Consider the following 138,042-nt stretch of genomic DNA (forward strand, 5'->3'; position numbering starts at 1 on the left):
TATTATATTATCATTATTCTTTCTTGTTTTTCGTTTCTAATTTGACTAAGATATTATCGACGTTGTTTTTCCTCCATGGAGCTGTAGACTTTTTCTTTCTTTGAAAAGAAAAATGATGAGATGAGATGTGATGTGTTTCGATAGAGTATTTGAAATATTATTCAGAATAATACTACTCTTTTTTGTTAGGTTATGTATATGAGATAAAAGAGTGATTGATGTGAATTAAAAAATATATTTATGATGCAAGTAAAATATATTATTATTTGAAAAAATTTGCTATCCAAACATGAAATTCTTATAACATCTTTTTCTCTACATTTACATTCCTTTTAGTTTCTTCCCAAAACTCACCCACAAACTGCAAGTGACGATTAGGGTGTGATAAAATACATTACCTAATATATATCCTACCTTCACTTCTATGATCTTTCCACATCTTTGTTGAGGATGACTATCTACTTTCCTTTCTTTTCCCCTTTTTTTTTTTTTTTTTTTTGGTTACAGGAATTTGTTGTGGAATTCAAGAGCCCAAATCATTGCGAGGAAAAAAAACAAGGAAAAAATTTTACACACAGGCCAGCATGACAGGGCAATATTCTATTATTCAGTTTTGGACATTATTATGATGATGGTGCAAGTGTAACCTGAACATGATACTACCGCCGGTCAAAGCAGCATTTGAGGTTAAAGGCTTTCCCCCGGTCTTTTGATGTCTATATTGTCAACGGAAAAGAGCCTGAACCAATGACATTCCAACCTTTTGCAGGTGAGAATATTAAGGGGGAAAAAAGAAAGACAAAGACGTATACCAATTCAAGAATTCTAAAGAAAATTAATACAGTAGACAACATAAAGAATGCATTAGGGGGATGCCTGCCATCATGAATGCATTATTAAACAAGAAGGTGTTTTTTTGGGGGGTTTCCTTTTTCTACCCACTGACTGACTGTTCTGAATTGGCCCAAGTTTGAGGTTCAAGAAAGGCAGGTGAGGTCGCAGACTTGAAATTTTAATTTTTCTCAGCTGTCCACTTCCACCATCTTAATCCACAGGGCGGCGTCTCCGGCTTATTTGGAGTTTGGGCAGAAGGAAGGGGCGGCTGAGGACACTGCGAACCATTTTATTAAGGAAAAAAAATCCAATAAGGGGTTCGATGGAAGAAAGAAATTTCTGTCAGGGCAAGCAGGATGTTAACACGCAGTCACATCGACCTACGTTTCGTTTCGCCCGTGCATGCACCCCTGGAATTTTTATTTTATGCACATCCAAAAGTCAGCTTTATAGTTTCTCTTGCTCGATTTCAATGAGAAGGAAATGCAGAGAGAATTTTGGCACCCTGAAGATGAGTAATTGAAGGAGGCCTTGGGAAGAGTAGCAGCGTCCACACCATTTTCCTTCCAATATTAGTACAAAAGCGCCAGTCAATTAATATTTCACATTCCAAAGCGCAAGAGCTCACTCAAACCAAACCAAAACGAGAAAAATTATGATCCTAAACGCCCATTAAGTAGCCTTTTTACTTCGTCAGATTTGAAATCGCAAGAAAGAAAGCGTGTAGCGATTACTACCATCGTGGGTGGTCGGTCAGAAGGATGCAAAACAACGATGCAGTAGCATGGATCATGAGAAAATGTTTCAACCTTCCACACTACTGTAAGATCATTTCTTACCATTGTTGAAGACGTGGATGAGTAGCATGGATCATGAGAAAAACCCCTTTTCTATTCATCAAAAACGAATAAAGGAATCACTAATCTGAGACGTAATTGAATCCTTGTGCTGCTCATGGCATTAATTGCTTCATCAGAACCCAAGAAGCAACAAAGTACTGCATTCTGACCCTCGAGCTTATGCCGGCTTAGACATCAATAAATATGCACCATTTTACTCTGAACCTTAAGCTGGCTAACTGGGTTACTATAAGGATGCAACATGGAACTCTAGCAAAATCCACTTATGCCTAAAACACAAGACCTGTGATCCAACTACACTTGATACTCACCTGCACAAGCACCAATCCATCTCAGCCATACTACTTGCGGTATCGTGCCCTTGTCAAAGTCTTTATCAAACCTCTGGCTATCTTCAAAAACCAGAACGCATTCATCATTGCAAGCACAGGAGGTACTGTTAGCAAGCTGTAAAATCCCAGAGTGTAGACTTCCTTAACCTGAAAAGATTTGAAAGAACGGAAGTGAAGGACATATCTGCATGTTATATCTGGTAACCAGAAGCCCAGGTTTCAATATTTCCCTTTAGTTAGCTGTGAAACAGAGCAGGACATTCAATTGTTTCAACAGCGTACACCATACAAGAAGAGAAAAAATATAACGCTCATACTGCTTCAAGCTAAAACTAAGATAGAGATGGATAGCCATTCAAATACTATTTCTAGCAACATTGCACGTCATATCACTGAAATGTCAATATTCTTCAAATTTTTAATCTGACATAATTGCAATATCAACTAGTAAGCAGAAGGAGCTTCTTTAATGTGTCAACAACAGATTGATGAATATCAACTGACCTGATCAAAATGGGAAAACAGATGGACGAAAAAGTACATGAACAAAAGAATTCTTGCAACCTGAAGCATCAGAAGTCTTGTTGTCAGAAACAGTGATGCTTAAAAAGGACAAATAAAATGGTAAGTATGTTTTTTTGAACATTACCAGCCAACCTAAGAACAAAGCCAACCCATTGCAAACATATAGTTTAGAATTCTTCTGACCAGCGGTATCCAGATACCTGCAAGCACGATGACATTTTTCTAAATTACAAAATCCCACCAAAATTTTGGCTTTCTATGCTTTTTGAAGGAAATCTTGATGATAGTTTACCATCTCAAGTTGACAAAGGGAGTGGTGATCTCCGTGAAGAGAACCATCAGTATGTAAATCTGCCCTTGGCCGCTTAAAAGGGATTGAATGATTGAAAACACAGAAAGTCCGTGGTGCAAAACCTAAACCGTAAACACATAAGCATGTCTGACTCATATCCCAACTGATTCTTGAAAAACAACAGTATGAAAGACCAAGCAGCCATAACACTGAAATTGTTGCACAGCAGGAGATATCAGAAAGTAGGATGCCAATGTGTTTGCACTTCCACTTCAGAAGTGCAACACAAGTCAACACTCAGCGTTCATACAAACAGAAATAAGAAATTCATAAACATCCAGTTCTACTTACATACTCCATACCACCTAAGACCGGAAAGTGATAAATGATCATTGCCAAGTCTGACAGAAAGTAACCGATGGAGATCTGTTGATCATCAAATGAAACAATTAATATAACTTGAAAATATGTATAACAGATGACTGTGCAGAAGTATAGCATATGACAATGGTAATCACGTTGGCAAAAACAGAAGGCAGGTGACCTAGTATCCTCTTCAGTACATACAAGGATGACAGGGAATGCTTGATGACTGCTGGTTACATGTAATGGCGAATAATTCACTCTTATGAACTGCCTTCTAGAATGTGAAAGAGCAACAATGAGAGCCTGATCGACCATGAGGGTCAGTGCAATATTGCATGACAAGGATGTCCCATAATCCCCAAATAATCTAATAAACAGAACATGTGGACAGTTGTTTGCCATGACAAAGTAAAGCACATAGTCACCATGGTTTTCTGACAATAAAAATCAGATGAATGCATGTATGGATGAATTATTATCGACATGCTGAAGGAACATTAAGCTCTGTGCAGCAACTTACTCCAAGTATTGTATCTGACAAAGGTGATTTTCTGTTAACAATCAACTCATCCTGCGAAGCCGCATCAAAAAGATCTGATGCAATCAAGAGATGCAAAGAAGCAGCAGCAACAACAATTGCATGGAAAGTGGAGAAGCCCCTGAAAAACCAAGTACCATTACATGTACAGCAAACAGCAACAATGTGAACTACGTTTCACATCCACTGTAAAACTCTGTCTCCGTGAAATATTTAATGTTGCAAAAAAGAAGAAGAAAATAGAGGGAAAGAATCACCGATTGTTCCATTCAAGTTTCCCTTGCTTGTCGAGTTTTGCATATCCACTAAAGAACACAGAGCTAACCACACCTGTTAAGTCATGAACCTTCAACAACAAAATTGGAGCTCTTTAAACAGCATCACCATGGCCAGCCACAATACAAGGCAAAAAGTGCAAGTTTTGCATCAATTGTCATGTCTCATTTTTCTTTTTTTTTCACCTTAAATTTTTATTTTTTTTAAGGGGGTAATATTTGGGGGAAAATGCCAAATAATCCTCACATTTCAATCTCAACTTCAAATTTTAAAGTTGTTTCAGTTGATCAAGAATTCTTTACAAAATTCCTCAACCTTTTTAATCAATAATACTCAATGACACTGCAATAACTACCATACAAGAAAACACAAAAACCACCTTATCCTAGAGGGGGAAGAAAAACAGCAAAATAAAACATCCCAAGACTGGCCGAGACCAGTTTATCAAAATCAAGTTAGTATCAAAGCTACCGTACACCAGAATGATCAAATTCTCTTCTTTCTCGGGTTAAAAGGCTGAGACACAACAAAATTATATATAATTCGGCCGGGAAAATCAAGTAACAAAAGTTAAACTCACAATTTTGCACATCACGATGCCCAAAAACACAGACAATAGCCAGTGCTGCTCTTTGGTTAAAGTGGCATGCCCAGCAATGTCAATTAAACCAACCGTCAACAGCCCAAAACCCACCATGATTATGTTCTTTTGGGGCTACCCAAACTGAATCAAAAAGAAACATAAAACAACTGAGTTCTCAGCCAAAAAAAATAGACTTTGACTTGGTTTTACGTGTATTTTACGCGTACAGAAAGCTAGACATGTGCCAGTATGCAAGAAGAAACTTACACGGGCAATCTGACTATTATGAGAAACGAAAAGCCCTTCGAGAATCAGAGGAAGAAAAGGTTGCAATTCAATTTTGCAAAAGTGCAGGGAAACCAGAAAGAAGCGGAGAAAGACTGGGTTTTAAAGGAAAGCGGTATGAGAATTGAGAGACCGTCGTGCTATTCTGAAATTTCAAAGGAGCGGACGAATAGTGCCGAGAAACTGAAAGGGATGTTACACTGGCATAAAATAATACCCAATCCTAATAGCTGGGTTGGGAGTTTAGAATAGGAAGGAAAAGAAGAGAAGTGTTAAGTCAAGAAAGAAAGAAAAGAATGAAAGAGATTTTAATGTTATTTAAGAGTTTAGGTAATGAATGGGATGATTTGAAATATACATGTCAATAAAAATTCGTTCGACACATATTTGAGGATAAAGTGGATATTTTAAAAAATTTTATTAGGCTTTCTCAACTATTTTTTACTTTTCGGCCACATTTGAGCGGAAAAGTATAACAACTATGGCAGCAACATAACATCCATCCAACTCCTTTGATTTTCTATCTTTTCTATTTCTTAAAAAGTCCCAGAGGCAGAAAGAAAGTTGTTGTTGACCAACAAAATTTGTATGGTTCAGATTTAAACGTACGTGGAACTCATAAAATATTATTCTAATGTTACTCGATGTTGTTCTAATGTTATATCGTGTACAAAAGATATTACATCGTGTGCAAAATACACACAAGTTTCCGGAATGATTGCACTAACAATGTCCATCGACCATGGGTACGGCAGGCTGCGGGCATAAGGGTGATTATGAATATATTTAATGAGGTTTGGAGCGTATTAATGGCGGTGAAAGAGAGGTTTTTTTTCTTTTTTCTCGAAACGATAATTTGCTGAAAGAGAGGTCGTTTGCCTTCTTTTTCTGCTTTTGTAAGGTTTTGCCATCCGGGTGAGAATATATAACAGATATCCATGAGCAAAATTTCCCATAAAATTTTAAAAAAAAAAAAAGAAAGTAAAGGAAAATAAGTTTGAACTTTCTCTATGAATGCGTAATTTTTGATGCCATGTTGACTCTCGATTCCTGCATATACTAGGGGTTTCAATTTCTTCTATATCTCCATATATTTTTAAAGAGAAAATTTGATTAAGCAATCAATTTCTGCTTGTTTTGATGTTTTTCTCCTTTCTCCCCATAGAAACTCCCAAACAAGTCCACGTAAATCTCACATTTCCTTCTCTCTCTCTCTCTCTCTATTTTATTAGTATTTCTTTCCAAATGAGTCCATCCAAACCAGCCGTTAGCGGTGGAATCAGAGAGAGAGAGAGAGAGAGAGAAGTTGGCGTCAAGTTCAAGTAAATGAGTGGAGCATTTTGCATGGTCCACTTCTGATTTCTAACGCAATCCCATTCTCTCACAGTAGAGTGGTAAAACTAAAGCTAACATTTACTTTTCTTTTTTTTTTTTTTAAAAGACAAAACAAAGTTTTCAATTTCATTCGTTCAAATTATAGATTAAAATTTTGATCAATGAAGGAGGAAAATTATCCCACCGGACAGTTTTACATTACAAACCAAGAGAAAGTTTTGTTAAAAGGAAATTTGGCTCTTTGAAAGGACATTTTGAATTTCCGTCCCCTTCCTCCTAAGGCTAGAATATACTAGTTTAAATTATAGAAATTCTATCGTTTAAAAAAAAAAAAAAATCATCGTACAAGCAACTCAACATGCAAATTCAATAATTTAATATTTTCACAACTTTCACTATCAATCACCAAGTCTGCAACTGCTCCCACCATGTTGACGCCGCTCCGTTTTTAATTTATAGACCGGCCGCTAAGTAACTTGACTTGGTGGTGCTCGGGAACTTTCATGTAGTCAGAGAATCTACTATCAATCTTGGGAAGCCAGTTCAAGGAGTCAACGATGCTCAAATTGCCATTGAAATAGGAAACATCCACCTCAAGCTTGAACTCTCTCGATTCCCGCTGCCCACATTGAAAATTAACCCTCTTGGTTAATTAGGTTTATCGCAGCAATTAAGGCAAGAACTGTCTCATCATCAAACGAATCATACTCCTCAATTTTCAATCCTCTGCGAGGTTTTTGATTAGTCTGATCTCTCCGTGGTGGTTGCTGATCCAAGTTGACAAGGGACAAATCAGGAGCGGCGTACTCTCTTATATATCTTGTTCGCCTTGTTGATTCTATCCACCTGAGATGCATACGATCGACACAAGGAAGTTCACAGATGCCTGGGTATGGTCTATCTGAATCTACAGTTCATTCTGTTCTTACTCTAAATGATCCATACATTCATTCGTAACCTGAATCTCGGTTCTTAAGTTAGAGGTAGATGATCCGTCTCCGGATTTGTTCTCCGCCGCCCACCACCAAATAAAATATGCTCCGATGGTAGCCCGTCTTGGGGCTCGATTTGGCACCAGACTTTGTATGTGAAGTCAGCTCCACGCACCTCGTTCCACATCATCTTATATGCTGGCAATAGTCATAGTCACAGTGAATGTGGCTATTCCGATGTTGACCGTGGTGTCACATCTATTCTCATCCAAAGTTGGAGCTGAATTTAGCTCCGAAATAAAGAATATTCCTTCCACTTGTTCTCCGCCGCCCACTAAATCGATCAGCAGCCAAAAAAGAATATTTTTTTTTTGTATTTTTTATCTTTCATTCTTCTCCATGCCCATTTCACCTTTAATTATTAGTCTCAAAATTCGAATTTGACAACACGTAGAGTTTGAAAAATCCTCCCCTAACAACTGATCAACTGTAGATAACTTCTGGGTTTGGAATTAATACTGAGTTTGTTTGGATAAGAGTTTATTTGAATGATTTATTTGAGATAATTACTGTAATATTTTTTGTGATGTGATGTATGTGAGATAAAAAGGTGGATGAAATTTGTGAAGTAAATTATTTTACTTCAAATTTTCTTAATCCAAACACACCCACTGTCACTTTCGTGGTGGTTTTTAATCCAAATTAAATCAATTTGAATGGTTGGAATTTAAAACAGAAATAGATAGCTTGCGTTACTGTATACTTTGTTCAAGAAAATTGCTCGAGTGTGTCTGGATTATATATTATTATTTTCGCCTTATTTACACACAGACTTATTTGTATCATCAGTATATTTTTTAATCACCATTTTATCTCACATACATCATATCAAAAAAGCGCTACAGTATTTTTTTTTTTTTACAAAATTATTTCAAATTATTCACCATCCAAACACATTCATGTCACACAATACATGGAACTTCCAAACAAAAATTTTTATTCTGTTTCCAGAACGCAAAAAAGGTTGGATGTAATTTACGAAATTTTCAGTAACATGCATGGTGTGAATTGAATTAACTACAATAATATTTGGGTTGAAGTTTGGACCATTAAGGCGTTTAACTATCCCAGAATTTGGTCCAAAACACGTTTAGCAGTCAAATTATACGTACGTTGCACCAATGGAAGTATGGACCTATTTTGAGGTTGATGCTTAATTGGAGGTTGATGCTGGCACACTTCTTTGTATATTGAAGACTAGGGAGGGACAGCCCGCACGACGCGCGGTAATTTGGTACTTGTGATTCAAGATAATTAATAATTATTGTTTAATATTTTGTAGTATAGGAACTGAAGTATGATGATTTATTGTGTGATTTTAATAGAAAAATGATAAGTTACATAGTGAGTCAATAAAAATAATATGCAATAAAACATCCTTATCGTTATACTATATAAAAATCCGTTGTGATCAAAGGTTATGTTTGAATTTCAACTGCAAAGATAAAGGTAATTTGAAAATGTAAAAATGTTTGAAGTGCAATTGAAAAGTATCCAAATGTCTCTTCTAAAACTTATCCAAGATGATAAAATATTTTAATGTATCAATTGGATCCTTCATCTCTCGAATCTATATATATTTGTGAAAGATCCCTCAAGCAATACTTTTGATTTCTCCCTCGACTTAAGCTCAACCTGAATTATCAAGTCAAGTTTATCCATCAATCACTTTGCGTCCAATCTAATCTAAAATAATTTTATTTTTTACTAACTATTTATATAATTTGGTGGGTATAATACGACTTAATCACATGTTTCTTGCAGAGATAATAATATCCAAAAATGATAGATAGATAAGAAACTTAAGTGGTATTTTTCAAAATTTTGTAAAAACTATTCAAATTTGGTGTTTTTTACTAGGGACATTTCTTTATAATCTCATAAATAAGTTCAAATCTGTATAATTGTTAAATATATGAATGAAACTATCTTGATTATAAAAAATTGGTGCAAATAATATTCTCTAAATTTGAAATTGTAGAAAATGGTAAGTAAAATCAGAAGAAATTCCTCATACGAATTCGAATTGCAAACTACATGTAGAAACTGCTTAATGATATTTTTCAATGTTTACTTATATAAGTATCCAATATAACATCTCTACTTAATTGACTCGTTTGAACTATGAATAATAGTTGCTTCAATCAAATCAAGCAACATTATTTATCATTGTACAACATACAATTATGAGTAAATGAATTAATACAATGCAATCAAAATGGTGTTGTAGTTAAAGCATTTAAACTCATCAAGTTCCATTACAAATTCTTTTACATGGTATAAAAAAGTAAATTTTTTGTATTTGAAACTATATAAACAGTATAATACAAGAACGAGATCATAACATGGAAAGCAAATAGAGTGCAAATGACATCTTAGTACTATGTAACATGATTAATTTTCTTTTTTAGTTTCAATGAAGTACAAAATTCTAAGTTAATAAATTTTACAATCATAAAATTCTCAATTAAAATAAACACAAGCTGAATTTCAAATCATATTACATGGAAAAATAACTACTTGAACCATAACTGGTGGAATGTAGTTAACAGATCTCTGGAGTAAAAAATAATATGAGAAAATTCATGAGAAATAAGGTTATTTGACTTAAATAAAGAGATAATACCTTGGCTGAGGAGGAAAAGATGATAAAATTGCTTTTCTGATTATTTTAGAAAGTGACAATATTATCTCAAATTGTACTTTGACCAGAGACAGAATCTCTGGGATCTATTAAGAAAAACAATACAATTAGTTAGTTTTTGAAATTAGAAATATCAAAAGGCAAACTATATGGAGCTTTTGAATAAATTAATCATCAGAAAAAAAACTACAATCGAAGAAGACAAATCCAAAGAACTCACCTCAATTTAAAGGAAACCGAAAAAGAAGAAAGGATATCGGCTAAAAATGGGGACATAAATATAATAATGATTGTTCAGATAATAATTAAGTTAATTAATTGTAATTAAAAATCAAATTATGTAATCATCCAATTAATTCCTTAATGGATGAGAAAGGTTTCAGAAAATTGGAAGGTTTGGATGTTAGTATAATAAATGATTAAAAGGACATTTATGTAATTCTATCAAAATACAAGCTTTATTCAGTTGTACTTGATACTCAACTTGATACTAAACATTGTAACATACCAAACCTGCACCTAATCTTAAATGTCTGAAAGGTTGTATAAGTAATTATAGTGAAATTAAAGCTATCATGACTTGTACTCAATGTTCCAATTACTTTTCAAACACTCTCACATTCCCAAAATAGCATCACCCCTGCGGTTGAAATCTAGTCATAATTAAACCTATAATGACTTGTACTCAATGTTCCAATTACTCTTCAAATACTCCCACATTCCCAAAATAGCCTCACCCCTGCGGTTGAAATCTAGTTCTAAACTCGTTCTTATATAGTATAAGGAAATTCAAACACAAAATCTTGGAAAGCAAATGTTGGTTGATTGTCGAGCAACTTCATTCACACTCAATGTTTGAGTGTGTGCAGTTTAAAAATAAGTATTGATTTTTATGAATATATTATTTTTATTTTTATGAAATTAAATTTTATATAAATTCTTCATGAAAAAAATTACAATTTATTAGTATTAACATAAAAGTTTTCACCAAATGAAGAAGTTAAACTCATTTTCAATCAATAAATCACAATCTGCAAACAAAATAAAACAAACCAACGTTCAAAATAATGGTAAGAAAAATTTTTTTAGCACAACTCTATACGTCGAAAAGCCAAAAAAATAAAAAACCAAAATTTGCAGATATTTACCAGCTACCATTTCTTCAGTTTTCTTAAAATTTTTAATTTATTCGGGCTACGGCTTCTGGGTAGCATTCAGTTGGGTTGGCTAAACCAGCCCAAATTTAAAAAATCACACCAGCAATTTATAGGGCCCTAAACCCTAGGCTCACAATCCAAAATTGCTTCTGGGCCCCAAATCCAATCATCGCCATCATCCACCGCTCTCCTGCTCCTCCACCTTGGTTCATCGGTTCTATTTCCTGCCACCAAAGCAACCAATCCATCTCTTTTGGCTGCCCCCCTCTTCCCCCTTTGACCGACTGCTTCCCTCTCGCCGCCCTGAGCAACCTCGGCAGGCTTCAGCTACTAGTACCGGATCCTGAAAACTAAGTTTTTTCCAGGTTAAATTTTAACAGCTTTTTAACAATCTAAGTTTTATTTGTTCTTGTCTTTTAACAGCTTTTAGTTACTTAATTGAGTGTTCGTATACGCGTCTGTGTCTTAGGGTTTTATTTTCATGTTGGACTTTAATGGAAATATAGTTGAATATTTTGGGTTCATAACAGGAATAGACCTGTTGAATTTTTACTGAATTGGATTTTTTTAATTTTAATTTTCTATTGTTGAATTCGACCTCTTACGGGTTCTTGTTGAATTTTAACTGTTTCTTAAATTTTAAATAAGTAACTTCCGTTCCTGCAAGTTCTGATGTAGGAGTATATAATGGGGTAGTAGGTTTATGGAGGCAAATTTGGAATTGAGTCAATGATATTTTTCTTTTTGGATATTTTTGTCACAGCATTTTACAGACAAAATGTCTTGGTGCACTATCGAGTCTGATCCCGGTAAGTTTTCTTCTAATTTTGTGGTGCCCTTTTTGCACTCATTATTATTATTATTATTATTTTCCACCTGCATACCATTCAATTATGACTTCACGAGGTTGAATTTTCTTTCGAACAATATAAATTCTATTCTACACCTACTCTTACTCTAGGGAAACTCAGAGGAGACTGAACCACTACTGACCCACATGGGTGCCTAAGTACGGAGTCTTGGATTTTTTAGAATGCAGGCCAAGGAATTTGATTCCTTAACCTACACCCAAAAGCTCTCCTTGGTGGCCAACTACTCTAGGAGTAGTTGGTTTCCACGAGGCTGAATGAGCATGCTGTATTTTGCTGATGCTTCAGCTAATTCATCTCATTATTTGGGCTCGTGTTGTTTAGCAGGGTGAGCAATTTGTATTACAAATTTATCATGTCATTTGGAGCACTATTTGAGGGAGGAAATGAAACAGGCTCCTTTTGATTTCTTTCTTCTACATTCCATTGTACAATAAAACAACTCAACTATAGCCAATCTTTGCTTGCTTTTTTAACTAGATTAGGATCCAGCAATTTAGATTCCAAATAATCCATGCAGGCTCTTGTCATTAGCAGTTGTGGTCATCCTTTCTTAGCTACTACATTGGTCTTTGGTTCATCTCTCCTTCCATGCACCATCCTGAGCCACAAACCACCAATTCTTCTGGGGCATCTCTTGGGGGCTGTATGCCTCCTTGTGGAGGAAAAATATTTATTGAATTTTTTCAACTTGAGTAGAGTTTTCCCCCAAGGGTTTTGACAGAAACCAAGAAGAAAAATTGATTTGTCAGTCAGTGGACAAAAAGGATTACAGTCATGTGCAACATTCATAACATCTTTCTCAGCAAGTTTATGTTTCTGAATAATTGGCCTGTGCTGCAGGTGTTTTCACGGAGCTTATACAGCAGATGCAAGTGAAAGGCGTGCAGGTCCTTCCCTGGGTTTATAGCCATTTATGTGTTCCTAAATTGCTTGTTTGGCATTATATTAGGTTACTGTTATTTTTGGATTTATCTTGTACTATTTTGGCTTGCTTCTTGTCTGGTTGTGGATATTCTTGTGAAAACTTCATTAACATTGTATATACCATTAGCAAAGATATGCTGCTTATCTGGAGTCATTTTCATTTTTGCAGTGGAGAATATTTTTTGTTATTTCTTTGTGGTGATGTTTGTTTTTTCTTGAAGCTGCTTTAGTGTTTATGCGGACTTACTCCATGTGTTTGAACTCTAGTTATGTTCTCTCTGAATTTCAAAAGGACACCAGCAGATTCTTCATCTTGTTGATTAGGCTCCTTGAATCAGTGGAAAATTTTTGCCCTCCCTTTTCCCATGTGCATCCACTTTTTCCTCCTATGTCACCGTCTATTTGTTCAGTGCACAGAATTTGGAACTACTTGTGCTTTTTCTCGTTAAAACCAAATTAACAATTATTTGTGACAATTGGAAACATGTAGAATCCCACAGGCTGGCAATTAATTAAAGAGCTTTTGAGTGTGAAGTATGCACCTTCTGGTAATAGGCTTTTTAAAACATGTTCAAGCCTAAGTTCTTTTGGAATTTAACTTTATTTTGTGATTGGAATGGACAATTATGAAGATCCATAGTTTCTAACACCTGCATTTTGATCAAGCAGGTTGAGGAGTTGTATTCATTGGATCTTGATTCCCTGAACAATCTTAGGTAAGTTAGTCTTTAAGTTGTGATCCTCTATCAAAGATCATTTTGCTCACTGGATGAGGGCTTGCTGTATGTTTTGTACTCTCTGTATCCCTCTCAACATAAACTTTATTGATTTCCAGGCCAATTTATGGATTGATTTTCCTCTTCAAATGGCGTCCTGGTGAAAAAGATGACCGTGTTGTAATAAAGGACCCAATCCCCAATTTGTTTTTTGCTAGTCAGGTTAGCTTTCTTCAGTCTGTGTATGCCTTGTACAGGGAGGAGTCTTAAAACTGTTATAGTTGAACCTTTACTTCATGCTTTTACAGGTCATAAATAATGCATGTGCAACCCAAGCTATTCTGTCTATTCTTATGAATTGTCCAGATGTTGATATTGGTCCAGAACTATCAGCTTTGAAAGATTTCACCAAAAATTTTCCACCTGAGCTGAAAGGTTTGGCAATAAACAACAGTGAGGCGATTCGTACCGCTCATAATAGTTTTGCAAGACCAGAGCCCTTTGTGCCTGAAGAGCAGAAAGCTGCTGGAAAAGATGATGATGTCTATCATTTTATTAGCTACTTACCGGTTGATGGTGTGCTCTATGAGCTTGATGGCTTGAAGGAGGGACCTATTAGCCTTGGGCAATGCCCAGGTGGCCACAATGATATAGAGTGGTTACAAATGGTGCAACCAGTGATTCAGGAGCGGATTGAGAGGTATTCGAAGAATGAAATTAGGTTCAATTTATTGGCTGTAATAAAGAACAGGAAAGAGATCTATACAGCTGAACTCAAGGAGCTTCAGAGGAGAAGGGAGCGTATCTTGCAGCAGCTGGCTACATTACAATCAGAGAGACTGGTGGACAACAGCAATGTTGAAGCACTAAACAAACAACTATTAGAGATAAATGCTGGGATTGAGGGTGCAACGGAGAAGATACTGATGGAGGAGGAAAAGTTCAAGAAATGGAGAACTGAGAATATCCGTCGAAAACACAATTACATACCCTTTTTGTTCAACTTTCTGAAGATTCTTGCTGAAAAGAAGCAGTTAAGACCTCTAATAGAAAAGGCCAAACAGAAAACAGCGAATCCAAAATAAAGCTGTATACTTTTCGTGAGATAGGTGACACATGGGTTGTCGATCTGTTTGAATTTATGTCAAGTAAAATTGAGATGTAGGTTTCCTGTAAATCTCATCATCCCATGACCTAACGGGAAAAGTGTCTCATAGACAGGTTATTTGATTTTTTTTGTTGTATTTGCCATTTGAGACCCGGATCCAGTGTTTACAATTTCTTGCCTCGTAGAATTCGTCAATTAACATGCTCATGGCTTTATTTATGTCTCTGAGCAGCTACCGTCTGTCTTGGAAATCATAACATGGATAGGAATGAAGTTTTTAGCACAAGTACGGTGCTGAAACCGTCTCGCCTCTTTTTGACATCAGGCAACATTCCGAGTCGAGACCTTGAAAGTCTGATCGATTAAGGTGACCTCCTGATTTCTGGTTTCCCTAAGCCAGAACGTTCCTCTTCCCATTTGCAAGGCACATCTGCTGAAATTTTAACTAGTATCGTCATGATATAAATGGTGTGAATCTTGCGCTGAGAGCAACTTATTTCATCAAGCAATTTTGGTGAAGATAAAAGTCTGCCTTTTTTTTTTTTTCATTTTGTTCAATGTAAGTGAAAGGTTCTGAATTCAGAATCTCTCACTTACACTATCTCCTCCCGTATCCCTCAATTCATCCCTCCCTCTTAGTTAAGATAAAAGTTTGCTTTTTTTGGTTTACTTCTTATTTTATGAAATTTGCAGGAAACATGTTTAAACTTCTATCTGAATGCCATAACTTGTTTAAAGTTCTGCCCAGATGGAGATCGACTTGAAGCCTCAGGAACCCATCTGGAACACTTCCGACATAGGATTTTCTGGTTTGCACCAGGTAACTCTTGTCTGTGGCCCAATATACTTTTGATCTAACAACCACCGTACTCAACATAACAGCGTCTCTGAAAAGCAGTCACCGTACACCAGCTGGTTACGAAGCTATGGAAAATTCTTCTTCGTTCCCCATTTTTTTTTTGTTCTGTTTTGTTTTGGAAAGACCCTGAATGTTCGGTTGAAACAGGCTCATCAACATACACGATCAAACAAATTATAGCCTAAGCCCGATTCAAAGCCTGAAGCTTTCTCTTGCAATGTTATATGTAAAAGAGTAAATGCTTTACCAGCCTTGCTTCCTGGCACATCCGACTAACAAAGATAACTGTCAAACTTATTATTTTGAAGTTACCAAAGAGCAGCAAATGCAAAGGCTACAAACAACGGAAAACAGGTGCAAGCGGCTTCAGAGTCCATGCTATTATTGGAAACCTAATCAAGCCATAGGCTGCATCTTGCAGGTAAATCGCAGGCTAAAGCGATGCATACAAGAGAATATTTACAACCCTTCCGCACTCTCGACTCCTCCTCCTCGTCATCATCATCATCTTCTTCTTCTAATATCCTCCTTGAATATAAGCATTTAAGCGGTCCAATTCATCCCGGTGCTCACTCACTACAGCACGAACCACGTCTCCAATAGACACCATGCCTACCATCCCTTTATTATCAACCACCGGAATGTGCCTGATGCGGTTATCTGCAGCAATCCATTATTCATATTCAAATCAGGGGAAAACTTTCTTAAAAAGGGTCGGCAATTCTTTGAATTCAGATAATAAGATTCAGTTTACCAGTCATCAACTGCATTGCTTTCAAGACCTTGGTGTCAGGTGTGACAGTAATAAGCTTGTTCTGAAATCACCACGTCATCACAAATTACAATATGTTTCGCATTGCCACGGGAAGATAACCAACTTATGTAAAAGCTTCATTATTAGATATCACTTGTGACACGTACCTCTTCAGTCATGATATCACCAACTTTTGTTGATTTGGACGATCTTCCCTGTACTATGATTTTCCTGAGATAGTCTGGACCAAGAAACACAATGCCTTACCAGATGTATATTTATTTGACACCACTATAGAAGAACAAATATGCAAATGTATCTTAAAATGCCATTCCACATCATAACTCGCACAAGAATAGAATTCAATCCACGATTTGAAAGGAAAACTTACAGCAAAAAATCAGAAAAATGAAAACCTATGCGCATTTTGAATAGATCATGCGGGCTCAAAGTTTAACTATCAATAAGATTTGAGAAACATTATTGTTTGTACATGGTCACCATCAGCAAATTCTACTGCCAATGTGGAAAAGGGGTTTGTTGGAACAAGCTTCCTATAGTAAACTTCACGTTGCTGGTGCTACGAAAATGCCAACAAAATAATGGGCTTTGTGATTGAAATACCAATGTAAAATGCTAGCAACATAATTTTCTTAAAATATATTGCTATATTAGGGATCAGAAATCTTAGATATCATGAATGTGAAGTAAACAGGGATGGAAGAATGAGTCACAAGTCCTCATCATCTTTGAGGTCCAAGTACCAACACTAAAGTGATAAATCAAAGTTTAACAAGTGGGATTATAGATTGGTTAGTTGTTCACAAAGCCTAGGAACATATTAGTTTTCCCCTTTACCACCCCCAGAAAGCAAGCTCTTGCATCCAAACAGCTCAACAGGTGACGTGATTCGAATGTTTTGCAACTTCAGCATATGTATTTGCTTTGGATTTTGGGGTTCACAATTTACCTCTCTCTGTGATGATGCCAGCGATTGCATTTTGCTCTTTAGGCTTTACTACCACTAAGGCTCCAACATTGTGGTTCGTCATCTGTATTGAACACATTTTTCAGTATTTGTTTGTTAGTTTTAGATCACCAAAAGTATACAACTGTCTTCACCAAATACATGCGCTGAAAAGGCTACATGATCTTGCATAACGATATGAGTGTCTACTTTGTGAATAGACGCTTATGGGGGAAGTAAGTACTAAAACCATTAACAGCAGTAGCATGCTGGACCAGGCTTACAGCACAAGGATACCCACCGACTTCACTGCATCATAAACAGTGTCATCTGTGGTACACCAGAGCCAGGAGCCATCCGCACCTTTCCCCTTGGCTTTTAAAACATCTGATATTTTGGTACTTTCAAAACCATGCTCCTCCATTTGAGCAGCTGAAGTTGACTCGTGTCTTGCAAACACAAGTGACCGCATTACTGGACTGACTACACGAACATGCTGCAGAATAGCATTCCTAAGGATATTCCCGTGCGAGACAATGGCATGAATCCCTCCTTGCATTTTGCCTATTTAGGAAATATAGCTTCGTTAGTGAAAGTAATTTCAAGCCGTTTTGCTTTTCTTTTCCAGATACCCCTGCTCTTGCAGTAGTTAAGCAGCCATTCCAAGATTTACAACAGCTCTCATACAAGAAGCAGCTATAAAATACAAACTCTTTCTCATACAATCTTTTTAAATCTGTGGAGCTAACCTACCAGATTAATCTACAACATAGGAATTTTAAGCCTTCACATAACGCTTTCACTTGCATCGATAATATTCTTGTATATTCCAAAATTCCTTTGCAAATTGTTAATGTTAACAGATATTTTATCATCTTAAATACTACGCCAATCTACAAAAGAGGGGAAACAAGTCCGGTATGTTCTAGAAACAAATAGATAGGGATCCAGGAACAGTGCAAGAAAATTAAAAAATATAAATATAAATAAGAACAACTGATACCATGAATTATCAAGGTCATGTCCAAGTGATCAGGCTGATGAAAAATAATCATAAATCGACAAGGATCCAGGAACAGCACAAGGAAATTACCAAAAAAGGGGGTGGGGGAAACGAAAGAGAATGAAGAATAATCGACAAATAGACCGCTAGAAAGTTTTTCAGTACAATCACCATGCATTTGCTGGAAAACTTATCATCCAGATTCCAGACTAAGCACCATATCAACTTATTTGACAAAAAATATATATATATACTGGAAAGCTTATATCATCCAGACCAAGCACCATGTCAACCAAGCCTCATACGGGTTCTTCTTTGTCAATGATTAGCCAACTTTATCAATCATTACCTTTTCTTACTCAAATACAAGAAACCATATCAAACCCGAAAACAGAAAACTGTGTTCTTGGCTCAAAGGGTACATGATACTCTGTTAAACATCAACACAGTACTCTTAACACAGTAAAATCCCACGAAGAAGTAGCATGAAATCTTACCGAGAAAAAAAAAGATATTTTCTTTATCTGAAAAGGCTCAGTACTGCAGCTGCCGGTGGTGGCGGTGGTGTTGGAGTAAAGCAGAGTTCAAGTTACAAGGGATGGCCTTTCTTTTTCTCTGTCTCTCCCTCAGATAACAGCACTCCCACAGTTTATCCAGCAACTTGTAGTATGCACTGCAAAGCAGTACTATTTCAGTTAATTTATTCCTTTGTTTGGTATTCTATTGCACAATTGCAGTGGATGAGTTTTTATAGGATACACCCATCCACATCACCATCAAGGTCTTGCCGACGGCACACGAGAAGATCATGACCCTTGACTCACATAATCTCTCTGGAAAAGGCCAAAAAGGAAAAATATTTGATCAGGGAAACGCATCACCTGTCTTTATCTTTAGAAATAAATGCACGACAAATTGACATAATTTCTTGTTAAATACAGAGAGATTAACGTATCTAACATGTAAAATGGCTCTAATATTTCTTTTACTTCATCTAAATCAAGAAAATTGTTAGGAATTAAAAGGAATTTTCTTTTCTTTTTTATGTGTGGCTTATCTTTTAAAATGATTTTTTTTCATCGTTTACTGTTACAATGACATTTTTATTTTTATTTTTATAAAATTAAGTCAGTAAAATTGGAATTGAAGGGATACCAAACACATCAGGTTTAGGGTAATGTAGACGTTACAGGTATTATCAGTAATATGTCCAACGTAACATTAGTGGAGAGTGATGGGATAAGATTCAGACATGGAACATCGATCAATGTGAGAGGCAGAGAAGAGAGGCAGAAGAGGACAAGTGGATAAGGTGACCGGAAATTTAGGTCAGGTGCACTTAAAAAAGTAGTATTTCTGTACTAGCGCTGAGTCATCATCCACTTGTAACATATGCACAAGCCCGTGGCTGGCCCCCAGCATCACTCATTACTCAAATTGCTATTGGATTTGAAGTCCACTCTCCTGACACAATCTCTTCTAATTTTTTTTTTATTAAACGATAACAATTAATCTAACCTATTTCTGCTCTAATTAATTTATCTTAGGAGATTTAATTTACTCGTACTCCTATTATAACATATTCTGATAGGCGGGGGAGGGAGGGGGAAGAGAGTCTCAACGGAAGTTAGAAAAATCGACGGAGACAAATGATTACCATCGAATCAAACGGATGCGTCACGCATTCGATTATGATTTAAAATTTGTTGTGATGACCAGCAATCCAAAATACTGTACTATTACATTAACAGCTGCACTAATCCATTCCGTCGCCATCAAAGTTCGAAAAGCAGTAAGATTATTTTTTCTTTTGCTTTTTTTTTTTTTTCAATAAGTTAGTTGTGGTTGTTACATTAATGATAAACGGCAGAAGGAAGTACCCACAAATGTTACTAAAAGATTCCGGCATGGAACCCACTCTGATTTTAGTATTTCTTTTCTTTTTTTTCTTGAGGGTCTCTAGTTCGGTAGCACTGTACACCCCTGGCCCACATTAGGGCTCGAAAGATTTATCACCTATTTGGGATGATTTATCACCCAACGGTGGGACCCCATACCATTAATTTCCAACCGTGCGATTGATAATCACTCAGATAATCTTTGCATCATATCATATCATCTTTCTGTTTCTTAATCACCATCTCTTTACGGCATTAATCGACAATTTAATAGTATGATGGGAAGGAAATTTTTTTTTTAAAAAAAGGTTGCAGGGACACTTAAGGTAAGTTTTGACGCTTTAGGCAACATTAATCGCCGGAGCTGATTTAAGAAAGCAAATTAAAACGTTGCAAGATATGAAAAGATATATATTTCCTTCCCTGATGTTAAAATGCGTGGAGAAAAGGAAAAAAAATAGCAATAAAATTTCATAGGAAGCTACTGTATTCTTCTAAGACTCGCACTCGGATAGATCTCAACAGCTTAAATTGTGCCACATCGTCTCACCAAAACCAACAGTGTCTTGGCAATAACACAAAAAAGCTTTCAGGCTTCACAAATTCCCAAGACCAGCTGAAGGACAAGCTATGACAGTTTTGTTTTCCCATATGGCTTAGCCACAGCAAGCCTGAGAATGGAAACTAAGGGGAAGGGTTTTTGAAGACCCACCAGAATCGTTGAGGAAGGCATTTGTTGCCTCTTGACGTAACCCAGGTTTGTTGGTACGTAATGGGCCTAAGGCCCAACTTGGAACCGAACCCCTACCCTAAAACACAGCAAAACGGTCCTCAAAAAGTATAAGTAAAAAAAAAAAAAAAAACTCGCAATTGCAGTCGTACAATCAAATTAGATTGAATTTGTAGCAAGACTTTCACGATCAAAGTGAAAATCCTGCAGCTTTGAAGGCAGATCCAAATAATAAATATTATCCCAAACGGCAAAAAATCAACTACGAGTGATATATGCTAATTTGTTGGAGGAGCGAATTGGTGCCGTCCACAAATAAATATGGCTCAACAAAAGTACAAAACTGTCTCTTTGAATCTTATCATCACCAAAGGACGAAAGAAAGAATCACCCCCGTGGAGTTTGCTCCCGACTGCCAACTTAGCTAAAAACTAATCATCATCATTACACCATCAAAGTCATTCTCCTACCGTCATCCCAAATCCAAACTTGTAGTCTTTCTTCCGATGGTCAATCTGCAAGGGCATGATTAGATAGCAGTCAAAAGGAAGGCATTTGGGGGATGAAGGCTAACACCTCAGTCAAACAGAGATATTTTGATCTTTACCTCAGCAGAGAGAATGAAATTTAAACCCAAATTTAACCGCTCCTCCAACAAAGCTCCTACGCAGCCATTTGAATCAATCTTCCCTCGAAGGCGACACTGTCACATAGATTATGAATCAAAACATAATGGCATGAGATGCTTTCTTACTGCACTGCCTATGACCAGTGGGTGCCAAAAATACTCCACAAGGAAAGGATGGGTTTCATCCCAAGTCAGAGGTACAAAGGATGAAGAAAACATCCTATAGCAGCAATTTTGGAGAAAACTACTTGACATCAGATATCTCCTTCTATTGAATAGAGAATCCAACAGAAAGCAGGAAGAGGAAACAAACTAGTATGGTAAACAGTGACATCAGGCAGACAAGAGGAAACTATTACAAGTAACAATGCAAACGTGTCAAGTCCACTAGATACAAACAAAATTGACCCCAAAATAAGTATCATCAGAACAAACATCATTGTGGCCTCAGACACGCATAAAAAATAATGCAGAATACACCAGATAAGAAAACAACATTGAAATCCAGGAGCCCAGCAATGGTTTAGTCAGAAAAAGTAAAGGGCATAATACATGTTTTGTATAATATTCATATTACTAGTGATATCCTTTTCTACGTGCACGTGAGTAGTTCTAATAAATTGCTTAACAATTGGGACGTAAGAACACGTTTCAAACATGACAACCCATATCCAGTTTTGGCTCCAAGCCCCCCCAATGTGCTAGAGTACATAATTTTGATGCAATGAACTATAACCATCTGCAAATTTGTATAGGTTCGCTTATTTTCCAAAGAGAATTACTGAGAAGGAGCAACATCTGCAGAAAACAGAGGGCAGAACTTACTTGGCGAAGGATGTAATCATAACCAAACGTTGCTGTGACATCCTTAGACATGTGGTTGTACACAAATTCGGAAGCTAGAGAGACCTACATAGCAAAAAATGTTAGCAAACACACAAAAAAGTGTGCATAAATAACATGTTGTTCCAAATAGTCTTGGAAACTAGTATATGCTTAACCTTTTCAGAAACTTTCTGCACATAACTCAATAGAACCATTCCTGTACTAGCAACTTGCCCAGTGGCAACCTGCACATAAAGTAGTATCTTTGAGTAACTCTATCAAAAAGCAAACTTCCTTATCGAGTACATCTGTTTCACAAGTCAACAACAATTCCACACAGCCACTACAAGTAATCATGCAGAAACATCATTGAAAAATCTCTTATCCTCCTCCCCCCCCACCCCCCAACCCTCCCAATGCAGCCAAAAAGTCGAGAGCATGCAAACAGATGCAAAGACAAGGATTTTTGTAAGTTTCGGCACAATTGCACATAATTCCAAGTTAAAAGACAATAAGAAAACTATACACATTCTGTGCTCACCAGTATGAAGCATTAACCAAAATGATGTGTTAAAAGGAAAGAAAATTGCCAAGGATGGAAGTTATCAAATGCCTTTTGTGCAATCCAATACTAATGCACAAAGATAGGTCCCCTGCAAATCCCCCACTAGATGCCAAGAAAGTTGCAAAAGCAGCATTTGCATAGATAAGGCATACCAACTGGTACCATAACAGATACCATTCACATATGTTGCCAATTTTCAACCCCAATCGTGTATTGCATATATATTAGGTAAATATCTCCTACCAACTTACAAGGTGAATAAGTGCATCCAAAGTGCCTAGTTCCCACTGACAGTAGCAAAAGAAGAGTGCGCATAACTCCATGTTTGCTAAATGCAATGAAGACATTGAGAAGAGACTTTTCAACTGTTCTTCATTCTGAACTTTAAATTGTTAATCTAGACAACAATTATTTAAAAAAAATTGTGCAAATTGAAAAAAAAAAGCTTGACAGAACAAAAATGAAATCCAGACTTTTAGGTACTCCACCATCTCAGTTTCTCTCTAATGGCCAGAAAAACACAGGAAATACTGAAATTGGAACTTCACCCTCAAGCCTGCTCTCCTATCCCAATGAATTAATCTACTTCCCTGCCCTCCGGCAAAGTAAAATCTACTTCCCTATGCTCCACCCTGCCCCACAGTAATAATAAGTGATCATCTTCAATGCCTAATCTATCACAAAACTAAACTGTTTTATTTTTTAAGACAATAAAAATGTTAAACATACTTGACAGTGGCACAAACTAGAAGCTTGGGAACAAGGGATAGTTTAACCAATCACTACTACTTTCCAGCTCAAAGCAAAATTATTATACAAAATAATAGCATAGCCACCTTATTTCCTGTTATTATCAAATGCTGACAAAGGGATTTAAAAAATACAGCACAAAAGTATAAAATGGCTATTGCAGTTCGTGTAGGTTTATACCATCTTATCGTTGTTGTATCGAGCTCCATAACCAATGCCAGATTTCCTATGCTGACCAGTCCAAAACACTTCACCACCCAAAGACAAATTTGGGGTCACACTCTGCAAGCACATTCACATATTTTATTAACAAACACTGAGTTGCCTGTAGTGTTACTGTGGAAAAAAAAAAATCTCACACATTTTATTCACAGATCTGCAACTGTCCTGAAGCAAATTTTTAGAGTTCCTAAATTTTCAAAAAAATTTAAAAAAAAAACAGTTTATGGCCCTCAAATATAGGAGGAAACCAATTTTTACTAGACATGATGACATTTTGATGAAGGGAAGAGGGAAGAGATTCCTCCATTCGCGGATAAATATCCATGAACGTATGTATTATTTTATTCGTCAAGCTTTGCTTTATGACTTCTCAAGAGTAGAAGAGAGTAGCAGTTGCTGAAGTCTGAAACAAAACAACTGAGAAATGCACAGCAAAGTGGTCCTTTAACTGAAAAGTGCATGCCCATCATGCATCTCAGTTTGTTGTAGAGTGCAGTTTCGTCCATATTCCCATGTTGAAGTATAAAAACTAATCCATTTCTTAAGAATACATTAGCGAAACACCATATTTTCTATCTTTATATGTAAATAATAATAGACTTTCACATCTTGAATGTAAGGCTAAACTCTTCAAGAAAATGAACTAAAAATAAGATCTTTTTTACCTGAATGTAGCTTGCACCAAATAAGGCACCACTGCCTAACTGAAACTGACTTCTGTAGTCTTTGCCCTGCACGTACAACAAAATGAAAACACAAGACAAACAATTAACCTTCTCCTTTGGGTATATCAAATGATCCACATGCAATGGCTATTGTCATGTAAAAGGTGGACAGTTCCTTATGGATAATCAGACATCGGCTCATGTTATTGCAACCTGAAGAATTGTCTACAAGTGGATGTACAAACATATTGAGGCCTACATATGCTTGAACACCACGCTGGTATGCATACCTATATGACGTTTTGAACAAGTATACATAAACAACACAGAAGTTCAGCATGAAAGGGCCTTTACGACTTTACCTTGTAATCAAAACTGGCCATTACATTTGACATGTGTGGTTCATTTGTAAGCTGGGCAAAAGAATAGTTGAATTAGTTAATTTTTCGTACCAACATGTTAGCAGAAAGTGAAATGAACTAAAAGACACCAATGGCCACCTAAAGCTTGTAAATATAATAGAATTACCTGTGCTGAAGACTTCAAGATAAGATTCTCGGATAAATCACACTTTATTCTAGCATTTAGCCTACCATCTGTCATAATCCTCCCAACAAGCATTAGCTGTGAAAATCAATTGATGCCCCGAGAATTAAACAAATTTCATCAATATCAAACACATGAAACTTTAGCCAAGTGACAAATACATACCTTTGGATCGAGATAGTTTGCACCAAACTCATAGTGAGCCGTTGGGATTTTTATGGTTTCAGGTGACTGAGAAGGTATTTCAGTAGGTCCCATAAGTACACTGATAATTAGCAGATGGAAAAATTTTCAGTTAATTATAAAATGAAAATTTCTAACATTGTCCCTGCCACCCAAATAAAATCTAGATACGAAGGAACAAAATGAATGAAAGAAAAACATATAATTATGCACCTAATATTTTTTCCAATGACTAATAACTACCTGTGACTGAGGGCAAATTTCGGATTGAGTCCTTTTGTAAAATCAAATCGCAGCCCTTCAAAGAGTTCAGGCTTCAAAGACACTGCCAATAAAACTCAATCGAATCATTATCTCAATAACCAACAATCTTTTAACTTGCCAGTAATATCCTCTATATGCAGATGGCTCCACATAAGCAAGTCACTTTCACTACCTAGCAATTGGTGCCACAAAATGTAGCACAAGAAACTTATAACTTCCTTCAATTAGCAATGCTCAAGCCATAAATGGCAAACCAACTACAGTTACTACACAAAGGCCGAGCTAATCTATTTCAACTTCCGTAAATTCGAGTTTTACTTTCATGCATGGTTGTACCTGACAATCCCAGTAGAACCACGCCACTAAATCCAATCGCCTGCGCTTAAGGATTACAACTCTAATAGCTTTTTAATATATACAGAACCTAGTAAAAGCATGCATCACTTCACTGAAACAAAGTTCTAATGGGATACACAGCAAAAAGAAAAACAAACCAAATTGGGCTCAACTATATTGTCTAGAAATACATATCTTGCTCAAAACATGATATCTATCATGCATCGTTCAAAAATATATTTTAAAAAAGAAAAAGATAAAAAGGGATCAACATGGTGGGCGAATAGCAATATAGAATACTGACTGAAAGCTTCACGGTGAATTTCTTCATAAGGGATAGGGCAAGGAAGGTTCAAGTAATCAACTTTCTCCTTTTCGATGACGGTGGGCTTCAAACCGGTTGGTTGTGTTGCCGTTGTACTTGCCGGAGGAGAGATAAAAGTGGCCATTGTTGCTGTTCTGGGCTCCTTCCGATTCAAACCAGTGATAGTCAATGGTCAAAGCAAGGATGAAGCAGTGGCGGAAGAAGCAATCACACTACTACTTCTTCAAAAGCGGCTAGGAGAAACAGAGAAAAATGAGAACCTTTTTAATTTTCCCCACTTTGTTCTCTGAGAGAGAAAAACCCTTCCCCCAATCTCGAAAACCCCTAAAACCTGCTTTCCGTTTTCAACCCGGCCCTTTGTGTTCGTTTTACCCGGGATTGCTATTTAGGCCTTAACAGGAAATAATTAAATGCACCTAGCTTTCTCTTAATTTTGGTAGAGGCAAAAATAAAAATTGAGAAGTTTTCCTTTTTTTTTTTTCCAGTACAGAAGAGATGGATACAAATTTTCGAACCAAGTGAGAAAGAAGTTCCTAAAATCTCAGAGTACAACAAATTAAGAAGGTTCGAAATTGGCAACAAAAACTGCATACAAATTTAATAAGTTGATTATTGTGGTTGTAGCCCCTCATGGACAGCTCGTTTGGTCACGGGACTAAATTTAATAAGTTGATTATTGTGGTTGTAGCCCCTCATGGACAGCTCGTTTGGTCACGATAGTCCCTTGGAAGTCATTGTCCAGCTCCCTCAACAGGAATCCAGTCCCAGTGGTTATCGTGTTCGGGGGGAAAGGGGCCTCTCCTTCCGGACAGGAGTGGGATTAGTCGGGCCCCGTATGAATTGACCCGAACACCCATTTCGTCAGCAAAAAAAAAAAAAGATTATTGTGGTTGTATGATTATGAGAGGACTTGGTTAATGATCAAAATGTGGAAGTTATAAGTGCTAATTATTGAAAAATATATCTTTAATGCATGCACTAATTAATCTCCAATTTTTTCCCCAAAAAAAGAAAGGCTCAATTTTATTATATGAATAAGAGATTATTGATCTTTTAATATAGATTGTATCCTTTATTTCTCAAAACTCACTTTTCAGAAAATAACCCTTAAGGAATCTTCTATTTCACGTTTTGAAAAATTTTTGAGGTTTCTAAGAAAACGAGGTTTAGACGAATTTGTGGCAAAGCATAAATTGCCAAATCTCTTTAAAAGTGTATTTAGGCCTTAATCCAATGCTCCGAAAAGGCTATTTAATGGGATATCATATACCCATTTGTTTAAAGGGTTTATGTTACTGTTATTACTAATTATTTATTGTCTCGATCCTCAAGCCAACAATTCGTGAAAATTAAACACGCATATGAAGCCCAATGGGGGTCGAAAAGCAGAAAATGTGAAGCCCATTAGGCAACACCAGACGATGTTTTCCAAAAAGGCCGCTGGGCCAGCGCAGCAGCCATTTTGAGACTATCTATAAAGCGTTTGACGAAGATTTTGACGCTTCTTGGTGTTGAAGACTTTGAAGCTCCGAGCTGCCGGTCGCCGACTACTGTGCCCGGTGAGCGTCCATCCTTCCCTTTTCTATGTCCTCCGTGGTCCTATCTGCTGCTCAATGCAGTTATATCAACCACCATGCTCATTGCCCTTTAAGTATTTGAATGTTGGACTACCCCGTCGACTTCTCTCTCGTTTCTCTTGACTAACCATTGATGTAAAGTCGTCGTTTTATGTTTAGTCATAGTTAAATTCCAGAAATCCCACTAATTAATTGTTATCTGAAGTGGGGTTTTGCCAAAGTTTTTATCTTTATCTCGAACGGTTGAAGATTAAGGCAACTGGGGCAGAAAACGGTGAAGGATCTGGATATCTTATTAAAGATGGAGAAGCATTTAGGGATTGAAAACTTGATCATGTAAATCGATACTTAAACGGATGTCACATTGATTGATAAATGCAGCTTTATGGCCGTGACAAGGGTTTTTTTTTGTTTTTGAGGTTTTTGTATCCTAGTTGTTCTATATTTTGTTAAAAGGATCATGTCTGTGTTTTTTTCTTACCACATGTTTCCCCTTGTCCTGTTTATTTTATTTTATTTGATTATACTTTCCATTTGTCAATACTTTAGCTTCAACATGCTCTCTATCACCTGTCTGCAGTGGATATGGATCGGCTCTCAAATGCATTTTCTTTGCTGGAACTGGATGCAACGGATGATAGGGAACACACGACCTCTTTTGCTGCTGAAGGCGAGTATGAGAAAGAGAGGTTTACACTGGCATTGATTTCTGGGAAGTGCCTCAGCTTGCTTTATATTCACTTTGTTTGAAATGTTGGATTTAGACTATGTTTCACTGACTCTTAACAAAGCAAAGATGTAAATTTTCTTTTAGCTTTAATTTCTGCTTCAACATCAACGTGAGTGGTGCATTTTTTGTTCTGGAAAGACAAGCAATTGGCATGTATCATCCAGTGTACTAAAATGCCACTGGATATCTTTGTTATGCAGCCCAAGGGAAGAAGAAAGATGACAGCTCAGGGGATACAACCACTGTTAATAATGATAAAAATGGTCCACAAAGCTCAGAAGTGCCTTCTGGAGAGTGCAAGTTGCCACTTGTGTGGATTGACCTGGAAATGACTGGTGAGTATCTAGTGTTAGGTTATTCATATGATACAAATTCTTTTGCCAAGGAGTTGGTTAATAGAAAATACCTGTAAGTGTTAATGGCTGTTTAAGATAATCCATAATCTAATTGGATGGCATGCCTAGTCATTCACTAAAACAGGGTTTTGATTTGTTGTCTGAATCATCTGATATCATCTGTGCCTGCGATAGTATTTCTATCACATTGTAAACTTTTCTCTTTGATTTGAAATATCACTAAATCAGACCATATAAGTGCAGAAGTCAACTTTCTTTTTCAACTTGCTGCTGAAGGAAAATCACTTAATTTTTTTTAGCCCAAAGTTGCTGCTTCCAGTTTCTTACACTTATTAAGACAAAGGCTTTTTTCATCATTTTCCTAGAACCATTAGATAATGAGTTATGAGCGTACATAATAAAACTTAGAGCTCCTTTTTGTTCTAGGTTCCTGAGAGCTGTTTGAGTCTTAAGTGTCAATAAGCAACTTTGTGGTCCCTACTGCTGTCAATCAGAGATTCATGTGGTTCATTTGTCCAGGTTTGTTGCTCTTCGACCTTCCTGCTCCACTTATTACTCCGTCAGTATTATCCTAAATTCCATGGTTACCATTCATGAACAGAAATTTTCATGTACTTCATGAGAGAATGTTCTTCTTGCCTTGTTTTTCATTCCTTTCCGCTGTTAGAGCATTCAGCTAACCTAAACCTCTTTCTCTTTCTCTGGCCATCTACTTGATTGTTCCCTTTTGTTAATTTTTAAGTTTTCTTCTCTAAAAATCCTTTGTTCAAATCCTTTAGTGTATGAATATTTTTCTTCCTTAAATACCTATGTTCTGATTACGAGTCCCCAAAGAATTGTGTCAGCTGTAAAGGAGCATGATTATAGTCGAAATCCAAACATGAATTCATAAGCATAAAATTCACAAGTGAATTGATTAGAATTTGGGAAAGATGGGTTCTTTTTGTGTTGTCATCAACTTGGTAGTGCTTCAGAGCTAAACTTGCTTAGTTTATCCCCTAGGAATGTATAGTCCAATGAAAGTTTCTATGTGGTGCTATCTTCAATAGGATTTGCCCGTTAGTTATTACCTGGCATTTGAGACTGGTTATCAAAGTGGTTGGGCCTAGATTCCTTGGTTTTTCTTGCTTCTGTAGTTCTTTTGATCACGATGCTTATGTTTTGTTTGTTTTCTTAAATTGCTTTATTTCCTCATCTCTCTACATCCAGAAAAAATGCATTGACATTAGTAAGTGGGACATTGTGGACCATGTTAATTAGCTTTGTCAGCATGAATTATGTCCAAAAGAACACATGCAAGCCTAGAGTGGGAGAGAGCTGAATTCAGGAAAATTCTAAGAAAAGTTTTAATCCTTCCTGGAAGAAATGTCTTCAATTTGTTGGTCGAAATTGTACTAGTACTTGGCTTTGAATTGTTGTGGTATGTTATGCCTTTGGGAATTGTACCTCAATGAATTAATCGGTATGTGAAGACTAGTTGGGAAAATGTAATTGCTGAATGCTCCTAGCTAAACCACGTAAGCACATCCATCACTATGTACTTAAACAAATGGAGGGTGAGGCCCCTTGTTGGGCGCTCTTTCTCAAGCATGAGACTAAAGAGAGAGACTAGGTTGTATCTTTGCTGTTATATGAAACCTTTTTGTTCGTCCACTTGGCCGTAGTCATCTGTGAGCTTGAGAGCAAATATGCTCAGTCATCATTCCATATCTCTAGGTGGCCCTATGGGTTTAGAATAAGAAGAAAAATTCAACCAGGGAAAATTGCTACTGTTTGCTGAAATCGTGTTTGCTATCCCCATCTTTGTAATCTTGATCATTTGGGCATTTAGTTATGAGTTATGGACTACTGTTTGAAATCTGAAGGAAGGATTAGTTGTTGCATTCATGAATCTGTACTTGGCAGACGCTACAAAACTGATTTGACTGATTGCCTGCCACGTTTCGTATGCTTTAAATATTCTTTTAGAAAATAATATCCTCATAGCTGACCCATTCTTTGTTACTTATGTAGGTTTGAACATTGAAATTGACAGAATCTTGGAGATTGCTTGTGTAATCACAGACGGTAGTTTGACCAAATCAATTGAGGTAATCTCAATCTCACTCTTTCAGTTGATCTCTATGTCATTCCATCCAGTTAACCTTTTTTATTATTTTTTTGTCATTTACCTATAGGGTCCTCATTTGATCATTCATCAAGAGAAGGACTGCCTGGATAGAATGGGAGAATGGTGTCAACAACATCATGCAGCCAGTGGTAATCAGCTTGCCATGTGTCTTTCTTTTCCATTGTCCTTCCATTGTTTCATAACCACACGAGTGGCCTGTAAATACTAATTGCCTTTTCTGGTATCTTATGGTTAGTAGTGAAATTTAACTAGTTATTCTGTGATGAAGGTTTGACTGACAAGGTGCTAATCAGTACCATCACCGAATGCGAAGCTGAAAAGCAGGTATTAAGGCTTCAGTATCCCCTTCACCATTGCACAACATTGTAAAGCCTTTTGTCTCTCAGACTAATGTGATAGTTCCGTGTTCCTTTGTGCAGGTTGTTGAATTTGTCAAAAAAAATGTGGGCACATATACGCCTCTTCTTGCAGGAAATTCAGTTTATATGGACTTTTTGTTTTTGAAGGTATGACAAAGTATTTTTATGTGCTTGTATTTGAGTTTGAATGAGATTACACATGGATATGTGATGGATATGGCACAATTGCGTTATTCTGGTGCAAGTATCATATACAGTCCTATAGGCCTTGCATTTATCTTGTCCAACACGAGTATTTTGCTAGACAATGTGCAATACAGCTATCAAACACCTTTTATATTTATGCATACAGATGTACGTATACACACACACGCATCAGTGTTTAGGTTTACAATGTTTAAGGTGAGAATGTTAGAATTCCAGATGAAATATTTTGGATTTAGATGCTTTTTTTTAGTGCTTCTTCAGACATGTGGTGCATGCCCGTAGTTGAGATTTGTTGCTAGAAATGCTGACAGGCATCCACTCCCGTAATATGGATGAACTCATTTTTGATAACCCTTCATTTGGTGGTTTGTTTGCTAAATGCTTTCATGTTCTAATACAAAGTTTCCTTTGGCAGAAATATATGCCCGAATTGGCTAGTCTTTTCTCTCATGTACTTGTAGACGTCAGCAGCATCAAGGCACTATGTCTCCGTTGGTATCCAAGAGGTGATAGTTTTAACACTGCTTTTAAGTTCACAAAGCGTGTTAAATTTCTTTCAGTACTACTGTTTCAACAATTTTGACTAGCCTGTGCATCAGAATGTATGTTTGGCCACTGCATCTAAAACAGAACCAGAAGTTGATATAATAAAATGGATTCATTCAGAACTGTCCTTTTCCATTGTCTTGTGGTACTGCTATTTTGTTGAGATCCTGAATTTGGTGCACTCAACTCATGTCTGGGCCTGACTTATTGCACCTTTTTTAAAAAAAAAAAATTAATTGTGTCTACTAGATAACAAGAAGGCTCCTCAAAAAGAAAACAAGCACAGAGCTATGGATGACATCAAAGAAAGTATAGCAGAACTTAAGTACTACAAGGAAAACATATTCAAGGCATCCAAGTCTAGGAAGTGATGAGGGCAAGATAGCAGCTTGTGGCTCCAGTGGTTTCTTTTTGAATACAAGCAATTGCAGCGGTGTTACATGTCACGACTCTTGGCGTGGTCTGAATGTAAAGTGGATGGTGTGTTAGTTCATGCAGAATAGTAAACACGATTTCATTTGAATGTAAAGTGGATGGTGGATTAGTTCATGCTGTGTACCTTTGGTAATCGATGCATGGTGTGTGTGGTTAATCAAGATAAATATTGATTTTCTTAGCAAGATAAATATATGGATGAAAATTTTGTGCGTGTAAAAATATTCGTTTTCTCAACAAAATAAATATATGGGCGGAAATTTCCTGTGTGTCTAATAAATATAGATCAGGATAGTTAATAGTTAATACTCACATTTAAGTGTACAAAAAGCAACAAGATATATGCCCAACGCAAAAGAGCAGGAGTGCTTTCTAAGAAAGATGAAAGAAAAAGTAAAGAAGCAAAGGTGTGGTAAAGAAGGGCCGAACAAAAATTACTTCTTAACTCTCTGGGCCCTTTACTCTTTCAGTCAATGGACCAAACCAGTGTTTTTAAAACCTGATCAGACCAATCGATTCGACCAGTTGAACTGTGAATCGGTCATGACACCGGTCCAGTTGGAAGCTAAAACCGGAACAGAATAAAAATCGTGAAAATCGAAAAAATCCGGATGAATCGATTGAATCCAGTTTGAGTATTCTTACTCACTTAACTTACCAAACTTACTGATATTCACATTAAAGGCAACAAACTATTAAACTCTAAAGAAAAGAAGACAACCGTTACTTTTATTCCTCCTCTAAAGTTCCAAACTTTCTTCTTTTGTGAGTTTGTCAAAAAGTCTCAATGTTCACTCCTTTCTCTTCTTTCTAGTCTATTATCTTTTTCAATCCAAAGCTCAAACTCCATAACTTACCCACATAAGATATCAGATGGATCCTAAAGTTTAATTTTCATGCGTAAAGGCCTGGGTGAGTTTTTTTTTTCTATTTATTTGTCAGTTTCTTCATTTCTTTTGTGGTTTGAATTTTTTTTTTGTCTTTTTTATTTTTGGGAATGGTTGTACCATTTTAACAATGATTCAAAAAAAAAAAATCTTCTTTTGGAGTTACATTTAGTCCCTTTTATTGTTCTGTTAAGTTGAGAAAGTGATAACTGGGTAATCACTTTTGATTGTTTTTGTTTGACAAATTTGAGCAGATTTTTTTTCTAATTTTTCTACATTTCATGTGTTGTTTTAGGAATTCTGGTGACATTTTTTTTTCTCTATTTGATGTATTCACTTTTTTCGAATTTCTCAAAAAATCCTTGGAATTTTTAGATCTTTTGGTGTTTTTGAATTTTTTTTAACTATTCAAATATCTAATGGATTTAAAATTTGTTTGGAATTTTTGCTAATTCACTCCTTATTTTCCAAATTCCTCGCTTATTTTGTTGTAGTAAACAATACATTAGCTAAGCTAAATTGGTCATGAAGATTTAAAACACTCTATGAATTGGGCCCGGGTTTTTTAAATTTGGATGGGACTTAATTGACCAGACAACTAAGGTTGTGTTTGGATTGCATTTTTTATAAAAAAATTACTGTAGCGATTTGATGTATGTGAGGGAAAAAGATAATAGAAAAATGTGATTACGAAAAATGACATAATTTTTCGACGGAAAACAGCAATCCAAACAAGGCCTAAGTCCATGGGTAAACAATCAGTATGTGGAAGTACTAAAGGAAACTTGGACTGGCCCACCGCATGCTATGGTGGGCTTGTACATATAAATATTTTAAAAAATAAAAAATCAAAGAACCAGTGGCTCGAACGGTTGAACCGGAAACAAACCGGAACCAGTCACTCAACCGGGGTCAATCACCGGTCCGAATTTTAAAACATTGGACCAAACCAAGCAATTTCACTGTAGTGGAGTGGTTCATACAGGAAAGAATAGTCAAGTTGTACATAAAAGCAATCTTAGTGGTTGACACAACTCAATTTCTAGAGCAGGAAGGCGTCTACGCTCTTCTGTCCGCAGACATCTATGTTCTTCTGTCCGCTTATCCTGATGCTCCTCACATTATCTTCTTTAGCAGCATCGGTGCCCCGAGTCCCTGGTAGGTTCAATATCAAAGTTCACCACCCTTAACTGTCTGGTGCACAGCTGAAAAATCAAGATCCCCTAACCCCAAGTTCCTGGCTTTTTTGAAGGCCTGCATGTCAAATGATAAAGCGTCCATCTAAACAACATAATTATATCTGGATTGAAAATCTTATTTGAACACGTAGTCAAATGCTTCACTTGGCAAACTCCACAATGTGGATTCTATAGTTCACATTATCTGCTTCAATACTAAGGTTTTTCCTACAGCAATCTAACATATCTAACTTCAAAGCCATAACGAACAGAAAAATGAAAAAAGGAACAAAAATGTAAATTCATTTGTTAACTGAGTCACTGAGGTGAAGAATGCCTTACCTCGTTAGCTGCAGCTGCAACTGGCATTGAAATTGCATTTTCATCTCCAAGGGCAAGAGCCAATCTCATATCCTTCTGCTGATGTTTCAGAGGAAAAGCAGGGGTATAATTATTTTGGAGCATTGGAGGTCCCTTCATCTTGAACATTGGGTTGGCAATTGCTGCAAGGTCCTGATATAAAAAAAAATGGAAAAGTAAGTGGAGAACTAACGGAATGTGAGAAGAATCTGCAGTTAGTTGCCTCACCAAAACATCAAGAAGAGTTTGAGGGTTCAGTCCACTTCTATCGGCCAATTCAAGTCCCTCTGAGAATGCATTCATCATACTGCAAAGTAGCAAGGACCAAAAATCACTGACCAACACTACTGTTTCTTATGACAACAGCTCCACAAAAGCATCCATTTTTCTAACGTGAAATTTTATGTGCCACTATTTGCCATGCATAATTCCAAACTCAACATGCACACTTGCTTTGACCTATGTAACCCAAACTCAGGTACGGCACTCCTGACAACATAGCTACTCTAGTGCAAAATGAAGAGTAGGATACGGTAAGGCAGGGAAAAGTGAAGAGTCTGGCTAAGATAGGCTTTGGTAAGTGACTGAAAAGGTAAAGATGAAAATATCGTAATCATGAATTGGCACATCAGACACAACTAAGTATTGTTTTACAGGTTCTCAAGGGCATAAACAGATTGAGAATGGATTTTATTACCACCAAGTTATTCATACTAATGTCCGCTAACATAATAGAAGAGCTGATATCTCACTAATTGATCTTCATTGAACCTTGGAAAACTGTCTTTCAAATAAAAACAATTAAGCCAGATATAATTATTGCAGTAAGAAAGTCTCATAAAAAGTCATATTACGTTTGTCCAGGATTTAAAACTCAGATTATTACTTAACATCCTACCGCTTCCCAAACCCACTGACACGCTAGAGATTTCATATTCGCTGATTGAACATTATATTCAAGTTTGAAATTGGTAAAAAAATCAGGCATGATAGTAACCCATTGTGGCTCAGTCTGACAGTAGACGTCATACTTTACATTAGCTGGAAATTTACAACCAGGGTTGCCACTTATCCATCCTCCTGCTGCCCAATCACATGCCCCTACCCCCTCGTGGTGGGCGAGAAAATAGACTGGATACTAAGACTCCACATAAGGAGATGTTGCAGAAATATGAAAAGGGGAAAGGGAAAGCTCACCAGCAGCTGGAAATAGTATGTTGCACATACAATTTCAGTCATGTTCGATTTCAGTAAAACAAGTACTTCCAATGTTCTATTTAACTTACCTTTTAAATATAAAGAATGATTTTTGTAATGAATTATTCCCAAGAGCACGACACAGAAGTGTATAATCTACAAATGGAAGTTAAGTATAAATTACCTGCCCATTATCATGTTGACGACAAGTTTCATTCTTGCTCCATTTCCAACATGCCCTAAAAAGAATGATTTCTTTCCCATGACATTGAAAGCGGGAAGTGCTTCCTCATACAATGCCTGCATTAATATAATTCTTTTATTAGAACTACTACCCGTGGTGTGACCAGAATTTATATCTAAAATCCATCTGTCATAACTTCATCTCTTTCTTTATGGCCTTCTCATAGCTCTAATCAATAAATAAAAATCACAGCATATAGATGAGAACTTGTGATCCAATAATTTAACCAATGATAAAGCAAGATACAAGCATTTTTTTGTACTCAACAAGTTCTTATCAGGGATAGTGCTCAATTTGCTACAAGGATGGGAAATAGGAAATGGTGGGAAAGGGAACAGTAAAGACACAAGAAGCACTATTCCTCGGAATAAAGACCTCCTCATTTAGTTTAAAATGCCTCAAAGCTGAATAGTCATCCTTGTAAGTTGGCATAAACAGCGTTAAGGGGAGAAGACCTTTTCTACAAATCTTATTTTATCTTGAATAGCTGAAATGAGATACATAACTGGGGAAATTGTACAGTAGATGCATTCTAAATGTATCAAAAACTAATGGAACAAAAATCAAACAAGTGCTGAGGCATCAAAAAATAATAAATCTACCTTCTCCCCAGCAGCAAGGATGACTAATTGACCATCTTCAGCAGGTTTCTTGCTACCTGAAACTGGGGCCTCAAGGAAATGACCTCCCTTTGATGTAATTGCCTGGAAGCAAGGGAAGAGTGCAGATTTTGGTAATTCACCAACAAATATAGTCAAAATTGAAGAATGCAACAACGGGAGTGCGTGTTTCCTCCACTGACATTTACTATAGCATAACCTTCTAGAGTCACAAATTACACTCCTTTAACAAGACAAGAACTGTTACTTCGGTCATCTACTAGGAGTGGTTCTAAGTTCACAGATTTTGACCAGACAAAGAAAGGCCAAAAAATTGATATCCACACCTCACTGATCTTTGAAGACGTGTCAGCATCGACAGTTGACATGTCAATATAACCTTTACCGGTGCAAATATGCTCAAGAACACCATCTTTGTCAAAAACCACCTAAGAATCAATCAATATATGCCATCAGAGATAAAGAGTTCAAGTCTCAACTTGAACAACTTGCTAAATGTTGACTTTCATTCTTTGGACTTACAGAAAGAGCTGCAGCAGGGTCAGACAACATTCCAATGGTATACTTGCATTTCTTCACTACTGCGGCAGGAGTTTCTCCAACAGAAGCTCCATGCTCCACCAATTCATCACACTGCAAGGCATCAGTTAAATATTGAGGAACTAAAAAGGTTTTTGTTGCATTCAACAGCCAAGCATAAACGATTCGTGGGCCACAGGAAGTAAGTTTGTATTGTTTTTCATGGTTTCAAGTAACAAGCAAAAGCCACGATACTGCGTGCCGCATCATAATCAGTTGATTAGCTTAAGATTTCTTTGTTCTGGAAGGTCCATAGTCGCTCTTTTGATTTTCAATGCTACAAGTTTGGTTGGAAATCATACCAATGAAACAAACATAGACGAGTGTTACGATAATTAAACCAAGTGAGCCACTTTCATGCGCTACAAAAGCCGCAAGTATTAAAAGAATTAGAACAAGGAAGAGAAAAGGAAAACTTGTAAAATCTCATGTTCGAAGATTTTTCCATTCTTTCGGACTAGTTAAATATCAATCTATAAAAGCGCACACAATCAGGTCGAGAAGGATATGTAGCTTCGAAATCATTTTTCTTGCACTCTTAACGCAAATCATTCATTACACATCATCCAACAGCTCAGTTTTACTATATCATTTTTTTTCTTTATGTTCCAATCCAATAGCCAACGCAACAACCTAAATAAATAAATAAATCAATCAATCAATCAAAATATGATCATCATACTTAAATATGTAAAATCTACACATACATGGAGAGAAAAATGAGTAGTACCTTGGAAAGGGTACGGTTCCAGACAGTGAGCTTAAAGCCATGCCGGAGCAAATTCACTGCCATGGCCTTCCCCATAATTCCCAAACCCAAAAACCCAATTTCCTCCCCCATATCTTTTTCCAACCCCAAAACTAATTACCCCTCTCTTCCTTGTTCACTATCAATGGTGTAGTGGCCAAAGTATAGTAAACTCTCTCCTCTGCTGTAATACACCACCACCACTACTACTACTATGTAATACCACCAAGAAAATCCAACTGAATAAGGACTAGTGGCCAGCTATAATAGTGTTTCTGCAGTTTTCAATCCAATATGAATTGTATACCAATGCAGCAAAAGTAACGTGATGATAGTGATGCAATTTTATATTTAATCACTGTCATCGATTAGGAAAAACAGGAATAATATATATTATTATCAGATTGTTTTTTTGTTTTTGGGGAGCGGGGGGGGAGGGGTGGGTTGATCTGAGGCTGGGAGACGGATCTGTGCCACGTCAGTGTCTGTTTTCTTCCACTCGTTTTCTCTCTTCGTTGATTCGTCGGTTTAGCCTCTGGTCTCCAGAGTTACGGGACGGGAGGTCAGCACTCTGCAGCTGAGGGCAGCGATCTGCTGTGGCATTCTTTTGTCCAGGAATGTTGCAACAACAATGAAATACCTGGCCCTGACTACTGACTAGCTTGCTAGATCTGGGCCCATTGATGCGTAACTTAATTTGGTCCATGGGCTGGATGTAAGAATTGAAAAATTCTTTGTTTGGTTAGACTGAATTGAATCTAAATTTACGAGCCCAAGTCTTTCACGGTGGCCGTAGCCGGTAGCCCAGGATCGTGGAATTGTAATGTTTGATGATCGAATTGTGTCGGGCTGCGGTAGTTTAAATATATTTATCTATTTATTTAATTTATAATATGCAATAAATTATTAGATTAAATATTTTATTTTTCTTAAAATATAAAGGTTATTTAAAAGTATCGAATTTAAATTTTGGTTGAAAGCATTTTTAACATGAAAAGCTTCACCCCTTATGAAACGATATATTCATTAAACTCTTTTGAAGTACTTTTAGTACTAAAAAGTGCTTTTTAACTAAAAGTACTATAATTGTGGGTTCTTTAATCTGGATTTAAGGTTTTCAGCCGCACCTCCTGTCACCAATTGATTGAATGGTGTTGGTTTGTGGGTCCCCCTTAGATTAGTCTCTGACTCAATTTGACAATGACTTTTTGAGCGTTCTAATCTAATTATGCATGTATTTCTTCTGTCTACGGGAAAAACTAAAAGCACAATAACTCCAAACAACACTCAATTGGTTGTGTCAAGCATCTTCTTCTTTTTTTGGGTTTTATCCGAATCTTAAATTAGCTTTCGGTTTCAGCGCACAGCCTTCTTTGATGACGGAGTGTCATTATCATTTGTTTCTTTTTCCTTTTTTTTTTTTTGACGTGACAAGATTTTTGCTGTCTCCCCGTACAAATCAATTATTGATGATCGAATTGACATACAAAATAACTATTGATGATGATCGAATTAGAAAATCATTTCTACTTTAACGGCGCAACAAATGGGCGGTGGAAAATAGGTGGAAGAAGATTGACTCATGGCGGTAATCCGGACTGATTGCGGGAAAATGCAGATGAGACATCACCTAATCAATCATGGCTAATCAGTTTGAACAGTAGCAATTGGCACACTACTACTTTGAGCAAATTAATTGTTCATTTTGGGATTAAATTAGTCGTTTTGAGTTCTAAAGAATTTGAATTCTTTACCAGGAGACGAGAAATTGGGCGGCTTATTTCACGTCAATCTGGAGGGCCGTGTGGCAACCATTCATCATGCGTGATGCACGTTCTATTGGATTTTTTTTTTAAAATAATAAAATAACAAGCCAAATAAAGAACCTTTGTCTTGCTCGAACTCCCCCAGCTCCGTTCTTGCGGTCGGTAGCTTGAATGGACTCTTGCGGTAGCTTGTAACAAATGCGTTTAAAAATAAAAATAAAAAAATCTCATAAACCTCTCGTTATGGCATAAATTTTTGCTAGTCCTCTTCGCCTGTTTGGTTTGGAACTATAACGGGAAACGTTTTACTAACCAGTTATTTGATTTGCAAGAAAAGTCAAAGGCGGAAAGTGATACTCCGTGAGGTAAAGTATAACACTTTTACATTTTATTATGTAATTTTCACATTAACTTGTCAAACAACTAGTTCAAATTTCATTAACTTTAGAGCAGGTAACATAAAATAGTCACCAAACTATTTCAAACTCTACATTTTGGTAACTTCTTGTTTGGATTGCGATTTTTTAAGGAAAATTTTTACTTTTTTTATGAACACACTTCATGGTTGCATATCTATCTTACATAGATCAAATCATCACAGCATATTTTTCTATATAAATTCCAAAAAATAGCAATTCAACTTGCCTCGCACTTTATGTTACCAAAATGGTTGTTTAACTAATGAATACGTCCATTTTTCATTATTCAACTAATGAAAACGTATATTTTCCATCACTTATTTAATGAAAATGAATACTTATTGGACCCAAATTGCACTTTTAAATAGTTGGATTACTGTTTTGACTAGATAAAAAGTTTAGTGATTAAAATAAAAAAGATTTGAATAATCTAGTAACCATGTTTACTGATGCGACTGCCAAAAATGTGATCCGATCCGAGCTGCAATGAACTGGGCGAACGGAGGAAGGCCGAGCTGATGGGAGGAGATCAAACGAGCTGTCCTGCAGGAAGAAGCTAATAGGGGGACTAGTTCCCCGAAATAGCTCCGATGATTAAGTTAGTGAGAGCTTGAGAGTAAGCAATAGTATAGAGTACTGTAGATGACGCACCTTGTATTGTCTTGTGGTGTTGTATTTATAGGTTTGAGGGTGAGAGTTTCCTTATGGGACCACGAGCCCTAGTCAAGGGGGAGTTTTTATAGGGTTTCGCTTGCTGATTTCGAAAGGTTTGGGAGGCGCAGCCCACTAAACTCACACGGCTTGAACGGCGGTGGAAACAATCGAATTGATGCCCCCTTATGTCCGAGCTGACACGTGGCATCTGTAGATTGACTCCACTACATTTACCATTTGCTTTTAGCTCTAATATCCCTTGAATATGGTCCGAGCTGCTATATCACCGCATCTCGAGCTGACACGTGGCATCTGTAGATTGGCTCCGCTACATTAACCATTTGCTTTTAGCTCTAATATCCCTTGAATATCCTTCGAGACTGTCATATTCATTTAGGACGACCCTAAAGCATTGTTCATCTAAACGCTTGGTCAAAACTTGAACAAATTTGGATCGCACATTGTAAGCTTTCGTACACATTTATAGAGAGTTTGAAGTCTAGATCCCTTCCATAATCTAACTACTCATGACAATGTATCAAAACTACAAAATATGCAGGTTTTTTTTAGCTAAACTTACTGTTGAACACGTAAATCACACGGTACAAAATTAAATTCATTTATCTAGTTTTCCCATAATGAACGGATTTCTCATAGAATTACAGACATCTATTGATGTTTTTGAGGAAATGAAGAAGAAGAAGAAATCCTATAAGGCAGGAGCTTAATTTGGGGTATCCATAAATCCAACAGATTCATAGATATCATACCCCATCCTATAAATTAAAAGTTGTCTCTGAATTGCAATGTTCTAAAGGTAAAAAATTGATTAAGAAATGTGTTCTCTCTCGTTTAAACAGCCCGCCCTATCCTATCCCAATTACGACTAATCGCGTCTAAATCGTGTTTAATATAGTAGCAAAAAGCGTGTATTAATTTCATTAATAAATTCTTTGCATTAAATAAGGTTACGATGTATGTCGTCTTAGCGGCGAAAAAAAAAAAGAACCGCCCCAGTATTCAAAGTGTCGCCGTCTGAAAACGGCTGTCGTGTCTCATTGAAATCTCACCAGCATCTATCTCCACCTTCCGATGGAATAGCCGAATAGATTCACCTCACCCCATCTCTACCCTCCATTTCTCACGTTCCAAAGAATAAAAATAAAGCAGCTAAATCTGCTTTCTTGGTTCCTAATTCTAATATGAGTTTTCGTTTTCATTTCCTCTGTCTGTCCCACTACTAGTAGCGTTACTGCTACTGGTTTGGTTGATTGATTGACATTTCTTCCTGGGTCCTTTTCCTTTTTCTTTTTTTTTTTCCGGCTTTTTATTGTCTTCCACAACTTAGGAGTTTCACTTAGTGGGAGAAATTTTTGTTTCTTTTGTCTTTCTTTTGTCTATTTGGGTAATTTGTATTAGTTTGAAAGTTGTGGGTCTCTGCATTGCGGAGAAGAATTTGAGAGAAGAGAATGAGTGGAGGTGGGGAAGCAGAAGGGACGACGCTGGAGTTCACTCCGACGTGGGTGGTCGCTGCCGTCTGCACCGTCATCGTCTCCCTCTCACTCGCTGCCGAACGCATCCTTCACTACACCGGAAAGGTCCTCTCCCTACCCCCTAACATTTCCCTTTTTCCGTTTTTATCTCTACCTGCATTTTTATTTTGCATCTCAGTGGCCAAAAATAGAGAGAACGAGGTGGATGGTGTAAGTTAGTAGATGGCTTGGAGAATATAAAGTTTGTATCTATTATGCGGTTCAAAAAATATTTTTTTTAAGATACAGGATATAATACTGTAATTCAACTTCTTGGGGTATGTAAAGGTTCTATTTTTGTGTTTCAGTTGTTGTAGTATCTGTCAATTGTCGGTTTATAAGTGTTTTTTTTCCTTTTATTTTCTTACTAGGTTTTAAAAGTTGTTTTATTTACTGGAAATACTGCAGTATCTGAAGCACAAGAATCAGAAGCCTTTGTATGAAGCTTTGCAGAAGGTTAAAGAAGGTCATCACCTACCACTCTTTTTCTCCAATGTTTTTAATCCTCTTTTGCATTTTATAGTTCTGTGGAAAAGAGGAAATTGCTTGTATTTTTCGTTTATGTAGTGGTTTCTAGATTGATACGAAATTTTAGTGCATTTTGAATCGATTGATTTATGTCTTGGTGCAGAATTGATGCTGTTGGGTTTTATATCACTGCTGTTGACTGTGTTTCAAGGAAGCATAGTCAAATTATGTGTGAAAGAATCTGTAACGCTGCACCTCCTGCCATGCTCATCGAACGAGAGGAATGGATCTTCTCATACTATTCCGGAAACACCTGCTCATCGGCGCTTACTTGCAGAGGGTTCAGCTAATGCTGGTTATTGTGCTGCAAAGGTAAGCTGTTAAGTCAAGCTTCTCTTATGGTATTGCTGTGATGCATCTTGGGCGAGTATAATGTCTGCTTTTACATGGTCATTTTGGCGTAATTTCTTTTCCATTTCAATAGCTGGTATTTTGGGGTAGTTTACTAGTGTTAGCGTGCATTTTTTTCGTATTGGTAAGTTGCGTAAAGCATGCATCTTGTTTTCTGGCAAGTTATTTTTCTCTTGACCAAATAGCAGTATCACTAGATACTTTTTTTTGGGGGGGGGGTGGTTGGTTATGTTTAATAATTCAAATATTTGGTCGACTAGAACTTTCATTTGTTTAAAACCTTAATCACCTTATTGGACTATGCACGATACCTTGTGCTGAGCTGCGAAATACAGTTCCAGTTACTTTCCCTTTCGTTTCATTTTGCAGCACAAGGTCCCACTGTTATCAGTTGAGGCATTGCATCATCTCCACATCTTTATCTTTGTTCTAGCCATTGTACATGTGACTTTTTCGGTGCTCACTGTTCTGTTTGGAGGGGCAAAGGTAATGATTGAACTTCTACCTTTTCAGCTTCTTATTGTAGTCTGTTAAAATTCTGCCAGTAATGTGCTTCTAATGATATAGATACGTCAATGGAAGCACTGGGAGGACTCAATTGCAAAAGATAATTATGACAGCCAACACGGTATGGGCTGTTACTCGTCTGCCTTAGTTGAGGTGTATAGCATTTGAAAACCTCTACAAAATGGTGATGAACTGGTCATATTCATAATTTTTTTTTTAATTTTATAAATATTGAAATGGCAATTCACAATGTTATCATAAGAGGTCCTATTTGCAATTCACAATGTTATCATAGGAGGTCCTATTTGCAATTCACTAAGATGGACTGTTGCTGAAACTTTCCAGTTACAGTAACGAACCCACAACAATACACACTGAACTTACCATATGATGGGGGTTGACCAAATACTGAATTGTCCGATGCTGATTCTCTTGGATTTCTTGTTTGAAATGAACTTCTCTAATCTCGTTGTGCTAATCATGTGCATTTTTATGCAGTTCTTAAACCAAAGATCACTCATGTTCATCAACATGATTTTATCAAGAACAGATTCTTGGGTTTGGAGAGACACTCGAGAATTTTGGGTTGGTTTGTAAGTTATTCTCTACCTGTCTACCCATTAATAGCGTTGACTATTGAATATAGAATTGTTATGACATCTCTATTTTATGGAAAATACGATGCACTTGATGGATTGATGGTATTATTTTGTAAACAATGCTAAATATGGTACCTGCAGTTTGAATGTCTTCTATCCTAGAATGTTCACACTTACAGTTTGATTTCCTTCTGGATTGCTTTTCTTTAGGCTCAGTGGAAAGGAGATCAGTATGAAAGTCAAGCAAATTGTCCAGCATCTTTTGTGGTTTACATGCAGTTACTTTTGTCATCTTGGCAAGCTCCCTTTTTTTAGGTTTTTTGGGGTCCAAAAACATTTTTCCCTTTTTTTTGGTATAGAAGCATAATATAGAATGTGGGACTAAATATTTTCTGCCTCGCATTGTCTCTCAGCAAATACAGAAGATACTGAGATCATAATACCAGCTTTTTGGACATTGGGATGTTTAAGTTATCAAGGAACATTAGATAGATGGAATGGTAAAATTATGTTCTCTACGTTCAACTAGGAGAAATGGGAGGGGGAATGGGATGTTTATTTTTGTCTTAGTGGTTGTGTCTGCGGAAAAATGTGCATACATGAACAAATTCAAGAAAATTAATATCCATCATCCTTTTCTGAATCATGTGCATACATGAACATATTTTTGTATTAGCATGATCCTGATACTCCTTTCTTTTTATGTTTTCGCGTTTGAACTTTCAGCATTCCTTTTGTAAGCAATTTTATGGTTCTGTAACCAAGTCAGATTATGTTGCACTCAGATTGGGTTTCATTATGGTAAGTCACTTGTAAAGCAATGAATTCAGATAATATGAATTTTTGTTATATTTTTGTTGCTTCGTCATTATTATTATGTATGCTGAGCCTTGTCCCCAAGACACACTGCAGGGGAAACCCAAAGTTTAATTTTCACAAGTACATGATTCGCGCTCTAGAAGATGATTTCAGGACTGTTGTTGGCATAAGGCAAGTTACATTTATAGATATAAGCTTAAGATTCATGTGGCATGTCTCATATTTTTAGGTGGATCAATAGACTTCCTTTTGCCCTTCCACTGGAATTGGTCTTGCTAATTAGCACTTGACATCTGATTCTCTTTGCTGCAGTTGGTATTTGTGGATTTTTGTGGTTGTATTCCTGTTGTTGAACGTCAATGGTAGGCCACTTTATCCTTGCATGCACGCATGCATCTTCAGCTCAATATATCAGATCTCAGTACTTGTGTATACGTCATTACAGGAGTGGTCCGTGATTCTCTCCCTTCTTCCAGTTCTTGTAGAATTGAGCCTTCTATTTGGGTCTCAACTTGGCATCATGATACTTTGCCTCCCCGATTTTCTAATAGAGATTTATCAAAATATTATTTAGTTTCTCTATTGAACTGCTCTTCACGAAAAATTGTCTTTTGCCTGGTGGTGCAGTATTTAAGGGCTTTTCCAAATACAATAGATTGTTTCCATTTGATTACTTATGTAACCGTTGGTTGTGCAGGTTGGCATACTTACTTTTGGATAGCATTTATTCCTTTCATTGTAAGTGGACACATTAAGATTGTTACACTGTAGTTATCTAAGCTATATATGAACAGATGCGGGTATCTTGTAAAATTAGATTCCAGACCAATTGAACTTGTTAAGGTGCATGTTGGATTTGACTGCTCTTACATTAAATGCCCGGAGGATCCTCCATTGTTTCTGTCATCACTTTGTGTTGGTTGAATATGTATACTGCACCTGCTTGAGTTAGCATATTTTGTTTGATTGATGATTTTCTATTATCGGTTTTTCAGCTTCTACTTGCTGTTGGCACCAAGTTGGAGCACATAATTTCTCAGTTGGCTCATGAGGTTGCTGAGAAGCACGTAGCTATAGAAGGTGAATTAGCAGTACAGCCTTCGGATGATCACTTTTGGTTCCACCGACCCCAAATTGTCCTATTCTTGATACATTTCATTCTCTTCCAAAATGCATTTGAGATTGCATTTTTCTTCTGGATATGGGTAGGGTCATCTTCAACCATCTCACCTGACAATTGAGCTTTCCATTGCCCTGTTTAGTGATATGTAGAGGTCCCAATTATCTGTAGGTTCAATATGGCTTTGACTCTTGCATTATGGGGCAAGTCCGTTACATTGTCCCCAGGCTCATCATAGGGTAAGGCCATTTACACTTGCTCTCGCCCTTTCATCATTTCGGTGTCATCCATGTCAGTTTCTCGTTGATTACACGGTTTGTTGCATGGTGCTTGATGACACACAATTTGGTTGTTGCAGGGTTTTTATTCAGGTACTCTGCAGTTACAGCACCTTGCCGCTTTATGCAATTGTTACTCAGGTCAGTTCTGCTGCAACACTTCTGATTAACCTAGTTCATGGACGGTTGAGTTTCATGCTAACCTGAATCTCTCTGTCTCCTCCAACATCTACAATGTAGATGGGCACCCATTTCAAGAAGTCAATATTTGATGAACATGTGCAAGTTGGCCTGCTTGGATGGGCTCAGAAGGTGAAACAAAAGAAGGGATTGAAGGGTCCACTTGGTGGATCGAACCAAAGAAATTCAACTGAGGGTTCTAGCGCGGGAGTACAGATGGGAGGAAATGGGCGCAAGGAACCAGAAGATGTATAGCTAGCTTCAAATGGCTTCTTGAAGAACTGAAGAGGAGCGTTGTACTTTGGGTTTAGTCCAAGAGCATGTTTTGTAGGAACTTCGCGTGTCGTCACCATTTCCCTGAGTCGTTACTCCGGGTGGGGTGGCTTTTACCGTGACCATTATTAGGAATGCCCGAACCTGAAAAATCTGATCCCGAGATGGTAGCATGTTTATAAGAATTTTTTTGTTTATTGCGTTCACACAAATCTGATCCCGAACCTGAACGTCATATGAAACTGTGCTTGCTCAATCCAATCAAGAATTCTCGAACAAAATCCCAATTCTTCATTTTTTCCAAAAATCGACAAAGAACGCGATTTCGAGGACTCGTCAACTTATTAGGAGTCTGGCGAAGGAATTGACAAAGCAGATATTATGGGCTTTGTAGCCAAGGCCAGTTGCTTGCGTCCTCAATAACATTCTAAATATCACTACCAGTATAAAATTTCGTAGAAAAAAAAAAATTTATATTCTCCTTTTATATTTTATTAATAGTTCTGTAAATAATAAAAAATGGTAATAAAGAAGTGTTATACAAAATAAAAGTTTTTTTTTTCATTCCTCCCACCTTACCATCTAATCCAGCCCTCTTCAAATAAAAGCATAACTACCATTAAGGTGCATTTTAAACTGAAAGTTTACAATCTATTCAAATGATGAATTCGCTAAAGCTCGTATAAACAATACATGATCATAAAAGTTCAAGGACTACAGGAATTTTTTTTTTTTTTGCATGGAAATTAGCAAAACGTTCACAATAAGATCATTATTGTGTATTAGACACTAATACTACAAGAAATTAATTGTGATTATCCCAAAGAAAAAATAAATAAAAAGGCCAAAAAGCCGACAATAGTTATCAAATAAAACCAACGCTGCAAGAGCGTGAGTCTACAATTTCATGTTAAAAAATATCTACCATTTTGTGGTTTTGCTAACTTTTGAAGATGAAACTATTGAAATCCGTGAAGTAGAATTCTCGTCTTATTGAATTTGTGAAAAAGCGTTTTCTATAAACACATTTATCTATTATCTTTTTATTTTACATATATTAAATCGCTATAATAAATTTTTTTTTTTTACAAAAAAGTTTTCTACACCAAATCGTTACCCTATATTTTTTTCTACAAACATTTCAAAAATATTGAGACTGGTCATTTGTTTAGGCAAACTGGTTGCTCGTCTCATCACTCTTTATTTATCTATTTTCTGTCTGTCACAGGCCACGTTCTTCAGCATTTGACCAGGGATAGTAAATTGTCTCAAATAACTTCATAAACACATTTACCAATGCACCTTTTTATATTTCCAACTAATTTTTTATTTCACATACATCATATCACAAAGAATGTTATAGTAATTATTTAAAATAATATTTCAAATAATACTCTATCCAAACAAACCCTGAGTTTTTTGATGCTTTCTCCATAAGTTAATATAGGTACTGTTTAACAAGTGAATTTTTTAGATATTTATCTAAAATTTTACTTTAACTTACTGTAGAAGTTTTTAAAAAAATTTTTGAAATGTGTTTTTTTTAATAGTTTGAAATGTATAGTTTAAAATTTTTAAAATTTTTTTTGATATTACTGTAGTTAAAGTTTTTAAAAAACTTATAGTAGACAAACTTGGCCAAAAACTTTTCTGCCAAAGGAGTTTCTTAATGTCTTTTTTTTTTGGTGTATTTAATTTCTCAATTCACAACGCTCTGTAGAATTGTGAGTTTGGAGTTAAGAGTGAGATGAGAGTGGGGAAAAAGTGCATATGCTGATGTGCATCGCGCTCACTCCCACTTTGAAATCCGTTCTTCAGCTGCCGGATACGTGACATTCAGACACACTTTCGCAACCGCCGCACTCCGCCCACAACTGTATCTATGGACGATATCATTGGCAATACCCAGAACACCGTAGCTCCTTCCGACCAGAGCAAGAAGAAGAGACCTCGCCGAGTTGTCAGACCAAAACCCAAGTCGACCCAGGTCGAAAAATCGGACGACATTGAAGATATTAATTTCACCAAAGACGAAACGGTGGAAATTAGGGCGTCGCTGTTGAAATGGTACGACGAAAACCAGAGGGACCTCCCCTGGCGAAGAATCAGCAGCAAAGGAGAGGATGAGGAGGATAATGAGGATACGGAGGAGAGTGAGAAGAGGGCGTATGCGGTGTGGGTTTCAGAGGTGATGCTTCAGCAGACTAGGGTTCAGACTGTGATTGATTATTTCAATAAATGGATGACCAAATGGCCCACCCTTAGTCACCTTGCTCAAGCTTCTCTTGAGGTCTGTATTTGCTTTGATTAGCTTTAAGTTATTCTCTTTTTTCTTTCTTTGGCTTAAAATTGTGGCATTGTTGAAGGAGGTGAATGAGATGTGGGCAGGCTTGGGGTACTACAGACGAGCTCGTTTTTTACTTGAGGTCAGCTTTTTATTCACTCTACTTCAATTGCTTGATCAATCTCCAATCAAACATGTCAGATTTTAGCTGATTGATTTTTGAGTCCTCCTTGCAGCGAGGGTACGACCAAGCTCTTTCTATTTTTTATTTTTATTTTTTAATCTTCTTCTTCCTGATATAGTTTTGCCTCGTGCTTAGAGAGCGACTTGTTGGTTAGCGGGTATACTTGTTTGTTTCTAAGGCGTAAATTTTAATTTTGCAACAATAATGTGTACTTGTACCTACTTTGTTGCATCCCAGATTTTTTTTTCCGAACACTTTTTTGGGATAAAGTAGGCAATGAGGAGGTGGATGACACAATGATGAGTTTGCGGAAGAAATAATTGTCCATTAGGATGTCTTTTGCATCTAGGGTTCTTTGACAACTTGGTGATTTCGTGTTCTGCATGTAGAGTGTTGGTTTTGTTTACACAATAAGCTTCTATATAATCAAAAGCAGATAGTATTTCTCTTATATTTTGCAAATAGAGTTGTGAGTAGGGTGCAAAAATGATAGTTGAAGAAGGAGGTGGATTTCCAAAAGCAGTTCCTGCTCTTCGGAAGGTCAAGGGAATTGGAGAATACACAGCTGGTGCAATTGCCTCAATTGCATTCAAGGAGGTGGATAACTTTTTGGTTTTATTGAACTGTATTCTATACCACTTTTGTGTTTGCTCAGTAACAAATGAACTACATAGGTAGTGCCTGTTGTTGATGGGAATGTGGTCAGGGTCATTGCTAGACTAAAAGCTGTATCTACAAATCCAAAAGAAGCTGTAGCAGTCAAGAACACGTGGTGAGGTTTTGCCAATAAAACAAACATGTTCTCTTTAAGCTTTCTTGCATGTTATTGCAAACTAGAATAAGCTCTTGCTCTCTGTCTGAATTTTTACTCATTAAAAAAAACCACGTTCATCCAAATAGGTTTCCCTTCTTTAGCCTAAAAGGAAAATATCTCATGGCATTAACCAATGATGTCTTGTCTAGAATCCAAAAAAGAGTTTGATTACTCAAGCTCTTTGAAATCTAATTTGGAGAGAGTGACAACAAAATTTATGTTTGCATTCTGTTTTAAAGGTTGCTGTTACTTGTTTCAAAGTTTAGTGTTGTCACTATTTTATTTTGTAACTAAGATGCTATGGTTTCTGAAGTAGTAATAATGGTAAGAAACTTGGACGGAAATCTGGGTGCTTGGAATATCTGCATTTTTCTTTGGCATAACAATATCATACTTTTTGGAGTATGATTACCTTCGAAACAGCATATGTAAAGATTAATGGTAAGCTTATTTGTATCAGGAAGCTCGCAGGGCAGTTAGTGGATTTATGTAGGCCTGGAGATTTCAATCAGGCTCTTATGGAACTTGGTGCAACAGTTTGCACACCTTCAAGTCCAAGTTGCAATGAATGTCCTATCTCAACCAAATGCCGTGCTCTGTTGCTCTCAAGATGTCACGACTCTGTACAAGTTACTGATTATCCAATGAAAATAGTTAAGGCAAAACAGAGGAGTGACTTTGCTGCTGTAACTGTTGTCGAAGTACTGGAAGGTCCTCGTATGAAGGATGAAGCTCATCCTAACAGTAAGTTTATTCTTGTCAAGAGGGCAGATAAAGGTCTACTTGCTGGCCTCTGGGAATTTCCCTCTGTTTTGTTGGATGGAGAAGCTGACTCAGTCACCAGAAGAGATGCAATTGACCATTATCTGAAGTCGGCATTCGATCTTGATCCTACAAAGTCCTGTGATATTATTTCAAGGGAAGATGTTGGAGAATATGTCCATGTCTTTACCCACATTCGTCTCAAGATGTACGTAGAGTGGATGGTGTTACATGTAAAATGTTAGTCGTCTCTCAGCCTTTCTCCACCTTTGCCAAAAAATAATTATGCATTGCTGAACGTCCAGTTTTATTCTGATATATCATTTTCTTTCTGTTGACATAATAAGGTTTCAAGAAACTTTGGAATAAAAAGCAGGGTGAAGATGATATCAACTGGAAATTTGTTGATCAGCAGACTCTATCGTGTATGGGATTGACTTCAGGAGTAAGAAAGGTAACATCAAAAGATAATATTGCACTATACGTTTAGATAGCTGGATTGAAGAAAACAATCTCGTCTTTGGAAATGTGACAACTTACTAAATCATTTTCAGAAGGAGAAGACCTGAAAGAGGCTTGTGTAAACAAATACCCAAAGACCAAGTAAAAAGCCTTGGGGCAATAACAGATATCAACAACTACTATGAGGCAACCCTAGTACCTCCAATGTGTTTGTCTTGGTTTTAGAGGCTTGATTAGTTATTAATATTTCTTTCTGTTTGCCTTAAGTAGTGTTGGTTGACCTGTTAAGGCAAAGAGCTGATCTACCTGAATAAGTGCCATATATGCACTATCTGTTTTGGTAGCATCTATACCATTCCTAATTGAAGTAGTATTTCTTCGTTAAAAATATACTTAAAATATTCATTTTTGTTTGGTGTATGAATTTTATCCGTCTTTTTTGCATTTTTTTTTATTGTATTTTTGTCAAATTTTGAAGATTGTCGTCTATGACTGGTAATTTTGCACTTGATTTAGGTCTATGGTATGATTGAGAACTACAAGCAGAGAACGTCGAGTTCCCTCCCAGCAAGAGCAAGGTCAAGAAAAGGGTCTGGGAAGTCAAAAAACTGGAAGTAGCAGGTTACCATTGTTTTGAACAGCAAGAGAAGACAATGTCCATAGCTGAGATTTCTTTTGGTAGGGGGTGATTGCGTTGGATATTGAACATGACAGACAAATCCTAATTTATGTCTCTGCTTCATTCTCTTTTTGTATTGTCTGTGGGTGAGTCGTAATGCTTACTCTTAAATCTGTCGAGGGGAACCTTCAGAATGTACTATCTATGAGATCATTTTGTAGGTATAGAGTGTTTTCAAGATATCCATCCTTATTGGCCATAGTTGAAATCCATTTTAGTTAACGTTAACAAATGATTTAGATTAATCGGAGTGCACACTTGAAGAAAAGCAGATTTTTCGTCATCAAGCTGGTTTTCCCACTGAAGTGTAGAAAAGCTGTTATTAATTGACCAAGTTCTTCCACTTCGGAGATTTGATTTCATCTGGGGGCGAATGTCACTGCTCGTACAGTTCTCAAAGAGTAAAGATGTGAATAAAGAGTGGCTTTTATTGACAACTAATACGATGAATGTCTTTTATATGGTTGGACATAATTCTCAATATGGGGCCGGGCTGGCTGTAGAGCAATTGAAGAGAACACAAAAAGAAAAGAAAAAAAAAAAACATTATGGGCAATGAGATTTTGTTTTTCTTGGGCAACGAAGAATTTGAGCAGTATTCCATTATTCCTTGTTGAGATGTTTCACAGAAAACGTTCCATACTTTTCAGGTGGAAATATTTCAACCTAGAATCGTGGCGCTTTACCTAGACTTGTTCACCTTTATCTTGGGTGAACCTAAAATCGCGGCGCTTTATCTAGTACGCGCGCCAGAGTTGTGATTTGTTCACCTTTATCTTTGGTGGGGCTTTAGTTCTTTTGTAGTCTTTACATCCACAATTTCATCATAGCCAAAGCGGCGTAGAGATTTGACTGCATCTTTTGGTTTTTACTGTTTTATTTATGTACCAAATATTAATCGTGAAGGGAACTGGTGGCCATTTATTCTCTCAACTCTGAAGCAGTGTGTGGACGACAAAGTTCTCTCTTTCGAAAATTACAATTCGTTTCTATGGGTTTGGTTCTCCCACTGCTTCCTGCTTGTCTCTGTAAAAGCTGATAACTAAAAGATTGTCTCGTCTCTTACAGATAACCAACCAGTTACACCTCCCTCTCACCATCGGGCCGGGGAGGTAGCAAAGAGAAGACACCAATATTGAAGCACTTAAGATGCTTCATTAGTTATCAGAGACAAAAGGAGAAATTTTGACGAGTATACAGCACATAGCTTACAGCGACCTGCTCCGTCTCTCATCCAAGCAATGACAGCAATGGCTGCCACAGCAGGAGGATCAATTGCAGTGTCCAGCTTTATTTCATCTTCTAATTTCAGCCAAAAAGCAAAACCCACCTCCACACTTTCTCTATCGGTACGTCAAACATTTATTTCTTCATTAGTTTCAACGCTCTGGTCTGCTGCCCGCTGGATTCTTCTGCTGTTGAATCTTGCTCTGAAACTGGGTTTTATGTTTGTCAGATGGTTACTAGTAAGTCCTTAATAACTAGCCGCAGAGTTGCCTGTTCTGCCGTTCAAGAATCATCCGCTGCGGCTGCTGCAGGTGAATTTTCTGCATATAATACTACTATTGGTTTTACTTTCCCTGGTGTTCATCTACTATGATTTAGTTTCATTCTCAAGCATGCCATTGCACGACGCTCTATTCAATTCAGAGAGTAGGACTAGTGTTCCTAGAACTGGTCTTGCCTTCCGCATATATATTCACAATTGTTAAAATCAGTTGCTGCTGAAACAAAGGAGGAGGAGGAGGAGAAGCAGAAGGAGGGTACGAAAGAGGCAGCGACGGCTAAAGCAACAGCTCCTGCTGCGAAAAAGCCTCCAGCAAAAGCTCCTCCAAAGCCCTTGCCTCAGTTGATGGAGGAGGAAGTCATTCCTTCGCTGACAGCAACTTTGGAAGCGCAAGAAGATATTACCCAACTCGAGCTATCTTTTCAGGACAACAAGGTCTGTTCTCTATCATGCCGTATTAATTGGGCTATCTTCTTGTTTTCCAAACGTTCAATCAACAACGGGAAAATCTGCTAATTTTGGATTTTTTTTTGATTGATAAAATCATCTCAGCTGGAAGGTTCTTTCCTGAAAAAGGGCTTTCCTTATTCATTTTGGGCATTCTTCCCCGATGGCAATCTAACAGGTAAGAGCGTTTAACCTCTTTGTTTACAGCATTGCGTCGGTGCAAAGTAAAGCTAAATTTGCGTTCGAAACAAATGACCAAACTCTTCTGTTCAAACAGGCCCCAGAGGTTTTTCCCTTTCCTCGTATGGTTCAGGAGTAAGCACTGTGGAGCCTTTCCTCGTTGATGAGAAGAGAATCACAGCAAAGCACGTTGTGTTCTGGGTTCGAAAGCGTTTGGCTGCTCAAGGAATCATCCCTGTGTGGAAAGAATGACACTCTTCAGGCAACCAATTCAAGAAATGTACGATACATCGTTTAATTTTAAAATTTCTAATTTTGGCTGTTGACATCAGAGAAACCCACCAGTTACCTAAACACTTGTTGATAGAATATGTTTAATTCATTCATCATTTTTGATCGTCAGGGAGCTGGCTCTGATCCATCCAGCTGACAGCTGTTTCGTACCCAATTGGTAAAAGACGACGTGTTTCACCACCTTCAAACCAGGGCTTCCCCATTTAGCTTTTATATGTGCGGTACCGCAAAAATTCTTGTAATGTGGCATTACAATTCGAGAAAATGCTGCCTATATTAGGAAGCTATCATTGATCCATAAAACCTATCTTGAAATTCTTAACATTATTTTGTTTCTCATTTCGACGCGGTTTGGCCAAAGTATTTGCAGCCACTCACTTTAAACAGGTATACTAAACAACTTGACAATGAGACTCGCGAAAAGGAAAAGCAAGCCTTCTCTTTGGCCTCCACTGGCAAAGCCGGTTAAATGTCTCAACTAACAATTTTTTGGGCATTTTGGTAGAAAAATGCAAATACATGTGAAATGAAAAGGAAACCCAGAAAAACTTTCCACAAAAATGGCAACCCAAACATGGACTAAACAGTCCCAAGTCATTATTTTGTGACTCCACTCGTGTGTGTCAAGAAATGTGTAAAATTCAGGCAAGCCGGGCATCCCCCCAGTGCAAGAATCAGGAGGCATCAATGTACATGGAGAGTACATGACAGGAAAATAACCTAATCCTCATCGAATAAATTACATGAACAGGTAGCACATCTGATTTCATGAAAACATACAACAATTCTCTAATGATACAATCCCACCCATTCCAAATTTTTCTTTGGTCATTTACTGCTTCACATCTGTCAGGCATCAGAAACAGCATTTGCATTGCGCATCGCATAGCGGAGTTCACTCAAGAAATCCTTCTTTAGACCAGAAGAATCTGCGGACGGCATTAACTGAACGCAAGAAGCCAATATTTTGCATCAGAGAGAGTGAGAGAGAGACGGTGATATGTATGTTTCAACAAGAATCTGTCTCACCATATGTGGAAGCATAGGTTGTCCCCAAGGTGATCCACTTCTTGAATACAACACTGGCCTTTCTGTTAAAAAAAAAACAGCAAAAATATTAGTGAGATGTCCACCAGTCCGGGGACCTATACATCTAGTTTTTACAGGAACAGCATTTTGATCTTTCTCTTTTCTCTGCCATACATTAAGGACATATGCTGCCAGTTTTGATTAAATGTACTTCATTTGAAATTCAACTTTTTCATATATGTCATGGATCCAACAGTAATAGTGTATACACTGTCAGTGTATATAAGATTTACTCTTTAATTAAATGTACTTCATTTTGCTGCTTTTCTTTTAACTCCTACATGTGATGATTTCATCACCTAAATTACTCATTTTTATTCGTTATGGTCCTCCCGTTGTGAATCAAACTCAGCAAGCACAAAACTGTGACCTTCATTACAATGATCATATTGCCTTCCTAAATATACAAAAATAGTTAATAAATGCGACTATTTCAAATCTGAAAAATTAGAACAACCACAAGGATGAAACCATTGCAGCTGAAGCAGAAAGGAATCTATTAAACTACGCACCAGATGAATCCTCTGGTAAACTATTGAGTGCATTCATTGCAGCTGCCCAACCTGCATATAAAGAATAGGGAAAGCTATTATTCAGGTAATGATCTTTCACAGAAGTCTATGCGTTTATCTGAGGAATTGCATTCAACATCCAAGAAATTTTATGGAACTTAAGCAAAAACAAGAGTTATGCACATAGTCGCCATGCTGAGCTTTTCCTTAGAGAAAAAGGTCGTACCCAATAACAAAAATCAAACCAAAGAGGGCAAACTGTTTAATCTTGTCAACAGTAGGATGATACCCAAGATGCCTACAACCATGTCCCCACAGTGAGCATGAACAATCAGGTATGCCAATGTCCGTAAACCAAAGTTCATGACTACATACAATGAACTCTTTAAGAAACAAAAATTCTAGAAGACGTACGATCATTCAATAGCTGAAATGCTTCACTGTTACAACATCCATGTATTGGAATCAAACCCACAAGAGAATTTTCATTGACACGTTTGCTGCTTCCTGCATCCCCATGATTGATAAGGGGAACATTCTTGGGTACACTAATTTGAGTCTTCTCCCCATCATTCGGATAACTATTTGCTCTTTCCAGTCGATCTGCACCAATCAATTCATTAAGGCAACAAAAAGGAATTTGCAAAGTCAACGCATAATTATCTCCACTTCCAGAAATTATCACATTATTTCCCCTTTAATTGTCCAAAAGATTCTTGGTGAGAAAATGACAATCCAAATTATCCTCACTAACATGCAATCAACCATCCTGTTCTTGAGAATTTGGATCTTTAAAAACTCTAAATGCTTCAATTCATACATGTTGTGTTTATCTTTCCTTCTGGCAGCTTTGTGTTTCTCCACTCCTGATGGATAATGGATTTGGAAGAAAAAGGTTGGCTTTATTGCTTATACCTTGGTCCTCTCCAACGCTTTTCTATATTGATGATTAGTTTCCCCACTCAATTATCATTCTGATGACTAAAGGTCTGATTCTATTGTTGAGGGTCGAACTATGAGAAAATATCCAGAGGAAATATCATGCTGATAAAAGATTCCAAAACAATCGTTTCAAGCCCACCGACTGTTGCCCTCATAGGTCCAACTAATCCAGGGCCAATGAAAGAAAGAAACCATATCCACAAGGAATATATCTTTATATGATCATCTTGCTAAGTTTCTTGCCGCAAAAGAATGAACATGATACAAAGGCAACAATGACAAGATATAAAAAAATAGCCAAATATTCCTGCCAAAACAGGAATGCACTTTCTTGTTTGCATTTAAAAGTGTGAAGTTAAAGGCAAGGGCCTTGGGGAATCTTCCCCCAACTAGTAGGAATTGTAATAAGCGGCAATAAGATCTCCAAGCCTCTCAAATTCAAGACCAACGTTGGGAACTTGCATACCTTATTAGGCAATTTACAGACATCCACTATGCTCTGGACCATATTTTGGCAATTATTCACTCATAGATCATAAATATGAAGGGCAAGGAGCTCTAGGTAGGCATCATTCAAGGATGATCCAAAGTTACGTGTCCTTTATGCCAAATGAGTTATGAGTCGAAATAGAACAATTCAACTCCAACAAACATGTGAAAGGCACCCATTGGAGCTTTGATCAAACTGAAGCTCAAATTGAACAAGGTGGTCTGGAAACTCTCAATGAGGCTTTAAACAGAAAGAAGAAAATAAAATGGTAAAATAAAGAGTTTGGAATAACATAATAATGGCCTTGAAGTGCATTGCATTCGAGAAAATATATGATATAGCTTAATCACATATCAGAGTAGCTATGAAAAATCTCACTTTTGGTTACTACATGTACCATACACGCACAATCACTCTTTTAGTTTACAGATTATACAAGAGGGAAAGAGAAATTCATGGATGACTCCAAATACACTCATGCTAGAACGTCTAATTCCACTCAAATCAGTTGACCTACATTCAACTTGGAATAAACTTAATACTACGATCAGTGCAACTGAACTTGATTGCCAGGCAAAAGAATCAGCCTTTATTGAGAATATACCAATCCCACTTGAATCTATATGAGCTGTCCGCATGATTAACATGGAATACATGTAATATAAACAGTTCTAGTGAATTTGATTGTCAAAAAAAAAAAATCATTTTCCATACGATACGAGCAGAACAATCAGCATTTATTCTAAACCAACTTCGTTTTCTATATGTATTCCGAGCTTCCCAGCATTATTTAACCCCCAATTTAGGTTGGATGCTTCATCCATTTGGGCCAAGAAAAACAAATTAATCACCGCAATTCACCAACTACGAGGAATAACTCCATGCAATCCACATCATATTGAACCAAAAAATACCCAAAATTATCCGAACTTACCTCCTCCAGATTTACGCCTTCCCAGTGCACGGTTCCTGCATGCCACGAAGAAGAGAAATATAAATACAAAATAATTATCAAAAGATGAGCCCTTAAAAAGAAACTCTTTTTGACATGGGGTTTCAGAAATTTGCGGATAACACATGATTTCCGTGAACAGAAATAATAAGGATTTAACTGGGGAAAAAAACGAAATAAAAGATAGTTAAGTACCGCTGGTTGGGAGGAGCATAGCGTTTGACGGGGGCGACGTTGGCGGCGGCTGACGAATCAATGGCAGGATTTTCCAGCATCTTAGCAATTTGTTTCAATTTCTAACTATTTCCAAACTACCAACAGGAAATCACCGCCTATCGCCGCCGCCGCCGCCGCCGCCGCTGCAGTTGCTATAGAAATTAATTATAGTTATCAGTTTGAAGGAACTGGTCTTGGTTAGCTCAATAAATGGGGAAGCATTTCGTCTTCAAGCCTTCAGATAAGACCCTTCTGATGGGTGATCAACGGTGGGATCGGCCCTATTGATTTCACGATCGCCGTCGATAACTCCGTAGCTCGGAAAAAATGATCGAGGGTTTTGAATTAATAATACAGGCGATTTGTGGATATTTTGCTGGCCGTGGCCCGTGGAAGTCCGAGGAAGACTTTTTACACGCGTTTACTAGAGACTCTGGCTGCACTTGACAGTTTTCTTTTACAACCCCCCAGCCGCAAGTGCCCCAACCCACCAAAAAAAAAAAATAGATCTTCTTTTGCCATTTTCCTTGAATTTAATTCACGTAATTATATCAGTTTTTCCTTCACGTACTACTAGGAGTAGCAAGTACATACATCTGAAAATTATGATGGAATAACAGTCCTTTGCATTTAGGAGAAAAAGTCTAAATCACCCTTAAAAACTTTTAACCGCGTAAAGTTTTAGCCCTCGAACAATTATTAAGAAAATTTTGGTTCTCGATCTATTAAAAGTGCAAATTGTTAGCCCTCTATAAATTCTAGCCATTTATGAGTGATGGAAATGAGGGCATTCTTGTCCGTGCAGGAATATAAAACTCCAAAATTCTTAAATTGAATTGTTGTAGCAAAAAGTATCATTTGATAGTGACTAAAGTCTTCATTTTGTTTTTCTTTTGTTTTTCTGCTTCTTTTTTGGGTTTCTTATTGGTGTTTGTGGTAGGATGTGTAATGCATTAGATGAAATTAGTTCAGATCTGAACAGAAAGTTGTGGCATTTCTTCGGATTTCAATCCCACCCTATCTGAGTAATCTTCCTCCTTCCTTCACCACAAACAACGCAGCAGCAGCAACCCCCCAGCAATTCTATTTTTGTCACTATACTCCCAACAATTTTGTTTCCATTTTGTCATCCTCAGCGTCATGCCTGCCGCCCAAATTCACCTTCTTCCCCTTGTTCCTCTCTTTTTGACAGTCCCGGTAATAATTATAGCTTGCATATTATCATTAACAAAAATGAACCAATTGTCCCCTCTGTTGTCTCGTTTCCTACAACCAAAAGGTCCAAAACTCCTTTGTGCCAATTTTAAGAGACCCCATTTGGGCAAAACTCCTTCGCCTTGTCTCCTCACACAAGGCCCATTTGGGGCAATCTCAATTCTCCGATAAAGCCCCTAACTTTATTAAAATCTTTTCACAAATACCTTTTTTCTTCTGCCCCAATGGCACCCAAAAAGTCTCATACTCAAACTCCTTTGTGCTACAAATTTTTGAGTAATTTCCGTTACCGCTGCCTCCTCCGCCACCTCCTCATTTTTGCCCTTCTCATTTTGTTACTTCCTTGTTTCCCACCCAGCCACTACTTAGTTCTTGATTTTCTATCTGCTTTTGCTCTGTGAGTTAAAGTTGAATCCTCAATTGCAATGGAGATCCCCCCCTCTCTTCTGCAACTAGAGATTGAAAATGGACAGGGAAGTAACAGTTTTTTACAGTCTTTTAGTTTACTCAATTAATACTCTCGCACAGACAAGAATGCCCTCGTTACTGTTCCTCATAAACGGTCGGAATTCACCGAGGACCAACAATTTGTATTTTTGATAGATTGAGGGCCAAAACTTTTTGTATAATTATTGGAAGATTAAAACTTTACACGGCTAAAAGTTCGAGAACCATTGAAACTTTTTTCCTTTACACTTATCATCAAGATTCTGTGTGATAAACTTCATCGGTACAATGTGTAACTAAAATGCCAAAATCATTGCCTACTTGGTTTAGTTAGTAATGGCAAAGTGTGTTTGAATCCCAATGTCTTTATAAAAATTGTGTTGGTGGCAATCTGTGCGATTTTGTAAAAGAATTGTATTGGTAACGAAACAATATGTTCAATTTGTAAGAATTCCAAAAATTCAGTCTAAAATGTGATTTCGAGAGCATGTTCCGATCATGAATCCTTTAACTAACCTATGGTCCAAGAATTATGTTTTGAATCATAGTAGTGACCGGAGTTGAACCCTGCCCAAACTTTATCGCATGAAAAAAAAAACCAAAACCATTTTGACTATTCAACTTTTTTTTAATGTGTATAATTTTAACCGTCTAATTAATCACACACACATATATAATGTGTCCATTTGAATGTTTAAGAATCTATTTAGATTGTAAATTTAAAAAAAAATTTATAGAAAAGTATATTATAGCACCTAGATGATATATATGAACTATAAAGGTAATTTAAAAATATGTTAAGGGAATATTGTAAATTTCTTTTTGTCCAATAGCACAAAATCCAAACGAAACCGTGGTGGACTTTTGTGGTAGGTACTCTTTGAGTTTTCAACTCAAATTGATGGGAGATATCAAGATGATACACTTTTCAGAATTTAGAGACAAAATGATAATCTTAAATTTGGAAGGCTAAAAGCGTACAAATCTGGAGAGGGCCATCAAAATTCAAGCATCAATCCAAATCTGAAAGGCGTAACGCTGCATACGAGGGACCAATTTTTAATGAAGTATAAACTGGAGTATTGGCTCGGGCTACTTGACTCGAGTATACGCGTTTATTGGCCAAATAAAAACCCACCCGATTCTTAGAAAAACACTACTAGAATCAGGATCCGAACCGCTATGGCGCCAAATAAACCGCAAAAAATTGGAGTGTTTGTCACAAAGAATCACTGGAAAATCCGAAAATGGTCGGGGACGAAGAGGGTGCGAGGAGGCCACCCCTGAATCGACCTTATCTGAAATCCCATAATTCCTTCAATAACTATCCCAGGTGGAAAGACAAGGTGCATGATACTTCTTTCATCTTGCACACTTCATCCTCGTTTTACTGTTCAATCCATCTCATCGCTTTGGACTTCAAATTTGATTTCCAACGGGTTTTTTGTTTTAATTTGATGCTATTGGTAAACTAATTTCTTATGTGGTTATTGCTTATTTTGGTCAAGTTTAGCTCAGAGAAAATTGCTTCAAAAGGGCCCGAGAGGATCGAGCGCGCCTGTTTTGGGAATTGAGGTTATCCGACTTCCAGGATGACTCTACTCACCAGCAGGTTCTGGTCTTGCTGTTTTTCTTTTTCTTTTTTTTTTTTAATTTCTCTTCATTCACAGACAATTACTTCCTCTTTTTGCAATATGAATTGATAATTTTCATGCCATGGGGAATTGGGAATTTTTTTTTTTTTTTTTGGTATAATTCCCTCAACTTAGTTCATGCTTTGGACAAAAACTAGTGTAAGGAATGTTTAGTGCGTATTATGTAGTTAGTGACGCCACACAAGTAATAAGGCAACCTTCTAGTAATTTTAAATGTATGATAAGAGGAGTTATCAATTTTGCAAGCATAGCTTTCGCCCTAGGGTTGCAGTTCTCATTCATATAGAGTTAGTTCTCCATGATAGATAGGCCCAATTTTCTATTGGAACTAAGGGATAGTAATGTTTAGGGCATTTAATGGCTGAAAAAAGTGTTTTTGGCGGTTGAGGTGACGCTTTTAGCCATTCCTTTCATGACGTTACATCTAGCCATGTTACCTTTCTGTCTTCCCAAACCGGATACTTACTGTAGGACTCTGTTTTATGGGTTAGATTCACCATAACACATTGGACGCATAAAAACTATGGGAGACTCTTAAACCTCTTCATCTCTTCAAATCGTTTCTATTTGTTGGAAGAGAGGACTACATAGTGGATAATTGTGCTCTCCGTATTTAGCCGACTGTTTTCAACTATTGCTGGGGTCTTGTCGTTGCCTAGGCCCTAGGGGGTGGCCTATTGATAGTAGTGTTCCAATTATCTTGAGGTGGAGTTTGTGAATGAGGCATAGCTGGAGAATAAAATAAAGTTATTGTTGGATGCCAGGATGTGAAGGGAAAAATTACATGCGAACTGTTGTTTGGGTTAATCTTCTTTTGTTGCTTGAATCGAGTCAAATTTGTTTCTTTATTAAGCTGGTATTTGTTTGGTCTTACCATCTAGGCATCATCAATCTATGCTGTATTTCTTTTTCTGGTTGTAGGATATCATAAAGTCAACTTTCCGGGGTATAGTTTCTGATGAGCTGAAAAGCATAAAGGACTCCTCTCTGGACATCAATTTTGGGGATCCAACTCTAATAACTGCAGATGATGATGCTATATGGGACTATGATGGTCTGCACACTGCTTGCCAAGGCGATTGTGAAGAAATTTTGTTAGAAATGCAAAGAATATTTTATGATGATCTTAGGATGGAAGAGAGCAAAAAAGGTATTCTTGGTAGGCCCAGCTATTTGGATGTTTCTGCTATTTGAGCTCCATAAAATGTTTTCCCCTTTGGTTTTTAAATATACTACTGCATCAGCTAAGTATTATGCAGCCATCTCCCCAGTATTGATCTCCGTTTTGACTGTTTTAGCTTAGGTGGTGGTCTTTTTATTTGGAAATTGACATTAAAACGAAAAAGTTGTATAATCAACTTGACTTTAGATTCACTTCCTGTAGTGCATCTTTTCTCCCTCTTTTTCTTTTACTGTGGAAATGAATTTGCATCATTTTGAGCTTAAAATTAATTTAGCTCCTTGCAGAATCAGAAATCTCTATCAGAAGTTGGGATGATGAAGAAGATGAATACTTGTCTCATGCAGTATATGAGCATATGCAGCTTAATGATGAAGAGGTATGTTGAAAGTTGAAACTGCTGCAGAAACTATTTGATTTTGAGTTTTCTATTTTAAGCAAATTTAAGATTAAAGGTTGAGGATTGACATTTGGAACAGGTAAAAAAGGTGGTCTGGTGTCCCCGCTGCAAGCGAGGGGATTTGCGAGAAGATGCTTTTCATATTTTTTGCTTCTTGTGTCAACTTAAACTCAAGAGAGGTGATGAGGTTGTATTCTCTATTTCTTTGTTCTTTTAGCTCGTTACATATTTTTTTCCCTCTGTCTGGCTCTAAACAGTAATTGTTGGTTGTTTTTAGTTGTAGTGGATTGCTAGATAGATAATGGTAGGAGGATGTGTTGGTCTGCTGAGAATGCGAGGTCCATGCAGTTGATATATTTGCTTTTATACTTTCCCCCATTTTCTATCCTTTTTCTTTTACCAGGGGGAGGCAGGGCTTGACAGCTTCAAGCTAAGCCCTGCTGCAACCTTTAATTCCCCTTTTGATTCCTGTTAACTTAGGGGAGAACTGGCATCACTTCCAGTTGTTCGATAGTGGCACTCATGTATAGAATTATATCTGGTGATAAACCAGATTTCACTGTACCCTCATAATGTGTTATAGCTTTTTTTCACAGGTGTAACATGAATTTACAGCATTGGTATCATTTAATAACTTATATTATCTTCCTGCAATTCAAATTAGCTCCTAAATTCCAAGTGGTTTGCCTTATTATGTTGTTTGCTAAGGTTAAGGACAACTGTAATTTAATTTTTAGGATAAACTATTTACAGTTATTGTCATGGGTAATTGGCATTTTGTCTTCACTAGGTCTGATGAGATCTGTTGTTTAACACTTTGAAGCTTATCGCTGCTTAATGCAAATTGCCTTCAAAGGATATGATTGCAGTTAAAAATTTCTTTGTTTCCAAAAAATGAAATGGTAGCTGGCTTACGTGGTTTTTAAGTTGCTATAGGCTTCTCTCTTGACCTTGGCAATTGTAAAAGAGAACCAAATGGTGTAGTAATGTCCCTCTGTGCAATATTTTGTTTCTCACTTACAGTGAAAATCTACTATCTAGGTGCATCTTTTGAGTTGGCCTCTGGTTATATCCTTTTCTTGTAATATGCAGCTGTTTAGTGTCATGCCAGATATTTACATTCTGTAGTTTCTAGCCTTTAAAAATAAAAAAAAAATTACTTAGGTGAAAAGATAGATGTATTTTCGTACCTACATATGATCCAGTAATAATATTCTAAAGATTCGAAGTTGTGAAACGTCTGCATGTTCTGCAAGTTACATGCTAGATGATTGTTCAGTTGTTCAGGACATGCAACATGTCAAGCATGGCAAGAACTAGGTGTTACCTTTCCTGTATCACTGATATGTTTTTGCGTCTCCACAGGTAAATTTAGAACTGTTACGAATTCGGTTGGCTGAAGCTCACGCGGAACATCTTGATAGAGGCTGCAGATTGAGACCTGAGTTCTGCACTGAGAGTAGATTTGGAGTGACAGCCTTGTACATCAGGTGTGAAGGTTGCGGTACGTTTGAGATTGTGATATAGCTGCTTAATATTGGTGTTATAGGAAATAGTTTGCAGGCTTTTGTTTTATCTACTGCATGCTTCCTTTTGTTTTAATAGATGAATTATGATGGAGCAATCATATTCGAATCTTGAAGGTCTATACAAATCTTTTCAATTTTCTTTTGGGCTATCACATTTTCAGAAGTTTCTTAACAATTTGAACCAAAATGGATAAAGGAAATTACTGCAATCAGTAGAAAAGGCTACAAGAGAAATATAATAGTCTGTTGCACACAGAACCCGTATCTTATCTTACCTATACTAAAAGCGGGAGTTTGCAATTTGAGTTCAATTGATTTGGTCCGCTTATCAGGCTTGTGATTGGTTATTGCGAGTCCGATTATTTGTCACCATTTTATATCGGAATCGGACCTGGCATAACGACATAGTCACCGCCCATCTTGAAATGCACCGTGAAGATTTTTTGGTATCATATACGATATATGAGGCTGCAAATGAATTGAGTCGAGTCGAGTTTTGACTTAATTAAAACGAGTTTTGATCTCAATTTAATTTTTCCAAACTTGAATTCGAATTCGAACTTGACGAACTCTCAATGTAAAACTCGAGCTCGATTTAAAAAAAAATAAATATAATTATTTATTTTTTTTTAAATGCACCGTGAAGATTTTTTGGTATCATAAATGAGGTTGCAAATGAATCGAGTCGAGTCGAGTTTTGACTTAATTAAAACGAGTCTTGATCTCAATTTAATTTTCCCAAACTCGAATTCGAATTCGAACTTGACGAGCTCTCAATGTAAAACTCGAGCTCGATTTAAAAAAAAAATAAATATAATTATTTATTTTTTAAAAAATATATAAAATAATAATTTTTCTTAACATATAATAAAGTATTAGGGATACATATGTAATTTTATTATTAAAATAATATATATATATATCTTTACTATACTAAAAGCGTCAGTTGGCTTAGCTACAGTGAAAATGGGCCGGTTATAGCGTGATTTGTGTGAGCTTGAGGGGCAGTTTGGTCTTTTGCCATTCAGTGGTGGTGGCTTTGCTATCCGCGTGGCTTTGTTATGGGCACTGAATAGGGAGCCGCCGAATACACCAGCTACGCCTAACATGTGAAATGAGAAATTCCATTTCAACGAAAATTTTGCCACTTTGGATACATTGAGCCCAACAGAGATAGAGAGAGCGAGAGATGGTCCTGCACTCGTGGCATCTACCTTTGACTTTGATTTTCAAACCCTCATCTTACCTGGCCTAACATTTTCAGTATAGATTGTAGAAGAAACAACTTACTCATTTTTCATAGCCATTTTGTTGACAATATTAATAAAACTCAAACCCATTGTTATAATGGCTCGATACTAGAGGTGACAAATCAACCCACCTAATTAAATTTACCTATACCCGTCCATGAATAGATGGTATAAGTTCAAAATTTTTGAATTAAATTTTTATATTAATTTTTATAGTACTTAGTTCAAATTTTTATATTCTTATTATTCAATTATTAAATAATAGATAATTTTGTAACATAGAGTATAAATGAAAAAAAATTGGTAATTAAATTTATTGAACATTATAAATAAATATTTAAAACTAATAATGGGTACAAAGAGTGGTATAAATTGATAACTTGTTTTGCAAAAATAAATTTAAATGAGTTTCCAAAAGTTAAAATAAATAAGTTGTAAATGGGTAATTGAGTTACACAATTCATTTTTTGACTTATCTATTTATACCTATCTAATTAAATGGGTATAAATGAGTTAATTTACTTAAACCCATTACCCATTTTATCCAACCCAAATTCGTACTCATTTTTCGTAGCCATTTTATTGACAATATTAATAAAACTCAAACCAATTGTTATAATGGCTCGATACTAGAGGTGACAAATCAACCCACCTAATTAAATTTACCTATACCGGTCCATGAATAGATGGTATAAGTTCAAAATTTTTGAATTAAATTTTTATATTAATTTTTATAGTACTTAGTTCAAATTTTTATATTCTTATTATTCAATTATTAAATAATAGATAATTTTGTAACATAGAGTATAAATGAAAAAAAAATGGTAATTAAATTTATTGAACATTATAAATAAATATTTAAAACTAATAATGGGTACAAAGAGTGGTATAAATTGATAACTTGTTTTGCAAAAATAAATTTAAACGAGTTTACCAAAAGTTAAAATAAATAAGTTGTAAATGGGTAATTGAGTTACACAATTCATTTTTTGACTTACCCATTTATACCTATCTAATTAAATGAGTATAAATGAGTTAATTTACTTATACCCATTACCCATTTTATTCAACCCAAATTCGTACTCATTTTTCGTAGCCATTTTGTTGACAATATTAATAAAACTCAAACCAATTGTTATAATGGCTCGATACTAGAGGTGACAAATCAACCCACCTAATTAAATTTACCTATATCGGTCCATGAATAGATGGTATAAGTTCAAAATTTTTGAATTAAATTTTTATATTAATTTTTATAGTACTTCGTTCAAATTTTTATATTCTTATTATTCAATTATTACTAGAGGTGACAAATCAACCCACCTAATTAAATTTACCTATATCGGTCCATGAATAGATGGTATAAGTTCAAAATTTTTGAATTAAATTTTTATATTAATTTTTATAGTACTTAGTTCAAATTTTTATATTCTTATTATTCAATTATTAAATAATAGATAATTTTGTAACATAGAGTATAAATGAAAAAAAATTGATAATTAAATTTATTGAACATTATAAATAAATATTTAAAACTAATAATGGGTACAAAGAGTGGTATAAATTGATAACTTGTTTTGCAAAAATAAATTTAAATGAGTTTACCAAAAGTTAAAACAAATAAGTTGTAAATGGATAATTGAGTTACCCAATTCATTTTTTAACTTATCCATTTATACCTATCTAATTAAATGGGTATAAATGAGTTAATTCACTTATATCCATTACCCATTTTATCCAACCCAAACCCACCCATTTCAACACCTCTACTCCATACTTTATATTCAAGCCCAACATTTTTGTTTTCCCACTTTAGCTTTCTTGCTTTGTTTTACCTTGAGAAACAAGAATTTTCATGATAAACTGAATTTGTTCTTCACTACGATTTCCCTTGTGTTCCAACAAAGGAACGTTTAACTTAAAATAAATATTTCAACCAGGGGAAAAAAAAACCAGTTTAAAAACAACTAATATAACGGTTGATATATACATACACTGATACATCTATACCTTCTATACAAAATGACTTTCTAATTATCGAATGCAATCATATTACCGATTATCATCGTTTAACCTACTCCATAAAATTAAATTAAATTAACACAAGTTAGGGCAACCTCGCGCGTAGCGCGAGGCCTAAAAAACTAGTTTACTGAAATACTACAAATCAAACACACCACCATAATAACGATAAAGGAATGGAATGAGTGAAAAACAGTTGCTGTATCCCCAACAGCAGCCATTGGCTCCTAATCACTGAAATAGTAGACAATTCAGCATAATTCTGTGTTAAGCTATTATTAACTGTACAAAACGATCTGAAAATAACGTGCCTATACCAGATCAAGAGGATGCTATAACACCACCCTTAAATTTTTCTTGACTGCAGGCGATGTTTGAACCCTCATCACTGAGCTTGGCTCGGTGCTCCAAAAAATCACTTCATTTTATAAATTATTGGTGGTGACTCTTTTTGTTATATTATATAGTTTAGAAAATGTTAAGATACGAAAAATAATCTTATTAATGGACGCTGAATCTACAATACAGTTTCAAGGAAAGCAAAGAACAACAAAGAAAAAAATTGCCATCAGATGCCCAAAACTTGACAGCCAAAATGAGTACACGCTGTCGAATTCTCAGCTCGACAATAGAACAAGGCTCATTTTAATGTTCTCAAAGGTAAGTGCTGTATACATCTTAGACCGCCAAGACTATACAACCAAAACAATGATGAAACAGGTAAAAATTTGGCAAAATACAAAAACAATCATCTTAAGCATTCATTTTGAAGACCCAAGTGTGACACAGGAGCAGAGAATGAAGACAACGCTATTCTTAACACCAATCAACCATCCCAATTCCTTTGCTCCATATTCCTCGTGCAATATCATCCATTTACAGCAACAATGTTATAGTTGACTTCACCGCACAAGCAAACTCCATATTCTACAACCACCTCGTTTCACAATTGACACCTCAGAAACCCAACGAAAAATAGCACAACGGTGCTGATCTCATCAGTGTCTTGCCCAAAATCATTTATCTTCTACAAAATATGCTGCTTTTAAAGAGTTCGATCTCACAGATAAAGAATGATCAAGCATTTAAAAGAGCTCCTCCGAATTGAATTTGTTCCAGGCTTCCTATATTGGACACAGAGAACAGTAAGAAAGATATTTACATGCTGTAAGAAATATCTCACAGTAGTTTTGAGCAAGCAGTAAAATATCTTTTCACCATGTGCAGAGACATTTACATGCTGTATCTTATCTCCCAGTCACCTCAAGCTCAAAAAAAATACTTTTACATTATAAATGCATACATAGTGAATGCAAAAGTGCAAATTCTACCAACACCAAAATTCCGTATTCCACCTCATTTCATCCTCCAAATATGGCATTTTTGGGTTAACAGGTTGAGGAGGACTAGGAGAACTAGTTTAATGTTGTTTGCTGGTGGGGTTGGAATTTCGGCCAATCCCAATGTTAGGAGGAGTATTAGGCTTGAATGTGAAAATAGGACTAGCATGAGTGTGAATGGTACAAGGCACACTAAATTATGTGAATTTGTTGATTGTTCAAATGGGGTTTGTGAGCATGATCCGTTAAGGGTTATGAAGCCAATGTTGCAGGCTACTTTTTGTTTGCAGCCTCCTGGTGATACACCAACTAGGAGGCCAACTTTTGATGGGATTCTTGCTGGTTGTATGCCAGTGTTTTTTGAGGATTTGTCTTCCAAAAAGCAGTATCAATGGCATTTGCCTGAGGAGAAATATGAGGAGTTCTCTGTTTTTATACCAAAGGAAGAGGTAGTATACGAAGGGTTGAGGGTTTTTGGATGTGCTGATGAGCGCACCAAGAGCTGAAGTTAGGAGAATGAGAGAAAAGGTTTTGGAAATGATGTATAGAAAGCCTCCTATGGCTTGGCTGCAAATTAATTTCCATCCATGATGAAAATAGTTAGCTCCCCTGAAGTTAGTTTTCCATCCATGATGAAACGACCAGGGTCTGTGTCTATTATGGGCTTACTGTTTGGTCTGCGGATTACTGGACATTCGTACATATAATTCAAAAAACTTTCATATTTCATATATTTTAAAAATATTCTGAAAAGTATTTATACTTTTCAATTAACTATATAAAATATGCAATAAATTATTTTATGAATTATACTTCACAAATTATACTTTAATTTTTTTTAAAAAAAAATTAATTTTGAGTAAGGACAGTGACTTATCTTCCTAGTTACGTACAAAATAGCAACGACATATAGCATAATTCTATAAATTTTGTACATATTATACAAGTAACAATTTTAATAAATTTAAGGTCTTATACACGAGGATAAGAGTTAACATTATTGATATAAATGCAGCATAATCTTTGAAAAAATACAGTAAATTTAACAGTATGTCTAGTTTCATAATTTTCAAATATATTCCTACTACTGTTCACGTACAAACTAATATGCATAATTTTGCACCAAACTTCTACTCATACTCCTGAAAAGAATTTCGTACAACATGCATACGTATGATAATATCTCGTGCCATACCCCGTTTTGTATTTTACCAACTATGGTTGATATAGCTAGTAGCTAACTGCCGCCATGAAGGGAATCATTTTGAGGAGAATCGATGAAACCGTATATGAATGACTAAGCCTACATAAAATTCTCGAAACATCTAATTAGACCATATGTACGTAACGAGATAAATACACGAAATTAATTAGAAAGGTGATGTTTGGACATCGCCTCAACGCAATGTTGGAGCCCGGTAGACTTTTCTTTTATATATTCAGGCATTATATTCTCCCAATAATTCAATTGTCCAACACGTTATATTCAGGCCTTATTGCTTTGATCAAGAGAGTCGATCCAAACGCTAGGACTTGGGAAAATTTATGAATTCTCATGTTTGGGGTTTTGGAGGAAACAAAATTTGCTGCGAGAAAAGTGCCAGCTAGAGTGGTGGGGGATTTTGATTATCATCAAAATCCCACCATTATATTGTGAAAAAAGTTGGGATTTTGATTCTCATCAGTTTGATTTCTTGGGTAATAGAGATAAAGGGCTCCACCTTCACATGTGCCACTTTGCGTGGATGGGAGACTGCTACAAAAGAATCAAAGGTAGAAAGACAACAAAAGAGGCGGAAATATTCCGGCTTCTTCTTAAAAGGAAGAACAAGAAAACTGGAAAGGGGGCAGAAAGAGTATAGGTCTCTCATGATTCTTTTCTTTTGGACAGGAGCGGATAGAAAATGACGTGCAACCGGTATTGGTGGGTTGATGATGCAGGTGGCATGTTAACCCCATTCTGCAAGAGTCTTGGTTTTGGTGATGGAAATTTTCGATGAAAATGAAGCCTAAGTTGATTTGCTAGTCCCACACAAAAGTGTATATATTCCTATTTTTCCACGAGGCATTGCGACTTTGTAGTCAATGAATTATTTTTCCACCACAAAGAATTATAAGTTGATTTGCTAGACCCACTAAAACTCGACGAGTTGCGTACCCCCGCATGCATACATGAGGACCCATGCAAACCCCCACCACCCCACCACAAAGAAAGGTGCTGGGTTAAAAACTCAATATCAGTATACAGATACCAATATGTATGAAATTTAGAAATTGGATGGGTTACAAAGATTCTCTCGTGTTAATATTGCCATTCAAGAGTTGAATCTGTCTGGTCCATTGTGACAAACCTTGCCTCTACAAGGCTAATGAGTAATAACATACAGGAATTAATTAAGCTTCTTTAATCAGTACCAAAGAAATGGAGGAGGATCTAATTTTATAGATGTCAGATGATTAAGATTTCGTTTTCATAAGAAAATATATACTAGTATTATCGTCTTATGAACCTGGAAGAAGAAACAAAACTTCTCAAAGTGCACCCACCCTGTTCTAATACTTTATCAATTCACACTGGATACTGTGACCACAGTTCTCTGCAGTCTTACTTACATCAGTTGGAAGTGTCAAATAAAAGAAATGTGCCTTTCTTAATAGTTAATAGATATGCTTTCTTAATCATGGAGCACCAGCTTTCAAAAAAAGTAGACTCTGAGCTGAGCTAACCAACTGGAACTACAGCCACAAAAGAATGTTCAAGTATAGCCAAAAGAGAAAACATTAAAAAGGTGTTCGTGTTAAAGCCAAGAGAAAGACAGAGTTTGGCGAACAGTGCAAATTGCAATTATAATCAATATACATAGTTGATTAACGAGGCTAGAAAAATTTGCTGCAAGATACGTTGCTGAGGGCCGCAAACCTCCTCGTAAGTAACCAGCTTAATAAAATCAAACTTGATAGACATAAGTATTTATTTAAACAAATATGTTCCGTTAATGTTGTAACAAAACTTGCCTACGGGCTTAGCTGATGATGTCCTCCTGCCATCAATCAAGAGAGTGAGCTGTGAGAGTGGCAGTAACTAAAAGGAAGAGACGCTTGTGCCAAACGGTAAAAGAAATAGGACTTGTAGTGAAAATCCATGCAGTGTACGTAATGACAAATGAGCTTTCCCCGTTTTAGAAACTATAATCACTGTCAATGTGAAAGAAGGAACTGCATGGCCGGCACATTAATTGACTGAGTATTAGTTACTATACTAGGCAGTTAGCTTCGTTTTTTGTGATCGATCACCATTATTATTATCATCATCAACATGTTTGTTTCTATTTTCTGACATGCAAACTAGTATTCTGGATTGTTACCATATCTAGGCATCTAACACTAGCGTCCTTTGAGTTATGAAATAGGCTACCTGTGACTTATTGGCATATGTTAGTTCCTTTTCTATGCATACGGCTGCAAATTCTTAGTACTTAGGCTGCAAAAGAGACCGTCCAAGTATGATTTTTTCCCCTTTTCTCTGAGATCAAAATATGAATTTGGTTATAATATCATTTGATTTTCAAACCAAGGCCACAAGGGAACAACCTGGAATACCTGTCTTTAAATTAAGGGCCGCAACTGACATCAAATTCAAAGTTTGACAACGAGATGGATATTAATAATTGATCCAAACTTTTTTCTAGGTTTTCTGCGCAGAATTGGATTCTTTACTACATATTCCAGAGTCTTTTTTATTCAAACAGGAACCCAAAGGAAATGCTTTAACCCTCATCTTTTGCGACTTGATCAGCAAGTAATTTAAGCCTCTTTCCTCTTGACGAGGATATACGAGACAGATGCTGCAAAGCTTTCCCATGGTTCGCTGTTCAGCTCACGCTCATTACCATCCTCCTTATACTTGGTGTAGGTTATGACCGGACGGTCTGCTCCCCCGGGAAAAGTACGAAAGCCCCCGCCAGACTTTTCGATCACATCCATCTCCAGCAGTGTGTACTTGCCGCTGAACATGCTAAGATCTATCTTTTCTGCCATGAATGTTGATCCACGTTCATAGGGTTTTGCTTTTTGACCTTGAAGAACAACATGCCTCCGAGGACCATTTGTTGGCCTTCTTCGACCAGCCATCCTGCAGAAAACCGAAAGTGTAAGGTTCATTACTAAACGAACAATGTACCCTTCCCATTTATTTTCAAGACGTGTGTAGAAAAGAAACAATATACAGCAGTGACCGACTCGTGTGCATGCCGGCTTTTGCGTGAAGCAGCACCTGATCATCCAGGCACTTCAATCACGAATGAATTGATGATTATACTGACTTACCCCAAAAGCTGAGCCCTTATAGAGTGGAGTTAGTCAAGAAAGTTCTTGCACCATAAAGGGTCGGAGATACTGCAATTACTTCTAAGGACCTCACAGCGCATAATGATGATAAAGACCCATTGAAGTGTATAACTTAAAGCCAGATAGAAGAACAAGAAAGACTAAAAAGAGACCGATAAACTTTAAAATTTGCCACGGAAACTTAAGGCCTTTGTTATCTACTCCTCCTACGTATGGTAACTTCGTAAGGCTCAGTCATCAACAAGTTTGTCCATCTCAAACTAATATAATGAGATCAAGCTCGTATAGCCATTGAAGGGTGCATGTGGCACTTGCTCATTTAGCATAAACTTGTTCTTAATCTTAATAAAGGTGCAGTTTCAGATGTGTGCCCTTCAAAGTTTCTTTCTTCTTCTTCTGAGACTTGGGAGATTCCACTCAACACTGTATATCATCACAAGAGACTACTCCGGGGCAAAATTTTCCCAGAAGCATAAACTCACTCACAGTTAGATTTGGATTGCAATTTTTCTTACTTTTACATCCATCAAGCAGGAAATAGTGATGTCACCATGATTTCATTACTCAACAAACAGATATTCAAATAGAAGCATCAAAACTGGGGTTTTTCTTCAGGTTTCTATGTCTACCGATTGGTGACATATTTGGAGAATTTCCTGTCCTCGAAGGACCTCATAGTGCATAAAGATGGCAACTTTATTTGAAAGTCCTAATAAAGACCCATTGAAGTGTATAACTTCAAGCTGGAAGAATAAGAAAGACTAAAAATTGATATACTTTAAAATTTGCCATGGAAATTTAAGGCCTTTGTTATCCTAGTCCTCCTATGTATCATAACTTTGTTAGGCTCAGCCATCAACTAGTTTGTCCATCTCAAACTATTATAATGAGATCAAGTTAGTATAGCCATTGGGTGGTGCGTCTGGAACCTGCTCATTTAGCATAAACTTCTTCTTGATAGTTTAGAAGATCTCACCTAAATAGAATGTGCTAGTTGGTGAACTGGTGATGGAGATTCCTGGAGGGGGGAAAAGGATGGGGAGCACTTGGAAATTGAGGAAAATTGCTTGATTAGGAGAACCGTTGCTGCTCATGCTGCTTATATCCATACCCAGAAGCCTAATAAGGGTATAGTGTTTGTTGGGAGGGAAAGACATGGCCTTTTGTTCATCTGCACTTTTGGAGCGAGCTATGTTGGTCATGCCCAGAAGCCTAAAGGTATAGTGTTTGCTGGAAGGGGAAGACATGGACTTTTGCTTTTCCTCATTCCTCACCTTTGTAGCTAACTATGGTGGTTATACCCAGAAGCCTGATACAGGTACTATGTTTGTTGGGAGGGGAAGAAGTGGTCGTCTGTCCATCCTAATACAGGTTCCCAAAAATAAAGAAGCTGCTTGAAAAAGTGACATTGAGTAGATCTTGTAGAACTCGGATATTGATGATGATGGTGGTGGTGGTTATGGAGAGGGAGTGAAAGATGCTGGCGCAGCTTGTATGGTTTGCTTTGTGGCTGCTCTTCTACTTTATTCTTCTCTTATCATATGTCCATGAACAATGTTTGGAGAAGCGAAAGAGAAGAAGGAGAGGGAGAGGAAGGACCGGGAGGAGTTTAAGAAGCAAAAAGGTAGGATAAGGAGGGGGGAAAAAGCCTTGGCGGCTTCCCTTGAACCAAAAAAGCAAAAAAAAGATACAGTTTGTTGGGAGGGGAAAGACATAGCCTTTTGTCCATCTCTACACTATCAGCTATCTATGGTGGTGGCGAATATTATGACAAATGAGTCGGGTCATTACGCAAACTGAAGTTTCCTCTCTTAATTAATGTCGGGTCTGAGATAGTTAGTCCATCTCAGCCTGCAACTCTTCCCACATCTTTCAAGGCCTAGCTTGAAGACACTGATCACTTCTCAAGAGGAGCAATTTTAAGACAAACTTGAAAAAATATTGGATGAGGAATACAAGATTACCTGAACAAAGCAAGCGTGGACGTGAATTCAGCAACGCCGTACGAAAACCTGCAAATGAACGAGAAAAATGGCAGTTAGGAATAAGGGTTGGTGGCGGAGAAATCAGAAATGTATTGTATGAAAAGATATTGGGAAATTACTGGGTTGACGGAGAGAGTATAGAGATCTAGAATTGCTTGGAGTTGGAGCTTCAGAGCCCCCCACTGATGCTTTTATAGACAAAAGGAAGAAAGGGAGGTACTACAGTTTCATTCCTCTTCTTATTCTTTTTTTTTTCTTTTCTTTCTTCCTTTTTCTTGAAAAGAAAAAATCTTTCTGGTGGTAGTTGGTTGCGGCTTGTACAGTAGGTCGGTCAGAGGTCTTGGGGAGAAGAGAGAGCGTACCCACCCTCATGTATAAGTACAGCAAGGCCGTCTGTATTCTTAGTTTGTGGAATGGAGGTCAATTGTCCTCCAAATATCTTAGACATCCTTGTAAAGGATATAATTAGAAATTGCTTTTCCTTTATTTCCATCTTGTAAAGATAAAGAGCACTGGCCAAGAACTTTCCATAAACGTTGATTTCAGTCTGGAAATTTTATTTAAAGTTGTAAACTATGACCAAAGCCTATTTAATTAATTCTTTTGCTGTTGAGGTATTAGTAATTCGTGGCGACACATGAAATGAAATGTCAGGTGAATGAGACATAATCATTTTTTAATACGCTACTCTTAATCTAGTTGATCTTAGCTTTATAATTTATATTGCTCTTCTTAAAGTTGTCATAGATTGGAATATGGGGTTCTGTTATTGTTGTTTTCATGTTGTCATTTATGTTGCCATCTTGTAATGAATAACAAACGATTTTAGCAGAAAATTTTTGCCAACAATATATCCTTAGTTTCTTCTTCTAATTCTCAATGGAACATATGGGAAGCCAATCCTCAATTGCCATTGCCGGATGTGTTTTTGGCTTGAAGAGAGGATTAATGGCAATCTGTAGAGTCAGCACTCAGCAGTTTATTCTAATTATCCACAGGCACGCCATGTCTTCTTTCATTTAACTGTTTTGAATTTGAGCTAGCTAGCTAGATTTGCCACAAACAGAAAATTTGTTCCCAAATACCTCAGCTCTCAAGGCTGTCTCGTGGGGCAAATCTGACGCCATTTATGCAGTCTGTTACAGTACATGTAAAAATTCTACTATCCTGCGCATGCAGGCAGCTAGTGGATGGAAATTAGCAGCGATTAAAACCCTAAAGTCTCCTGTTTACTTTAATTAAAACAAGAAACGTGGGTTTTCTCTAGTATTCTTTTTCAAGAAGAATGGAAGAATATACACTGTAGTCTGTAGCTTTGTTTCATTATCGTCTACTGGGATTTCCATCCAAAAAAAAAGAAAGAAAGAAAGAAAATACTCAACTAAGAAAGTGGCCCCTAACTTTGGTGGGATGGAACTGTGGCATATCTAGAGCTTTGACATACACGTCTCAGATCCCATGCATTATAATTTTATATTTGGTATATGGTTAATGTATTAATCTCAATGCAAAGTCTGATGTTATTTAAGTGCTCTCTTATTTCTTTAAGGCAACCAGGAATCTGAACAAATGGCAAAGTTTATATCTAGCAGCAGGAAAGGGAAAAAAAAAGGTTACCTTTAACCCAAAAGGGGAGAAAAATATCCATATCTTTGTTTAAATATACCTTTAACGAAAGTGAGGTTCAAATATATTTAAACATCATCCCAACCATTTGTTTATCCATATCTTCTAACTACTACTACTTTGAGATGCAAATGCTGGCTTAACTGATACAGACAAGACAAATCCAATTGTTGATTGGTTTGGCTTTGTGGTAGTATTATATATGAAGCTGAGATTATGGGAGTAATAGAGACACTCCTGCATGCATGACGGACCACTGCTTGCACTACCCTTAATCTTCTTCTTTGTTGAGAGTCCGGATCATTGACCGACATAAATTGCCTCCGGCAGGCAAGCCAGTGGAGTACATCCAAAGTTCTTTTAGTTTCAACTTGATTCTTTGCCAAGTTTTATAATCCATTCGACTAACTGAATGAGGGTTTTTTTCTAATTAATGCTTGCTAAATTTGCATGATTTGGTAAATTAGGATCTCTCTCTCTCTCTCCATCTCTCTGTGTTTTTTGGTCGTTTAAGTTTACCAAGGCATAATGCTGGTATGATAAATTCTTCCGGTAAAATAGGAAGTAAAATAAGCACCTGGTTGGGAACCCTGGGGCTGAACCAACTGCCAAGTGCATGCATGGTCGTTAGGTGGTACTTAGTAGGTACTACGGTCGCAAAATTTTCGCTTGTCCCTCCTACTATTATGGAGTTACTCTACTTTGTACCCTCAAACTTATTTTGATCGCTTTGTGCTCTAAATTTTGATTTGAACATTTTGCATTCTAAATTGTCAAATTTTTAAACTTTGGATCCTAAACACTCAAGTTTATTCTAATTAAGTCTAGTTAATTACAACATTAGCAAAATTAAGGAATGAAGGATCACACAAATCAATGATAACATGTTAAAAATGAGCAAAGGGATAGTAGCTTGCCGGAACAAACTACGTAAAAGTTCATCCCAAATAATAACGAATATTGTTAACAAAATAAACGGGATGGAAGACGATTCAAATTAATCCTGACAGCGTATCATTTTGTTCTAGTTTCGAATTCTTTACTCCCTTTGACCACTTTAAGTATGTTATTGTTGATTTTTATTATAATTTATTCCGTCAGTGTTGGCTACATTATTATTATTCATGGACTTAAACGAGACAAATTTGAGAATTAAAAATGGAAAAAATGTCTAAATTAAGAGTTTAGAAGATAAAAATGTTTAAAATTGAAGTTTAAGTTGCAAAAGCTAAGAAGGGGTACAAAAAAGCAAAGTTAAAAAGTGGAGTTAGGCCTCCTACTATATAGTGTTCTTTTGGAGTGGGTCCCCTAGCACGTAGGACCAAAAGTGAGGTACAGGATGGATCATGGTAGATTCTCGTACTAACTGAAAGGAAGGCGGGGCTCGCGGCGGAACTCGTCCGACACAAGTGACAAAAAAAAAAAAAGCGCGCATTTCACAGCACATACTGCCCGCTTTCAAGCGTTCTGGCAAAAGTTGCCGCTTGAGATGGCTTAATTACCTAAGACCAGACATAGAACATGGTCCTTTCACTCCCGAGGAAGACAACTTAATTTGCACTCTCTACAGTAAAATGGGAAGCAGGCATGTTGTTGTTTGCGACTCAGGTTCCATTTGATAACACTGAATCTGAATTCTGAATTCTGAATTCTAAATTCTGAATACTGAAATAATTAATTTGCTGAATTTTAAGCACTGAAAAGAGATATATGAATGTCTGAATTTTAATGCTGAATCTATTTATACTGTTTGATAAATATTCATAACTTAATGCTTAATAAGCTAAATTGTACAATTTTGCCCTTCTATCTTTTAATCCAAAAAGGAAATAGAACTTATGATTTAATTAACTTAAAATTGTCAGGTATGAAAATGACAATGACAATGTTTCTTTGTGTGTGGGAAAAGTGTATGGTTTCATCGTTTTGAGAATGGGAAAACGAGCTTTTAATACTCTAAAAGCACGTTCAATTACATTTCTCAATCTTGCATGTATTTGGTTAAAGCGTTCTTCTTTTGATCTCGGACAAGAAGCATTTCGAAAATCAGACAACCAATATCTAATATTTCGATATGGTGTCATAAAGCCACATGTGTGTGAATAAACTGCATCACATAAATAATATTTATCTGCACAAAAAATATATATATCAAAATATAGATGTTTGTGGATGAAAATTACTGCAAAAAATACTATTGTTAAAAAAAATTTTGAATAGAGAATATCAGGATGTTTTGTTTAATTATATAAGGATTTTGAATAGGGAATATTAAGTTGTTTAATTAGATAAGGATTTTGAATGTAATTAACAAACAGAGATATATTTGGTAGATAAGATAAAGTAGTTGAAGTAAATCTCTTGATTCTTATCAAATTAAGCATTCAGCTAAGATTCTTGTGCTGAAAAAAATACATACAAATTCAGCACCACTTAATAAGTTCAGCAGGTGAATTTTTATTTATCAAACACCCACAACATCTGAATGTCTGAATGAATTCAGTTTCAGCACTTTTTTATGTTATCAAACAGGCACTCATTGTTTGTAATATGTAGCAAGTAGTAGCTTAATTCTAACAGGCCTGCTTCTTTTACCTCAACAATTAGTACAACAACCCCATATTCTGTGGAGAAAGATTGAAGCTGGAGCATTTCATCCCAATTTTTCTGCCCATCTATCAAATTTGAGTACACTGAAGATTATACTGACATCATTAGTGTGTCAGTACTGAAGGGTCAAATTAAAGTCTGCTCATCAAGCTCCAAAGCAAAGCTCTCTCGTTTCAGACAAAAATCACAAAGTACAATCTTTTGTTTTCGTTACAATAATTAATAATAATACAGGTAGGTTTGTTCTGTTGTATTACTGCATATATAGCAGAACTCGATGGAGGCGACAACATCATCATCTTAATTTGCAGCACCACAAGTCTAATTAGCCATTCCAATTTGAATTCGATTGATAACACAAAACTCACTTAACTTGTCCAAAACGTCTGCATCATCGCCTTTAATTTCCACATTTCTAGAATTTTGTGTTCAATAGATCGAATAGACCGCTTCTCTCGCGTGCACAAAGAATTTGCTGATTTCAAAAGACGAAAAATTGCCATTGCAAGTATCATGGGATAAATTACAAACTAGTTCTACGGTCAAAAAAAAAAATATATATATATATATATATATATATATATTTGCAGTAAAGAGCAAATCGAAAGGTAGGTACGTAGAAAACGTCAGAGAATGTAACAGCTACAACATTAATTATTAATTCTTGGTTGCTTTAATTCCATCTTAATCTCAGACATGAACCGAATTAATAGTTTTTCACAATTTGAATTATTAATTGAAAGGAAACCATGCACCCCGGTTTCGGTGACTCATTTTCACATAAGGTAAATTGTTACCTGTGAATTAATGCCTTCCGAAGAATTGGTTTCGTATGAATCTTGCAGTTTAGTAGGGTTACTTTTAATGTATACTTTTTGCTTGCTGAATTCAACATTTTTACAATTGCAGTACAAATATTGTGAGCGTAGCAGAACCTCTTTTTTTTTTTTTTGTTCTTGACAAATTTTTTTAACATAAGACTGAATATGTGATTAGAGATAAATTAAATTTAACCATTCCTACAACTATGTCTTAGGAGGGTCTTTAACTCTTAATCCCTTCAAACTGGATGGATCAGCGTGAGTTGCGTCACGCTACCCAAAGCCAGGGAATATGGTGTCAATGAGTTGTGATTTCTATTCTTGCTTTCACCAAAAGTGAGTTTGGTACGGATTAGTGTAATTTTGTAGAATTCTCGCTTATATTTTAGCGTCGTCAGTTTTAAGTAGTATGAAGATACCATCTTATTTATTTCAGCAGGCTAAAATCTTGACTTTTAGATTTGAAACTCTCTGCTTTAAGTACGTACCTCGAGCATGTAGAGCTTGCAGTGATAGGCTCTCTGCAAGTGCAAGATTGGCGGAGGCCAAACCGGCCAATACAATTAAACTAACAACCACTACTGTTCCTACCCATTTACAGCAATCAATTAGATACAGCTTGTAATCATCATGAACGTCCTGAAATCGAAAAAAGAATATATACGGCCCTCTCAAGTACCATAATCATATACGTAGAATTCCATTTATCAATTTTTTTTGTATATGTCTATCTCATTCCAATGAGAGTTGTTTCACCAAATCTACAAACTTTACTATCGATCTTATTTTCATCAGATCCTTTCCTAATTTCATAATTTACTTCATCAATCCAACCTTTACAATTAAATTCAATTCATGTGCACCGCAACGAACGTGCATAAATCCACTTTCACAGATGATGAAAGAATCGTCAAACAAACAGGAAATAATAATGTTGCAACAATCTATCATTGTGTCTTGTATTATCTAGAGTGATGGTAAAAAAGGAGGAAGCAATCAGTGGAACATAAGTATCAAACGTTTGATTCATACGATATGCCTCTGCAAAATGTCCTATTCTCGCCATCTTGTGCTTGGAACCAGCCACGGATTTAAGGGGGGGCTGGTGGGGGCTTAAGCCCCCCCCCCCCCACGAATTTTTTTTTTTAATCCTACAGGTTACTTTATATTGAAAGAGATAGTCAGAACATGGAGTTTTTACATCAATGATGTTGTGTTCTGGGTCATTTCAATCACATGCTTATTACTGGCAACCAGAAGTTGAGGTGGAACATGGAGTTTTTAACACCTATGCTATGCCACTACTTGAAATTTCTCACTGATTAAGGTAATTGTACTCCTTAAATTTTTTTTTCAAATAAAAGTTAAAATTTATTAAGTCACTTGAAAATAAGTATAAGATGGAGCAGAACATAAATGTTACCTCCCGATTCTAATGAAGTTCAAAATTTTTTATTTATTTATCTTCAATTCAAATGTTTTGGTTAAATACCATTTATATGCATTACAAGCATGAGTTGGTTTGTTTATGTGATAATCAATCTATAAAGGGCAAATTCCACTTTACCCCCCTGTGGTTTAGCGTTTTTTCACATAACCCCTCTATGGTTTCAAAAGCTATACATAACCCCCTTATGGTTTGGATTAAAGTGTCAAAGTAACGAAAATAGTCACTCGTAACGGCGTCATCTAAAATGTCAAAAATACCCTTATGTAAGGCTGAAATTTATGTATTAACCAAGGGGGGTTATGTGTATATTTTGAAAATCATAAGGGGGTTATATGGTAAAGTATTAAACCATAAGGGGGTTATATGGTAAAATATAAAAATCATAGGGGGTTAATGTGTCATGTATTTATAAGGGTAATTTCGACATTTTTAGAAGTTCCGTTACGAGGGACTATTTCCGTTACTTTGACACTTTAATCCAAACCATGAGGGGGTTATGTATAGCTTTTGAAACCATAGGGGGGTTATGTAAAAAGAGGGTAAACCACAGGGAGGTAAAATATAATTTACCCATCTATAAATCACCATCGCACTGTGGTTGATTTTTTTAGATAAATTTTCTAAATCATTTAGGCTGAATAATTGTTTAGGCCTCTATTGCCGAACAAGTTATTCTTTGCCAAAGTTGATCCACCACAGGTATTAAGACAAGCAAAGAATATAATGTGGGGTACTCACTGATGGCGCCACCACCAAAGTTGAAAAGGCTCAATGCTCAACAATATCAGAATCTGAATTACAAAATAATTAGAAGCCTAATAGCTTTTTCTATTGAGAAACAAATTATGTTCTAGCTAAGAAGCAAAATCCAACAGAGTTAGTGCGGGTGCGTTAAGACCAAATCAACTACCAATACTTCAAGTGTTAATCAATAACAAATTTTTGGGTATGTATAATTATATGTTTTTATTATTTTTATAATTATTGATTCTAAATTTTACTTATTAAATATATTTATTTCGTCACAAAAAAAAATTTTTAATACACTTCAGCCCCCCCAAAAATAAATTTCTGGCTCCGTCCCTGCTTGGAACGAATAGTCAAAATTACCAATTTAAAGACATTATTAACATTGGAACGAATATTTGATCTAACACTGTGAAGCAGCTGGAAATTATATGATGAGTTCACGAAAGTTTTCAGTTTAATTACTTTGGTAGAAAGAAAGAAAGAAAGAAAATTTGACTCCAACCAAAAAGAGGAAAATGCTTGCACTCTGATGGAGTATTAGTTTTAAAGAACTCAAAACCTATAAACACAACTAGGCTAGAAGGCGAAAAAAAAAAAAGGAAAATAAAAAATCTTACATTAACAACTGAAGATTGCAATTAGTTTCAACATTTCAATTTACCGTAAACCTAGAATAATAATAATATTAACCAATTCCTCATCTCGCAAACCAATTCTATTTCGTCTGGTTTCTGTTGGTGTACTAAGTGAAGTAAGTAAGTGGAAGTGACAACCCATTGAACTTTTCTACTGCGCTCCACTTTCCCACACCCACAAGTTTACCACTCCGAAACCAATATTCCTATTTGAATCTTGCTGTCCACGATACCACAAAACTTACTACTAAACCAAAACAGTCTGCATCAGCTTCTCCATATTAGAATTTGCATTCTTATTATTGCAATCACATATTGACACATCTTTATTCTTCTCTAAACTACTACTCCCTCCGTCCCACTTTGATATTCTTTTTGTACACAGTTTAAAAAAAAGTAGTTAATTTTGTTGGAACAATCAATTTAGGCAGCTATTTTTCTAAAATACCCTCACATTAATTAGAGTATAACTTTTATGGGAACTTGAATTGATGGTAAAAAAAAAAAAAAGAAAAAACTCTCATTAAATGGGGTAGGTTTATAGTAACAACAACTTACATTGAATAAGGGTATTTTAGAAAAATTAAAATACAACTACATTCTTCAATTGGAAAGTGGACTGCAATTTGGGACGGACGAAAAAGGAAAACAAGACTATCAAAGTGGGACGGAGGGAGTATCAATCAATTCATGCTTTCCGTAAACTCAGATAACGAATATTAGTTTTTCACAATTTGTGTTATTAATTGCATGGTTTCAGGAAACTTATTTTGATATGGTAAAATTGTTGCATGCCCTGTCTTGAATCTTGTAGTCCCGTAGAGTAGTTGCCTTTTGCCGAACTCAACATTTTTGCAACCAGATCGAGTACAAATATATTATTGTACGCGAACGGAGCATAGCCCTTTTTTCCTTTTCTTGATAATTTTTTTTTTAACATAGGATAATATGTAATTAGAGATACATTAAACATTTAACCATTCACATGAGTCCACAGCTAAGTGTGCCACTTGGTCAATCTCGACATGCCACAGTAAGTTGCTGTGTCACGGATAGTCACAATCACAATCCGCATTCACACAAGGGAAGAAAACCAGGTTTTGTGGGACCATTTCAATGAGCCGTGATTTCTGTTCTTGCGTTTACCAAAACATAAGGTTTAGAGTTACTATTTATTTCTAATTTCTTAGGAGAGTAAAAGCAAAAAGTGGGTTTGGTACAAAATTATTATTATTATTTTTTTTTTGTTGTAGAATTCTGGCTTAATCATATATATATATATATATATATATATATTTCAGCCAGCGTCAGTTTTAAGTATGACGAAGCTAGATGCCAAAGCATGTGTATTTATTTCAGTAGGCTAAAATCTTGACTTTATTTGAAACCCAAGTATACCACTCACGACGATTGCATTGGATACCGTCACAAATTTCACTATTAGCTGTACCTTTGGTAAAATTTGATTTTGTACGTGCCAGGCAACAGATGAACGGTCCAATTTCGAATTTTGTCTAAAGGAACTGAACTAGTCGGGGTGCCATGGACCAGGGCTGAACCCCAACTGTTGAACCGCGGAGGAATGTTATTGGGCCTGACTTGCGTTTGTGTTTCCCTTCTGGTGGTCGGTGGTAAATATATAGGGCAACAACTTTTGTGAACCAATTTCCAAATTCAGCCACAAGGGAGGTACGTCGACGTGGTGGCAGTCCATGTCTATGCGGTCCAATAGTGGAGCAGCTGATGAACGAACACCAAAACCGTGAGAAGTAATCAGTAAGTGTCTTCACGTCAGGCCTTGAAGGATGTGGGAAGAGTTGCCGACTGAGATGGACTGTCTACCTCAGGCCCGACATTAATTAAGAGAGGAAAATTCAGATCACAAAGATCGAAGGGACAAAGAGTTTGCACACCCGTATCCACAGATGATAAAGCATTAGTCCGTAATTATGATAGAAATAAAAATTATTTAGACGTTCACATTCAAATATCGCTGTCCTGTCGATGTAATAATTGTATTGATGAGTGTACAAAACGATCTGAAAAGAGCGTGCCTGTACTACATTATGCCCTATGTAAGGCGAAAAAAAATGCTCATCCCCTTGGCCGATCAGGCAGGGAGATCAACACAAGGCAATGAAAGCGAGAAGGCAAAAATAATGCCGCTGGGACCAAAAAATTACTTTTTTTTTTCGATAACAATAATAATTGTATAATTTATTTTATCCTAATCTATCAAAGAGGGGAGCCTAAGAAGACGTGTGTTTTATGAGCTCTAGTAGGCATGCAGACCCGATTAAACCAAAAGGATGCTATAACACCATTCTTAAATTTTTTTTTGCTGCATTCGATGTTTGAACCCTCACCCCTGAGCTTGGCTCGGTGCTCCAAAAAATCACTTCATTTTATAAATTATTGGTGGCGACTCTTTTTGTTATATTATATAGTTTAGAAAATGTTAAGAAACGTAAAATAATCTTATTAATGGACGCTGAATCTACAATACAGTTTCAAGGAAAGCAAAGAACAACAAAGAAAAAAATTGCCATCAGATGCCCAAAACTTGACAGCCAAAATGAGTACACGCTGTCGAATTCTCAGCTCGACAATAGAACCAGGCTCATTTTAATGTTCTCAAAGGTAAGTGCTGTATACATCTTAGACCGCCAAGACTATACAACCAAAACAATGATGAAACAGGTAAAAATTTGGCAAAATACAAAAACAATCATCTTAAGCATTCATTTTGAAGACCCAGGTGTGACACAGGAGCAGAGAATGAAGACAACGCTATTCTTAACACCAATCAACCATCCCAATTCCTTTGCTCCATATTCCTCGTGCAATATCATCCATTTACAGCAACAATGTTATAGTTGACTTCACCGCACAAGCAAACTCCATATTCTACAACCACCTCGTTTCACAATTGACACCTCAGAAACCCAACGAAAAATAGCACAACGGTGCTGATCTCATCAGTGTCTTGCCCAAAATCATTTATCTTCTACAAAATATGCTGCTTTTAAAGAGTTCGATCTCACAGATAAAGAATGATCAAGCATTTAAAAGAGCTCCTCCGAATTGAATTTGTTCCAGGCTTCCTATATTGGACACAGAGAACAGTAAGAAAGATAATAGTAGTTTTGAGCAAGCAGTAAAATATCTTTTCACCATGTGCAGAGACATTTACATGCTGTATCTTATCTCTCAGTCACCTAAAGCTAAAAAAAAAAATACTTTTACATTATAAATGCATACATAGTGAATGCAAAAGTGCAAATTCTACCAACACCAAAATTTATCAATTTATCATATGTACTCTACAATTAATTGTATTCAACTCCCTAAACTGTTTTCTAGTCATTTGACCGTTCATATTCTTGCACACGAGTTTCAAGATGCACGATAATATTGTAAAACGCGTATTCGTAGTATTTTAAAACACACACACAATCATAGTGATTTTAAAATTCTCCTGACAATATCTAGAAAAAGACTTTGACAGTCAGATTGTGACAACAAAGTGCAATTTCTGTTATAGCAAGAAAAAATCAGTCAATCCATGAATAGCACCAGTACCTTAAGTAGATCAAAGACCTTCTCAGCAATGTACTTCTGTTGAAGAGTTGCACCTTTCTGTTGCACCTTGTCAGGATGTATGCATAAAGTTGCTTTTCTATATACTTTTTTGACATTTGGACCAGTAATCAGATCAGTCAAAGAAACAGGTTGCCAACCACATTCAGGCCAAAGCACCTAAACAAACAACAAATAGGAACTAGTTGGCACCTCTCATTGTAAGGAAGAAAAGAAAACCATTAAGTGCCTTTCTCAAACACCAATAATAATGTCAAAACTTGAGAACATATCCATGCATACGCATAAATGCACAGGTCTAATAAATCACTTTATCATGGATACAACAATCTTCTCTGATAAATGGAGTTCAGAATTTCTCCAGAAAATATATTTCGACTTGGTAAACATCAGATTTTAGGGTTTGAGTAGGAATAAGGATGGGAATCTTGTACTAATGTGCACACTATCTTTCTCCGATGGATGGATTTCAGAATTTCTACAGAAATATTTCGACTTAGTGAACATCAGATTTTAGGGTTTGAGTAGCTGTAAGCATGGGAATCTGGTAGTGAAGTGGAAACCGTCGCCAACAATATCAATATTTAGACTGACAAGCACAACAATTTTCTGAGATTAAATTTACACCAGGACGCTTGACATGGCTCATTTATTTTGGCTCATATCCAAAAGGAACTGAAGCAAAGGGCTTTTCTAGTGTTTCAAATCTTTCTTCAAGAGAACTAAGCATCAAACTCTTGCTTAGACCAATGATACGTTTTTCCATCAAGAAAAAAGAAAACTTGAAAAGAACAACATAGAAAGTACATGTTGGAAAAGGGATATTCAAGTAATAATTTGTCCGCCAATGAGGCATTAGTCCAGTGGCTGAAGTTGAGGCCCAAGGTAGAGGTCCTGGGTTAAAATCCCCTTGCCCCCTCCCCGCTTCTTAAGTCCCACCCCTCCCCTGCTGGAAATTTTTTTTAAAAAAAAAAGCAATAATTTGTCCATATATACGGTATTTATGGATATTTAAGTGATAATATGTCCATATATACACTATCCATGGGTAAAACCTCAGCCAAACGCAAAGCTGTTAAAGAGCATTAACTCTATTTGCCTCTAAAAGAAGGATAAATAACTTTGTCACTTGTATCTAGACACTAAAATATACGTAGCTTGTAACTAAGTTGGACATTGACTCAATGCCATGTTGTGTGAGTGGTTAACAGTTAATAGTTTTTTCTATGTGTAAGATATACGACCCACTTTTGAAAGCATTAAACAAGCAACAGAAAAGGAAAATAAATGCCTACAAGCAAAATGGGGAAACAATTAATTTTCCCACCAATAAGAGAATATTTTTGGATTAAAAATAATAATTTAATAAAACACAAATAAAGATAGATTTGATCAAAGGAGAAAAAGGAACAAAAACGTTGCCAGTCTTACAAAGATAGAAGCACTCATATACGTACATGCCATGAGGAAGCATCTGAATAAAATAGCACAAGTATAAACATACATATTGCAAGGTAGACAGGAGTGCACGCAGATTTCCTTCTTTCCCTGCAGCCCAACGTTTGATTTCAATATCTAATGTTTCAGCTATCCTCTGCAACAAATGAAAAAGAAAAATTAGAAAGGCTACATTGAAATTGATCAAAAAGATGAAACTCATGTAGATTCAAGACAATTACTATGAAAGCAATGCCAAAAGGCAGATAAGAAAAGGTAAGTCATAATTGGTAGAGTTTAGCTACCAGCAATAGGTGATGCATCTGATAGCATTTTCAAATGAAAACTCACTCAAAGGAGGAAGGTCAACTTTCTATATTAACTTGATCTTGCAGATGTATCAAAAACAAGAAAATTACAGGAAACAATACTTAATGTTACTTTGTGCAACTTATTCCCTAACCACACCACCACCTAAAAACAATGTTAAAGGAACCAAATGGACTTGATAGAAAGTATTCAATGCCTAAATTCATGTATCATAACAATGAATACATTATGGCCTATGAATAGCAATTCCATGTTGCCAAAAATTTCAATGAGAAGAGGACCCAAACTTCCTGAATCATAAACGAACAAGTAACCTATGCTAAATGAACAAATAAAGAAAACGCTAGAAAAATGCAGAATGAGAATTCTTCAAATGTCAACAAGCAAAGAGTTTTACTTCCAACCAACGAATATAGGCATAGCTATATGAGATCCAAGCATGCCCTAATATTCTTATACTCACATATCTTTCTTCCTGTTCCTTCAGAGCTTGAATGTCGCGCTGATTCTTTTCTGCTAGTGCTTTAGCCTGAGCAGAGAAATCAAGTATCAGTTTCAAGCCTCAATACAAAAGCCACACCAGCCATTTGCAGGAGGAGCCCAAAAAGAAAATATTAAAGGACCAAAAAGAAAAAACTACCAAAATCAATCAAAATTACTGATTAATAACCCAGTAATTAATAACCCTCAGAGATCAAGAAGAATAAAAGCACCATCCACTAGGGACAGGCACCCAGGGAAATGGGGAAAAGAAGGAAAAAAGATCTACAGAATTATGCAACATCCAGGTTAACAACTCTCGTGTGAAAAGTAAGTTCATCCTGAGAACAGAAGACATACTGCACGCTCTTTAGTCCGTTGGTGGCGCTCCATTCTAGCTCTTCTTCTTTCTTCAGTTTCTCCTTCAACCTCCTGAAATTCTCCAGATGATGGAGCTGCTTTCAAAGGAATATTGTTCAGAAAAATCCAAAATAGTGAGAAAATCTAATCTAAAGCTGCTACAAGGCCAAATGCAACAAAAAGTACCTGCAAAAATCGAAGATAAATCATCAACGATGTTGGTTGTTGAAGATGCTTTCCTCATGTTGGACGAGGTTCCACCAAATGAAGTTGGTTTTGGCCCTTGAGGTCCACCAGTACTTTGGAAATTTGTATCGAACATTGTTTCCTGGGAAGAATGAAAGGGAAAAGAAAATGAGATGATCACTAAATCTTTTAAAAAGCAGAAGACTATTGCAAGCTCATATGCTCGTATAGCTTTTCATACTCACAGAAGAATTGGCCCTTGGTCTTGGTGCACTGCTGGGTCGAGAATTCATGCTAAAAAATGATTCAAAATCATTATCATTCCTCTGCTGATTCGCCCGTGCAGCAGCAGCCGCCTTTTCTCTAGCTTCTGCTGCTGCTCTCTCCCGAGCCTCTGCAGCAGCCCTTTCAACAGCAGCTCGCTCAGCTCGACGCCGTGCTTCTGCAGCAGCCTTTTCAGACGCAGCTCTATCTCGTGCTTCTCTCTCCCTAGTTTCTGCATTTGCCCTTTCCCTGGCTTCGGCAGCAGCTTTCTCTGCTCTTTCCCTAGCTTCTGCTCCTGCCCTTTCACGGGCTTCATTTTGGGCTCTCTGAACTGCTGCCCTCTCGGCCCGTTCTCGAGCTTCTCCTTGTGCTTTTTCAACAGCAGCCCGTTCTGCTTTTAAGCGAGCTTCAGCAGCTGCTCTCTCACGAGCTTCCCTAGTTGCCCTTTCCACAGCATGTCTAGCTCTCTCCCTTTCAATCTCCCTTGCTCTCTCTCTTTCAATCTCCCTTGCTCTCTCCCTTTCTCTCTCAAGTCTCCTCTGTTCTTTCTCCTCCTCTTCCCTATGTAGCCGCTCTTTTTCCAACCTCTCTTGATTTTCCCTGTAGTCTCTCTCCTGCACATCTTGCATGTCATGCACATTTTCTCGATTTCTAGCCACTTTTGCATATTCTCTCTCGCGTACTTCCTTGGCATGCCTGAATTTAGCCTCTGCCCTATCCATAGCCTCCTTCATGGCAGCTGCTGATGCAGCAGCTACTGAGCTTGCATTCATTTCTTCTTCCAAATGGACATTAGATTCATCAACACTGTTTTGAGTTCTGCCCGTGGCAAAATCCTCAAGTTCGTCTATTTGAGAAGCATAATTGCCCTTCCCTGCAGTCCAAGCTGCATTAGGACTTTGAGAGAAGGAACTGTAGCTTGGTGGTGAAGCAAAGTCATCACTCTTCTTCTTTGTATTTGAAGAAAAGAATCCTGTTTCTGCTTTTGAAGTTCGCCTTGGTATAGGAGGTGGAGGTCGCGAAGGAGGAGGAGCATTTGTGGGTGGAGTGAAAAGAGGAATCTCGAACACAGTTAACCAAATATCATCAAGTGTTTGGCCATGTTCTTGTGATCTCGGAGACGCATCTGCCGGGGAATTTATCTCGTTAACATTAGAACTGACACGTGGAGGTGAAGAAGCATTTTGATGATAAGATTTCTGCAAATTCTCTGAAACATTTGGAACGTCAAAAGGTGGGGGTTCCTGAAAACTGTCATCAGATGCATTCCTCTTTGAGTGGCTTTCAGATTGTCTAACAGAAGATCTCGCATGATCCTGACCTGCAGGTGTTTGAGTATCACTCGCACTTGATCCTGACATCAAAGGACTCCTGTCCTTCCCTCTGCTACCCTTCTCTGGAGAAAATGGAGTTGAAGATTTGCCAAAACCATTCAAGGGATCTAGATCATCAAATACCCCACCAGCTTTGGAGCTTCCAGATTTACCAAGCCTGCCAATCTCTTCCAGTGGATCAACAAAAACACCTGCAGATGAAGACACAGGCGGTGAAGTTGAATCTAAAACTACAAAAGGATCATCCATTGTGTTCGGAGTTGATTGACTGAAGCTGCTCGTGGATTTTCGGCCTTGATTTGACTCTGAAACTGGCCTGAAGAGAAATCAACACAGGAAAGGGAAGGAAGGTTGAGCTGATTAGAGGTAATAGTGGTACAGCAACAAATATAAACTAACTTCCAGAAAAATTCCCGAAAAATTGAAACGAAACAACTGAAGAAATTAGTATCGGATGTGCGAAATGCTGCAAGATAATTTTTTCTATCAAAATTCCAAGAATTTCTGGTTACTAAATTTTGTTGGCGTGACCGGAATGCAATCACTATTCCCAATATCAAATAGAAGCGGATGCAAAGCTATCCAGTAGAATCTTTTCCTCCACAAGTGACAGAAGGATTCATAATCAGATAGTCTTGCATAAACATCATTGTGGATGTTTGAGGTTTGCAATCATAATAAAACATAAAAAAGACCGAAGATGTGCTTCTACCGTCACAATTCAGATTCTTCTAACAAATAAGAAAACTACGTGGAATAGACAACAGGTATTGACAACAGGTATTCTTGAAATTTTGAACAGCAACAACCTATTTCCATATTTTCTTCAGATGCTGACAACAAGGATTCTTGAAATTTTGAACATTAACAACCTTGGCCCCTAGTACAGAACATCCCAAACAACGCCATAATTACTTGTACTCTTATTTCGCTGGACCAAGTAAATGACTCTTTTCAGGCAGAAATGAATTATTACTTATACCACAAAATCTTTCCTAAACAGTTGAGTTTTTCCAGATTAAAATATTTGATAAAGAATAAATCAAAAGGAGGGGGGGGGGGGGGGAGGAGGGGGAGAGAGAGAGAGAATGGGAGCAATCAAGGGCCAAACAAGATGCATATGCCTTGTAAATGCTAATTTCATTTTAGCATGCTACAGAGTCATGACGCAGTCTACAAACACAAATGCTGCTTCATTGTAAATGTTCTTTATATTATCCCAAAATGTAACTGGAAAAGCTCTAGAAGTTCAAAGTGCAACTATCATCCTCTAATAGACTTAAAAACAAGGCTTAAATCAACATTCACAAAGACCAACTACAGCCTAACACAGAATACGAAGTCCAAGGCTACACAAGTTTTATCAAACGAAATTTGCCATACATGAGCTGAATAATGCTACATCCCTATGCTGAAATAACAACTGGTTCACCAATTCTATCAGACACTATGCAATTCAAGCTTCAGATTCAATTCCAAACCAAACACTGGGAATTCAATTAACTTTACATTGACAAGCTTATATATAAGGCGTTCAAGTACCTGTTACTATTAGCAGGAGTGCCACCGGCAAGACCGCCAAATAAATCATCAAAACCTCTCGAACTGGAGCTCCTACTACTACTACTCTTGACCTCTGGCTTTCGTTCATTCATCGTTATATTCCCCAATAAATCATCAAACCCTGCTGAACTCGAGCTCTTGTTGTTATTCCTCTCATTCCTCCCCAATTTCCCGAGCAGATCATCAAACTGATCATTCCGATTATTACTAGAATTATTACTCTGACTCCTCCTAGGAGGCGACGCCATGGATGCAAACACATCGTCATCAAACTTCCCCGCAGACGACTCAGATTTGCTTTTCATCCCCGGCAATCCGTCAAATATATCCTCGTCGTACACGGGCTTATCATAAACTGGAGCCGAGGAAGTCTTGGGATGGTTATTACTGTTACTGTTAGCGGGCGCAGAGGAGGAGGATTTGAAAATGGAGTCGTAATCGAAATCATTCCCCGGCGAGGAGGACTTGTTGTTATTACTATATCTTGGAGGTCCGCCGAAGACGTCATTGAACAAGAAGCCATCGCGATTACTACCATGATCGTCGTAAAAGGCGGCAGAGGAGGAAGATCGAGCGGAGGAGGAGCGGCGATCTCCACCTTCGGATCTCATAGGGTTGGATTTGCCTTGGGGTCTGAAGCCGAAGTCGCGTGCGAGCACATCTAAGTCGTCCATTTCGAGGAAAGCAGCTCCGGTGAGTCTTGCGGGCGGATCTGCAGGGAACTGGAACTACCCGTCCCACTAAGAGCAATAAGTGGGGGTGTCGGACGGATCTGAAAATTTAACGGAATCGGAGGGGCAAAATGGTCTTACTATTTTCAGCCGGTGAGATGATTAGAAAAGAATGATAGAAAAAAAAAGAAAAAAGAAAAAAAGAAATGAATCGAGGCAATCAGGCCTATTTAATTCTACAAAGATATATCTTCTACCTTTGTACACAGATTTATTATAGATGAGTTATCATTTTATTACAGCAGAAACAGAGGGAGGAGAATGAGAAGACAAATTTTGAACAGGGGGTGGCTTTTGGTATCCTGTTGTCTTGTGTTTTTTCCTTGTCCTTTCCAATATGCTTTGCTTGCTTTCCCACTTGTTAAATTTTGGTGGTGGTGGCAGTGGCTTAGTCGGGGACTATTCGGGGGGTGCTGCGGTGCGGTGCTTTGCTTTTTTCCCCTTCTTGGCTCGGCGTCGTCCCCTCTCTAATTTTGCATCTGTTTTTATTTTCGGTTCTCCGTCTACAATTGTATAGATTTATTCGTTTATTTTCGAGTGATTAGATGGAAATGACCATTTCCTCAATTTGCACTAATTTTGGGCAAAAGTGACAATTGCCTTGGTATTTTTGTTAATTTGGGTTTTGTTCCCCACGAGTTTGGCTATCTTGCTACATATTATATATATATATATAACCCACGAGTTTGGCTATCCATATTATATATATATATATATATATTAGGGAAAATTACATAAACCTCCCTTAAGGTTTCTGACATTAGCACTCACCTCCCTTGTATTTTGAAAAATAGCACTTACCACTCTTGAACTTAAGGTTTGTTTGCAGATTCAGTCCATACCAAAAAAGTTATCATTAAATTTTTTTTTTAAGGAGTAAGATGAGAAATTTGTACCAGATTTGCCCTTCATACTGCTTGCCAAGTAGTATTAATAAAGAAATGATAAAATATGAAAAGTTATTAAGAATTAGGAAAATTCAACAGGTGTAAATGCAATTGAATGAACTTTACCAACAATACATGAAAGAATGGCAGTTACTAATGGTTAGTTAAATGACTAGATATCCAGGTTCTTGCAGCAAAGTTTATAAAGAATCTATATCACTTTTTAAATTTTCTATTAGTAATGTGAATAGCTATCTGTGGGGATAACACAACTGCTGATATTGTCAGCACCAGTCATAAACAAAAAAAAAAATATTGTTGAACAATTAGTTAATTAACAGCATACTTAAGTATCATTAAAAGTTAGTGAACATGATATAAGCCTAGTTACAAGTAATTAGAAGTGTATCCTAATAAGATAAAATTGTTTTTAGTAAATAAAAATTGTAGTGAATGCGTTAGAACCACGTACTAAAACTGCTTCTATTGCTGATATTTCCAAATTACAGAGTTATAACTATATTAATGGAAAAAGATGTAGCAATTTGATAAGTAGTAGTAGGCTGAACTATAGGAGATTTTGAAATAGAAATGAGTTGAGCAGATATATTTGTGCAAGTTCCCTTTATACTTACTTTAGTAGAAACTCCAAAATTGCTTATTGGTCTTCCTCTCTGCAGTTGTATAAATTTAGATTTAAATTGACTAGTTTGAAGAATATAATATGGAAATATGTATGTCGTTTTCTCTCCTCAATTGGCACCATTCATTAGTTTTGCTTACAATGGCTAATGATGCTAAAACTCATAGGTAATCTAGTTTAATTAGTCACTCAATTTGTTGACAAAAAATAATTTTGCTTTTCTAAAATTCGTTCATTAAGTTTCTGCAATTAGTTAGGGTATAAAAGTAAATTCATACAATTTATTGTTAGTAATAGGTCCAATTTCCTCCTAGGGAAGGTTAGTGCAATTTTAGAAATCACAGGAGAGGTAAATACTAGTGTTGGAAATCTCTGCAATTATCCCTTTTTTAGTCATCCACACTGATCCATTGGATTGCCAATATTTGTGACGAGTAAAGTATCTTCCCCAATATTTGACTTGATTGACAGAGACATTAAACAGGTGATAGTAAAATTTATGATTAAATTCTCATATCATCTCCTTTTCATATCTCCTTTATAAAGTTTGAAGTTTCTTGCAGGTACAAAGAATAAAAATAAAAGAGTAACATAAGGTTTGTTTTCATGCTAGATAAACGTGTAATTACCGGTAAATAAATTAGTATTACTGTTACACTTACTAGTTTTGTTAATACACATTATCAAATTCAAAACTACCATGACTGTCTTAACTTCTTGTGATTAATGAGCTACCTCACCATATAGAGTTGTACAAAGAGGTTATTAGTCCCTGCTAGGTGGGGAAACGACACTAAGAATTTGAACTTTGTCCGAAAAATTATAGGGTAGGGTACCCCGAATGACACTTTATACCATGGATATTGATGGTTATTTACCTTTTGTGTCTGACATTTATTTCTCCAACTTCATTTAGTAATCCGAATTATTTACTTTTGCGCTTATCACTTCAACTGTACAAAATATACAAAGTACTTATTGGTGAGAAAGGTAGGAGAAGTTGACTTCTCACATATTTGGAAGATTTTCATGAAATAGAAAAGAAAGGAAAGGAAAGGAAAGGATTTAGAGGGATGAAGCCTATACTACAATAAAAAATATTTTTCCAACCAAATTCGGGCAAAAAATGAAAGAAACTGGTTGAAAGCCTGTCCATCTTGCCCTTAAAAAGCTATTGCATGAATTTGTGTCGACTTTATGTTCAAAATCATTCCATTTCTTTTCAAAAATCCCACACAAATATTAGAATCACATTTCTTCTTTTTTTTCTCTCATAATTTAAGTTTTCTCATCCTTTTCTCTCTACCCTAAACTCACAAACTAGCTATAAGTGTGTCAGTGTAGATATAACCAAGAAACACATAATTTGTGTGCTAAACTCTAAAGTTTGACAGGCGAGGTGAAGTATGAGTTTTTCACCATTGATCTTTGCACATGAATCATTTTGTGGATGGAAGGTTGATTGTGCCAATATTTGCAAAAACACATTTACTTTTTTTTTTTTGGTTTTTTTGGGGGCGGGGGGTGGTGGGTTTTAGGCCAAAAGATATTAATCACTTTTTCTTGGGAAGACAGTTAAAAATAATATAGAATGTACTTCATTTTCTTTGGACTCAGAATAAGACACACGTTATAAATATCTGACAGTTCTTTAGTTTTTGAGATGATGGAATAAAATGCACATAATGCAGACATTTTTATTACAGTTCTATGCATAATGCACTTGTATTATTTTAATGAAGTTCAGTAACGTAGTGAAGTCCCTTGTCTATTAGTATTAGCGTTCAGAGTTCAGACAATTATCTGGACATTTTTAAGCCCTTTGATTTGCCTCTGAAGAAAGAGTATCGTTTCTAGTTTTGGCCGACTTGGACAAATGAATCCGTAGTCTTGATTTCTTCTGTATTCTACATCGATCCTGTCAACTTATGAATCAAATCTTATTGATTACCATTGAAAAGAAAAGAATCCCATGTTACTTCTGTCTTTGTTAGCACGAGAGAAGGATTGATTACCTTGTTTGTAAGCTGATGCTAGAACGAGAAGGATATATAGCAGTCAAACAACTGCTGGAGTGCAATATTCATTCGAACCATGAGGTCTTGTCTGTGTTTTTCTTCAGTTAGCTTTTGGGTCTGGATCGAATGATGACTTCCGAATTTCGAATTTTTTTTGTTCGATTCACATCTTCTTTAACCAGAAGTTTGCACATCATTCATATAAATCAAGACCTGAACAATGGATGATTCTGATTGTGGAAGTCCTGTTATAGTATCATGTATGTGGGAAAATGTTGTGATCAGTTAGCAGCAAGAATACCAAAAAAATCAGGAACAGCAGTCTTCTTTTTTCGTGGCGAAACTGCAAAGTAATAAAAGAATGAATACAAGAAAGCATCCAAAAGATTGTCTGTCAATTGAACAACTGATCCAAAAATGCTAGACTTCCATCTCCATAATTACAGTCCAGAAGCAAAATGTTTCCGTGACTGAAAAGAACACAGAATCTGAAAAGTATAATACTAATAATTTAGTCTCTAATCCTCATCCTTATCTCTAAAATAAGAGCAACAACAAACAAAGCAGCAAGAACCACAGCATAGCCAGCATTCCAAGAACTTCCTGCATCACTGATATGGATCCCATAGAAAACGTTCGCCGCGGCCAGCACTATCAAAGCTCTCCCAACGCCATGATGGTACCAGTTCCAATATTTCCTCACTTTCGATTCTTTATCTGGCCGAGCCAAAACCGCCATCAACTAGCAAGAAGTCAGTTCAAACAAAATTGGTAAGAAAACAAGAAGACTTTGTATGCCATGCATGCATGATATACAAACTGATTATAACTTGCAAATAATAAAAAATGTAACACGAAAACGAACCAACCTGGAGGCAACCAAGTACGAGAACGGTGATGCCGATGGCTTTGTGTTTATCCACGTTGGCGCTGACACGATTGCTCAAGACAAGACCTGTAATAATACCTGCGAGACCCAGCATAAATCCCAATGATTGGATGGCTGCGTGGGAATAGAACCATATTGGATCCCATTGCCTCATGTACCGAGCCACCATTGCTCCGATCGCCATCAGAATTCCCCATCCTAGCATCACTAAGATCCCGTGGCTTTTTCTCAGCGAATTTGTGTTTGTACTCGTGGTTTGAGTTTGACCTGTTGTACGCGCATGATCAGCCAGAGTGATTAAACACAAATATATAATGCTTACAACTTCTGGGATTCTCTATATATAGGATACATAGTAAAAGTCATCTAAATTCAGAACGGATCGATTTAGGTTCTGAGAACTAGTAAAATTTGTCAACTGTGATGGGGATAGTCTGACCCCATCAAAACTGTGATGGAGAACGAATGAGATTTAAGAAGAAGCGGAGAGGGGGAGCAGGGGGTTAAAACTCGAACCTCTGCATTCTGAAATCTCAACCTTATTAACCATTAGACTAACGCCTCATTGGCTCAGCCCCTCTGACAAACTAAACAAGACCATGGAAATCAACCATCCTTGCGAACGTACAAGGACTATGCATATGCCAGAAACGGTTGACTACAAATTTGTGAAGTGAACGCGTAGCCTTAAGATTCCAAAAGATTACATGTTATACGTGGTCAACTTGATGACGAAACGTGAAAAAACAGCAACTAGCTGACCTTCAAAATAAATGGAAAGAATGGGCAAGAAAAAAAAAGAAACTCAAATACTGCAGCATACCCTTTTAGTCCTTACCGGTACGATTAGTCGTTCAAGAGAAAGTTCGCAAAGTTCAATGGATCACGCGTCTTCAAAAATATTGGCCTAGTCATCCTTTTCATTTCTTTTTTTTTTTTTTTGGGTAAGTATATGTTCAGTCGATTTTCTGAGATCAACCTTACATAAATACATAATCTTGTTTTTCCCAAGGAAAACCTTAAACAAGTTGTATTAAGACACAGTCGTACCTACTACCTAGTACAGCAGAATTAATAGGTTGTATTAATATACAGTTGTAATTAAATTCATTAATTGATTGAATTACGAGGTGGATTATATGCACGAATGGTTCGTAAGGACTGCTTTGAAACCAGTTCCCAAGAAAACTTCCCTAAGGTAATGGGGAACGGATTACTGTTTCTGCTTATTTTACGAAATTATGTTTAAATGAATACATATTAATAAAAAAAAAAGGTGTATGCATGAAATTCTGGTAATATCTTTTATTTTTCTCGAACAACTAAGAATAGCAATCTAAATATATTTTTCTATCAGAAGTTACAAAGTCAATGTTTCTATGGGAGTAAATCATGCTAAAATATATTTAAAAATAATGCCACAAACTTGGCAGTTGAAACACGAAGATGCTGATTACTGCAACAAAAACTTACGTACCAGAACATGCTGAACTCAATTAGAAATTCAACCTCATAAAGAGACCAATTCATCGAGTTACCTGTGAATCATGTGGCTAAAGCTACCCTTTTATAGATGTCCTCTGTAGCAAGGAGAGGACACTAGAAGGAGGGCTTTGATTCTAAAGGCTAATGATTGTGACCACATCCTTTCAGGTCACAGGCTTAATCATTTGATGCCTTCAAAACCAAGGAATCATCAGAAAGTAACGTCTACTTACTTGCTCTTCCATCTTAGCATAATACATTTCAAATTTGCTTGGCTGGTTTCTTTCCTTAGATGCCTTTTTTTTTACCCTCCTCAGCTAATTGGTTTTTCAGTTTGAAGCTACAGTCACGTAAAAACAATAAATGGATATCATTATCCTTCTTCTAGAGGAACAAAAAAAAAAAAAGTTTTTCTTGGACGACAGTATTGCCTTCAAAGTCAATGCAACAGAGCGGTTGCAAGTTTTTAGCGGGCGACAAACTGCCTGCACCCAGCTCAAAGATGAAACAACCCAACAAAATTAAAGAAATAGTAGTACAAAAGTAAAGAATAGTTGTCAGTTGTCACGGTCTCCACCTACTGGGGTGGTCATCATGGTAGTGGAAGGGACGTTCAACAACTAATCCCACCTCACTTTGCTGCCCAAAAGTCTACATTATTAATCTTTAGCAGTGGCTGTAGTTCCTACATTAGATGATATTAACTAATTATTACCTTCTAATTAAACTTGCATAAATTCTCGTTTTCAAGGCACGAAAATTTGTTGCCAAAAAAGGGCATGTAAAAATGACAGCACAGTTTTCTTGAAGGGAAAATGACAACGCAGTTGATGGAACGGGTGAAATAGCTAAGTCGCAACAACTACCAAATATAAGTGTCCAAATCAGAGTGATTTAGGTGGTACTTGGACTTTTGTTACATGTGTCAAAATCAAAAGAAGGTGCTGTTGATTTTATGGTCTTCTAGGTAAAGATCAGAGTTTGAAGAGGCGTACCTGTGGCATAATTCAAGACGGTGGAGACATAGTCGGAGTGCTGTGTTAAACGGAAGCTTGGGGGTGAGGGAATTTGGTTCGGAGGCCCGAAGGAGTAGATAAGCAGGCTGTCGGGCGTATCGGTGTTGACCAGCTGGAAAGCCATGTAGATTCGAGAACTGAACGTTACTATGGTTGAGTTTCCAACCTCAAGGTTCCCTTGATCCGGCATGACCTGGTTGGAGTTCTTTCCCCCCAGATAGTATTTCTTCATGGCTGGTGTACCATCTGATCCCACCCACCCCACGATTGCACTCGAACCAACCATCTGTCCATTGGGTGAAAATCCCATTCCTATGTAAGCATTTGAGTTCGGGGCTGACAGAACATAGCTCCATTCACTTGCTCCTGTTTGCTTATACTGATCCAGAAAAAGGAGAAAAACGTTGTCCATCATTTTTGGGTTGTTAAGAATTCCTTTCTTGGGTTCTTTGGGAGAGGGACTGGAGGACTTACTCTGAGGATGAAACCATGGGGACTCCACACAGGATTGCAATTGAAAGAAGTTGTATCAAAGGGTAGTTGAACGTTGACGAGGTCGATGTTTGAACTGCATGAATCCGCTACTGCTTGAGAATTTACGCGGGAGAATAGGATCCCAAGCATGAAGATGGTTGCAGCTATGAATATTGAACATGTCTTCATCTCCATTTCTTGTGTTTTTCTCTCTTTAGCCTTGAAGCTTGATCTACGAATAAGAGCATCAAAGTGGTTGGGTAATATAACTAATCAAATAATGAAAGGAGGGAGAAGTTGACCAAGCTCTTTTCTTTTAGTTTTGGTTTGGAGGTCCAAAAGGAAATCTTTTACTCCGTCAGTAGGGCGTGAAAATAAACAAGTGATGCCGCTTTATGTAGAGAAAGAATCATAAAACAAATACGGGTTTGGTTATATTGCTTATTTTATGAGGTTGTATCATTTTATACGGCACCATGCTTTTGGTGGTTATGAGGATATTAAGAAACAATCCGCGTCTATATTGCAGCTGGCCTTAGCCGGTAAGGCTAATTAGTCTAAATTAGCTGACAAGGGAAGGGAATACATGGGGAGCCAGTCCAAACATTCTCATTAAGAATGTAAATGTGATTTATTTGTGCTATGGCATGTTCCGCAATGGAGGGCCGAATGCCTAAAGCCGTAAAGAATAGCATGCACTAACCAACCAAATTAAATCCTTGGTGCCACTTAATTAATCAGCGACAACTCGGTGCCACTCATTCATCTTATGTCAAGTGTTCGGTTAATTTAAATTTAAATCAGATATCACGTGGTAATTTAAATTAATTAGACACTTAACATAATCTCAGAGTTAGCATTGATTCGGGGAAGGGATGGGTTGAGTGGTACGGAAGGAGGGAGTGCCAGGAAGAGATTTCGAGTTCGAGTCCTCCTGCTTATACAAAAAAAAAAAAAAAAAAAGTTAGCATTGATTCGCCTCTGAAAAAGTGACACTGAAGATTTCAATTGCTAAACAACTAATTTCTCTCATAAAAGTCTCGGTAGACACTTATATTACTTGTTAAACTAAAACATCAGCCTCAATTCACCCAAACTTTTGAAATCCCAAAAATTAGATGCTCTAAGATCATATCCCCTGCTATTACCGCTTAAATCTCACAATCCCCCTACTTAAACATAAATAAATAAAATTCCGACTAGCACTGAAACTCTACCTATTGCACCTATTTCACTAGTTTGTGAAAGCCGCAAAACAAATGTATGCTCCAAATCGTTTGTTTCGGTTGTCTAATTCAATAGTAACCGCATTAAAAAAATTTCAAACCTCAAACATTACTCACATTTGGCGAAATTCTCCCTTTTGCTGGATTCGACAGGAGATTTTGTCACATAATAACCCCCCCCCCCCCCCCCCCCCCAAATCTCTTCCTCTCCGGCTTCCATGGTAAAACGAGATGCAAAACTATCCCAGAAGAGGTGACTCAGTCCCGCATACAGGGACGTCCGCAATAACAAGAAGAGGAAAAGAACAGAAAAGAAAGTGAACGCGACGAAAAGTATGCAACACTAGCAAAATCGTGACAGAATACACTACCCTTTTTCTTTAAATGGGCTTTGAACATATATCAGCCAGCATCTTGTTCTGCTAAAATACAATAAACAAAATCCGATCTGCACCTCTAAACCTGCTTAATATCTAAATCTTGGCCGTTTAAACTAGACAATCTCTCGACTCAGTTACTAAGAAATGTCAGACTAACCATCAAACTTGCCAATTTCATCTAGCCTCTCAAAATACAACAAAGACATAGGAGGTTGCAACAGAAACTAAGACATGCTGCAGGTTTAAAATTCTCCAAAATCTTCTATAAAGTGTACTTGTTTGTGAAGCTTTCCCTAACCCCACAGGGACTCAAAAACCGCCCAAGGGTTAGCATACTGAATATTTTGAAGAGCACTACAACGATTTCATGTACAAACAAATATGAACTAGTCTCTGGAGGCTACTTGAGTTATGGAATCAGCAGAAGCCTATGATGCTCCAATGCTCAGAATAGCTTTATCAGCTTTGACCCTCCTATAAAAGAGTACATAGGCGGCAGCAGACTTCACGTCTTCTTCATTTATTGGTGATATGTGGCTGTCGTCAAAGTTATACCACCTATTTTCATCAAGAAGCTGTACATGAAAGATTACCACAAATTCAAACTGTGGTCAGCAAAATCATGAGACAAGTTCTTCCAGAAAAAACAATAGTAGTCAACAAGCACTTTAGTAAAGCACCACAAAACTGAGAAAACTAGAAGACTAAATAGAGTGAAGATGACTAGGAGAGCCAGATGCTTGTATTAGTTGCATAGCAAAAACAAAAGCAGAGCCAGACTTTCAACGTGTTGATCAACATATGACCCAAAAAGGAAAAAAAAAATGATATGCAAAGAAAAATGTGCACATACCACAGCTCATATATAGTGATCCCATTACAGAATATACATAAGCTACAAAAATGATGCAATCCAAGTTTGCTCAACATCGTTAAGTACCCCATCAAAACATTTCTATCTTGACAGACAACAAACAAGCACCACAAATAACAACTTAAACTCAACTCCCTTAAAGGGAAAGGTAGATAAAATTGTATAACCTTAATGTGAGCTGTGTAGTGCCCGCTTCCCATGCCACCATAGTGATTTGTCAAGGCATACAGTTCATACAGCTGCCGCTGTGAGTTGTTCTTGTTGGCTACATAATTTGTCAAGTCGAAATCATGGATTGGAAAATTGACAAAGGTTTCCAGCTTGTGCTTCATGGACCTACTGTATGAGAACCTTTTAAGATGGATGACAAGCACTTCAGGAAGCCTCCAAAGGTCCAGCTTTTTACTCGCTTGTCTTCGCTCCTTGCAACGAGGACAGTACCTTCATCATTCAAACATTAGCCAATCAAACCTATATACCGTGAATTGAATCCAGATGGATAATTACATAATTTTTTAAGATATCTATAATACAAAACATCAGCAGCAACAGAATACACGCACATCCATGAGGAATACAACCCAGCTCCCACAGCTTCACACTTAGCTTAAAATAAGAGTTCCTATAGGAAAGTAGAAACGCACCACATGTCTTCAGGAACCAGCGGCTCCTCACGTAAAAATGATTCCAAGCAAGTATACAATGACAAAGGCTCAATACGAGCTTTCTTGGCAGTGGGCCCATATCTTGATACTTCTGGCAAGTTTTCCAGGTAGTGTGTATCATAATTCTTTAAAAGCTTCTTTGACCAATCAATAAATACAAGTATTGATGGTGATGATGAGGAGTACTTGAGTGCCTTATCCTCCCCAACACTTAAGTCAATGCAAACATTATTTTCATCAACAAACACAAGTGGAAGTTTCTGCAAGTTTCTCGCTCTCAAGCTGCCACCATTCCCATGTCGTCCAGAAACATAGGTTTCAGTGCATTCCTCAGTTAAACCAGCAGCTCGAGATGATTCTGTAGCTGCTGCTGAGGTGCGAGAACTAGTCAAACTGGGATGCCCCACATTTTCAGCTCTTAACATCGGCAAAAGCAAGGTGTGAACTATTGACTGTATGTCATCACTTGTAATTACATCCTCACATAAGATTGATGATACAAGAGGTGTTCCATAAGGTTTCCAACTCATTGCACCCTGAGCGCCACCAGTTTCCCTGAACAAAGCAATCAGCGTTAAAATAGAAAGCAAAACCTAAACCATGAGGCAGGATAGTACTGGGAACCTTTTTTACCAAGCAAATCTCAAGGCATGGGCAGCGTTTTACAGATCTTAAAGTAGAGCAGTTTAGATGAAGCACAAAAGAAAGAAGTGCTTTGGGTTCCTAATGATCTTAGAAACTCCTTTTTCTTTAATGCTTAGGATAGAAGTAAAAGGACTAGTCAACCAATTTCGTAGGTTACTTGAAGAAAAATCTGAAGAAATTTACACCTACAATGGTGCACATTTGAGTCAGTTTACACATACCTTTCTTCTCGGCGGTGTATCAACTGAAGAAATTTTGTATTCTTCACTAATTTTGGAATCTTGTAGGCAGCAAGGTGGTCATCATCTCTGATGGAAGCTAATGAAATTAAAGGATCTTCCAGGTATTGATATATATTGTGGCCCCGTATCTGTGAGGAACAAATTTACTTAAACAGTTTATCTAAATTATTTAGTATATGAGATCATCAAAAACCCAAAATTGCAAAAAGATTGGTTCTTCACAAGAGTTAATCAGAAATTAGCAGGCAAACCTCTGCAAGCAAAAGCTTCTCATTGTGCTTCAAAGAACATGCAATAGCAAGTGCTTGGATCAGATCCCTGCAACGTCCCTGCTTTGGGACAGCAACAGTGTAAGCAGCAGGAGGTGCACTCCCATCACACGTGAAAACTGTAACTGTCATACTTCGGTTTGACGTGAATTGAAGAGGCAATGAAAGATACATGAATGGATCAAATGTAACTGAGATTTTGTTACAAACAGGACAAACTAGAGTTGACTTGTATTGGCCCTACAAAATGGTAACAGAAACATAAATGTTAGAAGCAGTTTAAGTTATGTTCTACAGCAACTGTACAAGAGGAAAACAGTTTGAGAGAACGACAGTATGAGTAACCAGAATATGTAAGTGAATGGAAGGCTACATATTCAGCAAGCAAGAGATATCTAATCTGCAAATGGAAGTGCTCAGAACCAATTTTCTTTTAGAAGCCGAATTCTATTTGGTGCTGACAAAATGATGCAAGTAAAATAAATACCCATCTTTCTTCAGGTTTGTACCTTAAAGAAAGGAGAACATTCTAGACAATGATATACAAGCAAAACCGTAATCAGCCAACACAAAATCACCCAAAGTAAAACCTAATGAATGCACAAGCAAAGTTAATTCAGGTTGTAGCAAAAGAAGAAAAACAAAAAAAGGTAATAAATTTCATTATGCAGAATCCAACCCTGAACTCCACGTGATCACAATTATTTTTTAGACTAATCAGAATCAAATCAGATACACAAGTTCACAACAACTAGATGACAGGCATATATAACCCGCATAGGATTGTACCAGAATACATCTTTACATATTGACACCAAGAATATTTGCTAAGTGGCATATTTACATGGCTAACTAAGACTTTAGGAACATATAGCTAATCTGCTAACGTCCCTAATTAGAAGCATAGTCTCATGATAACTCACTTGGCATACATCCACGATAATCGAATCATTACGAGCAATGTGATTTGCCCAATACTCATCTGCTATTTCTTCATCAGGTCGACCATCTGCATCTTTAGATTTTATGTAGGGTTTATGTTTGACACGATTAAGATCTTCATGAAGCCCATCCAACAAGAAAGCAAGGAGCTCCTGCACACAAATGGAGGTATTTTAATTAGCTTAACTTATACGGCATGTACTCATAAAAACATGGTCATACTGAACCTGAGAATCGTGCTGATTGTATCCACTGAACTGCGGTGCAAAGCGAGCAAGCTTAGCTTTGAATGGCCGAGGGGCAACAGGAGTTCGACCTGGCGCCCAAAGCTTCCGGAGCAATTCACCAAATGCTAAGGCCAACTCACCCTGCAATTTCAAAGACAAACTTCAGAAAAAGAATGAGATCTCTACTAAAATTATCATGTCATCTGCTCACAGCAATATTACAGCACTCTGAAACGCATGAAACCTATAGAAAAAGATTTTTATCTGCTCCAGGATCTCCCTATGAATGCAGACATCTTATTCAGATAAGAGTAACCCATCATGGGAGAGTTATTATTTCAGCAAATTGTTTATCATGCATTGGGCTGCAAGGAATGCTTGGAATGTTAATGAAGATGATTCGGAAATCAAAGTTCCTGTTGATCACTTAGTGGCTCGAGCCAGAAGAACTCAAGAAGTACTAACAGGGGTTAAGGTCCCTAAGGAGAAGGAATGGACTATGATCAGTTCAAACCTCCCTCCAGGTGGGTTAAAGTCAATGTGGATAGGGCAGCAAAAGGAAATCCAGGGGCGGCTGGAGATGGTGGATTAATTAGGGATGATATGGGGATATGGAGGGGAGGATTCTGCATCAACTTGGGCATAACCACGAATGCGGTGACAGAGTTGTGGGGGATAATCCGTGGATTGGACACGGCATTGGAAGGGAGGGTATCGGAGAGTGCTGTTGGAATCGTACTCATTAATAGGGCTGAACATGATTAAAAATGGTAATCCAGAGAGCCCCCATTTCAACCTTATCTCACAAATCAGAGACTGGGTGGCTGAGGACTGGGAATGCTCATTGACTCATGCTAGGAGATGGAAGTGCAAGCTGCATTGCAAAATGGAGCCTAACTCAACAACCAGTGAAAACAGAGCTGAGGGAGCCACCAGAATTAGATAGTTAGGAACCTTTTTGAGTTATGATGTTATGGGGGTTGCATCCCCTCATTTAGTACCATTGGCATCCTTGTAAAGGGCCTTTGGCCCTCCTTTGAACCCAATTAAAAAAAAGGGGATGATGACCTCACAATTGCACAGATGCAAAACTTTAAGTCCGGGCTTCAATTAACCTAAATTAAGTCTTAGCAGAAAATTAACTAAACAAAGCATGAGTTATCAGGGTAATTGAGACTTACAACCATGCCAAGAGGATTCTGCCTATTTATTTCTTGATAGTAATCTTCTCGGAAGTAACGTGCAAATTCTGGCGTATGAACAAGACATTGTATGGCACTGTTCATAAAGCATGTATTACCAAGATTCAACAACCCAGTCAAACCACAAGAAGAACCCCTTGTGCTAACACCAATGCTCCCATATGTCTTATCTGTTTCCCTAACCGATCCTAGATTTTGCAATGAACCGCCATTTCTAGATGAACCCTTGCTTGCAGATAATCCTCCAGCAATTGAGAAGCCTGACTGAGATGGCTCCACAAAAGCCAGTGTTCCATTATCAGCAGTCCCATTCTCCCGAAGAGAACTGGTGATGCTGCCAACGTTGTTATCAATAACCTCCACCAAAATCTGTCTCAGCATTTGTACATAAATTAGGAAACCATTAAAATGCAACTCTACCTCTCATACAAACTGCATAACGATTGCATCCTCATCATCAAAGGAGAGCAACAATCAATGGGTTGAAGAAAACTCAATAAAAGAAGTGAAATAACATTTACCAATTAGGACAAGACTCAGTATCCCAAAAAGATGAATTGTGTCGTACAACTAGAGGAATATGAGAAGTTTATGAAAAAAGTTATTTATATCATAGCAAGAAGCATGAAACCATGACAGACTAATTTTCAAAATCTAAAGACGAAAAAAAATCCTCCTTAGAGAACATTGATTTCAATTGAACTCTTTCTGATTTTAAGGACTGTGAAGAACCAAATGAAGGTATAACAACAATTGAGGATAGATTTGATTACTCTGTAGACACGATAGGAACTGTTCCCAGCACCCACCAGTGTTTCAAAGACCATGTCCTAATAAAAAAGAACAGAAGATTTCACTGAAAAAAACATGGGAAACATATATCCCACAGGAGTTGGGACACTTGCAGGACACTCATCATCCAACAATACCTGAAGTTAATAACATTAAATGTGACTCAATGAGTAGACAAATATACAGATTTACAAGAGTAATGACTTTCAAAATTATAGTACCAAAAGAGGAGAAAAGTTACGTCATCATGGCATTTAGACTACTGTAACTTTCTGAACTTCACTTGATGAACAGTTGCAAGGTGGACTTTCTTTTATAACACTCACTTTCTCTGTTCATTATATCAGAATTGGAAGAAAAGCAGTCCTAAATGAAATTAACAAATCAATAATGTGTCTCCGTGATCTGTACTGCCTTTAATTTGTCAGATCTCATATATTGCCAGATGCTGCTATCAATTCTATGACGATTTAAGGCATTTACTTAGACTTTGATACTTTCTTAAGCACGAGTACCAGGAATACGAGTTATTAGTATTCTACAAGCATGCTGCAAAAATATGCAAACTAATGAATAAGCTTTGTTCAAATAATTTGACAGCATTATAAACCACAAACACACACATTGTCTACATGCATATTGCTATATCTCCAGCAGTATACCAGAATTTACTAAAATATGTAGATAACTTGCTAAAAACTGGCAAATCTGGAAGCAGAAAAACTCGATAGCAGACAATGATAGATACTTGAATGGTATGCAAATGAGGAACCAAACAATGTATCCATTGAGAATCTAAGGTGCAACTTATATGGACAAGCTAAAACAGAGTGCACATGTGAAGCTACATCAGAATCATCACATTAGAATGTAGGTCCAGAGATCCCACTGCACGTCTAAATTTAGCACAGAAGGACAAAAATTGCCAACTAGTAAGACACAAATTACACCAAACTTAATTTGGGACAAGATTTTATCGACTAACGTATCCAGTGGACTTTGCGCCACTTGAACAGGAAACTTTTTAAGATAGCAAATATGAGCATGCTTTTATAAGCTATAGATCGTCTTACTAACGGCACTAGAAGGAGAGTCCGATGACTGCTAGAAGTAAATGTCTATTTACATGTAAGACCATAGTGGACATCTATAGCTATCTAACTTGACATCAAATGATTATGGATAGAATTGAGCGATTTTTTATCCATCAAAAACATGAAAACATCAACCTCCTTTAAAAGGAAAAAAAAAAGGCTTCCAGAAGAGCATAACAAACTTGTAAGATTAACGTGATGTGCATCACAGATTAACTTACGTCCTGGTCCATTTGTATATTTGCATCATCAAGTGTCTTTTCCATATCATTCATCAAAGCATGCTTCCGATGACTGAAGTAATCCCAAATGTACACCTGAAAGCAATTAACAGATTTATATGGTACAAAAGAAACATGATATTGGTCAAATGCAAACCAGAGTCGAACACAAGAACCAGCAGTGTTTACTTGATCTGGATTAAGGTCAAAAATTTCACAAGCTCTTTTGTGGAGTTCTCCAATAGTTTCCTGACAAAACATTGCAATAACCATCCATCTAGTAAGTTCAGTTATTTGAACTAGGAGAAAGAGGAGTTTTTTTTTTTTTTTTTTGCTTCTCATATTATCCTCTAGGACAAAGAAATGAGTCAAACACAACATATGGATACCTTTTTGCTTATTCTTGTAGTAGCTCTATCACCTTTTGGCATCAAATGTAATTGCAGCCGCAGAGGATAAACTTCCACAGACAACTCTGTTTTAGAGACACCAGAGTTGATTACTTTGCGAGCCACTGGAGGACCTCCTCCGTACCTGACCCACCAAGCAGTTAGTATTAACCTCACTGAATCATTAAGTAATCCTTTAGACCTTCTAATGTCTATTACACGAATGGATCATTAGAAAATATGATCTTAGCTGCTTTAAGATCATACAAAAAGGATATTCTAACTCCATAAAAAACAAAATTGGAAGGCATATAATGGCCTCCCCAAGAAGTTTTACGATGGTCCAGACCGACAACTAGGCACACTTAGTAGTCGGCCCATGATCAATGAGACAGTCTCGTGTCAACATATAAAAACCCCACTTACCAATTTATATACCAAGTGGGGCCCACTTGCATATGCGCATGCAGTCAAGTGGGCCCTTTGCATGTGCACATGGAACTACCTAGGCATGCACGGCAATTTGTCCACACCAACATAAAATTTTCCTAGCCACCCCACTTTTCTTAAAAAGATAATTTTGGCACTAAAATTTCAGGGACATCTCTGTAGTATGATAAACATTGGCAAGTGGATTTATTAACCTTCAATATGATAGATGAGTATTGAAAATCCAACAAAGGAGAATCTATCAGTAAATTTAGTTTATAATCTTAATGCAACAGCCTCCTCCCTGATTTACTATCACCATTCCCTGTTTTCCTCTACTCCTCTTTCCGTGAGCCTCATTTCTGCATTCCAATTTGTGGAATTTTACATTAAGTTTGACTCAAATATAGGAAATTAAATTTGGTTGGAATGCAGAACAAGGATAATAGTTGTAAAGTATACACCAGAAAGCACAAGCAATGAATTAACTTATAGGCATACAATTCAACTTACCATGCGCAGAACTGATTCCATACTTCTTGTGGAAGCAATATGAAGTCAGTGCCTTCCACGAGGGTCTCATGAAGCTCAGTCCGCGGTGTAGATTTATCTGAAGTCACTTCATACAATAAATCAGAATTGTCAATGCTTGACGGTCCCTTCAAAGAACTTGAATCGACAGCATCGTGGTGCTCAAAAGAGGATCCATTATTTGTATTGGTCGCTGGGCTTTGATTCACATATTCAAGCCACTCCTGCCACCATCTGTAAGAAGTCATAAAGATAAGGATAAAAAAAGCTTCATAATTTATCGCCACAGAAGTATGTACTGAGTAATTCAAAATTCTTACAACACTTAAATGAGCAACAATACCGAGTAATTCAAAAATTTTACAACACTTAATGAGCAGCAATATCGTAACCAGCGAGAATCTGATTCAAAGCTTAAGAGCAAAGGAAGAAAAGAAAATGCAGCACAGAAAATAATGTCGAAACTTTTAGTATTGCTAACTACTATAAACTAGAAGGAAACAAAAAAGGGAAAAAGAAAAACATATCCTACCTCCTGAATTGCAATTTTGGCAAATGAATAAAATAGTCAATTTAAAAGCCTTTGAGAAGTTTTAGAAGGCTTCCTTGGGCTTATTCTGCAAACACTAGAGAGCATGAAACATGTGGGAAGCAAAGCTTTTGGAGCGGGCGTTTTTTTGGGTGGGTAGGTGTTGTTGTGTGGGTGGGGCTGGGGGGGTGGTGGGGGAGTTCTTCACCTCCACCTCCGTACTCAAGATCACATATTTATCTGCTTCCAATCCTTAAGCCTTAATTTACAAAATGCAAGTAAAATTTAAGCATCGACCGGCATTGAGAGCGAAGTCTCTTAAACCCTAACTGTCCTAATCACGGTTTTTAGTCTTTTAAAAGAGAGAGAGAGGTGTCACAGCGGAAATAACGTCAGAACAAAAGAACCAACCGAAAGAAAAAACAAAACTAAGAAAAAGTTTCAGGTTAAAATCTTTAAAAGCATCCGGTTCGGAATAAGAAATACCTCTGATTGAGTAAATAAAAGGTATCGCCTTCTTTAGTTTGGGCTTCGGCGGAAACCGTAATGTCTCGGATAGTGAGCTTCTCTTCCTCCGGCGTCAGCTTCGGTGACGCCTCCGTCATTGTCCCTCCTCCCTCCGCCTCACTCTTCTTTACCCGTCAGAAACAAAAAGCTCAAATAATCGGTAGACAATAATTAGCCAAGTTACAAATAATCTACGAAATTCTTTTCCCAGAGAGCGGAGAGAGATTCAGAACCGATGGTTGAACGGAGGAAAAGTGGGAATTTTTAGGCGAAACAGAGAAATGGATAACGGCAGATACAGCAGACGGAGCCGAGGGTGACGATGGCATGGGATTGTATCTACTGTCCAAAAGTATCTATACAGCTCCCCCCCTTAAAACTGGTGCGGACACCTGTGGAGGGTTTATGTAACTCCGATTCACACGTCATTCTGATGTCAGCACTTTGCATTTTCCATTTTTCTTTTTTTTTTTTCCAAGCCAAAATAGTAGTAGTACTACTTTTGTCATGAACTTACAATCGGATCAGAAGATCCATAAAAAAAAGTTTGAGACAACAGATAATTAGATTATGATACTCAAAATTTGACATTTTTCTTTTGATTATTTTGAGCCACTTGGATATTGTTGTTATTCCAATTGATCCCGTGTCAAATATATATATTAACACTTCTCATATACACACGCAGAGGGATTCTATAATTCCTTTCGAGAATCACGCTCTCAACTTAAATTCACAAACATATGATGAAATAAATATGATTAAATAGTAAAATAAGTTCACAAATATATGATGAAATAAGTATAATTGAATAGTAAAATAAGTATTTTTAATTTTTATATACCATAATTGCAATGAATGATTTAAATTATATATATATATATATATATATATATATATATATATATCACTATCTTCGTATATCTTCATATTTTGAAAAAATATAAGAGTAAAGTTACTATTATAGAATTTTGCCACATTAACAATACCCACATTTGTTGCTGTTAAATTTTGCCGTATCATATTCATTTTTTGATGTACGTATTTGTGAAGAGCTTCAACTCTCTTTCGGAGGCCTGGCCACCAAATGAAATATTAAACATAAGGTGAGCAAATCCCTGCACTTAAGTAAGATTGTCTGGTCGCGCATCCCTTCAATTTATCCTTAAATGAGTTGAGAGGTTCTTTGAGAAATGACAACGAAAGGTAAAGCCATCATCAGGAGTTTACGATTCCCTACTTATTATAAACCACAAATCCTGCATTCACCGCTTTTCACAGGAAAAAAGATTTACAGGGTGAAAAATCCTTCTCACGTTTTTGACCAAAAAAGGAAAAAAAAAAAAAAAATCCTTCTTACGCGACTATGAGCCAACCAACCGTATACACAATCGACAAATTACTCCTAAAAAAAATGAAAAATAAACAACAGCACAAGATAAATCTAAACTTTATGTAGCAGAACAACTAGACATAATTAGCCTGTTTATTTAGCTATCTGTTAATCACAATGGTCCCAATTCCAGGGACACAGTCAAAAGCATCATGAGTGAGCAGCCCACATGAGGAGAGCCAGCCAGCATCTCAAGATTTCTTAGGCAAGGACGCCCGAGGAAGAATGTTGTTGGCAAGATCTTCGTTCAGCTTCACAGGAAGCGGCGGCATCTGCTTCATTATCTCTGGCAGGTCATTCAAGCTGCATGTACAAGCCAGCTCACATTATCACACATGGCAGTTGTGGACAATCATAAGAACTAATAGTTCAGTTGAAAAAACGAAAACAGAGTTCCAGTGGAGTTCTCAACTCAACATATCATTTTAAACTCTCTTGACAATTAGCATAAATACTGTCCAATCATTTCCTCAGAATGTGTCTTCTTGCTCTTACCATTTGTAAACGCCCTTCCCTGGGGAATAATCATCCAGATCTTAACTACTGAAAAGTCCCTATGCAGTTTGAACCATGGTCCATTGAAACGGTATTTAGATAAAGAAACCGTCTACAAATTAAATGGGAAAAAAAAAAACATCTTTTAGAGGCGTATCAGGATCAAATGTCATGAACCCCTTTTTTTCTGGAAGATCAAAGCAGGTTTAGGATTTTAAAATCAAAAGAAAGGAACAATACAGGAAAAAAAAAATGAAAATTCAGGAGGACAGGTGAAAAAACGTGAAGGATAACATTAAGTTTCTCTTAATGTAAAACAAAAACATGCAAAAATTGTAGGCAAACTGGCCAGCATGACGTACTCGTTCATGATGCTAAGGATATTGTTTCGAGCTTGGCAAAAGAGATTTATATTCTCTTGTATCTGCAAAAAATTTGGATAAGAAAAGCACTGTCAATATTAGCTGTTCACAACCAGGGACTAAGTTTTGCAGTAATATAAATGCCAAAGATGTCAATGAACAGAAATTATATAGAACGCCAATAGCATGAAGAAATTCTCAAGCGACATCACTAATAATGTAGACAATACCATTGCAGAGTGACAGAAAACTTTTCATAACACTGTCGTAAGAGAACTGCATATTTCCATTTACGCAGCTAGACTTATTTCAATTATTGTCACTGCTGGACAATCACTGATATCATCTGACACAAGATAACAAATGAAAAGAGAAAACCTCACTATGACATAACACATCATTCCTCAATTACAAGGAATAGTAAGAATTCCAGAATAAAATATTGCCAGAACTCTCAGTTTTAGAAGATTGCATCATTTTTCAACCACAAAGCTGGGCTTCAATAACTGCCAGCAGCAAAAGAAATCAAAGTTGGGTAGGAAGCAACCTAATTATTAGTTTCAATATTCAGTTGAAAATGGCATCAGGAAACTGCAACTACATGAGACTACTAGCCTCCTGTTCTTCCTTAGAGTGAAGAAAAAAAACTTCTCAAGAGAAAGAATCAAAAACTTTAATCACCTTGAAAGCAGCAAAATTTGCAGAAATTTGGTCCAAGGCTTGAGCATTTTGCTCAAGAAGCTGTCCAGTTGCACCACCTATTGCTGAAAAGCACAAATGTTGATCAAGAGAAAGAGGAGCAATATACTGATCAGACAGAACATATCAGCCATCCAGCCTTGCATTTCATGATTAGAAGCGGGAGAGGAACGGAAGATTTATATAGTTACCCACTAACGCATAAAACTGTCGACCAACCTTTATAAGAGATGCCATCATCACTGTCCATGGACATCACTGACTGAGCATAGGGTGGGCCATTTGTACGGTTACCCGCATGAGACTTTGGAAGAGAATCTGTAACTTTTTCCTGGGAGCCAAAAAATAAATTAAAACATAAAACGAAGGATTAATCTTCCGCACACTGACGGTGTACACATTAGCAGGGTTGGATGCATGCCACATATGTAAAATTTAGATTTCAAATCCATATTAAGTTTAGTAGTCATATATCGAAGCCCAACACACTGCCAGTGTATAGAAGATCAATACGTTACTAAAATGGATGTGTTGTTTAAGTGAACTACATAGGTTCCATTCTCCTGATACAAGAGAGCCAGATCCCATTCCATCAAGTTGATCAAGGCCCATCAGCATTAAAAACCAGCACAAATCTAGATGTAACAGCCATCAGATTGGTGTTCCTTCAACCCCATCACAACCAAGTCCCAAATGGCGTAACAAAGTCTAAAACTTGCCCCGCAGTCCTATTCTCAATAGTGGTCCAAATAGACCTCCATCAACTTACTGCAACAGAAATATGTGGTATGCAAGATAAGCATCTCAAAGCAACAATCAGCAGGCGAGCATTAAGATGGAAGCACTGAAGGAGGCAAATCAGAAGCAACAGAGCAGGCAGGTGGACAACAAACTAACGGCATCTGCTATAAAGCTAATTGTCATTATTGGATTAAGACGACTAAATATAGATTTTGAAGGGAATATCTAAATGCAAAAGCAACTTCGCTTTCTTTAATAAGAAAAATATTAAGCAAAACAACTCCAGACATCTCTGGTTTAAATCATTTGACTTTCTACATTGGTCGAATAGCTTACTCCTAAACACAAAGCCCCATGCCTGCCTCAGGGGTAAGGTTGGCGCCTTGGTCACAATAAATCTCATGTTTCATTATGGCTCGATACAGCAATATGGTGGTGTTCATGAGTGTAATTTATTCTACCAAAGACCAAATAGTGTTGAAGGAAAAAATGGTTGCAGCACAAATTAAGAAACCTCTGAATCTCACAATTGTGGATTTCAAGCAAGGCAGAGATGACAACCTGCAGTAAGGCAATACCTTTTTGTCTTTACTTTTCCTTGCTGAATTATGGTCATCCTTCCGTCGCTTGCCATTTTCCTTCTTCTGCAAAAGAGAAAGGCATGACTTTTAGTGGTACAACACCGTAGGACATACTAATTAGTCAAAAGGAAAATCAACCCCTCTGAATAGCATGCCTTTCTTTGCTTTGCTCCTACATTTAAGAAAGGGTAACAGGGGACCAGTAAACTATAAATACAACTTTCATCCATCATCGTTTGAAAATCACGAGAAAAACACTAGAATGTCGCTTAGATTGACCTCTCAAGGCAATCAAATGTTTGAAAAGAAATCAAGTTAAATTAGAATGCAACTTCCAATACCGTAAGGTCTAACAAGAACGAAGTGTATGCTGCCTTACTACCCTGCATGAACTGAAGCCACTTTAAAACATCAAATCCTTGACACCTAATTCAGCAGTAGAGCAACCTCACTGTTGTGAAAAGGCACTCCATTAAACATGTGCTTTTTTTTTTGGGCACCTTTAATCTCATCAAGATGCGCATAACAATTTATAGCTTAAGATAAAAGTTTCTTCAATATCAGAAAGTGGAATGCGGGAAGAAAGAAGGGGGTTGGGGGGAGGGGAGAGAGATATGAATATGGAAAGCTTACATTCATCCATCTGCAACGCAATGCTACATCACGAACTGTTTTATCATTTAACTGCCCAGCAATTTTAGCATATCGAACAATAATTCCATCTGATGAATATCTGCAGGACCCATCCATTTGTCAACTTAATATAAGTCTCCCATGCATGGGTACTGTAACTACATGGATAAGCACAACTAGAAAATACAATGATTGGATTACCTAATCAATGTTGAAACTTCAGAAACGACATTTATGGAGTACAAAGGAACAAAGTTAAAATGACTAAATCATTAAGAGATTGTGCTATCAATCATACCAAGTTCAAACTTTTGAATTTTAGTGTCTAAACCAAATCATTTACAACTTAGAAGTAAACATAAAGCTTACACATGTACCGCCTCTGAAAATGAAAGACATATTTTTGGCCACCTAAAGAGTTGACCCACTAGCATATCCAAAATTAGACCAGAGTCTAGACTACTATAATAACCTCCTCCTCCTCCCCCCCCCCCCCCAAAAAAACACGAAGACCAAGAAATAAATGATAAAAGAATATCAGAACATTGAGCGTAGCTGGTGGCAAAGAGAAACACATGCTCAGCCTAGGTTGATAATTCCACAAACAAAATCTTTGTAGCTTTCCGGTATGATAAATGGTCACATCATCTCACATTCACTTCGTTACCAATAAATTGATGTTCAGGCAGCTATACCACCATCAACACAAGGACAAGATTAAAAGAGAATGAAAAAGAATGAAACACATTCCATTAGAGATGACGAGAGCTGTTAACAATCTTGACAGCAAATGAATTTGACATCAATTCAACTCTGTCCGTATGTCGTACGTGATCATATGCCAGTTGGAAACGTACATTCAACGCATAACCAGATAAAAAAAAAATTTCCTAAACACTTTTCTATTATATATTCTTCAGGTGAGATAATTTATCAGTTGTTGCACAAAGTTTGTTTTTGATGCAGTTTATTTTGCATAACTTGACTTGTTGCAACTTTATTTATTTTTCTTTTGTACATAGTAGTTCTTCATTGAGAGTAAAATTCTGTCACACCAGTTAATACGCATAGCACGCAAAAACGAGCACATGAACTTAAATCAAAGAAAATTCAGCTACATGAACGATTTTGAAGAGTCTAAATTAACCGCACAGATCCACCAAACACACAAACTAACCTAAACTTTTGCACAAGTTTATAAATTCAAAAAATAAAGTCAAAGTTTTTGCTTAGGACAAAAAATTACTGACTTGTTGAGCAAATCTTCCAAAAGGGACTGTTCTTCGGATGTCCAGTCGGTATTAACACCGGGGTCGTGCATGAGCCCCGCCTGGTTAGGCCCCAAAACGGAATTTTCAGGAACGGAGAGACCGTTATTGGTGGCGCCATTTGCTCTTTGGCCGTTATTATTGCTGTGATTGCTGTTGCTATTACCATTATTCTGACCACCACCAGCAGCAGCAGCAGATGGATTCGCACTCGCAGCCATCAAGTTCAAATTTTGTCGACGGCCCAACTTCTAAAAGCTAAATTCACGACCGGTTTGGATTATTGGATGAAATTCGACAATATTCTTTTCCCTAAAAAAATTAACAGTCGGGCAGTGGATATGTAAAGAGTCTGCTAATGGATAGAGCTGAACACATGTGCTGACGCAAGGGAGAACTGTGAAGATTAAGATAGTTTATTTGCTAGTTACATACAACCAAAGGAATTTGGAAATGGTGTAGGGAAGAAAGGAAAGAGGATGGGAGAAAGCGGAAAATCTGTACGGAAATTGAGGTGTGGTCGATTCCTTTTTTTGGCTGCTTAAAACCTTTTTTTGGCTGCTAATTTAAGCAACTTCACTCAAGGAAAGGGAATCTCAGTCATTTCCCGATTAGGCTGTCCTGTTCATTTTAGGGCTTTTCTTTTTTTCTTTTAATTTGGAGAGGAATTGACATACCTATTTTTCTGAGTACCATACCTGGCGATTTATTTTCAACCTGTTATTTGCTTATTCATTGTAAGATGTGAAATCTCGTCTCTGGTGAATAATCTCTAGATCTCCCGAAATTATTAATTATGTTAAACTTTTTCTCGTAATGTTTGTTAAATATAATTAAATCTGCATCAGATGTAGAAAAATGTGGTTCTGCTCTTTGGGATAGGATAAAAGATAGGACAGTGGGTATGGGCGTGAAAGACGCAGGTACCGGTGTGTTTTCAATTGCCAACAAAATATGTACAATGATTGATATCCACGTCATACTTTCCGGTTCAATTGATATACTACCCCATTTGTTCTACCACAAAATCAGGCCCCAAAATTACTTTAAAAAGGAATTGGATTTTACAAATATTTATGAATAGGCGTCTAGAAAAGTTAATAGGTCACATCAACTACTAGGCATCATGGCAAAACATAAGAGGCTCTCTTGGATTATATATATTTTTTTAGGAGACTCGGAAATCTCTGATTAAAAATAACACTATTTACTAATTGTGTGTTTTTTTTAATATAATTTACGTGAAATAAAAGCGTAATTAAAATATGTATTAAGATTTTTTTTTTTTAAATCCCTCGTACCCTTGCCGAGTTCTTACCAATTAAACTCCCTAAATCGATTGTCATCCTTTAAACATGATATATCCAAATATATTTACATTTTTTGTTGATCACCAACTGGGATCAAATTGCATTAGAAAATAACCTACCATACTACCTTTCTCATAATTATTTTATCTCTAGTGATTAAGGCATGTTCTAATGTGCGTGCAATTAATAAAAAATTATATTTTTATCAATATTTGTTTCTTATAAAGCTTTTATTTTTTATTTTTGGTCACAGTCCTTTATTAAGCTTTCATAAAGAAAAAGAGTAGGCCAAGTTTTCGGGAAAAAACCTAAGCAAAAATTAGTTACATGAAAAAGTAACCATCTTGCAGCTTGTAACAATTACTTAAATAATAAAGAGGTGTATATTTTTGTCGTTCTTGAATGACATCATGCAAGACCCTCAATAAATTACACGAGACTCTTTATAGAAATATATTTTTTGAATATAATTTATCCGAAATAAAAAATATAGTTGAAATATGCGTTAAAAGAATTATTTAAAAAAATCCCACATACCCTTACTTAGTATTTATTTACCAATTTAAACTCCTTAAATCAATTGTTATTCTTTACGCATGATACATCTTGTATGTTTACATTTTTTTTGTTGGTACGAGTGTGGTTTTGCAATGAAAAATATATCCTATACCCGTACAACCATGTACACGGCTTTTTTTTTTTTATCTCGTGCCGATGCAAGAATTGTTGACTAGTAAGCTTTACTCTCGTGGCAATGAAACAGCACGATCATTTTTTTAATATTTAAATAAGTTGTACGAACTTAACAACACAATACAAGTTCTTATTTTATTATTTCACCTTGTTTAAAATTTTTATTTTTGATAATAAATTTATTTGACACACTTGTTTGATCTTGTATCTTAGATTTTAAAATTTTAATAGCAAAAAAAGTAAAAGCAAATCTTCTTATATATATTAACAATGTATATATTATAATCGTTTGATATATGAAGGTGTAAATTTTATATACATTCATATTTAACAGTGTATACATTATTAATGTTAAATGTATGATAGTATAAGAAAAATTAATCAAAAAGGTAAACTCTAATAGTTACCAATAATAGCTTTAACTAATTCTGAATTTTCTCTATAATAAATCTCCATATTTATCTTTTGCAAATGAGAATATTCCCTAGGTATCTTTGCTTGACTTCTGCTCTTAAAAATTTTGTTAGTACCTTAAACTTTATTAGTGTAAATATAAATGCACAAATCAATAGTCCTAATAAGGATAATAACTTCAGAGTTGATAATATTCATTATTAATAAGTTATAATCACTCATATTTCGATGGGCAATATGCTTGTTTCACTAAAATTAGCTATCTTTTAATATTCCCTACATTTTATTGAAATGCTATATAGTTTGTGTAAAAAAAATGCTCCTAGTATTCTATGAATGAAGGTGTAGAACTTGAGGAGATGAATGGACAGGGTAGCTCATGGGAGAGGAGAATAAGTACAGGCCCCAAATTCAAACCATCCCACTTTAATAAAAAAAAAAAAAGAAATTTAGTATTTGATTTGTCATTATTTTGTGATAAGATTTTCGTATGTATCATAAATATATTTTGTAATTATTTTTATATTATTTAAGTAATAATTTTTATATTATATATATCACACCATAAAAAAGTGTTACAGTATAATTATAAATGAATTTTAAATAATCTTTAATCCAAACAAAATCAAATTATTGAAATGCAACAAAAAAAATTTTTCCCAAAAAAAAAAAAGGATTCTTACGCTCTCAGGGGGGGAAACCGGATAAGTTGGTATCTGAGTAAAATGACAATAAACCCCCTCCTACAGCATGAATAGAAGGGCAATCAAGTCAAAGCGTTCCAGCTGCGGGAAGGGAAACACGGTGCATGATGACGATATCACCAGCCAAACAACATAAAAAAGAAAAAAATGACACAATGCCTCGCCCCAGAAATACAAAGCACAATAGCAGTAGATTGACACCCCAAACGACATCGGACAACATATAGAAAATAATAAGAAGGGAGCCCAATTTTCGTTCCCTCTTTCATAACCGGAGTGGGAGTCACCAGTTTTCCAGGAACAAGAATTAGGGTTTTTATTTCTGTAACAGAGAACAGCTGAAAACGACGAAGTATCTGCTAACTCAATACCCTAACTCACCACCTTCAACTTCTTCACTCCAATCGGGAAGCCTTTGACGGAAGCACCGTTTCTTCTGCATCAGTAGCGGAGCGAACCACTTCGGAATCTGAGGTGAGCTTTTCTTTTCTTTTTTAATCTTGATTAGTGACCAGCAGTACCTCAAATTTTGACTGGGTGTACGAGTGTAATTCGGTACTGTTTTGCTGAATCATTGTGCACGCAATAGCCCTTTTATTTTTTGCTGGGTTGTTCTTTGTTGGGAATTTTAGATGGATATCTGGGATAAAAATGGAATCTTTGATTGTCATGGAAGTTAACTCCTTGGCCCTTTCCTGGGATTATTCTACTTTTTCTGGCTACTTTTAGTTAATTGTTGCCTTTGTAGTTTCTATGAAGCATTAAGGTGACTTTTGGATAAATTCTTGAGCAATCATTGGCTGTTAGCAGATAAGAGAACTATATGTTGTGATTGAAGTTCCAGGATTTCACCATGGGAGGATATCAGAACTTTGGCTCTTAGCTTAGCCATCTGTTTTTTTGCTCTGTTATACGCTTCATTAGTTGATGTGTATTTCGGTTGGATTTTGATTCTTCCGTTGACAATATTGAAATTGCTGACAAAATAACGGTGTTCAAATGGGAGGTATATCTACCAAGGAGTTTTAGAGCTGCCATGTTACAAAGCAAGAACTTCATTATCAAATTCTAGAACCTTACGTTGCAAAGTTGAGAATTTTGTTAAAGTTGTGAATTTTACCTGGCAAAATTGAGAACTCTCGAGTGCTCAACATGAAAAAGTTGAGAATGTTAAACCTGTCGGATGGTGAGGTTGAAGACTTTAATCTGCAACGTTGCATTCAGGAGAAGCTTTCTGATTTACCCAGGTCAACATATAGTTCAAAACTACGATAAATGATGGGCATTTCAGGAGGTTGCGTGTGGCCTTTGACTTGAAAAAGTATAAATCTGGCAGGTATTAAGAAGCGCCAACTTAAATTTTAACATTAGAGTGACACATACTGTTGTCACATGGTAACCGTTAAATGCATGCTATGCTGGTCGATATGGTAGGTGGATATAAAAGGTAATTGCCTCACTAACTGGATGGTATGTCTCCCTAGTTTATTGACATCATTTGATTGCCCCCGTTTACAATGACAACAACCAGTAGTTTAGGGACTCCAGAAGCATACTGAAGCATGCTTCCATTCCAATGTACAATATTTGCATAGGCATGGACTGGCTTCTCCTTAGATCAAGCGCTATGATCACCTGGAATTTTGGAGCAGGAGATCCTGAAATATTTAGAGCATTAATGCCATGCAGTGTTTACCCGAGGTCTTAGGTTTTGTCATGACATGGTTGCTTAGAAACTGGTTGCCAATTATGTTGGCTAGGTTCTAAGAATATATCTAGTATGTTATTATTGTAATCTCCAGGTGCTGTGGAGCCTAAGTATAGTTCGCCTTATCCCTGCACATAGAGATGTCTATTTCATGTGTAAAAGTTGAGACCTTCTAAGCCTGGACAGGAGCAACTTCATAAATTCCTTAAGATTGATTGAATTTGAAAATTCATTGTTTGAATAAAGAAACAATTGAGTTGGATTCAATTGAATGGTACCAACCAAATGGAGAGCTAATACCCAATTCTGATTGAATTAATTGAATTAACTGATCGACGCACTATTGGATATTTGTTTATCGTCTGTAACATCTACCTATTCTGCAATTTCAACCAACCCACCCAGTGAGTAACTCTTAGGTAAACTAATAAAAAGGGGTTTCGGTTTCTCTTGATTGATTACAGAAAAAAGACCATCCCCGTGCTTTGCTAGGCCTAGGTAAGGTGATGAAAATACAAGAAATTCTCAGAAAAAATTAGATAAAAAAAAAAGAAGATAAATATCAAAATTTATATTCCGACCCCTCTTATTTTTAGCTTGTATGCGGAAGTGATCGATGGATCTCTTGAAACAAACGAAAAGGAAATTAGATTCATCTATTTCATGTGTCCAATTGATACTCCCTCAATCCCATTATTAATGTCATGTTTCACCTTTTTCATTGTCACAAAATTAGAGTCATGCTAAAATTTTTCCCTTCCACAGTTTCATTCTTACCTCGTAGTGCATGTGTAAAAAAGTCTCAAGAAATTTAGTGGGACCCACTATATATTGCCATTTAGAGAAGCTAGAAGAGTGTGCAAGACAACTCCCACTTTATAAGGCTAATATTGGTGCGTGTCTTTAACGTATGAAGAGATGCATTTGATTGAGATGGGGCCCATAGAATTATGACTCTTTGAAAAACACAAACTTCAGCTGTCTAATGTACTTCTAGTGAGGTAAATTTGGAAGTAAAGCATCTGGCAATAATAATCTACTGTACATAAAAAGTTGCAGTCCCAAAAAATGTCTCTAAATTTGGGACAGAGGGAGTACTTTTGAAGCTGCCATGGGCTTTATACAAAAGCCTCTTTTCTTTCTTTATTGCCCTCATTTTCTTTCATTGTTAATTCTCTTTTTGTGGTAAGCTTACTATATTGCAATCTACATTACCCTGCTCTTTCTAATCAATCTTGTTTGATTGTTTGAGTTTTGAAGTAGTCCGCTACTCGTATACCCAACATCTTCTCCAACCTAGGCAACCTGTACTTGTTTAGCATACGAAGTTAATTAGAGCAACAAAGGTTCATGTTATTTTTGCATGTTTTCCTTTCCTTTTTTTTCAATTATTTATCTTGGAGATGGTGCCTGTGTATTTTCTTTGAAAGGTGGGAGCCCCTAACACTATTATGAAATGGCAATACAATATTAAAGAAGGATGGTGCCCGTTCAATTTGTCCTTATAAATTACTCCCTCTATTCCACTTTGATAGTCTTGTTTTCCTTTTTTATCCACCCTAAATTATAGTTCACTTTCCAATTGAAAAATATAATTAACTTCTCTAAAATACCCTTATTAATATGTTTGTTATCAGTGGGTATAACTTACCTTATTTAATATAGTTAATTTCTTTATCAATAATTGCTTTGGTTCATGCCTTGAACGGTGCAACTTTCCATCAGTATTGTTGTTGTAATTAATGTAAAGGTATAATGATTAGTCACACTCCTAATATTAATGTAAGGGTATTTTAGAAAAACAGTAGGTTAGATTTACTCTTCCAGCAAAGTTAACAAATTTTTCTTAAATTGTGTGAAAAAAAAAAAGCAAGACTATCAAAGTGATATGGACGGGTATTATCTTCGCTTTTCATTTGAATTGTTGATACCCATGCTTTTTATGGTGGTACTTACTACTGATTGTTAACATTTGAATCACTTTGATGAAGGAGAACTAAGTAACATGATGTTGCCTTTTGCATTTGCTCTTTTAACTAAGGATTTATATTCAATTTTAGTTGCTGATTTATACCATTTTTTGCAGGTTAAATATCAGGTTGTAATGGTCTTCTTACATATTTGATGCTGATTGATGGATCCTGATAGCAAGAAGTTTGGAAGAGGTAAGATACTTTAAGGATCAGATGTTGCGTGAAATTTCCTTTTACCATATTATGGTGTATTCATTCTTGTTTGGCATGATTTTGTTTTTCAATCTATCAGATCGAGATTGAGATTTTTTTTTTTAACTTCTAGAGTTTGTGTGCATGCCATCCATTTCATAAGTTGGTTTGAATTGAATAAGAAGATGGCTCTTTTGCTATTTGCTTTCTTGTGAATGAATCAAATGGAGCAGGCTTTTGAGGAAATTACGGTGTCGGACTTCCTTGCTTAGTTTTTTCCCCATTTAATTCCCTTCTAAATTTTGACTGGCCTTGTGCTACTGTGAGAATGAGCTCTTTTACTTGATTATTCTGTTCTATGGAATGTATCTCAAAGTGTTTGGTAACGTACTTGAAACTTTCATGTGTAGGTTTGCCTAAAATGTTTATTGTCTGTTGAAATGTCGAAGATTTGTTTCCGTAATGTGTAACGTCTAACTATTTGGTGCTATTTATGATAATAGGACCTAGAGAACTTACAGGTGCTGTGGATCTTATAAGCCACTACAAACTGTTGCCTCACCACGAATTCTTCTGTAAGAAGTCACTACCCTTGTCTATCTCCGATACACACTATCTTCATAATGTGGTGGGAGACACAGAAATTAGGAAAGGTGAAGGTATGCAATTGGATCAGCTCATTCAGGACACTTCCTTTTCAAGAGAGGCAAATGCACGCATACAGCCATTTGACCTAGATGTTCTGAGAGAAGCCTTCCAATTACGGGAGACTGCACCAGTTGATCTGCCTCCTGTAAGAGTCTACTTATTATAGTTTGTTGATTTAGCTGCTAATGATCCACGATGGCTCTTTGTTTTATGTCGTTGATTCACTTAAAACAAGGGTTTCCGAGATTCTTTTTCTATTTGTTTTGCTTCATTACTCTTTTTATACCTGATGGGTGAGTACTGATACGTCGCATCATCGGTGTGTTTTGAAGTCTGAGAAGGGTATTCCTACCATAGCTGCAAAATCAAAAAGCGAGTCTAAAGACAAGGAAAAGAAGCATAAAAAGCACAAGGACAAGGACAAGGACAAGGACAAGGATAAAGAACACAAGAAGCACAAACATCGTCATAAAGATCGGAGTAAAGATAAAGACAAGGAGAAAAAGAAAGATAGAAGTGGCCATCATGATTCTGGTGCTGAGCACTCAAAGAAACATCATGAAAAGGTTTGGATGTTATGCTCTGTTGCTACTGCTATGCCTTAACGAAAGTCATGTGTCACGACTTGTAATAATGCTCCATAAATTTTCACTTTAATTGGTTAATTCTTTATTTGATTGCCCTTTCATGATCACTAGCCCATTATCACTGAGCAAATTATGTGATTTATGAATTTAGAACCCAAATTTGCTGGGTAAATTTTGTTGATGGTTTTGGCAAGTTGCTGTAACCCATCAAACTTTGTATGTGTAGGGATGTCATATCTTTCTTTCTACGTTTTGATGTACTACATCTAATTTAAGACCTCTTTTGCCTAATTGAGTTTCAGAAAAGGAAGCATGATGGGGATGAAGATCTCAGTGATGTTCACAAGCACAAGAAAAGTAAGGTACATGGTTGACATGTTCTTTCATTCTATTTCCCTGTGGTTGGACTGTCACTATTAACCTGTTCTGCTTTTTTTATGTCATTTGAACTAGCTTCTTCATAGTTGTGTTGCCTTCTTACAATTCCAAATCTTGCAGCATAAGAGCTCAAAGATTGATGAGATGGGTGCGATAAAGGTAGCAGGCTAATTAAAGGCAGACAGTTCTTTGTAATTTTTTAGTCCTCTGATGTTGCAGTTGAGAATTTGGAGGAGTCCTTTACTTACTATTGTTCAAGTCCATATATCTGAGGTACAGAAATTCCATATAATGACTATGTCCTGCTATTATGTCCTGCTAAGACCTATATTAGAAGACAAATTCCATATAATGACTATTGTGTTTCTACTAGAATTAAACTTCTTTGGCATGATATTTTTTCTTCTCTTGTTGAGAGGAATGAACAATTCTTTCTACATCCCCAAATGCATTTTGTTATTGTTTCTTTGACATTACATTTTCTTCCATAAATTGAATAGTACTGCAAGCAATTTTCCTTCTCTCCCAGCAACTTCATCTGTAAAGATGCAATATGCTATATAATTCGTAATCACCCTTCCCCAAAAGTCGGTAGCTGAAGAAAACTTGCTTTTCTGTCTATTTCCGTAAAGTTCCGTAAAAAAAAGAATTCCTATGTATATTTTGTGTTGGACTACCCCCAAAAATTTGAATTATGGTGGATAATAGATGAGATAAGAATGAAGTTGAAATCCAACAATGCTGCCACTTTGCCTATTATCTTATATTACTCAGAGTGTTGTTTTGTTTTACCAGTGTTGCTCATGATATGATTTTTGATACTGTTTGCAAGTTATGCAGTTAAGACTATAGGATCCGTTTGGATAGTGTGCTTTTTGGGTTTTTGTTTACTTTGCTGTATCTGTTTTAGAAAAAATGCCGGTGTCTGTCCAAAACACTGAAAACTTTCTGTGTTTTTCAAAAGATTACGTTCACCCTCCCCCACCCACCACCGGTGTCCTATTTAATGTACTTCTTTTTGGTGTTCTTCTAAAACTTTGTTATTATAGATGTTGTTTTAAACAAACTTTGTTTTCTAAAACAGGCCAAAGACAGGCCATCCAAATAGACCGATAATTGATGGAAAGAAATTGAGGTAAACAGAATATAATGATGAATGAATTGACCCGCTACTTCACTTAAAAAGTATGTAATGAATTATAGAAATAAGCCTCCCCTTCAAAATGTTCTATGGGATTGGTTCTGTGACTCAATTTCCACCTTCCTGCAGTTTTATCAATATTAACTGAGAGATCTAGGGTCCAACACTAGATCCAGGCTCCTTGGAGCAGCTTCTGTCTTCTTTCTAGCATCTTTCCTTGCCGCGAAATTTCCATTAGGCCTCGACCACACTCAAGAACTTAGCTTCAAGGGCTAAATAGGCTCGGTTAGCGATTTGCCATGTCAGAAGATTAAATGACTGCAATTTCATCAACCATATGCATATCCTCTCTGGACGCAAGATTTCTTTTTGCTAAGCTTTGGAGTTATTATGGTTGTTGGAGGATGACTGGTAATACAAGAAGATGAAGTTAAGGCTTGTGTAAAGAATAGGATTTGGTTATTATGGTTTTTTGGAAAATGTAGTTAAGGATTGTGAAAAGAAAAGGATAGTTAAAAATAAAATGATGTTGAGAAGGAGATGGTAGAAGAAACTTTTCCCCCCTTCTCTCTGAAAAATCCTAACTTCTGATTTAAATATAGATTGAAGAAATTATATTTTTTCCCTTCATTGTAGCAGTATGCATTTCTCCCCTCTTTTAAGGAATTTATGGTCCCTTCCACTGGTAATTGAAACTAAACATGGCCTTTGATTCAAGTCTTGTTGACAATTTGCAGCATGGATTAAGTGTGGTCTAAATTGGAAACTCAAAGAAAAAGGTAATATTGGTAATCAGAGATGTGTTGGTAAGTTGTATCACTAGAAGTCTTGGATAGACTTATGGGTCTAAAATGGAAAATCAAAGGAATGGTAATATTATCCAGTAGAAATATCTCGTTAACTGGGGATCTTGTAAAAGCCTCGGATTGGAATCTTTGTGGGCATTGTTGAGTATGATGAGTCAAATGTGGAAACTCAAAGAATATTGTAACTTGTAGTCTTACAACATCTACAATTTGACGTCGTTTGTTCTTTCAATCTTCTCCCAGTATGAAGTAATAGATCTGCCAGTCTTACTTGTATAGTATGCAACATTGGGGATGATATTTGGCACCTTCACATATGTGGAAAAAATAAGCTGCTATTGGAGAGTGTGATTTTATCTGCTTAACAGTTAATTTGAATGTTTTACTGTTAAAAAAATGGGCTCTGAAATGCAATTCAGGCATGTAGTCATTCTTGTATTGCTTCTCAGTGTGGAGAATCGTGTAGCTTGATCTTTGATGACCTATTGTTGTGCAACCTTGAGAAAGTGAAAATGCAGATGAAGAAATGCATGTTTTGAAATCATTTATCTCATTAAGCAATAATATTATTTTTATTCATCAGAACATGCTATAGTCTAGGATAGCCTTCGAGGCAGGCCCCTTTTTCTCTCCTCCATTTAGTGCCCTTTTTAAGATGTTGATTTTAAGATTTATCTGCCAAAGAGTTGTTTGTGAATCAAATGCATTTTGAAATCTCCCACTCTTGCAATGCAATTTATAACTGACCCCCTGGGGGTGTCTGGATTGGGGAAAATGACCATTCTTTTGAATAAAACCGAGTTGGTTCAAGTCTTAACGGTTGGAAATAGGGGATAGGATCTTGGGTTTAAGGCCTATATTTTTGAATCTGGATCTTTAACACAACAGAATCTGAATCTTTTTTCTCCTTTCAGTCAAGCCAATTGTCATGCTCATATTCATGAATTTGCCGAGTTCTCAATAATGTCCACACCCTGATAGGGAAAATCTCTCCATTGGAATGTGTCTTATTGTAATGAGCAGCATTACCTCTGGGTCTTTACATTCATTACTTATTGCCCTTTTGATGAATATTTGATTTTTACTTTAGAAATAAACCAAAAGACTGATGACTGTGTATCTGGTGTTTCATTATATTGCATTATATCTTTCCGTGCAGAAGTCTCTGGATTAACCAAAAGAGTGCCCAGAAGGTGAATTCACCTGTTGACGTAAATTTTTTTGAAGGGTTCAAAATGCTGGAAATCATCAGTGTATATTCGTATATTGACAGTGATGTTGAATGTTTTTGAGTCTGTCTTACTTAATGTGCATCTAGATATCTCAGGTGGTGTATACTTTCTTTCCATTGTTGCCCTGGTGTTTTGTTTCCTTTAAAGAGTCCGATCAAGTTTTACAAGTAGTCATAGCCAAGTTGCAGTTCTCGGTAGTAAAGAATGAATAGGCTGAGATAGGTGAATGTGTATTCTAATTTCATTCCCATTTTGGTCAGAGAGGAGGGCGGACATCTTTTATTCTGTGTAGGAGAACTTGTCTCTTTCGAAGGAATTAATTTTCTGTATAATGGAATAATTGATGGCTTATTTATCAGGGCTAGACATTTCATTGTAAATATCAGAATATAGCTTCAATTGATACTATTTTGAGTCATTATATCTAATATTCTTTGGAGGTAGCAATATGTTACTTATTTGCTTAGCCTATGTTCTATGTACTGGACTTAATTAATCGTTCAATAATATTGTCCTTTATTTCCTAATTATTGGTGCCTTGTATGCTTCGTGTGCCTAGCGATCCCTTGGCTTTCTGTCTGTGGTGTCAAAGACGCATTGTTAGGCTTCCTATAAATTGGGATCTCCCCACAGAAACAAGAAAATTGTGATGGACGATTCTGGTTCAGCCCAAGATGAATGGAATAGGCATTGAACTGTTTAAGTCGCTTCTTGCTGCAAAGATTGGGGGATCTGGGACGACTTTTCCGTCAACCTTTAGTCTAGCACTTAATCTCTGCCAGCTCCAATCCTCATTCAAGTATGACATCCCCTCAAAGCCCGTGTGTAGAATGTTGTCAATGGAAATGTCCTCCTATATAATCTATAAAAAGATGATCAGGTCTTCCAAAACAGGGAAAAAAAAAGAGAGAGAAAATCCCTTTTGTAGTGGAAAGAGTGAAATGGAAGAGTCCGTGGATTTTTTTGATATGGTATTGGAGAAAGGGGAAAAGAGAGGGTTCATAAGTACAAGGATGTATTGGAGAGAGGGGGAAGGAGAGGGTTTCGTGGTTAATGGCCGGTTGGGTTTCACCAATTGGATGCTTAACCTCGTCATAGTAGTGCTGTGAATGACAAACCCATCTCGTCAAAATGATTGGTAGACAGGTTATGAACAAGTAATTTTCTTGATGACCTTCATCAATAGCAACATGATACCGAAAGTGTTCATAATTATGGCTGAGAGGGAGAGAGAGAGAGAGGGAAAGAGGGAGGCTCTTCATCCTCGAACCCATATTGATTGCTTTGCTTTGTAATCTCCTTTTTGTCAGCTTTTCTCTTCTTCATTATTTTTCCCTATTGGAATCCCATGATATTTGTCCCTTAAGGGCGGTGAAGATTGTTGGGCCAGAAGTAAAAGATGATGACAAAGTGATCAAGATGATGTAGAGATGCTCTATTTTCTGAATAGAAATGATTGCATATCAACGATCATGAAGACGACCTCTGCCGCCAATCTCACCTCACCTTATCATCTTACAGTTGATACGTGCTTAATTGATTTGATTTGCTGAGCTCAAATGGTAGCACTAAAAACTTTCTGAGGCTTCATTTCACGAAGCAGAACGTAAGAAGAAGTTATCAGCCAGGTTAGTACTCTAAACTTTGGAATGGGATTGGAGATCGCACATTATATTATAGTTTGGTGTCCATTGCATTTGCGCCCCTGACTCTGAAAAGTTACTAGTAATAAAGTGTAGTCTTTAAAGAAGGTTACACTACTGCTTTAGAAACCACCCCAAAAAAAAAAAAAAATTTGCTGAAAAAAGATATAAAAAGGTAGAAAAACAAAGTCGAAAAGCTACAAGTCTGAGATCCTCAAAAAGGATGATTAGCGGAGTGTATTTCTTTTTCCTAGGAGTATATCATAGCAGTGTATGATGCATTACCGTAATACTACAGTGTTTTTTTTTTTTTTTGTGAGAAACTACAGTGTTTATTTTGTTGTCGTCAATCCAGTGATGGTGTGTCCGAGACAATAATAGTGGTGACTGGTGAAGCGATAGGATGGGACACTGTTTGTTTGGATTGGCTTGATTTGAAATAAAAAAATTTACTTCATAAATTTTAACTATCTTTTTATCTTTTCAATCATCTTTTTATCTCAAATACACCGTATCACAAAAAATATTACAATAATTATTTCAAATAAATCAACCAAATAAACTCTTATCCAAGCGCTTTTCCAATGGGGTTTGTGCCTGTGGCGACTACCGAGGCAGGCGCGGTTTATAAAGGCGAAGAAAAATTTGGTGGCTTATCTAATAGATTCTAGTCCCAGTCCCAGTCCCTCTTTAATTTTCTCTATTTTTTCATTCAACATGACAGCCATGGGAATATGGACATGGGGTCATCTTTATGTGAACTAGTTTTACATTAGGCATAATTGCAGAAACCTCCCCCGAGGTTTTATGACAGTTGCACTCGTCTTTCTTGAGATTTGAAAAATAGCACCGACCTCCCCTACCATAAATTTGAGACCTATAATTGACGTAAGATATGATAAATTTACTTCATATCCTAAGAGTTTAAGGTTGTTAGTAAACAAATTTGGGACGAACAAAATTCGGCCAATAAATAAGTTTAGGATAACTAATTAAATAAGATTAATGATTATTTTTTTGTTTTATTGGGCACTGTAAGTGCACTTACAAAATGGTGTCATTTTGATGCTCGAACATGGTGCTATTTTGTGATTGATAACGATTGAGAAGACAATAAAAATTATATAGTTTCTACATAGAAAAGAAGCAGAAACAAAAAAAATGTAGCAGAAAGAAATCTCCAAATAAGTTTTGGTAGGTTTGATTGAACTTATTTTATTTTATGCATTCATAAAACAACAGGAGAAAGAAAGTAGAAATCAAGGCAAAATCGGAGAATTTTTCTTTTAGTAATTTATGGCAATCAAAGGATGATATGTAAGCAATCTTTTATCATTTCAACTCAATACACACAAAGTTGTGGTGTTAGTTATAGTATGATGAAATTGTTGTCTCGATCATGAGAGATCATAACTGTGTATGAAATATGATAAATAGTGTAAGATTAACATACTGTAAAGTATGATAATAAGAAACGCTCTTGTACTGATCAAAGGTGAATTTTTTTGCTTGATCAACAGTCTCTTTACATGCTTTAAAATCTCATATTTCTGAATATATGTTTGTTGTTTCTTTCAGATTTTACTGCTGCCATTGTTTTCTTTGCACATATATCTTTCTGTATGTCACTCATTGCTGTCATCTCTTAATATTTTTCATTCTCTTACTAATAATATCTCACAATAGGCAAAAAAAGGTACAAATGAAATAAAATTATTATCTCACTTCTCAAAAGACTTTTTTAATGGCACTTTTTTTAACATGGATTGGCGTTGCTCTGAAAATCTTAAGTTCAAAAGAGGTTAGTACTACTTTTTAAATCTTAGGGGAGGTGAGTGCAACTGTCAAAAATCTTAGGGAGTTTCTGCAATTATCCCTTTACATTGTTGTACCCTGCAAAAGATTTTACGAGCAACACTGGTGAAGTGGAATACGTAAAAGATGCTCTGGACCTTTAATACTCAATTGGAGATTATACGTTTTCAATTAAAAAGTCCTCTCTCTCTCTATGAACGTTTGAGTCAAGACCCATTATTGCACAGGGGTTCATATACAGGAGGGCATCCTTTCCTTCCTCTTCCTCCTTCAATTCTCTCCTAGTACTGGGTAGTATTTATTCGAAATTCATTGCGAACGTCAACTCAAGTGTAAAGGAACAAGAAAGGCGGCAAACGGATACCCACCGGCCCACCTTCTTCAATTCTCTTCAAACCTCATGGAAATCTCTAATGCGTACTGCGTAGTAGTAATTGGGAAACGCCCTAGTTAATTGCATGTTAATAACTTATTTGTCACGTCTGAGTCCTAGGTTAGTCTTACTGGCTAGTACTAGTTGTACCGGATAGCTCCAATTAAGCATTATTGATCTCTTCCACCTCCAATCATGTGGTAATAGCTCCGGCGAGGCGAGAGTAGTGGAGGCCAGGTTCGTGTAATAGGAGAATTATTAAGAAACCATGCAGAGATCCGGTTTACAAATTTAGTAGTAATGTATTTCTCTAATCGCGTGCGCGAGGGGTTTAAGTATTCAAGTAAGTACTTGCAGTAGTAATTAATTAGAATGAATCCATGCATGCTCCAGAGTCTTCCATCCTCACCACTGACTCAAGAAATGCGTTTCTTTTTTCGTTCTTTTTCTCATTTGTTTGATAACATCAAGGAGCTCAAAGGATTATGATGATTCGAACTTCGAAAACCCTAGATAAACTATCATCCTCGGTAATGATGATTTTCGCTGGCTCACACGAATTACAGTAGAATGATGCTGCTTTCCCTTCATGCATAACAGTAAACCATAATAATGCCGTGAAGATGAAGGCAGTCAATCTTGTAGTAAATGAGTGGGTTTTACAGCGTAATGCGCACTAATATTCTTCGTTGTTTATTGTTGCTGTCGGCCACATAATTAGGGATCTGGTACAGCTACACCTGCCATTCCTGCACACGCAATTAACTCCACTTTGTTCTCTTACACGCACACGATGCCAGTCCTGCAATTAACATTTTATTAAATTTTATTTTTTGTAACCCGAATCATGCCGGACTCGAACCTAGGATCCGAGCCAACACACCAAATCAGAGGAGTGCTTCACGGCTCCACGCAGCAACTCAGGGCAAGTCACGGAGATTTAAGTCCAGAGTAAGATTCGAATCCAATATCTCAAGGGTTCTTAAGAACCCGCTAGACCATCCCTGTAAGGGTCACGTAACATATTATTTGAAATAGTATTTGAATAGTGTATTATTTGGAATAATTACTGTAGCACTTTTTGTGATGTGATGTATGTGAGATAAAAAAGTGATTGGGAATATAAAAAGGTAGGTTGGGAAATGTGTTTACGATGCAAGCGAAATATTATTTGGGATAATTGGAATATCCAAACACTCTCATTATTATTATTATTATTGTTTGTCAAACCATGAAACCACATGCAATACATGGCTGTGAAACCAATTTAGTGGGAAGCATATTACTGTATTGTGAAAAATCAATAATGTTCGATAATTCTTTAAAACGCCAACTTTTTTTTGTTTCTTGGGAGATTATAGACTGGGCGCTTGTACTATAGCTCCAATTATAAGCAGAACTGTTCTCCTCTTAAACCAGCGATCGGATGACCTCTTGTCAATCTGATAAGGTTACCTGTGTGTCGTAGCAAAAGCAGGAGGAAAAGAAAAGGTCGTAGTATTCATGCAAATGCAAGGACATCCACTAATCAGATCAATTCTAGACTGTCAATTATGCTTTTCTCAAGATCAGTGTAGTACTAGTAGAATACTGCAATAATTGCTCTCTCCATTTATGATTAAGTTAATTGAATTAAAGTTAAAAAGGGGACAATCCCACAACACGCATGACAGTAATAAAGAATTAGCAGTAGCTTTTAGTAAGATCATACTATTAGTGATAAAAATGGATCTGCTGCTGTAGAACAGAGGACAGGATGAAAAAAGACAAACAAAATGGAGCTTTGGAAACCTCTGGCCCAAGTCCCCACACAGTAAGTACTCCTATCAGAAGAATAAGCAAAACATGAAATACATATATAGATATAGATATATATATATATATATTCTGACAGCAGTCGTAGATTTCTTTTTGTTGAGAATCAAAGGACGCTGGTTTAAATCGCAAAAGACAAGTGAGTGACAACACATCATATCGTATTGTACCTCCAGAAGAAGTGTCGGTGCCCCAGACTGAGTCCACATTACTCTACTGGGAAAGTAGCAGTGGAGGAGTCGTCGTCCCCCGTTCCAATTCCTTTCCTTCGCGAAGGGCTGCTGCAATACTTTACTGGGAACAGCGTAGTATCTGATGTTGTGACTCACAACGACTTCAATCAAATGCGACAATATCCCAAGGACACGTTACGAAAGCAGCAGCAGCATTTCTATCGATTAAGTTTTGTATTGTATGTTGCTAGTGAGAAGTCCATATCACCGAGCAAAAATCTATCTCCAGGACAGTGACAATTTGTCAACATTATATTAATTGATTCTTTGTATTGCTCCGAGAAGAGAATTATATGTGGATAAAAACTCCATCAAATAAAATCAATTAAATTCATTACATATAATGACAAATTAATGGAAGACAAGAGTTGAACTTTAATCTCTCCGACCATCAAGGCCTAATAGCATTCATTCTATGCTCGGTTTTCAAACACGTGTAGGCTTTGTTTGGACAGCTGATTATTTTCTTAATTATATTTGCTTACATCATCATTACAATTTTTAATATATTTTTTTATCTCACATACATCACATCATAAGAAAAGTGCTACAGTGAAAATAGAACTTACATACGGACTTTTTAATTCCACGAATTAAAGGACGGAGTACAATTATTATTATTACCACTGTTATATCCCATAATAATGACAAAGATAATGACCGTTATTGTGAAACTAGCACGTGAGGTGCACACATACGTGGATCCAAGTTTTAAGTAATAATATTAGTTGTATTATTATTATTGCAAAGAAAAGAACGTAAAAAGTTTAGTATATTCCAAACTTTTAAATCATTGTTCTTTATGAATTGAGGGCGACCATCAATCATGATGAATCAATGTGATAGTAGAACGGCCATCTCATTTGGTGGTGGTGGTGGTGTCCTTTTTGAATTTGCACCAATTGTTTTATTTTATCGGACAATAATAC

The 138,042-nt window shown here is 36.7% G+C and overlaps 16 protein-coding genes across 29 annotated transcripts; 7 read left to right on the forward strand and 9 right to left on the reverse strand.

The window, feature by feature from the left end:
• Positions 1–1,707: 1,707 nt before the first annotated feature.
• LOC113731749 (uncharacterized) lies at positions 1,708–5,106 on the reverse strand. The gene is made up of 9 exons (XM_027257161.2): positions 4,874–5,106; positions 4,604–4,747; positions 4,005–4,093; positions 3,730–3,868; positions 3,195–3,269; positions 2,844–2,965; positions 2,676–2,751; positions 2,531–2,590; positions 1,708–2,173 (listed from the first exon to the last, which is right to left on the reverse strand). The coding sequence occupies exons 2-9, from the start codon at positions 4,718–4,720 to the stop codon at positions 2,036–2,038; spliced, it is 816 nt and encodes a 271-aa protein (XP_027112962.1). The 5' UTR covers positions 4,721–4,747; positions 4,874–5,106; the 3' UTR covers positions 1,708–2,035.
• A 6,137-nt stretch (positions 5,107–11,243) lies between these two features.
• Positions 11,244–14,858, forward strand: LOC113731755 (ubiquitin carboxyl-terminal hydrolase 2-like). Its single transcript, XM_027257172.2, has 6 exons — positions 11,244–11,384; positions 11,783–11,828; positions 12,732–12,778; positions 13,485–13,531; positions 13,651–13,753; positions 13,840–14,858. Exons 2-6 carry the CDS (start codon positions 11,798–11,800, stop codon positions 14,614–14,616), a joined length of 1,005 nt encoding a protein of 334 aa, XP_027112973.1. The 5' UTR covers positions 11,244–11,384; positions 11,783–11,797; the 3' UTR covers positions 14,617–14,858.
• A 913-nt stretch (positions 14,859–15,771) lies between these two features.
• LOC113731768 (CBS domain-containing protein CBSX3, mitochondrial) lies at positions 15,772–18,944 on the reverse strand. Its single transcript, XM_027257198.2, has 6 exons — positions 18,720–18,944; positions 17,521–17,783; positions 17,223–17,304; positions 16,420–16,493; positions 16,253–16,313; positions 15,772–16,158 (listed from the first exon to the last, which is right to left on the reverse strand). Exons 2-6 carry the CDS (start codon positions 17,776–17,778, stop codon positions 16,016–16,018), a joined length of 618 nt encoding a protein of 205 aa, XP_027112999.1. The 5' UTR covers positions 17,779–17,783; positions 18,720–18,944; the 3' UTR covers positions 15,772–16,015.
• A 2,046-nt stretch (positions 18,945–20,990) lies between these two features.
• On the reverse strand, positions 20,991–26,448 carry LOC113731761 (mitochondrial import receptor subunit TOM40-1-like). Its single transcript, XM_027257186.2, has 11 exons — positions 26,139–26,448; positions 25,478–25,559; positions 25,217–25,316; positions 25,034–25,129; positions 24,868–24,918; positions 24,506–24,571; positions 23,799–23,900; positions 22,480–22,548; positions 22,304–22,387; positions 21,458–21,553; positions 20,991–21,365 (listed from the first exon to the last, which is right to left on the reverse strand). Exons 1-11 carry the CDS (start codon positions 26,281–26,283, stop codon positions 21,309–21,311), a joined length of 948 nt encoding a protein of 315 aa, XP_027112987.1. The 5' UTR covers positions 26,284–26,448; the 3' UTR covers positions 20,991–21,308.
• A 1,120-nt stretch (positions 26,449–27,568) lies between these two features.
• LOC113731778 (oligoribonuclease-like) lies at positions 27,569–32,614 on the forward strand. The gene is made up of 9 exons (XM_027257216.2): positions 27,569–27,718; positions 28,317–28,406; positions 28,667–28,801; positions 30,836–30,912; positions 31,000–31,081; positions 31,222–31,277; positions 31,373–31,459; positions 31,935–32,025; positions 32,315–32,614. Exons 2-9 carry the CDS (start codon positions 28,322–28,324, stop codon positions 32,434–32,436), a joined length of 735 nt encoding a protein of 244 aa, XP_027113017.1. The 5' UTR covers positions 27,569–27,718; positions 28,317–28,321; the 3' UTR covers positions 32,437–32,614.
• A 1,645-nt stretch (positions 32,615–34,259) lies between these two features.
• Positions 34,260–38,672, reverse strand: LOC113731792 (glyoxylate/succinic semialdehyde reductase 1-like). Its single transcript, XM_027257227.2, has 8 exons — positions 38,296–38,672; positions 37,509–37,619; positions 37,313–37,414; positions 36,969–37,070; positions 36,307–36,422; positions 35,154–35,232; positions 34,908–35,078; positions 34,260–34,641 (listed from the first exon to the last, which is right to left on the reverse strand). The coding sequence occupies exons 1-8, from the start codon at positions 38,404–38,406 to the stop codon at positions 34,558–34,560; spliced, it is 876 nt and encodes a 291-aa protein (XP_027113028.1). The 5' UTR covers positions 38,407–38,672; the 3' UTR covers positions 34,260–34,557.
• A 3,814-nt stretch (positions 38,673–42,486) lies between these two features.
• LOC113731800 (MLO-like protein 1) lies at positions 42,487–47,551 on the forward strand. 2 transcript variants are annotated; one of them, XM_027257240.2, is made up of 14 exons: positions 42,487–42,750; positions 43,093–43,150; positions 43,316–43,524; positions 43,933–44,049; positions 44,131–44,191; positions 44,569–44,663; positions 45,396–45,470; positions 45,571–45,659; positions 45,801–45,850; positions 46,186–46,226; positions 46,484–46,693; positions 46,780–46,847; positions 46,967–47,027; positions 47,127–47,551. In XM_027257240.2, exons 1-14 carry the CDS (start codon positions 42,622–42,624, stop codon positions 47,319–47,321), a joined length of 1,458 nt encoding a protein of 485 aa, XP_027113041.1. In that variant the 5' UTR covers positions 42,487–42,621; the 3' UTR covers positions 47,322–47,551. The 2 variants fall into 2 exon arrangements, with proteins under 2 accessions (XP_027113041.1, XP_071936652.1); XM_072080551.1 differs by having other exon boundaries at positions 42,614–42,750; positions 43,056–43,150.
• A 1,501-nt stretch (positions 47,552–49,052) lies between these two features.
• On the forward strand, positions 49,053–52,725 carry LOC113731805 (adenine DNA glycosylase-like). Of its 2 annotated transcripts, none has more exons than XM_027257253.2 (7): positions 49,053–49,629; positions 49,706–49,765; positions 50,285–50,404; positions 50,482–50,579; positions 51,082–51,623; positions 51,731–51,837; positions 52,362–52,725. In XM_027257253.2, exons 1-7 carry the CDS (start codon positions 49,222–49,224, stop codon positions 52,461–52,463), a joined length of 1,437 nt encoding a protein of 478 aa, XP_027113054.1. In that variant the 5' UTR covers positions 49,053–49,221; the 3' UTR covers positions 52,464–52,725. The 2 variants fall into 2 exon arrangements, with proteins under 2 accessions (XP_027113054.1, XP_027113062.1); XM_027257261.2 differs by lacking the exon at positions 52,362–52,725 and adding an exon at positions 51,938–52,345.
• Positions 52,726–53,461: 736 nt separating this feature from the next.
• Positions 53,462–55,291, forward strand: LOC113731816 (uncharacterized). The gene is made up of 6 exons (XM_027257281.2): positions 53,462–53,873; positions 53,981–54,062; positions 54,243–54,466; positions 54,584–54,656; positions 54,756–54,938; positions 55,062–55,291. The coding sequence occupies exons 1-5, from the start codon at positions 53,766–53,768 to the stop codon at positions 54,908–54,910; spliced, it is 642 nt and encodes a 213-aa protein (XP_027113082.1). The 5' UTR covers positions 53,462–53,765; the 3' UTR covers positions 54,911–54,938; positions 55,062–55,291.
• Positions 55,292–55,513: 222 nt separating this feature from the next.
• Positions 55,514–59,673, reverse strand: LOC113731830 (uncharacterized). The gene is made up of 6 exons (XM_027257290.2): positions 59,133–59,673; positions 58,920–58,954; positions 56,968–57,156; positions 56,554–56,604; positions 55,982–56,043; positions 55,514–55,897 (listed from the first exon to the last, which is right to left on the reverse strand). Exons 1-6 carry the CDS (start codon positions 59,210–59,212, stop codon positions 55,802–55,804), a joined length of 513 nt encoding a protein of 170 aa, XP_027113091.1. The 5' UTR covers positions 59,213–59,673; the 3' UTR covers positions 55,514–55,801.
• A 2,303-nt stretch (positions 59,674–61,976) lies between these two features.
• LOC113731837 (uncharacterized) lies at positions 61,977–65,728 on the forward strand. Of its 2 annotated transcripts, none has more exons than XM_027257310.2 (6): positions 61,977–62,161; positions 62,329–62,427; positions 63,392–63,620; positions 63,938–64,029; positions 64,130–64,229; positions 65,416–65,728. In XM_027257310.2, exons 1-6 carry the CDS (start codon positions 62,063–62,065, stop codon positions 65,448–65,450), a joined length of 654 nt encoding a protein of 217 aa, XP_027113111.1. In that variant the 5' UTR covers positions 61,977–62,062; the 3' UTR covers positions 65,451–65,728. The 2 variants fall into 2 exon arrangements, with proteins under 2 accessions (XP_027113111.1, XP_027113102.1); XM_027257301.2 differs by having other exon boundaries at positions 61,978–62,161; positions 64,130–64,237.
• Positions 65,729–86,968: 21,240 nt separating this feature from the next.
• LOC113732239 (auxilin-related protein 2) lies at positions 86,969–95,253 on the reverse strand. Of its 2 annotated transcripts, XM_027257924.2 has the most exons (9): positions 94,898–95,037; positions 93,949–94,741; positions 91,054–92,722; positions 90,809–90,950; positions 90,623–90,717; positions 90,246–90,311; positions 89,520–89,609; positions 87,998–88,174; positions 86,969–87,519 (listed from the first exon to the last, which is right to left on the reverse strand). In XM_027257924.2, the coding sequence occupies exons 2-9, from the start codon at positions 94,641–94,643 to the stop codon at positions 87,481–87,483; spliced, it is 2,973 nt and encodes a 990-aa protein (XP_027113725.1). In that variant the 5' UTR covers positions 94,644–94,741; positions 94,898–95,037; the 3' UTR covers positions 86,969–87,480. The 2 variants fall into 2 exon arrangements, with proteins under 2 accessions (XP_027113725.1, XP_027113719.1); XM_027257918.2 differs by having other exon boundaries at positions 93,949–95,253.
• Positions 95,254–98,555: 3,302 nt separating this feature from the next.
• On the reverse strand, positions 98,556–102,482 carry LOC113732233 (cytochrome b561 and DOMON domain-containing protein At3g07570). The gene is made up of 4 exons (XM_027257904.2): positions 102,113–102,482; positions 101,618–102,017; positions 99,118–99,404; positions 98,556–98,990 (listed from the first exon to the last, which is right to left on the reverse strand). The coding sequence occupies exons 1-4, from the start codon at positions 102,305–102,307 to the stop codon at positions 98,760–98,762; spliced, it is 1,113 nt and encodes a 370-aa protein (XP_027113705.1). The 5' UTR covers positions 102,308–102,482; the 3' UTR covers positions 98,556–98,759.
• A 1,211-nt stretch (positions 102,483–103,693) lies between these two features.
• LOC113732223 (ubiquitin carboxyl-terminal hydrolase 5-like) lies at positions 103,694–113,648 on the reverse strand. The gene is made up of 13 exons (XM_027257892.2): positions 113,256–113,648; positions 112,223–112,474; positions 111,281–111,425; positions 111,081–111,140; positions 110,892–110,987; positions 108,764–109,153; positions 107,583–107,723; positions 107,337–107,507; positions 106,396–106,653; positions 106,124–106,272; positions 105,237–105,812; positions 104,760–105,033; positions 103,694–104,293 (listed from the first exon to the last, which is right to left on the reverse strand). Exons 1-13 carry the CDS (start codon positions 113,372–113,374, stop codon positions 104,147–104,149), a joined length of 2,778 nt encoding a protein of 925 aa, XP_027113693.2. The 5' UTR covers positions 113,375–113,648; the 3' UTR covers positions 103,694–104,146.
• Positions 113,649–114,516: 868 nt separating this feature from the next.
• LOC113732211 (uncharacterized) lies at positions 114,517–120,346 on the reverse strand. Of its 2 annotated transcripts, XM_027257880.2 has the most exons (8): positions 119,431–120,346; positions 118,181–118,280; positions 117,545–117,610; positions 116,445–116,556; positions 116,208–116,290; positions 115,527–115,588; positions 115,165–115,276; positions 114,517–114,972 (listed from the first exon to the last, which is right to left on the reverse strand). In XM_027257880.2, exons 1-7 carry the CDS (start codon positions 119,667–119,669, stop codon positions 115,210–115,212), a joined length of 729 nt encoding a protein of 242 aa, XP_027113681.2. In that variant the 5' UTR covers positions 119,670–120,346; the 3' UTR covers positions 114,517–114,972; positions 115,165–115,209. The 2 variants fall into 2 exon arrangements, with proteins under 2 accessions (XP_027113681.2, XP_027113672.2); XM_027257871.2 differs by lacking the exon at positions 115,165–115,276 and having other exon boundaries at positions 119,431–120,340.
• A 2,209-nt stretch (positions 120,347–122,555) lies between these two features.
• Positions 122,556–131,642, forward strand: LOC113732184 (mediator of RNA polymerase II transcription subunit 19a-like). 9 transcript variants are annotated; one of them, XR_011840856.1, is made up of 7 exons: positions 122,556–123,043; positions 126,364–126,442; positions 126,946–127,235; positions 127,423–127,656; positions 127,974–128,039; positions 128,176–128,328; positions 131,162–131,642. XR_011840856.1 is itself a non-coding variant. In XM_072080631.1 (7 exons), exons 2-7 carry the CDS (start codon positions 126,412–126,414, stop codon positions 131,174–131,176), a joined length of 675 nt encoding a protein of 224 aa, XP_071936732.1. In that variant the 5' UTR covers positions 122,556–123,043; positions 126,364–126,411; the 3' UTR covers positions 131,177–131,642. The 9 variants fall into 9 exon arrangements, 6 of the variants coding, with proteins under 6 accessions (XP_071936732.1, XP_071936747.1, XP_071936743.1 ...); XR_011840857.1 differs by having other exon boundaries at positions 131,165–131,642; XR_011840862.1 differs by having other exon boundaries at positions 127,980–128,039.
• The last annotated feature ends 6,400 nt before the right edge of the window (positions 131,643–138,042 follow it).

The sequence above is a fragment of the Coffea arabica genome, chromosome 1c (assembly GCF_036785885.1).
Source record: "Coffea arabica cultivar ET-39 chromosome 1c, Coffea Arabica ET-39 HiFi, whole genome shotgun sequence".
NCBI classification, from domain to species: Eukaryota; Viridiplantae; Streptophyta; class Magnoliopsida; order Gentianales; family Rubiaceae; genus Coffea; species Coffea arabica.

Excerpts from the sequence above, each read along its gene's own strand:
- LOC113731800 (XM_027257240.2), top strand. The coding sequence starts at position 42,622 with ATGAGTGGAGGTGGGGAAGCAGAAGGGACGACGCTGGAGTTCACTCCG. Across the intron at positions 45,471-45,570 it reads TCAGATTGGGTTTCATTATG|ACACACTGCAGGGGAAACCC; the intron begins GTAAGTCACTTG and ends CTTGTCCCCAAG. Across the intron at positions 45,851-46,185 it reads CCTGTTGTTGAACGTCAATG|GTTGGCATACTTACTTTTGG; the intron begins GTAGGCCACTTT and ends TTGGTTGTGCAG.
- LOC113731830 (XM_027257290.2), bottom strand. The coding sequence starts at position 59,212 with ATGCTGGAAAATCCTGCCATTGATTCGTCAGCCGCCGCCAACGTCGCC. Across the intron at positions 56,605-56,967 it reads ATTTCAGCTATTGAATGATC|GTTGGGCAGCTGCAATGAAT; the intron begins GTACGTCTTCTA and ends CTTTATATGCAG. Across the intron at positions 55,898-55,981 it reads AACCTATGCTTCCACATATG|TTAATGCCGTCCGCAGATTC; the intron begins GTGAGACAGATT and ends TCTTGCGTTCAG.
- LOC113731768 (XM_027257198.2), bottom strand. The coding sequence starts at position 17,778 with ATGCAAGGAGGGATTCATGCCATTGTCTCGCACGGGAATATCCTTAGG. Across the intron at positions 17,305-17,520 it reads TTTATGATGCAGTGAAGTCG|ATGACGAACCACAATGTTGG; the intron begins GTGGGTATCCTT and ends TGTTCAATACAG. Across the intron at positions 16,314-16,419 it reads GTGATATCATGACTGAAGAG|AACAAGCTTATTACTGTCAC; the intron begins GTACGTGTCACA and ends TGGTGATTTCAG.
- LOC113731792 (XM_027257227.2), bottom strand. The coding sequence starts at position 38,406 with ATGGGGGAGGAAATTGGGTTTTTGGGTTTGGGAATTATGGGGAAGGCC. Across the intron at positions 37,620-38,295 it reads GGAACCGTACCCTTTCCAAG|TGTGATGAATTGGTGGAGCA; the intron begins GTACTACTCATT and ends GATGCCTTGCAG. Across the intron at positions 37,071-37,312 it reads CGTCTTCAAAGATCAGTGAG|GCAATTACATCAAAGGGAGG; the intron begins GTGTGGATATCA and ends CCTTGCTTCCAG.
- LOC113731755 (XM_027257172.2), top strand. The coding sequence starts at position 11,798 with ATGTCTTGGTGCACTATCGAGTCTGATCCCG. Across the intron at positions 11,829-12,731 it reads CACTATCGAGTCTGATCCCG|GTGTTTTCACGGAGCTTATA; the intron begins GTAAGTTTTCTT and ends CCTGTGCTGCAG. Across the intron at positions 13,532-13,650 it reads GATTCCCTGAACAATCTTAG|GCCAATTTATGGATTGATTT; the intron begins GTAAGTTAGTCT and ends ATTGATTTCCAG.
- LOC113731778 (XM_027257216.2), top strand. The coding sequence starts at position 28,322 with ATGGATCGGCTCTCAAATGCATTTTCTTTGCTGGAACTGGATGCAACG. Across the intron at positions 30,913-30,999 it reads GTTTGACCAAATCAATTGAG|GGTCCTCATTTGATCATTCA; the intron begins GTAATCTCAATC and ends ATTTACCTATAG. Across the intron at positions 32,026-32,314 it reads TCTCCGTTGGTATCCAAGAG|ATAACAAGAAGGCTCCTCAA; the intron begins GTGATAGTTTTA and ends TGTGTCTACTAG.
- LOC113732184 (XM_072080631.1), top strand. The coding sequence starts at position 126,412 with ATGGATCCTGATAGCAAGAAGTTTGGAAGAG. Across the intron at positions 127,657-127,973 it reads CAAAGAAACATCATGAAAAG|TTTCAGAAAAGGAAGCATGA; the intron begins GTTTGGATGTTA and ends TGCCTAATTGAG. Across the intron at positions 128,040-128,175 it reads ACAAGCACAAGAAAAGTAAG|CATAAGAGCTCAAAGATTGA; the intron begins GTACATGGTTGA and ends CAAATCTTGCAG.
- LOC113732223 (XM_027257892.2), bottom strand. The coding sequence starts at position 113,374 with ATGACGGAGGCGTCACCGAAGCTGACGCCGGAGGAAGAGAAGCTCACT. Across the intron at positions 111,426-112,222 it reads TGGAATCAGTTCTGCGCATG|GTACGGAGGAGGTCCTCCAG; the intron begins GTAAGTTGAATT and ends TTGGTGGGTCAG. Across the intron at positions 107,508-107,582 it reads ACAATCAGCACGATTCTCAG|GAGCTCCTTGCTTTCTTGTT; the intron begins GTTCAGTATGAC and ends ATTTGTGTGCAG.
- LOC113731805 (XM_027257253.2), top strand. The coding sequence starts at position 49,222 with ATGGACGATATCATTGGCAATACCCAGAACACCGTAGCTCCTTCCGAC. Across the intron at positions 49,630-49,705 it reads TTGCTCAAGCTTCTCTTGAG|GAGGTGAATGAGATGTGGGC; the intron begins GTCTGTATTTGC and ends GCATTGTTGAAG. Across the intron at positions 51,624-51,730 it reads GATGGTGTTACATGTAAAAT|GTTTCAAGAAACTTTGGAAT; the intron begins GTTAGTCGTCTC and ends TGACATAATAAG.
- LOC113731761 (XM_027257186.2), bottom strand. The coding sequence starts at position 26,283 with ATGGCCACTTTTATCTCTCCTCCGGCAAGTACAACGGCAACACAACCA. Across the intron at positions 25,317-25,477 it reads AAATTTGCCCTCAGTCACAG|TGTACTTATGGGACCTACTG; the intron begins GTAGTTATTAGT and ends GCTAATTATCAG. Across the intron at positions 22,388-22,479 it reads TGCAGAAAGTTTCTGAAAAG|GTCTCTCTAGCTTCCGAATT; the intron begins GTTAAGCATATA and ends TTTGCTATGTAG.
- LOC113731837 (XM_027257301.2), top strand. The coding sequence starts at position 62,063 with ATGGTCGGGGACGAAGAGGGTGCGAGGAGGCCACCCCTGAATCGACCT. Across the intron at positions 62,428-63,391 it reads ATGACTCTACTCACCAGCAG|GATATCATAAAGTCAACTTT; the intron begins GTTCTGGTCTTG and ends TTCTGGTTGTAG. Across the intron at positions 63,621-63,937 it reads GATGGAAGAGAGCAAAAAAG|AATCAGAAATCTCTATCAGA; the intron begins GTATTCTTGGTA and ends AGCTCCTTGCAG.
- LOC113731749 (XM_027257161.2), bottom strand. The coding sequence starts at position 4,720 with ATGGTGGGTTTTGGGCTGTTGACGGTTGGTTTAATTGACATTGCTGGG. Across the intron at positions 3,869-4,004 it reads AAACTTGAATGGAACAATCG|GGGCTTCTCCACTTTCCATG; the intron begins GTGATTCTTTCC and ends TTGGTTTTTCAG. Across the intron at positions 2,591-2,675 it reads CTTTGTTCTTAGGTTGGCTG|GTTGCAAGAATTCTTTTGTT; the intron begins GTAATGTTCAAA and ends CTGATGCTTCAG.
- LOC113732239 (XM_027257918.2), bottom strand. The coding sequence starts at position 94,643 with ATGGACGACTTAGATGTGCTCGCACGCGACTTCGGCTTCAGACCCCAA. Across the intron at positions 90,312-90,622 it reads AACGGACTAAAGAGCGTGCA|GCTAAAGCACTAGCAGAAAA; the intron begins GTATGTCTTCTG and ends TTCTCTGCTCAG. Across the intron at positions 87,520-87,997 it reads AGGTCTTTGATCTACTTAAG|GAAGCCTGGAACAAATTCAA; the intron begins GTACTGGTGCTA and ends TGTCCAATATAG.
- LOC113732233 (XM_027257904.2), bottom strand. The coding sequence starts at position 102,307 with ATGGAGATGAAGACATGTTCAATATTCATAGCTGCAACCATCTTCATG. Across the intron at positions 102,018-102,112 it reads CCCATGGTTTCATCCTCAGA|TATAAGCAAACAGGAGCAAG; the intron begins GTAAGTCCTCCA and ends TTTCTGGATCAG. Across the intron at positions 99,405-101,617 it reads CGTCTTGAATTATGCCACAG|GTCAAACTCAAACCACGAGT; the intron begins GTACGCCTCTTC and ends CGCGTACAACAG.
- LOC113732211 (XM_027257871.2), bottom strand. The coding sequence starts at position 119,669 with ATGGCTGCGAGTGCGAATCCATCTGCTGCTGCTGCTGGTGGTGGTCAG. Across the intron at positions 118,281-119,430 it reads TTGGAAGATTTGCTCAACAA|ATATTCATCAGATGGAATTA; the intron begins GTCAGTAATTTT and ends TGGGTCCTGCAG. Across the intron at positions 116,557-117,544 it reads GGAAAAGTAAAGACAAAAAG|GAAAAAGTTACAGATTCTCT; the intron begins GTATTGCCTTAC and ends TTTGGCTCCCAG.
- LOC113731816 (XM_027257281.2), top strand. The coding sequence starts at position 53,766 with ATGACAGCAATGGCTGCCACAGCAGGAGGATCAATTGCAGTGTCCAGC. Across the intron at positions 53,874-53,980 it reads CCTCCACACTTTCTCTATCG|ATGGTTACTAGTAAGTCCTT; the intron begins GTACGTCAAACA and ends TATGTTTGTCAG. Across the intron at positions 54,063-54,242 it reads ATCCGCTGCGGCTGCTGCAG|TTGCTGCTGAAACAAAGGAG; the intron begins GTGAATTTTCTG and ends TGTTAAAATCAG.